Source organism: Oncorhynchus nerka, linkage group LG11, assembly GCF_034236695.1.
Source record: "Oncorhynchus nerka isolate Pitt River linkage group LG11, Oner_Uvic_2.0, whole genome shotgun sequence".
In the NCBI taxonomy this organism is placed as follows: Eukaryota; Metazoa; Chordata; class Actinopteri; order Salmoniformes; family Salmonidae; genus Oncorhynchus; species Oncorhynchus nerka.
The window spans coordinates 4,563,580-4,707,758 of NC_088406.1; the positions used below are offsets into that span (position 1 = coordinate 4,563,580).

The 144,179-nt window shown below is 43.9% G+C and overlaps 4 protein-coding genes across 9 annotated transcripts; 1 reads left to right on the top strand and 3 right to left on the bottom strand.

The window, feature by feature from the left end:
• Positions 1-5,096: 5,096 nt before the first annotated feature.
• Positions 5,097-79,128, bottom strand: prcp (prolylcarboxypeptidase (angiotensinase C)). 6 transcript variants are annotated; one of them, XM_065024159.1, is made up of 9 exons: positions 78,811-79,116; positions 47,605-47,745; positions 47,231-47,332; positions 46,844-47,025; positions 45,151-45,308; positions 43,573-43,742; positions 34,744-34,914; positions 23,620-23,807; positions 5,097-8,398 (listed from the first exon to the last, which is right to left on the bottom strand). In XM_065024159.1, the coding sequence occupies exons 1-9, from the start codon at positions 78,994-78,996 to the stop codon at positions 8,185-8,187; spliced, it is 1,512 nt and encodes a 503-aa protein (XP_064880231.1). In that variant the 5' UTR covers positions 78,997-79,116; the 3' UTR covers positions 5,097-8,184. The 6 variants fall into 6 exon arrangements, with proteins under 6 accessions (XP_064880231.1, XP_064880229.1, XP_064880230.1 ...); XM_065024157.1 differs by lacking the exon at positions 78,811-79,116 and adding an exon at positions 71,449-71,822 and having other exon boundaries at positions 46,844-47,028; XM_065024158.1 differs by lacking the exon at positions 78,811-79,116 and adding an exon at positions 71,449-71,812.
• A 9,362-nt stretch (positions 79,129-88,490) lies between these two features.
• Positions 88,491-99,586, bottom strand: rab30 (RAB30, member RAS oncogene family). The gene is made up of 5 exons (XM_029654663.2): positions 99,451-99,586; positions 96,926-97,024; positions 95,939-96,022; positions 92,801-92,984; positions 88,491-89,964 (listed from the first exon to the last, which is right to left on the bottom strand). The coding sequence occupies exons 2-5, from the start codon at positions 97,016-97,018 to the stop codon at positions 89,711-89,713; spliced, it is 615 nt and encodes a 204-aa protein (XP_029510523.1). The 5' UTR covers positions 97,019-97,024; positions 99,451-99,586; the 3' UTR covers positions 88,491-89,710.
• Positions 99,587-102,159: 2,573 nt separating this feature from the next.
• Positions 102,160-105,073, top strand: ndufc2 (NADH:ubiquinone oxidoreductase subunit C2). The gene is made up of 3 exons (XM_029654661.2): positions 102,160-102,404; positions 104,321-104,464; positions 104,874-105,073. The coding sequence occupies exons 1-3, from the start codon at positions 102,269-102,271 to the stop codon at positions 104,921-104,923; spliced, it is 330 nt and encodes a 109-aa protein (XP_029510521.1). The 5' UTR covers positions 102,160-102,268; the 3' UTR covers positions 104,924-105,073.
• Positions 105,074-105,588: 515 nt separating this feature from the next.
• Positions 105,589-106,303, bottom strand: thrsp (thyroid hormone responsive). The gene has a single exon (XM_029654664.2). It carries the CDS (start codon positions 106,192-106,194, stop codon positions 105,742-105,744), a length of 453 nt encoding a protein of 150 aa, XP_029510524.1. The 5' UTR covers positions 106,195-106,303; the 3' UTR covers positions 105,589-105,741.
• Positions 106,304-144,179: the final 37,876 nt, after the last annotated feature.

The window sequence follows — 144,179 nt, forward strand, 5'->3', positions numbered from 1 at the left end:
CCTCCCTCCTTCCTTCCCTCCCTCTGTACCCCCTGCCTCTCTCTAACCTTCCCTCCCTCTGTACCCCCTGCCTCTCTCCTAACCTTCCCTCCCTCTGTACCCCTGCCTCTCTCCTAACCTTCCTTCCCTCTGTACCCCTGCCTCTCTCCTAACCTTCCTTCCCTCTGTACCCCCTGCCTCTCTCCTAACCTTCCTTCCCCTCCATCCCTCCCTCCTTCCCTCCCTCTGTACCCCCTGCCTCTCTCCTGACCTTCCTTCCCCTCCATCCCTCCCTCCTTTCATCCCTCTGTACCCCTGCCTCTCTCCTAACCTTCCCTCCCTCTGTACCCCCTGCCTCTCTCCTAACCTTCCCTCCCTCTGTACCCCCTGCCTCTCTTCTAACCTTCCCTCCCTCTGTACCCCTGCCTCTCTCCTAACATTCCCTCCCTCTGTACCCCCTGCCTCTCTCCTAACCTTCCTTCCCCTCCCTCCCTCCCTCTGTACCCCTGCCTCTCTCCTAACCTTCCCTCCCTCTGTATCCCCTGCCTCTCTCCTAACCTTCCTTCCCCTCCCTCCCTCTCCTTCCCTCCCTCTGTACCCCCTGCTTCTCTCCCTAACCATCCCTCCCTCCTTCCCACCTTGGCCCTCCCTCCCTCCTTCCCACCATGGCCCTCCCTCCCTCCTTCCCCCATGGCCCTCTCTCCCTCCTTCCCACCCTGGCCCTCCCTCCTTCCCACCCTGGCCCTCCCTCCTTCCCACCTTGGCCCTCCCTCCTTCCCACCCCTGGCCCTCCCTCCTTCCCACCCTGGCCCTCCCTCCCTCCTTCCCACCCTGGCCCTCCCTCCCTCCTTCCCACCATGGCCCTCCCTCCCTCCTTCCCACCATGGCCCTCCCTCCTTCCCACCCTAGCCCTCCCTCCATCCTTCCCAGCCTGGCCCTCCCTCCTTCCCACCCTAGCCCTCCCTCCCTCCTTCCCACCCTGGCCCTCCCTCCTTCCCACCCTGGCCCTCTCTCCTTCCCACCCTAGCCCTCCCTCCCTCCTTCTCACCCTAGCCCTCCCTCCCTCCTTCTCACCCTAGCCCTCCCTCCTTCCCACCCAGTCCTCCGTCCTTTCCACCCTAGCCCTCCCTGCTTCTAGCCCTCGTTCCTCCTTCCCACCCTGGCCCTCCCTCCTTCCCTCTCTCCCTCCTTCTGACCATGGCCTTCCCTCCCTCCCTCATTCCCACCCTAGCCCTCCCTCCCTCGTTCCCACCCTAGCCCTCCCTCCCTCATTCCCTCGTTCCCACCCTAGCCCTCCCTCCCTCGTTCCCACCCTAGCCCTCCCTCCCTCCTGCAAACCAAGGCCCTCCCTCCATCCCACCCTCTCTGGCCCCGAATGTGCAGTAGTAATAATATTGCTAGCAGGGGTTAACTGACGGGGGACCATGGCCCGTCTAGGTACAGCAATTTAAAAAGCTTTGAGGTTCCCAGCTGTATGAATCTGCTCCAGGGGGAATCCCGCATGGGGTTAGGGTCAACATTTCACACCCACCAATCTCTGCATCCCAAATGGTACCCTATTGCCTATATATAGTGTACAACTTGAGTCCTGGTCTAAAAGTCGTGCACTATATAGGCAATAGGGTACCAATTGGGACGCAAGCCTGTGACTTTACCCCACCAACCTCGATCACCTCCCACCAGCACCGTTATTGGTCTCCTCCGATTTGGCTTTCTATGCGTTATTATTAAATCACAACCACATGCTACTGCTGTGATTGGCAACAGAATGAATATATACACTGAGTGAACAAAACATTAGGAACACTTTCCTAATATTGAGTTGCACCCCCCCTTGCCCTCACAGAACAGCCTCGATTCGTCGGGGCATGGACTCTACAAGGTGTCGAAAGCAGTTCCACAGTGATTCTGGACCATGTTGACTCCAATGTTTCCCACAGTTGTGTCAAGTTGGCTGGATGTCCTTTGGGTGGTGGACCATTCTTGATACACACAGGAAACTGTTGAGTGTGAAACACTCAGCAGCGTTGCAGTTCTTGACACAAACCGGTGCGCCTGCCTGGCACCTACTAACATAGATTTAAGTGCCTTTAAACAGGGTATGTTGTCTTGCCCGTTCATCCTCTGAACGACACACATACACAATCCATGTCTCTATTGTCTCAAGGCTTAAAAATCCTTCTTTAACCTGCCTCCTCCTCTTCATCTACACTGATTGAAGTGACATCAATAAGGGATCATAACTTTTACCTGGATACACCTGGTCAGTGAGACGGGGAACGCTCAGTGTTAAATGGAACGCTCAGTGTTAAAGGGAACGCTCAGTGTTAAAGGGAACGCTCAGTGTTAAGGGGAACGCTCAGTGTTAAGGGGAACGCTCAGTGTTAAAGGGAACGCTCAGTGTTAAAGGGAACGCTCAGTGTGACGGGGAACGCTCAGTGTTAAAGTGAACGCTCAGCGTTAAAGGGAACGCTCAGCGTTAAAAGGGAACGCTCAGCGTTAAAAGGGAACGCTCAGCGTTAAAAGGGAACGCTCAGCGTTAAAAGGGAACGCTCAGCGTTAAAGGGAACGCTCAGCGTTAAAGGGAACGCTCAGCGTTAAAGGGAACGCTCAGCGTTAAAGGGAACGCTCAGCGTTAAAGGGAACGCTCAGTGTTAAAGGGAACGCTCAGTGTTAAAGGGAACGCTCAGTGTGACGGGGAACGCTCAGTGTGACGGGGAACGCTCAGTGTGACGGGGAACGCTCAGTGTTAAAGGGAACGCTCAGTGTTAAAGGGAACGCTCAGTGTTAAAGGGAACGCTCAGAGTTAAAGGGAACGCTCAGCGTTAAAGGGAACGCTCAGCGTTAAAGGGAACGCTCAGTGTGACGGGGAACGCTCAGTGTGACGGGGAACGCTCAGTGTTAAAGGGAACGCTCAGTGTTAAAGGGAACGCTCAGTGTTAAAGGGAACGCTCAGAGTTAAAGGGAACGCTCAGCGTTAAAGGGAACGCTCAGCGTTAAAGGGAACGCTCAGCGTTAAAGGGAACGCTCAGCGTTAAAAGGGAACGCTCAGCGTTAAAAGGGAACGCTCAGCGTTAAAGGGAACGCTCAGTGTGACGGGGAACGCTCAGTGTGACGGGGAACGCTCAGTGTGACGGGGAACGCTCAGTGTGACGGGGAACGCTCAGTGTTAAAGGGAACGCTCAGTGTTAAAGGGAACGCTCAGTGTTAAAGGGAACGCTCAGTGTTAAAGGGAACGCTCAGTGTTAAAGGGAATGCTCAGTGTGACGGGGAACGCTCAGTGTTAAAGGGAATGCTCAGCGTTAAAAGGGAACGCTCAGTGTTAAAGGGAACGCTCAGTGTTAAAGGGAACGCTCAGTGTTAAAGGGAACGCTCAGTGTTAAAGGGAACGCTCAGTGTTAAAGGGAACGCTCAGTGTGACGGGGAACGCTCAGTGTGACGGGGAACGCTCAGTGTGACGGGGAACGCTCAGTGTGACGGGGAACGCTCAGTGTGACGGGGAACGCTTAGTGTTAAAGGGAACGCTCAGTGATAAAGGTAACGCTCAGTGTGACGGGGAACGCTCAGTGTGACGGGGAACGCTCAGTGTGACGGGGAACGCTCAGTGTGACGGGGAACGCTCAGTGTTAAAGGGAACGCTCAGTGTTAAAGGGAACGCTCAGTGTTAAGGGGAACGCTCAGTGTTAAGGGGAACGCTCAGTGTTAAGGGGAACGCTCAGTGTGACGGGGAACGCTCAGTGTTAAAGGGAACGCTCAGTGTTAAAGGGAACGCTCAGTGTTAATGGGAACGCTCCGTGTTAAAGGGAACGCTCAGTGTTAAAGGCAACGCTCAGTGTGACGGGGAACGCTCAGTGTGACGGGGAACGCTCAGTGTGACGGGGAACGCTCAGTGTTAAAGGGAACGCTCAGTGTTAAAGGGAACGCTCAGTGTTAAAGGGAACGCTCAGTGTTAAAGGGAACGCTCAGAGTTAAAGGGAACGCTCAGCGTTAAAGGGAACGCTCAGCGTTAAAGGGAACGCTCAGCGTTAAAAGGGAACGCTCAGCGTTAAAGGGAACGCTCAGCGTTAAAGGGAACGCTCAGTGTTAAAGGGAACGCTCAGTGTGACGGGGAACGCTCAGTGTGACGGGGAACGCTCAGTGTGACGGGGAACGCTCAGTGTGACGGGGAACGTTCAGTGTTAAAGGGAACGCTCAGTGTTAAAGGGAACGCTCAGTGTTAAAGGGAACGCTCAGTGTTAAAGGGAACGCTCAGTGTTAAAGGGAACGCTCAGTGTTAAAGGGAATGCTCAGTGTGACGGGGAACGCTCAGTGTTAAAGGGAATGCTCAGCGTTAAAAGGGAACGCTCAGTGTTAAAGGGAACGCTCAGTGTTAAAGGGAACGCTCAGTGTTAAAGGGAACGCTCAGTGTTAAAGGGAACGCTCAGTGTTAAAGGGAACGCTCAGTGTTAAAGGGAACGCTCAGTGTGACGGGGAACGCTCAGTGTGACGGGGAACGCTCAGTGTGACGGGGAACGCTCAGTGTGACGGGGAACGCTCAGTGTGACGGGGAACGCTTAGTGTTAAAGGGAACGCTCAGTGATAAAGGTAACGCTCAGTGTGACGGGGAACGCTCAGTGTGACGGGGAACGCTCAGTGTGACGGGGAACGCTCAGTGTGACGGGGAACGCTCAGTGTTAAAGGGAACGCTCAGTGTTAAAGGGAACGCTCAGTGTTAAGGGGAACGCTCAGTGTTAAGGGGAACGCTCAGTGTGACGGGGAACGCTCAGTGTGACGGGGAACGCTCAGTGTTAAAGGGAACGCTCAGTGTTAAAGGGAACGCTCAGTGTTAATGGGAACGCTCCGTGTTAAAGGGAACGCTCAGTGTTAAAGGCAACGCTCAGTGTGACGGGGAACGCTCAGTGTGACGGGGAACGCTCAGCGTGACGGGGAACGCTCAGCGTGACAGGGAACGCTCAGTGTGACGGGGAACGCTCAGCGTGACGGGGAACGCTCAGTGTTAAAGGGAACGCTCAGTGTGACAGGATGAATATATAGATTATAGAAGCAGCCCTTTGATGTTCAGCATGTTTACATATGAATAATTGTCACGCCAATGACTCGTCCATCAAATGTCAATATCTTTTGAATGTTCAGTGTAGAATACACATTATTTATTTAGCAAGTATTCCGTTTGTGAGTTTAGAGTTGACAAGATAGACAAACACAGCATCAAAATAACATTGCTTTTAATCTGGGAACAACACATAGCAGTAAGACATTAAAGGGATATTACTTAATAACAGCCACAGCTATTAAAGGGATATTACTGGACAGCCACAGCCATTAAAGGGATATTACTGAACAGCCACAGCTATTAAAGGGATATTATTGGACAGCCACAGCTATTAAAGGGATATTACTTAACAGCCACAGCCATTAAAGGGATATTACTGAACAGCCACAGCTATTAAAGGGATATTACTTAACAGCCACAGCCATTAAAGGGATATTACTGAACAGCCACAGCCATTAAAGGGATATTACTGGACAGCCACAGCTATTAAAGGGATATTACTGAACAGCCACAGCCATTAAAGGGATATTACTTAATAACAGCCACAGCCATTAAAGGGATATTACTGAACAGCCACAGCTATTAAAGGGATATTACTGAACAGCCACAGCTATTAAAGGGATATTACTTAATAACAGCCACAGCCATTAAAGGGATATTACTTAATAACAGCCACAGCTATTAAAGGGATATTACTGGACAGCCACAGCCATTAAAGGGATATTACTTAATAACAGCCACAGCCATTAAAGGGATATTACTTAATAACAGCCACAGCCATTAAAGGGATATTACTTAATAACAGCCACAGCTATTAAAGGGATATTACTTAATAACAGCCACAGCCATTAAAGGGATATTACTTAATAACAGCCACTAAAGGGATATTACTTAATAACAGCCACAGCTATTAAAGGGATATTACTGGACAGCCACAGCCATTAAAGGGATATTTACTGAACAGCCACAGCTATTAAAGGGATATTACTGAACAGCCACAGCTATTAAAGGGATATTACTGAACAGCCACAGCTATTAAAGGGATATTACTGGACAGCCACAGCCATTAAAGGGATATTACTTAATAACAGCCACAGCCATTAAAGGGATATTACTTAATAACAGCCACAGCCATTAAAGGGATATTACTTAATAACAGCCACAGCTATTAAAGGGATATTACTTAATAACAGCCACAGCCATTAAAGGGATATTACTTAATAACAGCCACAGCCATTAAAGGGATATTACTTAATAACAGCCACAGCTATTAAAGGGATATTACTGGACAGCCACAGCCATTAAAGGGATATTACTGAACAGCCACAGCTATTAAAGGGATATTACTGAACAGCCACAGCTATTAAAGGGATATTACTGGACAGCCACAGCCATTAAAGGGATATTACTGGACAGCCACAGCCATTAAAGGGATATTACTGGACAGCCACAGCTATTAAAGGGATATTACTGGACAGCCACAGCTATTAAAGGGATATTACTGAACAGCCACAGCTATTAAAGGGATATTACTGAACAGCCACAGCTATTAAAGGGATATTACTGGACAGCCACAGCCATTAAAGGGATATTACTGGACAGCCACAGCCATTAAAGGGATATTACTGGACAGCCACAGCCATTAAAGTCAATGAAACATGTTAACACGACATTGAGAGACACTGCTGGGTCCAGCCCTTCTGCTGCCGTGGTTAAATATGGGTCAATTTCTGGACCAAATACAACTCAGGCCGTAGTATAAAAACTGTAAACTACAAGTGAATGTTATCATGAAGTGAATGTTGTTTTGGAAAAACCTTTAGAATCCCTGACTAATGCTAATTCTAGTTTAACAGAAATGGTCAATTACAACGAATTGTAAACACTAACAAAAAAAAAAAAACATACGTTTTTCCTGAGAGTTGTTAAATAAATATTAGTTTTTGTACTTAATTATCCAATAAACACAATTGTTGTTCTGATATACAGTATGTATGTGTACGCTATCAAACTTCAATTAAACACAATTCATAAATACTGTAACTGAATGATCTAATCTGGTGTTATGTGAAAATGTCTCATTTTTTTCAAATTAAGAAAATATTTATTTCCGTTTTTAACATTTGATATTCTAGTCCTTTTCTGACACTCTTGTTAAAGAGAGACTTTGGCACGAAACAGAGAACATTGTAAACAATCATTGAAATCAACAAATCAACATTGAAATAGTCACTTAACTAAACCTGATTATCGGTGTAAGCAGATCTTCCTTAACCTCAACACATCTGAAAAAACAGTATTCCCCTGAAAATACATCAGCACATTCTGGTGGTAGAGAACGTTGGTATTATATGGCATAGTGCACTCCTTTTTAAACAGGGTCCATATGGGCTCTGGTCAAAAGTAGTGCACTATATAGGGAATAGGGTCACTTTTGGGATGCAAACAAAGGCTTAGTTTCAATGTCCACACTAGCATATCACTTAGAATACACATTCAATACATTGCTCCCTTCTTAGTAGTATGCTAGAGAGGGCATTGCAACAAAGCCACATGTTATATGCTATGGTCTTTCAGCTTCAGGTAGTCTGAGAGGCTGGGGCTGCATCTAGTGCCCTACTTCTGACCAGAGTCCTAGGGGGTCCTGGATAAAAGTAGTGCACTATATAGGGAATAGGGTGACATTTCAGGCCAACCTTAGGTGTTTAAGTTCAGAGTGATTTAGTCTGGCAGTTTTAGTTCTGCTTGATTTAGTAATTGTAGTAACAGAGTGCTTTAACCTGGGAGTTGTAGTTCAGAGTGACTTAGCATGGGAGTTGTAGTTCAGAGTGATTTAACCTAGTAGTTGTAGTTCAGAGTGATTTAGCCTTGCAGTTGTTGTTCAGAGTGCTTTAACCTGGGAGTTGTAGTTCAGAGTGACTTAGCATGGGAGTTGTAGTTCAGAGTGATTTAACCTAGTAGTTGTAGTTCAGAGTGACTTAGCATGGGAGTTGTAGTTCAGAGTGATTTAACCTAGTAGTTGTAGTTCAGAGTGATTTAGCCTTGCAGTTGTTGTTCAGAGTGATTTAACCTGGCAGTTGTTGTTCAGAGTGATTTCACCCGGTAGTTGTAGTTCAGAGTGATTTAGCCTGGCAGTTGTAGTTCAGACTGATTTAACCTGGTATTTGTAGTTTCCTGGCATGTGTGATCCACAGTTTGAAGTATTCCACCTCCTGGATGCGGGCTGAGAGGACGGTGTGAGGGTCATACTCGTTGTTGTAGCGTAGGTCCAGGTGGTGAGCTCCGTCAGGTATCACTATGGCAACCACCGAGTCCGAGATGTTTCGGGTCACCCCACCACTTGACCACGGGTCCAGTCCTCCGTTACTGTAAGAGTTTAGAGGAGAGGGATCAACCAATCGCATAAGGAAGGAGGATCAAACAGTGAAGCAGAGTTAACATGGAATAACATCAGGCTTAACCTCCATGGAATAACATCAGGCTTAACCTCCATGGAATAACATCAGGCTTAACCTCATGGAATAACATCAGGCTTAACCTCCATGGAATAACATCAGGCTTAACCTCCACGGAATAACATCAGGCTTAACCTACATGGAATAACATCAGGCTTAACCTACATGGAATAACATCAGGCTTAACCTATATGGAATAACATCAGGCTTAACCTACATGGAATAACATCAGGCTTAACCTCCACGGAATAACATCAGGCTTAACCTACATGGAATAACATCAGGCTTAACCTACATGGAATAACATCAGGCTTAACCTACATGGAATAACATCAGGCTTAACCTCCATGGAATAACATCAGGCTTAACCTCCACGGAATAACATCAGGCTTAACCTACATGGAATAACATCAGGCTTAACCTACATGGAATAACATCAGGCTTAACCTACATGGAATAACATCAGGCTTAACCTACATGGAATAACATCAGGCTTAACCTACATGGAATAACATCAGGCTTAACCTACAATACTATAATACAGGTAAGAGGCAGTGCTGTATCATGAATACAGGTAAGAGGCAGTGCTGCATCATGAATACAGTCACAGGTAAGAGGCAGTGCTGTATCATGAATACAGGTAAGAGGCAGTGCTGTATCATGAATACAGTCACAGGTAAGAGGCAGTGCTGTATCATGAATACAGGTAAGAGGCAGAGCTGTATCATGAATACAGGTAAGAGGCAGTGCTGTATCATGAATACAGTCACAGGTAAGAGGCAGTGCTGTATCATGAATACAGGTAAGAGGCAGAGCTGTATCATGAATACAGTTAAGAGGAATAACAGTGCTGTATCATGAATAGAGTCACAGGTAAGAGGCAGTGCTGTATCATGAATACAGGTAAGAGGCAGAGCTGTATCATGAATACAGGTAAAACATCAGTGCTGTATCATGAATAGAGTCACAGGTAAGAGGCAGTGCTGTATCATGAATACAGGTAAGAGGCAGTGCTGTATCATGAATACAGGTAACCTCCAGTGCTGTATCATGAATACAGGTAAGAGGCAGTGCTGTATCATGAATACAGGTAAGAGGCAGTGCTGTATCATGAATACAGGTAACCTCCAGTGCTGTATCATGAATACAGGTAAGAGGCAGTGCTGTATCATGAATACAGTCACAGGTAAGAGGCAGTGCTGTATCATGAATACAGGTAAGAGGCAGAGCTGTATCATGAATACAGGTAAGAGGCAGTGCTGTATCATGAATAGAGTCACAGGTAAGAGGCAGTGCTGTATCATGAATACAGGTAACCTCCAGGCAGAGCTGTATCATGAATACAGGTAAGAGGCAGTGCTGTATCATGAATAGAGTCACAGGTAAGAGGCAGTGCTGTATCATGAATACAGGTAACAGGCAGTGCTGTATCATGAATAGAGTCACAGGTAAGAGGCAGTGCTGTATCATGAATACAGGAATAACAGGCAGTGCTGTATCATGAATACAGGTAAGAGGCAGTGCTGTATCATGAATACAGGTAACAGGCAGTGCTGTATCATGAATACAGGTAAGAGGCAGTGCTGTATCATGAATACAGGTAAGAGGCAGTGCTGCATCATGAATACAGTCACAGGTAAGAGGCAGTGCTGTATCATGAATACAGGTAAGAGGCAGAGCTGTATCATGAATACAGGTAAGAGGCAGTGCTGTATCATGAATAGAGTCACAGGTAAGAGGCAGTGATGTATCATGAATACAGGTAAGAAGCAGTGCTGTATCATGAATACAGATAAGAGGCAGTGCTGTATCATGAATACAGGTAAGAGGCAGTGCTGTATCATGAATACAGGTAAGAGGCAGTGCTGTATCATGAATACAGTCACAGGTAAGAGGCAGTGCTCTATCATGAATACAGGTAAGAGGCAGTGCTGTATCATGAATACAGGTAAGAGGCAGTGCTGTATCATGAATACAGGTAAGAGGCAGTGCTGCATCATGAATACAGGTAAGAGGAGGTGCTGTATCATGAATACAGATAAGAGGAGGTGCTGTATCATGAATACAGGTAAGAGGCAGTGCTGTATCATGAATACAGTCACAGATAAGAGGCGGTGCTGTATCATGAATACAGTCACAGGTAAGAGGCAGTGCTGTATCATGAATAGAGTCACAGGTAAGAGGCAGTGCTGTATCATGAATACAGTCACAGGTAAGAGGCAGTGCTGTATCATGAATACAGGTAAGAGGCAGTGCTGTATCATGAATACAGGTAAGAGGCAGTGCTGTATCATGAATAGAGTCACAGGTAAGAGGCAGTGCTGTATCATGAATACAGGTAAGAGGCAGTGCTGTATCATGAATACAGGTAAGAGGCAGTGCTGTATCATGAATACAGGTAAGAGGCAGTGCTGTATCATGAATACAGGTAAGAGGCAGTGCTGTATCATGAATACAGGTAAGAGGCAGTGCTGTATCATGAATACAGGTAAGAGGCAGTGCTGTATCATGAATACAGTCACAGGTAAGAGGCAGTGCTGTATCATGAATACAGGTAAGAGGCAGAGCTGTATCATGAATACAGGTAAGAGGCAGTGCTGTATCATGAATAGAGTCACAGGTAAGAGGCAGTGCTGTATCATGAATACAGGTAAGAGGCAGTGCTGTATCATGAATACAGGTAAGAGGCAGTGCTGTATCATGAATACAGGTAAGAGGCAGTGCTGTATCATGAATACAGGTAAGAGGCAGTGCTGTATCATGAATACAGGTAAGAGGCAGTGCTGCATCATGAATACAGTCACAGGTAAGAGGCAGTGCTGTATCATGAATACAGTCACAGGTAAGAGGCAGTGCTGTATCATGAATACAGGTAAGAGGCAGAGCTGTATCATGAATACAGGTAAGAGGCAGTGCTGTATCATGAATAGAGTCACAGGTAAGAGGCAGTGATGTATCATGAATACAGTCACAGGTAAGAGGCAGTGCTCTATCATGAATACAGGTAAGAGGCAGTGCTGTATCATGAATACAGGTAAGAGGCAGTGCTGTATCATGAATACAGGTAAGAGGCAGTGCTGTATCATGAATACAGATAAGAGGAGGTGCTGTATCATGAATACAGGTAAGAGGCAGTGCTGTATCATGAATACAGTCACAGATAAGAGGCAGTGCTGTATCATGAATACAGTCACAGGTAAGAGGCAGTGCTGTATCATGAATAGAGTCACAGGTAAGAGGCAGTGCTGTATCATGAATACAGTCACAGGTAAGAGGCAGTGCTGTATCATGAATACAGTCACAGGTAAGAGGCAGTGCTGTATCATGAATAGAGTCACAGGTAAGAGGCAGTGCTGTATCATGAATACAGTCACAGGTAAGAGGCAGTGCTGTATCATGAATACAGGTAAGAGGCAGTGCTGTATCATGAATACAGGTAAGAGGCAGTGCTGTATCATGAATAGAGTCACAGGTAAGAGGCAGTGCTGTATCATGAATACAGGTAAGAGGCAGTGCTGTATCATGAATACAGGTAAGAGGCAGTGCTGTATCATGAATACAGGTAAGAGGCAGTGCTGTATCATGAATACAGGTAAGAGGCAGTGCTGTATCATGAATACAGGTAAGAGGCAGTGCTGTATCATGAATACAGGTAAGAGGCAGTGCTGTATCATGAATACAGTCACAGGTAAGAGGCAGTGCTGTATCATGAATACAGGTAAGAGGCAGAGCTGTATCATGAATACAGGTAAGAGGCAGTGCTGTATCATGAATAGAGTCACAGGTAAGAGGCAGTGCTGTATCATGAATACAGGTAAGAGGCAGAGCTGTATCATGAATACAGGTAAGAGGCAGTGCTGTATCATGAATAGAGTCACAGGTAAGAGGCAGTGCTGTATCATGAATACAGGTAAGAGGCAGTGCTGTATCATGAATAGAGTCACAGGTAAGAGGCAGTGCTGTATCATGAATACAGGTAAGAGGCAGTGCTGTATCATGAATACAGGTAAGAGGCAGTGCTGTATCATGAATACAGGTAAGAGGCAGTGCTGTATCATGAATACAGGTAAGAGGCAGTGCTGTATCATGAATACAGGTAAGAGGCAGTGCTGCATCATGAATACAGTCACAGGTAAGAGGCAGTGCTGTATCATGAATACAGTCACAGGTAAGAGGCAGTGCTGTATCATGAATACAGGTAAGAGGCAGAGCTGTATCATGAATACAGGTAAGAGGCAGTGCTGTATCATGAATAGAGTCACAGGTAAGAGGCAGTGATGTATCATGAATACAGGTAAGAAGCAGTGCTGTATCATGAATACAGATAAGAGGCAGTGCTGTATCATGAATACAGGTAAGAGGCAGTGCTGTATCATGAATACAGGTAAGAGGCAGTGCTGTATCATGAATACAGGTAAGAGGAGGTGCTGTATCATGAATACAGTCACAGATAAGAGGCAGTGCTGTATCATGAATACAGGTAAGAGGCAGTGCTGTATCATGAATACAGGTAAGAGGCAGTGCTGTATCATGAATACAGGTAAGAGGAGGTGCTGTATCATGAATACAGGTAAGAGGCAGTGCTGTATCATGAATACAGTCACAGATAAGAGGCAGTGCTGTATCATGAATACAGTCACAGGTAAGAGGCAGTGCTGTATCATGAATAGAGTCACAGGTAAGAGGCAGTGCTGTATCATGAATACAGTCACAGGTAAGAGGCAGTGCTGTATCATGAATACAGTCACAGGTAAGAGGCAGTGCTGTATCATGAATAGAGTGAATAAATGAATAAATGTTATTTTGATAAGTAAATTCATACCCAATGTCATTCTTCCACCAGAAGACATAGTCTAGACAAACCTCTGGATGTTAGTTATTTTGGTCATGTTGATACAGGCGTTCATTATTTCTGCGTAGTTGCTATGCAAAAGGCCTGGTCGTCGGTTCTAAACAAAATGGTCGCTATTCAGGCTGCATAACGTTCTTGTCAACTGCTAGCTAGCTCAGCTAACTCAGCTAACTCAGCTAGCTCAGCTAGCTCAGCTAACTCAGCTAACTCAGCTAACTCAGCTAACTCAGTAACGTCAAACATTGAACCTGGAATGACAGGACACTAGCTGCATTTTCCTTTCTTTGAGCCTTTTTTTCTATTGGCATTTACTTGGATATGTCCATGATGATGACGATGATGTGTGATTTCGCTTGGCTCGGGAGAAAGTTGTCGTGTCTGGGAACCATTCATTCATTCTATGTATGGTACAGATATCGAAATTAAAAAGTTAAACATTGTTTCCGAGGTCAGACAGCGAGGCTTATTTTAACCCCCGCTGTACTAAACCAAATGCTTATATTAACCCCCGCTGTACCAAACTAAATGCTAGGTTTATATTAACCCCCGCTGTACCAAACTAAATGCTTATATTAACCCCCGCTGTACTAAACCAAATGCTTATATTAACCCCCGCTGTACCAAACTAAATGCTAGGTTTATATTAACCCCCGCTGTACCAAACTAAATGCTTATATTAACCCCCGCTGTACCAAACTAAATGCTAGGTTTATTTTAACCCCCGCTGTACCAAACTAAATGCTTATATTAACCCCCGCTGTACCAAACTAAATGCTAGGTTTATATTAACCCCCGCTGTACCAAACTAAATGCTAGGTTTATATTAACCCCCGCTGTACCAAACTAAATGCTAGGTTGATATTAACCCCCGCTGTACCAAACTAGATGCTAGGTTTATATTAACCCCCGCTGTACCAAACTAAATGCTAGGTTTATATTAACCCCCACTGTACCAAACTAAATGCTAGGTTTATATTAACCCCCACTGTACCAAACTAAATGCTAGGTTTATATTAACCCCCGCTGTACCAAACTAGATGCTAGGTTTATATTAACCCCCGCTGTACCAAACTAAATGCTAGGTTTATATTAACCCCCGCTGTACCAAACTAAATGCTTATATTAACCCCCGCTGTACCAAACTAGATGCTAGGTTTATATTAACCCCCGCTGTACCAAACTAAATGCTGGGTTTATATTAACCCCCGCTGTACCAAACTAAATGCTAGGTTTATATTAACCCCCGATGTACCAAACTAAATGCTGGGTTTATATTATCCCCCGCTGTACCAAACTAAATGCTTATATTAACCCCCGCTGTACCAAACTAAATGCTGATATTAACCCCCGCTGTACCAAACTAAATGCTAGGTTTATATTAACCCCCGCTGTACCAAACTAAATGCTAGGTTTATATTAACCCCCACTGTACCAAACTAAATGCTAGGTTTATATTAACCCCCACTGTACCAAACTAAATGCTAGGTTTATATTAACCCCCGCTGTACCAAACTAGATGCTAGATTTATATTAACCCCCGCTGTACCAAACTAAATGCTAGGTTTATATTAACCCCCGCTGTACCAAACTAAATGCTAGGTTTATATTAACCCCCGCTGTACCAAACTAGATGCTACGTTTATATTAACCCCCACTGTACCAAACTAAATGCTGGGTTTATATTAACCCCCACTGTACCAAACTAAATGCTAGGTTTATATTAGCCCCCGCTGTACCAAACTAAATGCTGATATTAACCCCCGCTGTACCAAACTAAATGCTTATATTAACCCCCGCTGTACCAAACTAAATGCTTATATTAACCCCCACTGTACCAAACTAAATGCTTATATTAACCCCCACTGTACCAAACTAAATGCTGGGTTTATATTAACCCCCGCTGTACCAAACTAAATGCTGGGTTTATATTAACCCCCGCTGTACCAAACTAAATGCTTATATTAACCCCCGCTGTACCAAACTAAATGCTAGGTTTATATTAACCCCCGCTGTACCAAACTAAATGCTAGGTTTATATTAACCCCCGCTGTACCAAACTAAATGCTTATATTAACCCCCGCTGTACCAAACTAAATGCTAGGTTTATATTAACCCCCGCTGTACCAAACTAAATGCTTATATTAACCCCCGCTGTACCAAACTAAATGCTAGGTTTATATTAACCCCCGCTGTACCAAACTAAATGCTAGGTTTATATTAACCCCCGCTGTACCAAACTAGATGCTAGGTTTATATTAACCCCCACTGTACCAAACTAAATGCTGATATTAACCCCCGCTGTACCAAACTAAATGCTGATATTAACCCCCACTGTACCAAACTAAATGCTGGGTTTATATTAACCCCCACTGTACCAAACTAAATGCTGGGTTTATATTAACCCCACTGTACCAAACTAAATGCTAGGTTTATATTAACCCCCGCTGTACCAAACTAAATGCTAGGTTTATATTAACCCCCACTGTACCAAACTAAATGCTGGGTTTATATTAACCCCACTCTACCAAACTAAATGCTAGGTTTATATTAACCCCCGCTGTACCAAACTAGATGCTAAGTTTATATTAACCCCCACTGTACCAAACTAAATGCTAGGTTTATACTAACCCCCGCTGTACCAAACTAAATGCTAGGTTTATATTAACCCCCGCTGTCCCAAACTAGATGCTTATATTAACCCCCGCTGTACCAAACTAAATGCTAGGTTTATATTAACCCCCGCTGTACCAAACTAAATGCTTGACTGGAAGCCAGGGGCAATAATGTGTGAGTTGAGATAAACACCTGAGAGGATTCAGACAGCAACATACTGTAGATGTGGTAAAACAAACTCAACCAAAACAATGGAATTGCCATGGAAACGCATGGCGGGGGAAAGATACTGTGGGGGAATGACACCGAATCTCCTTATTTCCCCACCCGACCCAAATTAGCCTACATTTAGAATATTGTGTATATGTGTATTTCACATTATTTTGAGGTAAAAATCAGAGTATAATGCTTGTATGGATGTCAACCCAAACACATGTATGTTATCGTCACCAATCAAAGGCATTACAGTTAAAAAACGACTGACTACCACCACTGATTTCTGTATGCTAGCTATGCTAACCAGCTTACACGAATGGGAGTTAGCGTTTAGCAGTTCCTTCCTCTGTATATAGTGTCGCTATTGTTATTTTGCTGCTGCTCTTTAATTACTTGTTACTTTTATGTCTTATTCTTATCCATATTTTTTTTTAAACTGCTTCGTTGGTTAGAGGCTTGTAAGTAAGCATTTCACTGTAAGGTCTACTACACCTGTTGTATTCAGCATTTCACTGTAAGGTCTACTACACCTGTTGTATTCAGCATTTCACTGTAAGGTCTACTACACCTGTTGTATTCAGCATTTCACTGTAAGGTCTACTACACCTGTTGTATTCAGCATTTCACTGTAAGGTCTACTACACCTGTTGTATTCAGCATTTCACTGTAAGGTCTACTACACCTGTTGTATTCAGCATTTCACTGTAAGGTCTACTACACCTGTTGTATTCAGCATTTCACTGTAAGGTCTACTACACCTGTTGTATTCAGCATTTCACTGTAAGGTCTACTACACCTGTTGTATTCAGCATTTCACTGTAAGGTCTACTACACCTGTTGTATTCAGCATTTCACTGTAAGGTCTACTACACCTGTTGTATTCAGCATTTCACTGTAAGGTCTACTACACCTGTTGTATTCAGCATTTCACTGTAAGGTCTACTACACCTGTTGTATTCAGCATTTCACTGTAAGGTCTACTACACCTGTTGTATTCAGCATTTCACTGTAAGGTCTACTACACCTGTTGTATTCAGCATTTCACTGTAAGGTCTACTACACCTGTTGTATTCAGCATTTCACTGTAAGGTCTACTACACCTGTTGTATTCAGCATTTCACTGTGAGGTCTACTACACCTGTTGTATTCAGCATTTCACTGTGAGGTCTACTACACCTGTTGTATTCAGCATTTCACTGTGAGGTCTACTACACCTGTTGTATTCAGCATTTCACTGTAAGGTCTACTACACCTGTTGTATTCAGCATTTCACTGTAAGGTCTACTACACCTGTTGTATTCAGCATTTCACTGTAAGGTCTACTACACCTGTTGTATTCAGCATTTCACTGTAAGGTCTACTACACCTGTTGTATTCAGCATTGCACTGTAAGGTCTACTACACCTGTTGTATTCAGCATTTCACTGTAAGGTCTACTACACCTGTTGTATTCAGCATTTCACTGTAAGGTCTACTACACCTGTTGTATTCAGCATTTCACTGTAAGGTCTACTACACCTGTTGTATTCAGCATTTCACTGTAAGGTCTACTACACCTGTTGTATTCAGCATTTCACTGTAAGGTCTACTACACCTGTTGTATTCAGCATTTCACTGTAAGGTCTACTACACCTGTTGTATTCAGCATTTCACTGTAAGGTCTACTACACCTGTTGTATTCAGCATTTCACTGTAAGGTCTAACTACACCTGTTGTATTCAGCATTTCACTGTAAGGTCTACTACACCTGTTGTATTCAGCATTTCACTGTAAGGTCTACTACACCTGTTGTATTCAGCATTTCACTGTAAGGTCTACTACACCTGTTGTATTCAGCATTTCACTGTAAGGTCTACTACACCTGTTGTATTCAGCATTTCACTGTAAGGTCTACTACACCTGTTGTATTCAGCATTTCACTGTAAGGTCTACTACACCTGTTGTATTCAGCATTTCACTGTAAGGTCTACTACACCTGTTGTATTCAGCATTTCACTGTAAGGTCTACTACACCTGTTGTATTCAGCATTTCACTGTAAGGTCTACTACACCTGTTGTATTCAGCATTTCACTGTAAGGTCTACTACACCTGTTGTATTCAGCATTTCACTGTAAGGTCTACTACACCTGTTGTATTCAGCATTTCACTGTAAGGTCTACTACACCTGTTGTATTCAGCATTTCACTGTAAGGTCTACTACACCTGTTGTATTCAGCATTTCACTGTAAGGTCTACTACACCTGTTGTATTCAGCATTGCACTGTAAGGTCTACTACACCTGTTGTATTCAGCATTTCACTGTAAGGTCTACTACACCTGTTGTATTCAGCATTTCACTGTTAGGTCTACTACACCTGTTGTATTCAGCATTTCACTGTGAGGTCTACTACACCTGTTGTATTCAGCATTTCACTGTAAAGTCTACTACACCTGTTGTATTCAGCATTTCACTGTAAGGTCTACTACACCTGTTGTATTCAGCATTTCACTGTAAGGTCTACTACACCTGTTGTATTCAGCATTTCACTGTAAGGTCTACTACACCTGTTGTATTCAGCATTTCACTGTAAGGTCTACTACACCTGTTGTATTCAGCATTTCACTGTAAGGTCTACTACACCTGTTGTATTCAGCATTTCACTGTAAGGTCTACTACACCTGTTGTATTCAGCATTTCACTGTAAGGTCTACTACACCTGTTGTATTCAGCATTTCACTGTAAGGTCTACTACACCTGTTGTATTCAGCATTGCACTGTAAGGTCTACTACACCTGTTGTATTCAGCATTTCACTGTAAGGTCTACTACACCTGTTGTATTCAGCATTTCACTGTTAGGTCTACTACACCTGTTGTATTCAGCATTTCACTGTGAGGTCTACTACACCTGTTGTATTCAGCATTTCACTGTAAAGTCTACTACACCTGTTGTATTCAGCATTTCACTGTGAGGTCTACTACACCTGTTGTATTCAGCATTTCACTGTAAGGTCTACTACACCTGTTGTATTCAGCATTTCACTGTAAGGTCTACTACACCTGTTGTATTCAGCATTTCACTGTAAGGTCTACTACACCTGTTGTATTCAGCATTTCACTGTAAGGTCTACTACACCTGTTGTATTCAGCATTTCACTGTAAGGTCTACTACACCTGCTGTATTCAGCATTTCCCTGTGAGGTCTACTACACCTGTTGTATTCAGCATTTCACTGTAAGGTCTACTACACCTGTTGTATTCAGCATTTCACTGTAAGGTCTACTACACCTGTTGTATTCAGCATTTCACTGTAAGGTCTACTATACCCGTTGTATTCGGTGCATGTGACTAATAAAATTTGATTTGATTTGGAGCTGTTATGCAGCAAAAAACGGTTGAAGTCAGAAGTTTACATACAACTCGGCCAAATACATTTCAGTTATTCACAATTCCTGACATTTAATCCTAGTCCAAATTCCCTGTCTTAGGTCAGTTAGGTTCACCACTTTATTTTAAGAATGTGAAAACGTCTTACATTTACATTTAAGTCATTTAGCAGACGCTCTTATCCAGAGCGACTTACAAATTGGTGCTTTCACCTTATGACATCCAGTGGAACAGCCACTTTACAATAGTGCATCTAGGTCTTTTAAGGGGGGGGGTGAGAGGGATTACTTTATCCTATCCTAGGTATTCCTTAAAGAGGTGGCGTTTCAGGTGTCTCCGGAAGGTGGTGATTGACTCCGCTGTCCTGGCGTCGTGAGGGTGTTTGTTCCACCATTGGGGGGCCAGAGCAGCGAACAGTTTTGACTGGGCTGAGCGGGAACTGTACTTCCTCAGTGGTAGGGAGGCGAGCAGGCCAGAGGTGGATGAACGCAGTGCCCTTGTTTTGGTGTAGGGCCTGATCAGAGCCTGGAGGTGTCTTCGTTCCACTGACTCCTTTACCACATCTATGACCGTGATATTCTTATGGATTTCAGATGGAAACTGTTTATAGGCATAGTGTGCCTGTAACGGCCAGAACAGCACGGCTTGGAACGCTGCTTGTCCAATCGGCATCCTGGATCCAGAGAACAGCAGGGTATTATTTAAGATGACTGAACCTCTGGCTAGCAGTGTATTATTTAAGATGACTAAACCTATATTGGGTAACAGTGTATTAATTAAGATGGCTGAACCTCTATTGGGTAACAGTGTATTAAATAAGATGACTAAACCTATATTGGGTAACAGTGTATTAAATAAGATGACTAAACCTATATTGGGTAACAGTGTATTAATTAAGATGACTAAACCTATATTGGGTAACAGTGTATTAATTAAGATGGCTAAACCTGAAACAGTCTATTGATGGCTGAAACAGTGTATTATTTAAGATGGCTGAACCTCTATTGGGTAACAGTGTATTAATTAAGATACCTGCACCTCTGGGTAACAGTGTATTAATTAAGATGGCTGAACCTCTATTGGATAACAGTGTATTATTTAAGATGGCTGAACCTCTATTGGGTAACAGTGTATTAATTAAGATGGCTGAACCTCTATTGGGTAACAGTGTATTAATTAAGATGGCTGAACCTCTATTGGGTAACAGTGTATTATTTAAGATGGCTGAACCTCTATTGGGTAACAGTGTATTAATTAAGATGGCTGAACCTCTATTGGGTAACAGTGTATTAATTAAGATGGCTGAACCTCTGCGTAACAGTGTATTAATTAAGATGGCTGAACATATATTGGGTAACGGTGTATTAATTAAGATGGCTGAACATCTATTGGGTAACAGTGTATTATTTAAGATGGCTGAACATCTATTGGGTAACAGTGTATTAAATAAGATGACTAAACCTATATTGGGTAACAGTGTATTAAATAAGATGACTAAACCTATATTGGGTAACAGTGTATTAATTAAGATGGCTGAACCTCTATTGGGTAACAGTGTATTATTTAAGATGGCTGAACCTCTATTGGGTAACAGTGTATTAATTAAGATACCTGCACCTCTGGGTAACAGTGTATTAATTAAGATGGCTAACAGTGTATTAATTAAGATGGCTGAACCTCTGCGTAACAGTGTATTAATTAAGATGTGAACAGTGTATCTATTGGGTATTATTTAAGGTGGCTGAACATCTATTGGGTAACAGTGTATTATTTAAGATGGCTGAACCTCTATTGGGTAACAGTGTATTAATTAAGATGGCTGAACATATATTGGCTAACGGTGTATTAATTAAGATGGCTGAACATCTATTGGGTAACAGTATATTAATTAAGATGGCTGAACATCTATTGGGTAACAGTGTATTATTTAAGATGGCTGAACCTCTATTGGGTAACAGTATATTAATTAAGATGGCTGAACATATATATTGGGTAACGGTGTATTATTTAAGATGGCTGAACATCTATTGGGTAACAGTGTATTATTTAAGATGGCTGATTATCTATTGGGTAACAGTATATTATTTAAGATGGCTGAACATATATTGGGTAACGGTGTATTAATTAAGATGGCTGAACATCTATTGGGTAACAGTATATTATTTAAGATGGCTGAACATATATTGGGTAACGGTGTATTAATTAAGATGGCTGAACATCTATTGGGTAACAGTATATTATTTAAGATGGCTGAACCTCTGGGTAACAGTGTATTAATTAAGATGGCTGAACCTCTATTGGGTAACAGTGTATTAATTAAGATGGCTGAACCTCTATTGGGTAACAGTGTATTAATTAAGATGGCTGAACATCTATTGGGTAACAGTATATTATTTAAGATGGCTGAACAGTCTATTAATTAAGATACCTGCACCTCTGGGTAGCAGTGTATTATTTAAGGTCTATTGGGTAACAGTGTATTATTTAAGATGGCTGAACCTCTATTGGGTAACAGTGTATTAATTAAGATGGCTGAACCTCTGCGTAACAGTGTATTAATTAAGATGGCTGAACATATATTGGGTAACGGTGTATTAATTAAGATGGCTGAACATCTATTGGGTAACAGTGTATTAATTAAGATGGCTGAACATATATTGGGTAACGGTGTATTAATTAAGATGGCTGAACATCTATTGGGTAACAGTATATTAATTAAGATGGCTGAACATATATTGGGTAACGGTGTATTAATTAAGATGGCTGAATATCTATTGGGTAACGGTGTATTATTTAAGATGGCTGAACATCTATTGGGTAACAGTGTATTATTTAAGATGGCTGATTATCTATTGGGTAACAGTATATTATTTAAGATGGCTGAACATATTAATTAAGATAACATCTATTGGGTGTATTAATTAAGATGGCTTAACATCTATTGGGTAACAGTATATTATTTAAGATGGCTGAACCTCTATTGGGTAACAGTGTATTAATTAAGATGGCTGAACATATATTGGGTAACTCTGAATATCTATTGGGTAACAGTGTATTATTTAAGATGGCTGAACATCTATTGGGTAACAGTATATTATTTAAGATGGCTGAACCTCTATATTATTTAAGGGTAACATATGGTATGTATTATTAAGATGGCTGAACATCTATTGGGTAACAGTATATTATTTAAGATGGCTGAACCTCTGGGTAACAGTGTATTAATTAAGATGGCTGAACCTCTATTGGGTAACAGTGTATTAATTAAGATGGCTGAACCTCTATTGGGTAACAGTGTATTAATTAAGATGGCTGAACATCTATTGGGTAACAGTATATTATTTAAGATGGCTGAACATCTATTGGGTAACAGTATATTATTTAAGATGGCTGAACCTCTGGGTAACAGTGTATTAATTAAGATGGCTGAACCTCTATTGGGTAACAGTGTATTAATTAAGATGGCTGAACCTCTATTGGGTAACAGTGTATTAATTAAGATGGCTGAACATCTATTGGGTAACAGTATATTATTTAAGATGGCTGAACCTCTGGGTAACAGTGTATTAATTAAGATACCTGCACCTCTGGGTAGCAGTGTATTAATTAAGATGGCTGAACATCTATTGGGTAACAGTGTATTATTTAAGATGGCTGAACCTCTATTGGGTAACAGTGTATTAATTAAGATGGCTGAACCTCTGGGTAACAGTGTATTAATTAAGATGGCTGAACCTCTGGGTAACAGTGTATTAATTAAGATGGCTGAACCTCTGGGTAACAGTGTATTAATTAAGATGGCTGAACCTCTATTGGGTAACAGTGTATTAATTAAGATGGCTGAACCTCTGGGTAACAGTGATTTAATTAAGATGGCTGAACCTCTGGGTAACAGTGTATTAATTAAGCATTAAGACATGAGAACCTGTTGATTACCGTGAATAACACATGGCGAGGGCCGTACTAAGGCATGGTCCAAGTTAGATTGACGTGTCCGGGAACCATTTCAGTCGCAATCTCCAGTTACATAGTCACAGGTAAATCTTCTGTCCCTCGCTCAGTAAAATCAGCAGGTGTTAGTTTACCTGAAGATGATGTTGCTGTGAGACCCGATGTCCAGTCCTCCGTAGACGGTCGCTGCCCAGTCAGCCCGAGGACGCACCCCGAACAGGGAGTTACACTCATCTGAGAAGGCCTGGAAGTTCCAGTCCTGGCGCTCAAACATGTCCTGCACCCCATCAGTGCAGAGTGGCATCACCATCTCTGTACACGCCTGGGGGAGGAAGAGGGGGAGGAAGAGGGGGAGGAAGAGGAGGAAAGGAGCTGTTAAGGACAGAAACCAAGGTGATCTACGGCTCTTCAGAAATCTAAACATTTACTGCATAGGCTAACAGGGTCCATCTAGAGGACCAGGCTAACAGGGTCCAGACTAGAGGACCAGGCTAACAGGGTCCATATAGAGGACCAGGCTAACAGGGTCCATCTAGAGGACCGGGCTAACAGGGTCCATCTAGAGGACCAGGCTAACAGGGTTCATCTAGAGGACCAGGCTAACAGGGTCCATCTAGAGGACCAGGCTAACAGGGTCCATCTAGAGGACCAGGCTAACGGGGTCCATATAGAGGACCAGGCTAACAGGGTCCATATGGAGGACCAGGCTAACAGGGTCCATCTAGAGGACCAGGCTAACAGGGTTCATCTAGAGGACCAGGCTAACAGGGTCCATCTAGAGGACCAGGCTGTTTCACTTCCGGCGCCGACAGAGATGGCCGCCTCGCTTCGCGTTCCTAGGAAACTATGCAGTTTTTGTTTTTTTACGTGTTATTTCTTACATTAGTACCCCAGGTCATCTTAGGTTTCATTACATACAGTCGAGAAGAACTACTGAATATAAGATCAGCGTCAACTCACCATCAGTACGACCAAGAATATGTTTTCCGCGACGCGGATCCTGTGTTCTGCCTTACAAACAGGACAACGGAATGGATCGCATGCAGCGACCCAAGAAAACGACTCCGAAAAAGAGGGAAACGTAGCGGTCTTCTGGTCAGACTCCGGACAAGGGCACATCGCGCACCACTCCCCAGCATTCTTCTTGCCAATGTCCAGTCTCTTGACAACAAGGTTGATGAAATCCGAGCAAGGGTAGCATTCCAGAGGGACATCAGAGACTGCAATGTTCTCTGCTTCACGGAAACATGGCTTACTGGGAAGACGCTATCCGATGCGGTGCAGCCAACGGGTTTCTCCACGCATCGCGCCGACAGAAACAAACATCTTTCTGGTAAGAAGAGCGGCGGGGCGTATGCCTCATGACTAACGAGACATGGTGTGATGAAGGAAACATACAGGAACTCAAATCCTTCTGTTCACCTGATTTAGAATTCCTCACAATCAAATGTAGACCGCATTATCTTCCAAGAGAATTCTCTTCGATTATAATCACAGCCGTATATATCCCCCAAGCAGACACATCGATGGCTCTGAACGAACTTTATTTAACTCTTTGCAAACTGGAAACCATTTATCCGGAGGCTGCATTCATTGTAGCTGGGGATTTTAACAAAGCTAATCTGAAAACAAGACTCCCTAAATTTTATCAGCATATCGATTGCGCAACCAGGGGTGGTAAAACCTTGGATCATTGTTACTCTAACTTCCGCGACGCATATAAGGCCCTGCCCCGCCCCCCTTTCGGAAAAGCTGACCACGACTCCATTTTGTTGATCCCTGGCTACAGGCAGAAACTTAAACAAGAGGCTCCCACGCTGAGGTCTGTCCAACGCTGGTCAGACCAAGCTGACTCCACACTCCAAGACTGCTTCCATCACGTGGACTGGGACATGTTTCGTATTGCGTCAGATGAAAATATTGACGAATACGCTGATTCGGTGTGCGAGTTCATTAGAACGTGCGTCGAAGATGTCGTTCCCATAGCAACGATAAAAACATTCCCAAACCAGAAACCGTGGATTGATGGCAGCATTCGTGTGAAACTGAAAGCGCGAACCACTGGTAACAGGTGTCTGGTAACATGTCCGAATATAAACAATGCAGCTATTCCCTCCGCAAGGCTATTAAACAAGCTAAGCGTCAGTACAGAGACAAAGTGGAATCTCAATTCAATGGCTCAGACACAAGAGGCATGTGGCAGGGTCTACAGTCAATCACGGACTACAAGAAGAAACCCAGCCCAGTCACGGACCAGGATGTCTTGCTCCCAGGCAGACTAAATAACTTTTTTGCCCGCTTTGAGGACAATACAGTGCCACTGACACGGCCTGCAACGAAAACATGCGGTCTCTCCTTCACTGCAGCCGAGGTGAGTAAGACATTTAAACGTGTTAACCCTCGCAAGGCTGCAGGCCCAGACGGCATCCCCAGCCGCGCCCTCAGAGCATGCGCAGACCAGCTGGCCGGTGTGTTTACGGACATATTCAATCAATCCCTATACCAGTCTGCTGTTCCCTCATGCTTCAAGAGGGCCACCATTGTTCCTGTTCCCAAGAAAGCTAAGGTAACTGAGCTAAACGACTACCGCCCCGTAGCACTCACTTCCGTCATCATGAAGTGCTTTGAGAGACTAGTCAAGGGTCATATCACCTCCACCCTACCTGACACCCTAGACCCACTCCAATTTGCTTACCGCCCAAATAGGTCCACAGACGATGCAATCTCAACCACACTGCACACTGCCCTAACCCACCTGGACAAGAGGAATACCTATGTGAGAATGCTGTTCATCGACTACAGCTCGGCATTCAACACCATAGTACCCTCCAAGCTCGTCATCAAGCTCGAGACCCTGGGTCTCGACCCCGCCCTGTGCAACTGGGTACTGCACTTCCTGACGGGCCACCCCAGGTGGTGAGGGTAGGCAACAACATCTCCTCCCCGCTGATCCTCAACACGGGGCCCCACAAGGGTGCGTTCTGAGCCCTCTCCTGTACTCCCTGTTCACCCACGACTGCGTGGCCACGCACGCCTCAACTCAATCATCAAGTTTGCGGACGACACAACAGTGGTAGGCTTGATTACCAACAACGACGAGACGGCCTACAGGGAGGAGGTGAGGGCCCTCGGAGTGTGGTGTCAGGAAAATAACCTCACACTCAACGTCAACAAAACTAAGGAGATGATTGTGGACTTCAGGAAACAGCAGAGGGAACACCCCCTATCCACATCGATGGAACAGTAGTGGAGAGGGTAGCAAGTTTTAAGTTCCTCGGCATACACATCACAGACAAACTGAATTGGTCCACTCACACTGACAGCGTCGTGAAGAAGGCGCAGCAGCGCCTCTTCAACCTCAGGAGGCTGAAGAAATTCGGCTTGTCACCAAAAGCACTCACAAACTTCTACAGATGCACAATCGAGAGCATCCTGGCGGGCTGTATCACCGCCTGGTACGGCAACTGCTCCGCCTCAACCGTAAGGCTCTCCAGAGGGTAGTGAGGTCTGCACAACGCATCACCGGGGGCAAACTACCTGCCCTCCAGGACACCTACACCACCCGATGTTACAGGAAGGCCATAAAGATCATCAAGGACATCAACCACCCGAACCACTGCCTGTTCACCCCGCTATCATCCAGAAGGCGAGGTCAGTACAGGTGCATCAAAGCTGGGACTGAGAGACTGAAAAACAGCTTCTATCTCAAGGCTATCAGACTGTTAAACAGGCACCATTGAGTGGCTGCTGCCAACACACTGTCATTGACACTGACCCAACTCCAGCCACTTTAATAATGGGAATTGATGGGAAATGATGTAAATATATCACTAGCCACTTTAAACAATGCTACCTTATATAATGTTACTTACCCTACATTATTCATCTCATATGCATACGTATATACTGTACTCTACATCATCGACTGCATCCTTATGTAATACATGTATCACTAGCCACTTTAACTATGCCACTTTGTTTACTTTGTCTACATACTCATCTCATATGTATATACTGTACTCGATACCATCTACTGTATGCTGCTCTGTACCATCACTCACTCATATATCCTTATGTACATATTCTTTATCCCCTTACACTGTGTATAAGACAGTAGTTTTAGAATTGTTAGTTAGATTACTTGTTGGTTATCACTGCATTGTCGGAACTAGAAGCACAAGCATTTCGCTACACTCGCATTAACATCTGCTAACCATGTGTATGTGACAAATAAAATTTGATTTGATTTGATTTGATTTAACAGGGTCCAGACTAGAGGACCAGGCTAACAGGGTCCAGACTAGAGGACCAGGCTAACAGGGTCCATCTAGAGGACCAGGCTAACAGGGTCCAGACTAGAGGACCAGGCTAACAGGGTCCATCTAGAGGACCAGGCTAACAGGGTCCAGACTAGAGGACCAGGCTAACAGGGTCCATCTAGAGGACCAGGCTAACAGGGTCCATCTAGAGGACCAGGCTAACAGGGTCCATCTAGAGGACCAGGCTAACAGGGTCCATCTAGAGGACCAGGCTAACAGGGTCCATCTAGAGGACCAGGCTAACAGGGTCCATCTAGAGGACCAGGCTAACAGGGTCCATCTAGAGGACCAAGCTAACAGGGTCCAGACTAGAGGACCAGACTAACAGGGTCCATCTAGAGGACCAGGCTAACAGGGTCCAGACTAGAGGAACAGACTAGAGGGTCCATATAGAAGACCAGACTAGAGGACCAGACTAGAGGGTCCATATAGAGGACCAGACTAGAGGACCAGACTAGAGGGTCCATATAGAGGACCAGACTAGAGGACCAGACTAGAGGGACCAGACTAGAGGGACCAGACTAGAGGGACCAGACTAGAGGACCAGACTAACATTCTCCATATAGAGGCCTAGATTACAGGGTCCATATAGAGGACCAGACTAACAGGATCCATATAGAGGACCAGACTAGAGGACCAGACTAACAGGGTCCATATAGAGGACCAGACTAGAGGACCAGACTAGAGGGACCATATAGAGGACCAGACTAGAGGACCAGACTAGAGGGACCATACTAGAGGACCAGACTAGAGGGACCAGACTAGAGGGACCAGACTAGAGGGTCCATATAGAGGACCAGACTAGAGGACCAGACTAGAGGGACCATATAGAGGACCAGACTAGAGGACCAGACTAGAGGGACCATATAGAGGGCCAGACTAGAGGACCAGACTAGAGGACCAGACTAGAGGGACCAGACTAGAGGACCAGACTAGAGGACCAGACTAGAGGACCAGACTAGAGGACCAGACTACAGGGTCCATATATAGGACCAGAGTAGAGGACCAGACTAGAGGACCAGACTAGAGGACCAGACTAGAGGGACCAGATAGAGGACCAGACTAGAGGACCAGACTAGAGGGACCAGACTAGAGGACCAGACTAGAGGACCAGACTAGAGGACCAGACTAGAGGACCAGACTAGAGGGACCATATAGAGGACCAGACTAGAGGGACCAGACTAGAGGGACCAGACTAGAGGACCAGACTAGAGGGACCAGACTAGAGAACCAGACTAGAGAACCAGACTAACATTCTCCATATAGAGGACCAGATTACAGGGTCCATATAGAGGACCAGACTAGGGGACCAGACTAGAGGACCAGACTAGAGAAGACTAGAGGACAGACTACAGGGTCCATATATAGGACCAGACTAGAGGGACCAGACTAGAGGACCAGACTAGAGGACCAGACTAGAGGACCAGACTACAGGGTCCATATATAGGACCAGAGTAGAGGACCAGACTAGAGGACCAGACTAGAGGGACCAGACTAGAGGACCAGACTAGAGGACCAGACTAGAGGGTCCATATAGAGGACCAGACTAGAGGACCAGACTAGAGGGACCATATAGAGGACCAGACTAGAGGGACCAGACTAGAGGACCAGACTAGAGGACCAGACTAGAGGGTCCATATAGAGGACCAGACTAGAGGACCAGACTAGAAGACCAGACTACAGGGTCCATATATAGGACCAGAGTAGAGGACCAGACTAGAGGACCAGACTAGAGGGACCATATAGAGGACCAGACTAGAGGACCAGACTAGAGGACCATACTAGAGGACCAGACTAGAGGGACCAGACTAGAGGACCAGACTAGAGGACCAGACTAGAGGACCAGACTAGAGGACCAGACTAGAGGGTCCATATAGAGGACCAGACTAGAGGACCAGACTAGGAGGGACCAGATAGAGGACCAGACTAGAGGACCAGACTAGAGACTAGACCAGACTAGAGGACCAGACTAGAGGACCAGACTAGAGGGTCCAGACTAGAGGACCAGACTAGAGGACCAGACTAGAGGACCAGACTAGAAGACCAGACTACAGGGTCCATATATAGGACCAGAGTAGAGGACCAGACTAGAGGACCAGACTAGAGGGACCATATAGAGGACCAGACTAGAGGACCAGACTAGAGGGACCATACTAGAGGACCAGACTAGAGGGACCAGACTAGAGGACCAGACTAGAGGACCAGACTAGAGGACCAGACTAGAGGAACCAGACTAGAGGGACCAGACTAGAGGGACCAGACTAGAGGGACCAGACTAGAGGACCAGACTAGAGGACCAGACTAGAGGGACCAGACTAGAGAACCAGACTAACATTCTCCAGACTAGGGGACCAGACTAACAGGGTCCATATAGAAGACCAGACTACAGGGTCCATATATAGGACCAGACTAGAGGGACCAGACTAGAGGACCAGACTAGAGGACCAGACTAGAGGACCAGACTACAGGGTCCATATATAGGACCAGAGTAGAGGACCAGACTAGAGGACCAGACTAGAGGGACCAGACTAGAGGACCAGACTAGAGGACCAGACTAGAGGACCAGACTAGAGGACCAGACTAGAGGACCAGACTAGAGGGACCAGACTAGAGGGAGCAGACTAGAGGACCAGACTAGAGGGACCAGACTAGAGGACCAGACTAGAGGGACCAGACTAGAGGGACCAGACTAGAGGGACCAGACTAGAGAACCAGACTAACATTCTCCATATAGAGGACCAGATTACAGGGTCCATATAGAGGACCAGACTAGGAGACCAGACTAACAGGGTCCATATAGAAGACCAGACTACAGGGTCCATATATAGGACCAGACTAGAGGGACCAGACTAGAGGACCAGACTAGAGGACCAGACTAGAGGACCAGACTACAGGGTCCATAGGACCAGACTAGACCAGAGAGAGGACCAGACTAGAGGACCAGACTAGAGGGACCAGACTAGAGGACCAGACTAGAGGACCAGACTAGAGGGTGCAGACTAGAGGACCAGACTAGAGGGACCAGACTAGAGGGAGCAGACTAGAGGACCAGACTAGAGGGACCAGACTAGAGGACCAGACTAGAGGACCAGACTAGAGGGTCCATATAGAGGACCAGACTAGAGGACCAGACTAGAAGACCAGACTACAGGGTCCATATAGAGGACCAGACTAGAGGGTCCAGAGGGACCAGACTAGAGGACCAGACTAGAGGGACCATATAGAGGACCAGACTAGAGGACCAGACTAGAGGACCAGACTAGAGGACCAGACTAGAGGACCAGACTAGAGGACCAGACTAGAGGACCAGACTAGAGGACCAGACTAGAGGGTCCATATAGAGGACCAGACTAGAGGACCAGACTAGGGGGACCATATAGAGGACCAGACTAGGGGACCAGACTAGAGGGACCAGACTAGAGGACCAGACTAGAGGACCAGACTAGAGGGTCCATATAGAGGACCAGACTAGAGGACCAGACTAGAAGACCAGACTACAGGGTCCATATATAGGACCAGAGTAGAGGACCAGACTAGAGGACCAGACTAGAGGGACCATATAGAGGACCAGACTAGAGGACCAGACTAGAGGGACCATACTAGAGGACCAGACTAGAGGGACCAGACTAGAGGACCAGACTAGAGGACCAGACTAGAGGACCAGACTAGAGGGTCCATATAGAGGACCAGACTAGAGGACCAGACTAGAAGACCAGACTACAGGGTCCATATATAGGACCAGAGTAGAGGACCAGACTAGAGGACCAGACTAGAGGGACCATATAGAGGACCAGACTAGAGGACCAGACTAGAGGGACCAGACTAGAGGGACCAGACTAGAGGACCAGACTAGAGGACCAGACTAGAGGACCAGACTAGAGGACCAGACTAGAGGGTCCATATAGAGGAACCAGACTAGAGGGACCAGACTAGAGGGAGCAGACTAGAGGACCAGACTAGAGGGACCAGACTAGAGGACCAGACTAGAGAACCAGACTAACATTCTCCATATAGAGGACCAGATTACAGGGTCCATATAGAGGACCAGACTAGGGGACCAGACTAACAGGGTCCATATAGAGGACCAGACTACAGGGTCCATATATAGGACCAGACTAGAGGACCAGACTAGAGGACCAGACTAGAGGGTCCATATAGAGGACCAGACTGGAGGACCAGACTAGAGGGACCATATAGAGGACCAGACTAGAGGGACCAGACTAGAAGGAGCAGACTAGAGGACCAGACTAGAGGACCAGACTAGAGGGACCAGACTAGAGGACCAGACTAGAGGGACCAGACTAGAGGGACCAGACTAGAGGGACCAGACTAGAGGACCAGACTAGAGGACCAGACATTGCTTGATCTGGAAGAGAAATATGCATCTGAAATGGAACCCTATTCTCTATCCCAGGGGTAGGGAACTACTATTCTCTATTCCAGGGGTAGGGAACTACTATTCTCTATCCCAGGGGTAGGGAACTACTATTCTCTATTCCAGGGGTAGGGAACTACTATTCTCTATTCCAGGGGTAGGGAACTACTATTCTCTATTCCAGGGGTAGGGAACTACTATTCTCTATCCCAGGGGTAGGGAACTACTATTCTCTATCCCAGGGGTAGGGAACTACTATTCTCTATTCCAGGGGTAGGGAACTACTATTCTCTATTCCAGGGGTAGGGAACTACTATTCTCTATCCCAGGGGTAGGGAACTACTATTCTCTATCCCAGGGGTAGGGAACTACTATTCTCTATCCCAGGGGTAGGGAACTACTATTCTCTATTCCAGGGGTAGGGAACTACTATTCTCTATTCCAGGGGTAGGGAACTACTATTCTCTATCCCAGGGGTTGGGAACTACTATTCTCTATTCCAGGGGTAGGGAACTACTATTCTCTATCCCAGGGGTTGGGAACTACTATTCTCTATTCCAGGGGTAGGGAACTACTATTCTCTATCCCAGGGGTAGGGAACTACTATTCTCTATTCCAGGGGTAGGGAACTACTATTCTCTAACCCAGGGGTAGGGAACTACTACTCTCTATTCCAGGGGTAGGGAACTACTATTCTCTATTCCAGGGGTAGGGAACTACTACTCTCTATTCCAGGGGTAGGGAACTACTATTCTCTAACCCAGGGGTAGGGAACTACTATTCTCTATTCCAGGGGTAGGGAACTACTACTCTCTATTCCAGGGGTAGGGAACTACTATTCTCTAACCCAGGGGTAGGGAACTACTATTCTCTATTCCAGGGGTAGGGAACTACTATTCTCTATTCCAGGGGTAGGGAACTACTATTCTCTATTCCAGGGGTAGGGAACTACTACTATAGATTAAGATGAGCAGAGGATGGTGTCTACATGACTAATGCCATAACTACTATACTATACTATACTACATAAATACTCAAGCCTTCTGCCATAACCGGTTTCATATCCAAGTACTACTGTGCATGTAAACGTACTCATTGAAACATGATCACATCTCTTTTTTTATCCGTGGGAATATTTGGGAGCAGATTTCCTAAATTAAAAACATTTTTAGCTAAATTCCTGGTGAATTTACACCTCTCCCCCCACCTGTTGCTGAGTCTAGCTCTTTACAGAACTACCCTATTCCTATTCCCTAATTAGAGTACCTTTGACCAGGCCCTATTCCCTAATTACTATTTGACCAGAGCCCTATTCCCTAATTAGGCACTACCTGGAGCCCTATTCCCTAATTCCAGGGGTAGCACTACTTAACCAGAGCCCTCTTCCCTAAGATGAGCCCTCTTCCCTAATTAGAGCACTACCTGACCAGAGCCCTATTCCCTAATTAGACACTACCTGACCAAACCCTATTCCCTAATTACTATACTATTTGACCAAAGCCCTATTCCCTAATTAAACTACTCTTTGACAAGAGCCTATTCTGCCACTACCTGACGGCCCTATTCCCTAATTATACCTTTGACCAGAGCCCTATTCCCTAATTAGAGCACTACTAAACCAGAGCCCTATTCCCTAATTGAAACTACCTTTGACCAGACCCTATTCCTTTTTACTACCTGACCAGAATATTCCTAATTAGGCACTACCTGACAGAGTCCTCTTCCCTAAATTAAAAGAGCCCTATTCCCTAATTAGCACTACCTTTGACCAGAGCCCTATTCCCTAATTAGAGCACTACTTAACCAGAGCCCTCTTCCCCACTACCTGTTGCTGAGTCTAGAGCTCTTTACAGAGCACTATTCCCTAATTACACTACTTAAACCAGAGCCCTATTCCCTAATTAGAGCACTACCTTTGACCAGAGCCCTATTCCCTAATTAGAGCACTACCTTTGACCAGAGCCCTATTCCCTAATTAGAGCACTACCTTTGACCAGAGCCCTATTCCCTAATTAGAGCACTACCTTTGACCAGAGCCCTATTCCCCAATTAGAGCACTACCTTTGACCAGAGCCCTATTCCCTAATTAGAGCACTACCTTTGACCAGAGCCCTATTCCCTAATTAGAGCACTACCTGACCAGAGCCCTATTCCCTAATTAGAGCACTACTTAACCAGAGCCCTATTCCCTAATTAGAGCACTACCTAACCAGAGCCCTATTCCCTAATTAGAGCACTACCTGACTAGAGCCCTATTCCCTAATTAGAGCACTACTTAACCAGAGCCCTATTCCCCAATTAGAGCACTACTTAACCAGAGCCCTATTCCCTAATTAGAGCACTACTTAACCAGAGCCCTATTCCCCAATTAGAGCACTACTTAACCAGAGCCCTATTCCCTAATTAGAGCACTACCTTTGACCAGAGCCCTATTCCCTAATTAGAGCACTACCTGACCAGAGCCCTATTCCCTAATTAGAGCACTACTTAACTTAGCTCTTTGACAAGAGCTCTATATAGGGAATAGGGTGCCATCTCAGAAACAACCTGTGAGTTTGTGTTACCTGGTAGTACCAGCCGATGGAGCCCAGGTTCCCTGTAGCCGTAGAGGAAGTGTTGAGACAAGGACAGTTTCCTGTGTAGTTGTAGTAGACTCTAGCAGCTTCAGAGATGCCCCCTAACAGCTGGTAGTCTGACACACTGCTGGGGTCAAAGCTAAGGTGTTTGCACACCACCTGGGAACAAAACAACAAAAGATATCACGGTTGGCAGATAGTTTGGGCTTAGAAATGACAATTATTGTCTCAGTATAGCAAATACATGATTTTTTGGGTCCGTGTTCGTCACACGAGGCACAAACATGGAACAATTACTAATGAATTAATACCTCAGACAACGGCAGAGTGAAAATACTTCTCCCGCTAATTAAATAGTAATACTAGGTAATAAGTAAGAGTTTTTTTTCATAGGTAACCTTTTAAAGCACTTTGTTTACAAAACAAACACCTCAGTTCCATTTCAGTCCAAATCCACGGCTCAATCAACGTTAGAAAGTCTCTCTCTCTCTCTCTCTCTCTCTCTCAAAACATTTCACTTAAAAAAATAGTAGTGTCTAATTTACATATGAAATTAAGTGGAATAAAACTAAAGGCTTCATTTAAATGTATAGCTCTGCGCTTAGCATAGCGACCAGACATATTTAGTTGTTAAAAGATTTAACGACCTGGTTTCCCCCCTCCGCCTCATTCTCACCCTACCAGGACAACTTCTCAACTTTACAAAAGTGACTGTTTCATCTATAGTGACAATTACTGCAGTTGAGATACATTTAAAATGGGATTTTTTTTTTTTTTTTCATCGTTCGTGGTTTGCTTTCAGACATAGTTACTGTATTGGTAGTTGTCATGGTAGCAGCAGAGTTTGCTGCCTGTCCTGTTCTGTCTGTCTTTGTAAAGGCTGCTGGAGAGACTGTGGCTGCTTGTTAGGACGTTGGACTGGAGTTCTGGCAGAATGGAGGCTGTTACTGAGGCTTTTGTCTACAGGCGGGCTAGGGAGGGGAGGGGGGGGTTGAAGGGGGAGGGGGAGGAGGCGGAGGGGGGTTGAGGAGGAAGGGGGAGGAGGAGGAGGGGAGGAGGTTGAGGAGGAGGAGGAGGAGGGGGAGGAGGAGGGGGAGGAGGTGGAGGAGGAAGGGGGGGAGGAGGGGGGGGAGGTAGAGGGGGGGGGAGGAGGAGGAGGAGGAGGAGGAGGAGGAGGAAGGGGGAGGATGTCGATGGATATATGAGAAGGAGGGGTAGAGCAACAGGCATGTCTGAACCGCAGATTTATACCATGAAAAAATAAAAAACGTCCAGCAATTGCTCTGAAGCATCTCCTCTCTACTTTTCAGATAGGATTAGTCTCCTACATTCATCTTTGCCAAAAGATTTCCCCCCTTTAAACCCTCAATACTCCCTTCCCACAGTCACTCACATAATCACATTAGCTTTGTCATTAAAAAAGCTCACTGGCTAAACCGCTTAAACCACCCATAGGGCAGGCATACATTACAGGCACTGAACCACAACGGCTCCAAATGTCCATTTAACTTCTCCATGTCTGTTAACCTGCTGCACCACTAGGGGATTTAGGATTTAGATATATATATCAATGAGTACCACAATTTATTTTTATTTTTTAAAGTTGATATATTTCTACTAATGAAAAAGTAACAGAACAGTGGACATCTCATATAACTCACAGGATGGTTGGAGCACCCCAGGAGGGTGAGCAAGCACTAGCAGGGTTTAGGGTTCAGGGTTTAGGGTCAATGGTGCTGCCTTGGTTGGGGACGTGACGTGTCAGAGGAGCTGGTACAAAGAATGATGGGTCAGAATCCTTCAGTCTTCCATAACAGCCTCTACAGTCCAGGGATCACTGAGTCCTTCAGCCTTCTATAACAGCCAGGGATCACTGAGTCCTTCAGCCTTCTATAACAGCCAGGGATCACTGAGTCCTTCAGCCTTCTATAACAGCCAGGGATCACTGAGTCCTTCAGCCTTCTATAACAGCCAGGGATCACTGAGTCCTTCAGCCTTCTATAACAGTCTCTACAGTCCATTTATCACTGAGTCCTTCAGCCTTCTATAACAGCCTCTACAGTCCATGTATCACTGAGTCCTTCAGCCTTCTATAACAGCCTCTACAGTCCAGGGATCACTGAGTCCTTCAGTCTTCTATAACAGCCAGGGATCACTGAGTCCTTCAGCCTTCTATAACAGCCAGGGATCACTGAGTCCTTCAGCCTTCTATAACAGCCTCTACAGTCCAGGGATCACTGAGTCCTTCAGCCTTCTATAACAGCCTCTACAGTCCAGGGATCACTGAGTCCTTCAGCCTTCTATAACAGCCTCTACAGTCCAGGGATCACTGAGTCCTTCAGCCTTCTATAACAGCCAGGGATCACTGAGTCCTTCAGCCTTCTATAACAGCCAGGGATCACTGACTATAACAGCCAGGGATCACTGAGTCCTTCAGCCTTCTATAACAGCCTCAACAGCCAGGCCTCTACAGTCCATGTATCACTGAGTCCTTCAGCCTTCTATAACAGCCTCTACAGTCCAGGGATCACTGAGTCCTTCAGCCTTCTATAACAGCCTCTACAGTCCAGGGATCACTGAGTCCTTCAGCCTTCTATAACAGCCTCTAAAGTCCAAGGGATCACTGAGTCCTTCAGCCTTCTATAACAGCCTCTACAGGATCTGAGTCAAGGATCACACTGAGTCCTTCAGCCTTCTATAACAGCCTCTACAGTCCAAGGATCACTGAGTCCTTCAGCCTTCTATAACAGCCTCTACAGTCCAAGGATCACTGAGTCCTTCAGCCTTCTATAACAGCCTCTACAGTCCAGGGATCACTGAGTCCTTCAGCCTTCTATAACAGCCTCTACAGTCCAAGGATCACTGAGTCCTTCAGCCTTCTATAACAGCCTCTACAGTCCAAGGATCACTGAGTCCTTCAGCCTTCTATAACAGCCTCTACAGTCCAAGGATCACTGAGTCCTTCAGCCTTCTATAACAGCCTCTACAGTCCAAGGATCACTGAGTCCTTCAGCCTTCTATAACAGCCTCTACAGTCCAAGGATCACTGAGTCCTTCAGCCTTCTATAACAGCCTCTACAGTCCAAGGATCACTGAGTCCTTCAGCCTTCTATAACAGCCTCTACAGTCCAAGGATCACTGAGTCCTTCAGCCTTCTATAACAGCCTCTACAGTCCAAGGATCACTGAGTCCTTCAGCCTTCTATAACAGCCTCTACAGTCCAGGATCACTGAGTCCTTCAGCCTTCTATAACACCCTACATTTTTTCTTGAGTGGATGGTCAGGGGGCCGGAACATATGGTCAAATAATTTATATATTTTCCATAATCAAAAATATGATATATCCAGCTGTTTGTAGAAAAGAGGCAAAAAAACAACATTTAAAAACAGGAACCATAGAAACAGATCTACTGCTTCTTAGACTGGCTTTCAATGAGAATGACAGATCTATAACACATAGAACAGATCTACAGCTTCTTAGACTGGCTTTCAATGAGAATGACAGATCTATAACACATAGAACAGATCTACAGCTTCTTAGACTGGCTTTCAATGAGAATGACAGATCTATAACACATAGAACAGATCTACAGCTTCTTAGACTGGCTTTCAATGAGAATGACAGATCTATAACTCACATTTCTATGTGAATTTGGACGTGTCGCCCAAAAAAGTGCCATATTGCAGCTTTAACAATTAAAAAGTATACAGCTGATATCATCAAATTACAGAGTACTGTTACATAGTACTGCTACAGAGTACTGCTACATAGTACTGCTACAGAGTACTGTTACAGAGTACTGCTACAGAGTACTGTTACAGAATACTGGAACATAGTACTGGAACATGGTACTGTTACATAGTACTGTTACATAGTACTGCTACAGAGTACTGCTACATAGTACTGTTACAGAGTACTGTTACAGAATACTGGAACATAGTACTGTTACATAGTACTGTTACATAGTACTGCTACAGAGTACTGTTACAGAATACTGGAACATAGTACTGGAACATAGTACTGGAACATAGTACTGGAACATAGTACTGGAACATAGTACTGTTACATAGTACTGTTACATAGTACTGTTACATAGTACTGTTACATGGTACTGGAACATGGTACTGTTACATAGTACTGTTACATAGTACTGTTACATAGTACTGGTACATGGTACTGGAACATAGTACTGTTACATAGTACTGGTACATGGTACTGTTACAGAGTACTGGTACATGGTACTGTTACATAGTACTGTTACATAGTACTGTTACATAGTACTGGTACATGGTACTGGAACATGGTACTGTTACATAGTACTGTTACATAGTACTGTTACATAGTACTGGTACATGGTACTGTTACATAGTACTGTTACATAGTACTGGTACATGGTACTGTTACATAGTACTGGTACATGGTACTGGAACATGGTACTGTTACATAGTACTGTTACATAGTACTGTTACATAGTACTGGTACATGGTACTGGAACATAGTACTGTTACATAGTACTGGTACATGGTACTGTTACAGAGTACTGGTACATGGTACTGTTACAGAGTACTGTTACATAGTACTGTTACATAGTACTGTTACATAGTACTGGAATAGTGTACTGTTACATAGTACTGGTACATGGTACTGTTACATAGTACTGGTACATGGTACTGGAACATAGTACTGTTACATAGTACTGGTACATGGTACTGTTACAGAGTACTGGTACATGGTACTGTTACAGAGTACTGGTACATAGTACTGGAACATAGTACTGGTACATAGTACTGGAACATAGTACTGGTACATAGTACTGGAACATAGTACTGTTACATAGTACTGTTACATAGTACTGGAACATAGTACTGTTACATAGTACTGGTACATAGTACTGGTACATAGTACTGTTACATAGTACTGTTACATGGTACTGTTACATGGTACTGTTACAGAGTACTGGTACATGGTACTGTTACAGAGTACTGGTACATGGTACTGTTACAGAGTACTGGTACATGGTACTGGAACATAGTACTGTTACATAGTACTGGTACATGGTACTGGTACATGGTACTGTTACAGAGTACTGGTACATGGTACTGTTACATGGTACTGTTACAGAGTACTGGTACATGGTACTGTTGCCATGTCAGACAAACAGGGTTTAGTGGAGAAGAAAACGCCACAGATGTACCTCCCTCTCTCCCTCCCTCTCTCCCTCCCTCTCTCTCTCCCTCTCTCTCTCCCTCTCTCTCTCTCTCCCTCCCTCTCTCCCTCCCTACCAGGGGCTTTATTGGCATGGGAAACATATGTTAATGTTGTCAAAGCAAGTGAAGTAGATAATATACAAAGGTGAAGAGACACCGCACAATCCGTACAACCACACAAGAAACGAACAAGTCCGAAATGGCACAATGATCCTTAAGTAGTGCACTACTGTCAAACCCGGTCTGGTCAAAAGTAGTGCACTACATAGGAAACGGGGTAACATTTGGGTCTTAACCATTATGAAATGTAAATTTACTATGAATATTAATGCAGTTAATTGACAGTTGCAATAAACAAAATAATAAGAAAAGGACCCCTACTTTTAACACAACAAGACTGATTGACACAACCATTTGAATCAGAGACAGAGAGGATGTGGCAGAGCAGATAAAGGAAGTAGAGACAGAGAGGATGTGGCAGAGCAGATAAAGGAAGTAGAGACAGAGAGGATGTGGCAGAGCAGATAAAGGAAGTAGAGACAGAGAGGATGTGGCAGAGCAGATAAAGGAAGTAGAGACAGAGAGGATGTGGCAGAGCAGATAAAGGAAGTAGAGACAGAGAGGATGTGGCAGAGCAGATAAAGGAAGTAGAGACAGAGAGGATGTGGCAGAGCAGATAAAGGAGGAAGTAGAGACAGAGAGGATGTGGCAGAGCAGATAAAGGAAGTAGAGACAGAGAGGATGTGGCAGAGCAGATAAAGGAGGAAGTAGAGACAGAGAGGATGTGGCAGAGCAGATAAAGGAAGTAGAGACAGAGAGGATGTGGCAGAGCAGATAAAGGAAGTAGAGACAGAGAGGATGTGGCAGAGCAGATAAAGGAAGTAGAGACAGAGAGGATGTGGCAGAGCAGATAAAGGAAGTAGAGACAGAGAGGATGTGGCAGAGCAGATAAAGGAGGAAGTAGAGACAGAGAAGATGTGGCAGAGCAGATAAAGGAAGTAGAGACAGAGAGGATGTGGCAGAGCAGATAAAGGAGGAAGTAGAGACAGAGAGGATGTGGCAGAGCAGATAAAGGAGGAAGTAGAGACAGAGAGGATGTGGCAGAGCAGATAAAGGAGGAAGTAGAGACAGAGAGGATGTGGCAGAGCAGATAAAGGAGGAAGTAGAGACAGAGAGGATGTGGCAGAGCAGATAAAGGAAGTAGAGACAGAGAGGATGTGGCAGAGCAGATAAAGGAGGAAGTAGAGACAGAGAGGATGTGGCAGAGCAGATAAAGGAAGTAGAGACAGAGAGGATGTGGCAGAGCAGATAAAGGAAGTAGAGACAGAGAGGATGTGGCAGAGCAGATAAAGGAGGAAGTAGAGACAGAGAGGATGTGGCAGAGCAGATAAAGGAAGTAGAGACAGAGAGGATGTGGCAGAGCAGATAAAGGAAGTAGAGACAGAGAGGATGTGGCAGAGCAGATAAAGGAGGAAGTAGAGACAGAGAAGATGTGGCAGAGCAGATAAAGGAAGTAGAGACAGAGAGGATGTGGCAGAGCAGATAAAGGAGGAAGTAGAGACAGAGAAGATGTGGCAGAGCAGATAAAGGAAGTAGAGACAGAGAGGATGTGGCAGAGCAGATAAAGGAGGAAGTAGAGACAGAGAGGATGTGGCAGAGCAGATAAAGGAAGTAGAGACAGAGAGGATGTGGCAGAGCAGATAAAGGAGGAAGTAGAGACAGAGAGGATGTGGCAGAGCAGATAAAGGAAGTAGAGACAGAGAAGATGTGGCAGAGCAGATAAAGGAGGAAGTAGAGACAGAGAGGATGTGGCAGAGCAGATAAAGGAAGTAGAGACAGAGAGGATGTGGCAGAGCAGATAAAGGAAGTAGAGACAGAGAGGATGTGGCAGAGCAGATAAAGGAGGAAGTAGAGACAGAGAGGATGTGGCAGAGCAGATAAAGGAGGAAGTAGAGACAGAGAGGATGTGGCAGAGCAGATAAAGGAGGAAGTAGAGACAGAGAGGATGTGGCAGAGCAGATAAAGGAAGTAGAGACAGAGAAGATGTGGCAGAGCAGATAAAGGAGGAAGTAGAGACAGAGAGGATGTGGCAGAGCAGATAAAGGAAGTAGAGACAGAGAGGATGTGGCAGAGCAGATAAAGGAAGTAGAGACAGAGAGGATGTGGCAGAGCAGATAAAGGAGGAAGTAGAGACAGAGAAGATGTGGCAGAGCAGATAAAGGAGGAAGTAGAGACAGAGAGGATGTGGCAGAGCAGACAAAGGAGGAAGTAGAGAGAGAGGATGTGGCAGAGCAGCTAAAGGAAGTAGAGAGAGGGGATGTGGCAGCTAAAGGAAGTAGAGACAGAGAGGATGTGGCAGAGCAGCTAAAGGAAGTAGAGACAGAGAGGATGTGGCAGCTAAAGGAAGTAGAGACAGAGAGGATGTGGCAGATAAAGGAAGTAGAGACAGAGAGGATGTGACAGATAAAGGAAGTAGAGACAGAGAGGATGTGGCAGAGCAGATAAAGGAAGTAGAGACAGAGAGGGTGTGGCAGAGCAGCTAAAGGAAGTAGAGACAGAGAGGATGTGGCAGAGCAGCTAAAGGAAGTAGAGACAGAGAGGATGTGGCAGCTAAATGAAGTAGAGACAGAGAGGATGTGGCAGAGCAGCTAAAGGAAGTAGAGACAGAGAGGATGTGGCAGAGCAGCTAAAGGAAGTAGAGACAGAGAGGATGTGGCAGAGCAGCTAAAGGAAGTAGAGACAGAGAGGATGTGGCAGCTAAAGGAAGTAGAGACAGAGAGGATGTGGCAGCTAAAGGAAGTAGAGACAGAGAGGATGTGGCAGCTAAAGGAAGTAGAGACAGAGAGGATGTGGCAGCTAAAGGAAGTAGAGACAGAGAGGATGTGGCAGCTAAAGGAAGTAGAGACAGAGAGGATGTGGCAGCTAAAGGAAGTAGAGACAGAGAGGATGTGGCAGCTAAAGGAAGTAGAGACAGAGAGGATGTGGCAGCTAAAGGAAGTAGAGACAGAGAGGATGTGGCAGAGCAGATAAAGGAAGTAGAGACAGAGAGGATGTGGCAGAGCAGCTAAAGGAAGTAGAGACAGAGAGGATGTGGCAGAGCAGCTAAAGGAAGTAGAGACAGAGAGGATGTGGCAGAGCAGCTAAAGGAAGTAGAGACAGAGAGGATGTGGCAGAGCAGCTAAAGGAAGTAGAGACAGAGAGGATGTGGCAGAGCAGCTAAAGGAAGTAGAGACAGAGAGGATGTGGCAGCTAAAGGAAGTAGAGACAGAGAGGATGTGGCAGAGCAGCTAAAGGAAGTAGAGACAGAGAGGATGTGGCAGAGCAGCTAAAGGAAGTAGAGACAGCTAATTGGAAACAGTACATTCACTGGGTAGTACAGGTTGAAAGGATTCAGTGAGGTAGAAAGACAATAATTGTTGCTAATGTGATTTTTCACTTCCCTTGTTTTAACCTTTTCTGTAAGTAAAACAAAATATGAACTATTAAATTATTAACAATTGGGCTACTATGTAAAAATACTAGGAGATTTCTTATTCTACTTTGTGTAACACAATTTAATACATTATTATGAAAGATATAGATATTTGATATAGATATATATGTGTGTACCTTTATTGGCCAGCGTGGGAGCGGTTGGAGGAAGTTCGCTTCGTAAGGATAGTCAACCATGGCCAGATTCACCCAGGTCTCTTGGAGCCAGGCCTTAAAACCATCCAAGTCCGTCTTCTTGAGTGGGGAACATAAGCTAAACTCTCCGGACAGCCACTGGAGGCCGTCATCTGCACAGAGATGAGGAAAATAGTCCTCGTGAGTTAACTAGGCTTTAAACTAGCTTTGAAAAAAGGCTAATTCATCCTACCAGTTGCTGTGATGTTGTCATTCAGACAGGCTAATTCATCCTACCACTTGCTGTGATGTTGTCATTCAGACAGGCTAATTCATCCTACCAGTTGCCGTGATGTTGTCATTCAGACAGGCTAATTCATCCTACCAGTTGCTGTGATGTTGTCATTCAGACAGGCTAATTCATCCTACCAGTTGCTGTGATGTTGCCATTCAGACAGACTAATTCATCCTACCAGTTGCTGTGATGTTGTCATTCAAAGACAGGCTAATTCATCCTACCAGTTGCTGTGATGTTGTCATTCAAAGACAGACTAATTCATCCTACCAGTTGCTGTGATGTTGTCATTCAGACAGGCTAATTCATCCTACCAGTTGCTGTGATGTTGTCATTCAAAGACAGACTAATTCATCCTACCAGTTGCTGTGATGTTGTCATTCAGACAGGCTAATTCATCCTACCAGTTGCTGTGATGTTGCCATTCAGACAGACTAATTCATCCTACCAGTTGCTGTGATGTTGTCATTCAAAGACAGGCTAATTCATCCTACCAGTTGCTGTGATGTTGTCATTCAGACAGGCTAATTCATCCTACCAGTTGCTGTGATGTTGTCATTCAAAGACAGGCTAATTCATCCTACCAGTTGCTGTGATGTTGCCATTCAGACAGACTAATTCATCCTACCAGTTGCTGTGATGTTGCCATTCAGACAGACTAATTCATCCTACCAGTTGCTGTGATGTTGTCATTCAGACAGGCTAATTCATCCTACCAGTTGCTGTGATGTTGTCATTCAAAGACAGGCTAATTCATCCTACCAGTTGCTGTGATGTTGTCATTCAAAGACAGACTAATTCACCCTACCAGTTGCTGTGATGTTGTCATTCAAAGACAGGCTAATTCATCCTACCAGTTGCTGTGATGTTGTCATTCAAAGACAGACTAATTCACCCTACCAGTTGCTGTGATGTTGTCATTCAAAGACAGACTAATTCATCCTACCAGTTGCTGTGATGTTGTCGATTGCCTTCCACGACCTCCGGATGTTGTCATTCAGAGACAGGCTAATTCATCCTACCAGTTGCTGTGATGTTGCCATTCAGACAGACTAATTCATCCTACCAGTTGCTGTGATGTTGTCATTCAGACAGGCTAATTCATCCTACCAGTTGCCGTGATGTTGTCATTCAGACAGGCTAATTCATCCTACCAGTTGCTGTGATGTTGTCATTCAGACAGGCTAATTCATCCTACCAGTTGCCGTGATGTTGTCATTCAGACAGGCTAATTCATCCTACCAGTTGCTGTGATGTTGCCATTCAGACAGGCTAATTCATCCTACCAGTTGCCGTGATGTTGTCGATGGCCTTCCAGGACCTCCGGATGTTCACGTCACAGTTCAGTCCACTCCTGGCAAAGTCCTGGGTGACGATCTTATAGAAATCTCCACATGGAACCATGTCAGGGAACTGCCATATGGGAGCAGAGGCAGCCAGGGCTCTGGAGTACACAGAGAGACAGATAGAACACAGTATTAACCACACAGAGAGACAGTTAGAACACAGTATTAACCACACAGAGAGACAGATAGAACGCAGTATTAACCACACAGAGAGACAGATAGAACACAGTATTAACCACACAGAGAGACAGTTAGAACACAGTATTAACCACACAGAGAGACAGTTAGAACACAGTATTAACCACACAGAGAGACAGATAGAACACAGTATTAACCACACAGAGAGACAGTTAGAACCCAGTATTAACCACACAGAGAGACAGATAGAACCTAGCATTAACCACACAGAGAGACAGAGAGAACACATTGTTAACCACACAGAGAGACAGTTAGAACACAGTATTAACCACACAGAGAGACAGTTAGAACCCAGTATTAACCACACAGAGAGACAGTTAGAACACAGTATTAACCACACAGAGAGACAGTTAGAACACAGTATTAACCACACAGAGAGACAGAGAGAACACATTGTTAACCACACAGAGAGACAGTTAGAACCTAGCATTAACCACACAGAGAGACAGAGAGAACACATTGTTAACCACACAGAGAGACAGTTAGAACACATTAACCACACAGAGAGACAGTTAGAACACAGTATTAACCACACAGAGAGACAGATAGAACCTAGCATTAACCACACAGAGAGACAGAGAGAACACATTGTTAACCACACAGAGAGACAGTTAGAACACATTAACCACACAGAGAGACAGATAGAACACATTAAGAACACATTAACCACACAGAGAGACAGATAGAACACATTAACCACACAGAGAGACAGATAGAACACATTAACCACACAGAGAGACAGATAGAACCCAGTATTAACCACACAGAGACAGATAGAACCCAGTATTAACCACACAGAGACAGATAGAACCCAGTATTAACCACACAGAGACAGATAGAACCCAGCATTAACCACACAGAGAGACAGATAGAACACATTAACCACACAGAGAGACAGATAGAACCCAGTATTAACCACACAGAGAGACAGATAGAACACATTAACCACACAGAGAGACAGATAGAACCCAGTATTAACCACACAGAGACAGATAGAACCCAGTATTAACCACACAGAGACAGATAGAACACATTAACCACACAGAGAGACAGATAGAACCCAGTATTAACCACACAGAGACAGATAGAACCCAGTATTAACCACACAGAGAGACAGATTGAACCCAGTATTAACCACACAGAGAGACAGATAGAACCCAGTATTAACCACACAGAGAGACAGATTGAACCCAGTATTAACCACACAGAGAGAACACATTAACCACACAGAGAGACAGATAGAACACAGTGTTAACCACACAGAGAGACAGATAGAACGCAGTCTGAGATTTTCCTTAGGTCAAATAGCACCCTATTCCCTATAAAGCACACTACTTTTGACCACAGCCCTATGAGCCCTGGTCAAAAGTAGTTCACTATGTAAAAAAAATATTAAAATAGGGCCCCATGAAGACCTGTACACAGTATCTCTTACCCAACAACAACATTGGGGTATTTCATTCTCAACCAGGCAGAGAGCATTCCTCCGTAGGACCCTCCGATGGCGATCACAGGACTTTCCTGAGCTCCAAGCACCTTCCTCTTCAGTTCTCTGATCAGCACAGAGAAGTCAGCTAGCGCCTGCTCTGACGTCAGGTAATTCAGGTGCTTGGTGTCCTGCTTGTGAAGACAAAAGCATGTTTAAAGAACGTTGTTTCTAAACGTGTAGTGAACCAACACGTCATATTTCAAATGTTATATACCGTGTGTGTGTGTGAGTGAGTGTGTGAGTGAGTGAGTGAGTGAGTGAGTGAGTGAGTGAGTGAGTGAGTGAGTGAGTGAGTGTGTGTGTGTGTGTGTAAAAGCATAACGGTTCATTTACACTGTAAGAGTCTTGTCCAAACGGCAGGGATTCTCCGTAGTAACGGTGCTCTGCAAAAACCAACATGGCTCCCAGATCCTCTGCAACGTCCCACATGAAACCCTACAGACAAAAAGTACAGGGAAAGATATTCTAACAAATGACGCAAGGCATGCTGGGTAGATGAATACATTACAGAACAGAGAAGATTAATACAGAACAGAGAAGATGAATACAGAACAGAAAATATGAATACAGAACAGAACAGAGAAGATGAATACAGAACAGAGAAGATGAATACAGAACAGAGAAGATGAATACAGAACAGAACAGAGAAGATGAATACAGAACAGAGAAGATGAATACAGAACAGAACAGAGAAGGGTAATTATTACAGTGTTATTGCAGAACCAGGTAATGTCTCCTTCATTGCCGGTGTAGAACAAGATAGGCCCTCCCTTCTGATCCCAGTGTTCATTATTAACCAGGTATCTCTGCTTAAAGGTGCCATCCTCCAGGAAACCAAAGTGATCGATCTGTAAGGACAGAGACATACATCAGAAAAACATGAAGAAATCAAGAGGATGGCTAAAATATGACCAGCTGCTACTTTAAACCCAACCTAGTGTCACGGATCCCTCCGGAACGTTAATCACGCACACCAGGCACCTATTGCGCAGATGATTAGGGGTCTCGTCCCGTGTGTTACTCATTGTGTGCTTGTGTTTATTCGAGGTACTCCTCACTCTTACGTTTGGGTTTCTACCCTGTGTTTTGTTATGCATTTGTTGGGTCTTCGTCCCCGTGCCTTTTTTTTGGGGCGCAATAAAAAAAAATACTATTACGCATTCCTGCGCCTGTCTCCCGAATAATTTATACCGACGTGACAGAATAATCGACCATTGAGGGAGACAGCGGGAATGGCCCGTCTCGACGACGCAACTTCGGCAGCTGCGTTCCTGTGATCCTGGGGGGTACTGTCACGGATCCTTCCGGGAACTTTCATTACACACACCTGTCTCCTATTCCCACGGATTAGTACTTGTATAAGTGGTTCCCTGTGGTTTCCATTGGACTGTCCATTATTGTTACTATGTCCGTTGGTGCATGCGAGTACCTGTGCTGTGTGTTTTGGGCTTTCGTGCCACTGTGGATTGCGCAGATGATTACGGGTCTCGACCCGTGCGATAATAGTTGTGCGCGTGTGTTATTTATTCGAGGTACTCTTTTGTTTTGGGTTTCAACCCTGTGGTTTTGTTACATGTTTGTCTGGTCTTCGTCCCCGTGTCTTCACACGACACGCCGTACTTTGGGTAAAATAAAGATCCCTATTACGCATTCCTGCGCCTGTCTCCCGAATAAAATATACCAGCATGACACCTAGTCTCTAAGACATTCACATTTAGCTTGAGATGAGATGAAGGCTCAAGAGAATAAATTGAATCAATGTATTACGAATCCATTTCAAGGTCTCTGAAATGAACTCTAAATGGAGCCAGTTAAAATGTGGCCCTGACGTCCGGAGGAATGGAACTGGGATTCAACAGTCTGTCAATCCTCTCTGACCAGTGGTTCCATTTCCTCTCTGACCAGTGGTTCCATGTCCTCTCTGACCAACTGTTCCATTTCCTCTCTGACCAACGGTCATCCTCTCTGACCAACGGTTCCATGTCCTCTCTGACCAACAGTTCCATTTCCTCTCTGACCAACGGTTCCATGTCCTCACTGACCAACGGTTCCATGTCCTCTCTGACCAACGGTTCCATTTCCTCTCTGACCAGTGGTTCCATTTCCTCTCTGACCAACGGTTCCATTTCCTCTCTGACCAACGGTCATCCTCTCTGACCAACGGTTCCATTTCCTCTCTGACCAACGGTTCCATTTCCTCTCTGACCAACGGTTCCATTTCCTCTCTGACCAACGGTTCCATTTCCTCTCTGACCAACGGTTCCATTTCCTCTCTGACCCTCTCTGACCAACGGTTCCATTTCCTCTCTGACCAACGGTCATCCTCTCTGACCAACGGTTCTTGTTCCCCTCAGACAGACACCCTGTAAAGGTTCTTGTTCCCCTCTGACAGGCACCCTGTAAAGGTTCTTGTTCCCCTCTGACAGACACCCTGTAAAGGTTCTGTAAAGGTTCTTGTTCCCCTCTGACAGACACCCTGTAAAGGTTCTTGTTCCCCTCTGACAGACACCCTGTAAAGGTTCTTGTTCCCCTCTGACAGACCCCTTGTAAAGGTTCTTGTTCCCCTCTGACAGACACCCTGTAAAGGTTCTGTAAAGGTTCTTGTTCCCCTCTGACAGACACCCTGTAAAGGTTCTTGTTCCCCTCAGACAGACACCCTGTAAAGGTTCTGTAAAGGTTCTTGTTCCCCTCAGACAGACACCCTGTAAAGGTTCTTGTTCCCCTCTGACAGACACCCTGTAAAGGTTCTTGTTCCCCTCTGACAGACACCCTGTAAAGGTTTTGTAAAGGTTCTTGTTCCCCTCTGACAGACACCCTGTAAAGGTTCTTGTTCCCTTCTGACAGACACCCTGTAAAGGTTCTTGTTCCCCTCTGACAGACACCCTGTAAAGGTTCTTGTTCCCCTCAGACAGACACCCTGTAAAGGTTCTGTAAAGGTTCTTGTTCCCCTCTGACAGACACCCTGTAAAGGTTCTGTAAAGGTTCTTGTTCCCCTCTGACAGACACCCTGTAAAGGTTCTTGTTCCCCTCTGACAGACACCCTGTAAAGGTTCTTGTTCCCCTCTGACAGACACCCTGTAAAGGTTCTTGTTCCCCTCTGACAGACACCCTGTAAAGGTTCTTGTTCCCCTCTGACAGACACCCTGTAAAGGTTCTGTAAAGGTTATTGTTCCCCTCTGACAGACACCCTGTAAAGGTTCTTGTTCCCCTCTGACAGACACCCTGTAAAGGTTTTGTAAAGGTTCTTGTTCCCCTCTGACAGACACCCTGTAAAGGTTCTTGTTCCCTTCTGACAGACACCCTGTAAAGGTTCTTGTTCCCCTCTGACAGACACCCTGTAAAGGTTCTTGTTCCCCTCAGACAGACACCCTGTAAAGGTTCTGTAAAGGTTCTTGTTCCCCTCAGACAGACACCCTGTAAAGGTTATTGTTCCCCTCAGACAGACACCTTGTAAAGGTTCTTGTTCCCCTCTGACAGACACCCTGTAAAGGTTCTGTAAAGGTTCTTGTTCCCCTCTGACAGACACCCTGTAAAGGTTCTTGTTCCCCTCTGACAGACACCCTGTAAAGGTTCTTGTTCCCCTCTGACAGACACCCTGTAAAGGTTCTTGTTCCCCTCTGACAGACACCCTGTAAAGGTTCTTGTTCCCCTCTGACAGACACCCTGTAAAGGTTCTGTAAAGGTTATTGTTCCCCTCTGACAGACACCCTGTAAAGGTTCTTGTTCCCCTCTGACAGACACCCTGTAAAGGTTCTTGTTCCCCTCTGACAGACACCCTGTAAAGGTTCTTGTTCCCCTCTGACAGACACCCTGTAAAGGTTCTTGTTCCCCTCTGACAGACACCCTGTAAAGGTTCTGTAAAGGTTATTGTTCCCCTCTGACAGACACCCTGTAAAGGTTCTTGTTCCCCTCTGACAGACACCCTGTAAAGGTTCTTGTTCCCCTCTGACAGACACCCTGTAAAGGTTCTGTAAAGGTTCTTGTTCCCCTCTGACAGACACCCTGTAAAGGTTCTTGTTCCCCTCTGACAGACACCCTGTAAAGGTTCTTGTTCCCCTCTGACAGACACCCTGTAAAGGTTCTTGTTCCCCTCTGACAGACACCCTGTAAAGGTTCTGTAAAGGTTCTTGTTCCCCTCTGACAGACACCCTGTAAAGGTTCTTGTTCCCCTCTGACAGACACCCTGTAAAGGTTCTTGTTCCCCTCTGACAGACACTTTGTAAAGGTTCCAGTGTGAGAGAAGGTACAGTAGCACCTTCTCCAGAGGGTGGCCTCTCTGTCCCTCCAACCTGTCCCTGCGCTAGGGTGTGATCATTGTGGCCCTGGCCTTCTGCCATACACTACTTTGTACTGTGCAGTGAGTCGGTGACAACCCCAATGCAGGACGCTAGGATAATTAGCCTCAATTTGTATTAAAACCCAGAGAGAGACAGTTCCAGGGATGCCACATTAGTTCCACTAGCACATCTGCCTCCCAAATCGAACCCTATACAGTCCACTACGCTATTTGGGACTCATCCTTCTCTCCAGCCTAATGCCACCGCTGTGTGGCCACAGACGAGTTGTCCCCTACTTGAAACCCACCCAACACTTGATAAAGAATGTTTTTGTTGTGTTTGCACCCTCTCTCTCTCTCTCTCTCTTTCTCCCTTCCCAGTGCCTACAAAAGGATTCACCAATTTTATGAGCCAATGACAGGGAAAAGATTTCAGGCCTGAATGTGTTCATTCATCCACTCCTGGAGCCTCTCCACTGCTTGGCTAGTGTGTCAGGAAAGCCACATTACAATCCAGACTCAAAATGATTTGTCAATTTCATATGTAAATAGTATCTTCTCTGTAATAAGTCAATTACATATTAATTCCCCTTCTGTTAGATGATCCAAAAATATGTTTTACGTCACTCAAGAAGGTACTCAAGAAGGTACTCTAGAAGGTACTCAAGAAGGTACTCTAGAAGGTACTCTAGAAGGTACTCTAGAAGGTACTCTAGAAGGTACTCTAGAAGGTACTCAAGAAGGTACTCTAGAAGGTGCTCAAGAAGGTACTCAAGAAGGTACTCTAGAAGGTACTCTAGAAGGTACTCAAGAAGGTACTCAAGAAGGTACTCTAGAAGGTACTCAAGAAGGTAGAAGGTACTCTAGAAGGTACTCTAGAAGGTACTCAAGAAGGTACTCAAGAAGGTACTCTAGAAGGTACTCAAGAAGGTAGAAGGTACTCTAGAAGGTACTCTAGAAAGTACTCAAGAAGGTACTCTAGAAGGTACTCAAGAAGGTAGAAGGTACTCTAGAAGGTACTCAAGAAGGTACTCAAGAAGGTACTCTAGAAGGTACTCTAGAAGGTACTCAAGAAGGTACTCAAGAAGGTACTCTAGAAGGTACTCAAGAAGGTACTCTAGAAGGTACTCAAGAAGGTACTCAAGAAGGTACTCAAGAAGGTACTCAAGAAGGTAGAAGGTACTCAAGAAGGTACTCAAGAAGGTACTCAAGAAGGTACTCTAGAAGGTACTCAAGAAGGTACTCTAGAAGGTACTCTAGAAGGTACTCAGAAGGTACTCAAGAAGGTACTCAAGAAGGTACTCTAGAAGGTACTCTAGAAGGTACTCTAGAAGGTACTCTAGGAAATAGATTGAAAATCTATAACCTGATCTTCTGGCCGAGTGGTTCTAACTCAGTGTTAAGCCAATCTGGGCTGGAGGCTTTCCCTGTGTTTGTGCTTATGGTTTCATAATATGGTTTCATAATATGGCTATGGTTTTATAATATGGTTATGGTTTCATAATATGGTTATGGTTTCATAGTATGGTTTCATAGTATGGTTTCATAGTATGGTTTCATAGTATGGTTTCATAGTATGGTTTCATAATATGGTTTCATAGGGGAACTGAAACCTTCATAGCTTCGATGTCCATGTCTTCCTACCAAACCTAATACTGCCACCTTGTGGTTGATGCTGGTAGCATTTAGTTACAGGAAACTCATTAGGTGCCATCTGCTGAAACATTCAATGTCAAGTCAAATGCTGAAAAAATCTGTAGCTTCTGAAAAGCAGTGAGGTAAACATTACTTACAACTAAATGTTATAGTATGAAAAAAATGACTAAATAAATAAATGACTCAAAGCCAATGTAGGAAACAACTGATGAACATACACAATCTAGTCTACAGGAGGTCGGTGGCACCTTAACTGGGCTGGGCTCGTGGTAATGGCTGGAGAGGAAAAGATGGAATGGATTCAAATACATTAAACACAGGGTTTCTGAATCCATTCCATTCGCTCCGTTCCAGCCGTTATCGTGAGCCGTCACTCCCCTGAGCAGCCTCTACTGCTGTACTCGTGGTGAAGGACAGCCTCTACTGCTGTACTCATGGTAAAGGACAGTAGTTATCGTGAGCCATCACTCCCCTGATCAGCCTCTACTGCTGTACTCATGGTAAAGGACAGCCTCTACTGCTGTACTCATGGTAAAGGACAGCCTCTACTGCTGTACTCATGGTAAAGGACAGCCTCTACTGCTGTACTCATGGTAAAGGACAGCCTCTACTGCTGTACTCATGGTAAAGGACAGCCTCTACTGCTGTACTCATGGTGAAGGACAGCCTCTACTGCTGTACTCATGGTAAAGGACAGCCTCTACTGCTGTACTCATGGTAAAGGACAGCCTCTACTGCTGTACTCATGGTAAAGGACAGCCTCTACTGCTGTACTCATGGTAAAGGACAGCCTCTACTGCTGTACTCATGGTAAAGGACAGTAGTTATCGTGAGCCATCACTCCCCTGAGCAGCCTCTACTGCTGTACTCGTGGTGAAGGACAGCCTCTACTGCTGTACTCATGGTAAAGGACAGCCTCTACTGCTGTACTCATGTTAAAGGACAGCCTCTACTGCTGTACTCATGGTAAAGGACAGCCTCTACTGCTGTACTCATGGTAAAGGACAGCCTCTACTGCTGTACTCATGGTGAAGGACAGCCTCTACTGCTGTACTCATGGTAAAGGACAGCCTCTACTGCTGTACTCATGGTAAAGGACAGCCTCTACTGCTGTACTCATGGTAAAGGACAGCCTCTACTGCTGTACTCATGGTAAAGGACAGCCTCTCTGCTGTACTCATGGTAAAGGACAGCCTCTACTGCTGTACTCATGGTAAAGGACAGCCTCTACTGCTGTACTCATGGTAAAGGACAGCCTCTACTGCTGTACTCATGGTAAAGGACAGCCTCTACTGCTGTACTCATGGTAAAGGACAGCCTCTACTGCTGTACTCATGGTAAAGGACAGCCTCTACTGCTGTACTCATGGTAAAGGACAGTAGTTATCGTGAGCCGTCACTCCCCTGAGCAGCCTCTACTGCTGTACTCATGGTAAAGGACAGCCTCTACTGCTGTACTCATGGTAAAGGACAGCCTCTACTGCTGTACTCATGGTAAAGGACAGCCTCTACTGCTGTACTCATGGTAAAGGACAGCCTCTACTGCTGTACTCATGGTAAAGGACAGCCTCTACTGCTGTACTCATGGTAAATGACAGCCTCTACTGCTGTACTCATGGTAAAGGACAGCCTCTACTGCTGTACTCATGGTAAAGGACAGCCTCTACTGCTGTACTCGTGGTGAAGGACAGCCTCTACTGCTGTACTCGTGGTAAAGGACAGCCTCTACTGCTGTACTCATGGTAAAGGACAGTAGTTATCGTGAGCCATCACTCCCCTGAGCAGCCTCTACTGCTGTACTCGTGGTGAAGGACAGCCTCTACTGCTGTACTCATGTTAAAGGACAGCCTCTACTGCTGTACTCATGTTAAAGGACAGCCTCTACTGCTGTACTCATGGTAAAGGACAGCCTCTACTGCTGTACTCATGGTAAAGGACAGCCTCTACTGCTGTACTCATGGTGAAGGACAGCCTCTACTGCTGTACTCATGGTAAAGGACAGCCTCTACTGCTGTACTCATGGTAAAGGACAGTAGTTATCGTGAGCCATCACTCCCCTGAGCAGCCTCTACTGCTGTACTCGTGGTGAAGGACAGCCTCTACTGCTGTACTCATGGTAAAGGACAGCCTCTACTGCTGTACTCATGTTAAAGGACAGCCTCTACTGCTGTACTCATGGTAAAGGACAGCCTCTACTGGACAGCCTCTACTGCTGTACTCATGGTAAAGGACAGCCTCTACTGCTGTACTCATGGTGAAGGACAGCCTCTACTGCTGTACTCATGGTACTCATGGTAAAGGACAGCCTCTACTGCTGTACTCATGGTAAAGGACAGCCTCTACTGCTGTACTCATGGTAAAGGACAGCCTCTACTGCTGTACTCATGGTAAAGGACAGCCTCTACTGCTGTACTCATGGTAAAGGACAGCCTCTACTGCTGTACTCATGGTAAAGGACAGCCTCTACTGCTGTACTCATGGTAAAGGACAGCCTCTACTGCTGTACTCATGGTAAAGGACAGCCTCTACTGCTGTACTCATGGTAAAGGACAGCCTCTACTGCTGTACTCATGGTAAAGGACAGCCTCTACTGTTACTCATGGTAAAGGACAGCCTAGCTTATCGTGAGCAAATCACTCCCCCTGAGCAGCCTCTACTGCTGTACTCATGGTAAAGGACAGCCTCTACTGCTGTACTCATGGTAAAGGACAGCCTCTACTGCTGTAAAATGGACAGCCCCTCATGGTAAAGGACAGCCTCTACTGCTGTACTCATGGTAAAGGACAGCCTCTACTGCTGTACTCATGGTAAAGGACAGCCTCTACTGCTGTACTCATGGTAAATGACAGCCTCTACTGCTGTACTCATGGTAAAGGACAGCCTCTACTGCTGTACTCATGGTGAAGGACAGCCTCTACTGCTGTACTCGTGGTGAAGGACAGCCTCTACTGCTGTACTCAGTAGTAAAGGACAGCCTCTACTGCTGTACTCATGGTAAAGGACAGTAGTTATCGTAAAGAGCCATCACTCCCCTGAGCAGCCTCTACTGCTGTACTCATGTAAGGACAGCCTCTACTGCTGTACTCATGGTGTTAAAGGACAGCCTCTACTGCTGTACTCATGTTAAAGGACAGCCTCTACTGCTGTACTCATGGTAAAGGACAGCCTCTACTGCTGTACTCATGGTAAAGGACAGCCTCTACTGCTGTACTCATGGTAAAGGACAGCCTCTACTGCTGTACTCATGGTAAAGGACAGCCTCTACTGCTGTACTCATGGTAAAGGACAGCCTCTACTGCTGTACTCATGGTAAAGGACAGCCTCTACTGCTGTACTCATGGTAAAGGACAGCCTCTACTGCTGTACTCATGGTAAAGGACAGCCTCTACTGCTGTACTCATGGTAAAGGACAGCCTCTACTGCTGTACTCATGGTAAAGGACAGCCTCTACTGCTGTACTCATGGTAAAGGACAGCCTCTACTGCTGTACTCATGGTAAGGACAGCCTCTACTGCTGTACTCATGGTAAAGGACAGCCTCTACTGCTGTACTCATGGTAAAGGACAGCCTCTACTGCTGTACTCATGGTAAAGGACAGCCTCTACTGCTGTACTCATGGTAAAGGACAGCCTCTACTGCTGTACTCGTGGTAAAACCGTCCTCCCCTGACAGCCTCTACTGCTAAAGGACAGCCTACTGCATGGTAAAGGACAGCCTCTACTGCTGTACTCATGGTAAAGGACAGCCTCTGCTGTACTCATGGTAAATGGACAGCCTCTACTGCTGTACTCATGGTAAAGGACAGCCTCTACTGCTGTACTCATGGTAAAGGACAGCCTCTACTGCTGTACTCATGGTAAAGGACAGCCTCTACTGCTGTACTCATGGTAAAGGACAGCCTCTACTGCTGTACTCATGGTAAAGGACAGCCTCTACTGCTGTACTCATGGTAAAGGACAGCCTCTACTGCTGTACTCATGGTAAAGGACAGCCTCTACTGCTGTACTCATGGTAAAGGACAGCCTCTACTGCTGTACTCATGGTAAAGGACAGCCTCTACTGGTAAAAGGACAGCCTCTACTGCTGTATCTCATGGTAAAGGACAGTAGCCATCTGTACTCATGGTGAGGACAGCCTCTACTGCTGTACTCATGGTGAAAGGACAGCCTCTACTGCTGTACTCATGGTAAAGGACAGCCTCTACTGCTGTACTCATGGTAAAGGACAGCCTCTACTGCTGTACTCATGGTAAAGCTGACTCATGGTGAGACAGCCTCTACTGCTGTACTCATGGTGAAGGACAGCCTCTACTGCTGTACTCATGGTGAAGGACAGCCTCTACTGCTGTACTCATGGTAAAGGACAGCCTCTACTGCTGTACTCATGGTAAAGGACAGCCTCTACTGCTGTACTCATGGTAAAGGACAGCCTCTACTGCTGTACTCATGGTAAAGGACAGCCTCTACTGCTGTACTCATGGTAAAGGACAGCCTCTACTGCTGTACTCATGGTAAAGCCTCTACTGCTGTACTCATGGTAAATGGTACAGCCTCTACTGCTGTACTCATGGTAAAGGACAGCCTCTACTGTGTACTCATGGTAAAGGACAGTCTTATCTGCTACTCATCACTCCCCTGAGCAGCCTCTACAGCTGTACTCATGGTGAAGGACAGCCTCTCTACTGCTGTACAGCCTCTATGCTGTAAAGAACAGCCTCTACTGCTGTACTCGTGGTAAAGGACAGCCTCTACTGCTGTACTCATGGTAAAGGACAGCCTCTACTGCTGTACTCATGGTAAAGGACAGCCTCTACTGCTGTACTCATGGTAAAGGACAGCCTCTACTGCTGTACTCATGGTCTACTGCTGTACTCATGGTACAGCCTCTACTGCTGTACTCATGGTAAAGGACAGCCTCTACTGCTGTACTCATGGTAAAGGACAGCCTCTACTGCTGTACTCATGGTAAAGGACAGCCTCTACTGCTGTACTCATGGTAAGGACAGCCTCTACTGCTGTACTCATGGTAAAGGACAGCCTCTACTGCTGTACTCATGGTAAAGGACAGCCTCTACTGCTGTACTCATGGTAAAGGACAGCCTCTACTGCTGTACTCATGGTAAAGGACAGTCTCTACTGCTGTACTCATGGTAAAGGACAGCCTCTACTGCTGTACTCATGGTAAAGGACAGCCTCTACTGCTGTACTCATGGTAAAGGACAGCCTCTACTGCTGTACTCGTGGTAAAGGACAGCCTCTACTGCTGTACTCGTGGTAAAGAACAGCCTCTACTGCTGTACTCATGGTAAAGGACAGCCTCTACTGCTGTACTCATGGTAAAGGACAGTAGTTATCGTGAGCCGTCACTCCCCTGAGCAGCCTCTACTGCTGTACTCATGGTGAAGGACAGCCTCTACTGCTGTACTCATGGTAAAGGACAGCCTCTACTGCTGTACTCATGGTAAAGGACAGCCTCTACTGCTGTACTCATGGTAAAGGACAGCCTCTACTGCTGTACTCATGGTGAAGGACAGCCTCTACTGCTGTACTCATGGTGAAGGACAGCCTCTACTGCTGTACTCATGGTAAAGGACAGCCTCTACTGCTGTACTCATGGTAAAGGACAGCCTCTACTGCTGTACTCATGGTAAAGGACAGCCTCTACTGCTGTACTCATGGTAAAGGACAGCCTCTACTGCTGTACTCATGGTAAAGGACAGCCTCTACTGCTGTACTCATGGTAAAGAACAGCCTCTACTGCTGTACTCATGGTAAAGGACAGCCTCTACTGCTGTACTCATGGTAAAGGACAGCCTCTACTGCTGTACTCATGGTAAAGGACAGCCTCTACTGCTGTACTCATGGTAAAGGACAGTAGTTATGAGCCATCACTCCCTGGTAAAGGACAGCCTCTACTGCTGCTCATGGTAAAGGACAGCCTCTACTGCTGTACTCATGGTAAAGGACAGCCTCTACTGCTGTACTCATGGTAAAGGACAGCCTCTACTGCTGTACTCATGGTAAAGGACAGCCTCTACTGCTGTACTCATGGTAAAGGACAGCCTCTACTGCTGTACTCATGGTAAAAGGACAGCCTCTACTGCTGTAGGTAAAGGACAGCTCTCTACTGCTGTACTCATGGTAAAGGACAGCCTCTACTGCTGTACTCATGGTAAAGGACAGCCTCACTCCCTGAGCAGCCTGCTGTACTCATGGTAAAGGACAGCCTCTACTGCTGTACTCTATGGTAAAGGACAGCCTCTACTGCTGTACTCGTGGTAAAGGACAGCCTCTACTGCTGTACTGCAGCCTCTACTGCTGTACTCATGGTAAAGGACAGCCTCTACTGCTGTACTCATGGTAAAGGACAGCCTCTACTGCTGTACTCATGGTAAAGGACAGCCTCTACTGCTGTACTCATGGTAAAGGACAGCCTCTACTGCTGTACTCATGGTAAAGGACAGCCTCTACTGCTGTACTCATGGTAAAGGACAGCCTCTACTGCTGTACTCATGGTAAAGGACAGCCTCTACTGCTGTACTCATGGTAAAGGACAGCCTCTACTGCTGTACTCATGGTGAAGCCTCTACTGCTGTACTCATGGTAAAGGACAGCCTCTACTGCTGTACTCATGGTAAAGGACAGCCTCTACTGCTGTACTCATGGTAAAGGACAGCCTCTACTGCTGTACTCATGGTAAAGGACAGCCTCTACTGCTGTTAAAGGACTCATGGTGAAGGACAGCCTCTACTGCTGTACTCATGGTAAAGGACAGCCTCTACTGCTGTACTCATGGTGAAGGACAGCCTCTACTGCTGTACTCATGGTAAATGACAGCCTCTACTGCTGTACTCATGGTAAAGGACAGCCTCTACTGCTGGTAAAGGACAGCATGCTGTAAAGGACAGCCTCTACTGCTGTACTCATGGTAAAGGACAGCCTCTACTGCTGTACTCATGGTAAAGGACAGTAGTTATCGTGAGCCATCACTCCCCTGCAGCCTCTACTGCTGTACTCGTGGTGAAGGACAGCCTCTACTGCTGTACTCATGTTAAAGGACAGCCTCTACTGCTGTACTCATGGTAAAGGACAGCCTCTACTGCTGTACTCATGGTAAAGGACAGCCTCTACTGCTGTACTCATGGTAAAGGACAGCCTCTACTGCTGTACTCATGGTGAAGGACAGCCTCTACTGCTGTACTCAAAAGGACAGCCTCTACTGCTGTACTCATGCTGTAAAAAGGACAGCCTCTACTGCTGTACTCATGGTAAAGGACAGCCTCTACTGCTGTACTCATGGTAAAGGACAGCCTCTACTGCTGTACTCATGGTAAAGGACAGCCTCTACTGCTGTACTCATGGTAAAGGACAGCCTCTACTGCTGTACTCATGGTAAAGGACAGCCTCTACTGCTGTACTCATGGTAAAGGACAGTCTCTACTGCTGCTCATGGTAAAGGACAGCCTCTACTGCTGTACTCATGGTAAAGGACAGCCTCTACTGCTGTACTCATGGTAAAGGACAGCCTCTACTGCTGTACTCGTGGTAAAGGACAGCCTCTACTGCTGTACTCGTGGTAAAGAACAGCCTCTACTGCTGTACTCATGGTAAAGGACAGCCTCTACTGCTGTACTCATGGTAAAGGACAGCCTCTACTGCTGTACTCATGGTAAAGGACAGCCTTATCGTGAGCCGTCACTCCCCTTGAAAGGACAGCCTCTACTGCTGTACTCATGGTAAAGGACAGCCTCTACTGCTGTACTCATGGTAAAGGACAGCCTCTACTGCTGTACTCATGGTAAAGGACAGCCTCTACTGCTGTACTCATGGTAAAGGACAGCCTCTACTGCTGTACTCATGGTAAAGGACAGCCTCTACTGCTGTACTCATGGTAAAGGACAGCCTCTACTGCTGTACTCATGGTAAAGGACAGCCTCTACTGCTGTACTCATGGTAAAGGACAGCCTCTACTGCTGTACTCATGGTAAAGGACAGCCTCTACTGCTGTACTCATGGTAAAGGACAGCCTCTACTGCTGTACTCATGGTAAAGGACATCCTCTACTGCTGTACTCATGGTAAAGGACAGCCTCTACTGCTGCTGTACTCATGGTAAAGGACAGCCTCTACTGCTGTACTCATGGTAAAGGACAGTAGTTATCTGAGCCATCACTCCCCTGAGCAGCCTCTACTGCTGTACTGCAGAAGGACAGCCTCTACTGCTGTACTCATGGTAAAGGACAGCCTCTACTGCTGTACTCATGGTAAAGGACAGCCTCTACTGCTGTACTCATGGTAAAGGACAGCCTCTACTGCTGTACTCATGGTGAAGGACAGCCTCTACTGCTGCTCATGGTAAAGGACAGCCTCTACTGCTGTACTCATGGTAAAGGACAGCCTCTACAGCCATGGTAAAGGACAGCCTCTACTGCTGTACTCATGGTAAAGGACAGCCTCTACTGCTGTACTCATGGTAAAGGACAGCCTCTACTGCTGTACTCATGGTAAAGGACAGCCTCTACTGCTGTACTCATGGTAAAGAACAGTCTCTACTGCTGTACTCATGGTAAAGAACAGCCTCTACTGCTGTACTCATGGTAAAGGACAGCCTCTACTGCTGTACTCATGGTAAAGGACAGCCTAGTGTACTCATGGTAAAGGACAGTAGTTATCGTCCCCTGAGCAGCCTCTACAGCTGTACTCATGGTGAAGGACAGCCTCTACTGCTGTACTCGTGGTAAAGGACAGCCTCTACTGCTGTACTCGTGGTAAAGGACAGCCTCTACTGCTGTACTCGTGGTAAAGGACAGCCTCTACTGCTGTACTCATGGTAAAGGACAGCCTCTACTGCTGTACTCATGGTAAAGGACAGCCTCTACTGCTGTACTCATGGTAAAGGACAGCCTCTACTGCTGTACTCATGGTAAAGGACAGCCTCTACTGCTGTACTCATGGTAAAGGACAGCCTCTACTGCTGTACTCATGGTAAAGGACAGCCTCTACTGCTGTACTCATGGTAAAGGACAGTATCGTTATCTCCCCTGAGCAGCCTCTACTGCTGTACTCATGGTAAAGGACAGCCTCTACTGCTGTACTCATGGTAAAGGACAGCCTCTACTGCTGTACTCATGGTAAAGGACAGCCTCTACTGCTGTACTCATGGTAAAGGACAGCCTCTACTGCTGGACTCATGGTAAAGGACAGCCTTTACTGCTGTACTCATGGTAAAGGACAGTAGTTATCGTGAGCCATCACTCCCCTGAGCAGCCTCTACTGCTGTACTCGTGGTGAAGGACAGCCTCTACTGCTGTACTCATGTTAAAGGACAGCCTCTACTGCTGTACTCATGTTAAAGGACAGCCTCTACTGCTGTACTCATGGTAAAGGACAGCCTCTACTGCTGTACTCATGGTAAAGGACAGCCTCTACTGCTGTACTCATGGTGAAGGACAGCCTCTACTGCTGTACTCATGGTAAAGGACAGCCTCTACTGCTGTACTCATGGTAAAGGACAGCCTCTACTGCTGTACTCATGGTAAAGGACAGCCTCTACTGCTGTACTCATGGTAAAGGACAGCCTCTACTGCTGTACTCATGGTAAAGGACAGCCTCTACTGCTGTACTCATGGTAAAGGACAGCCTCTACTGCTGTACTCATGGTAAAGGACAGCCTCTACTGCTGTACTCATGGTAAAGGACAGCCTCTACTGCTGTCATGGTAAAGGACAGTGCTGTACTCATGGTAAAGGACAGCCTCTACTGCTGTACTCATGGTAAAGGACAGCCTCTACTGCTGTACTCATGGTAAAGGACAGCCTCTACTGCTGTACTCGTGGTAAAGGACAGCCTCTACTGCTGTACTCATGGTAAAGAACAGCCTCTACTGCTGTACTCATGGTAAAGGACAGCCTCTACTGCTGTACTCATGGTAAAGGACAGCCTCTACTGCTGTACTCATGGTAAAGGACAGTAGTTATCGTGAGCCGTCACTCCCCTGAGCAGCCTCTACCTGTACTGGTAGGACAGCCTCTACTGCTGTACTCATGGTAAAGGACAGCCTCTACTGCTGTACTCATGGTAAAGGACAGCCTCTACTGCTGTACTCATGGTAAAGGACAGCCTCTACTGCTGTACTCATGGTGAAGGACAGCCTCTACTGCTGTACTCATGGTGAAGGACAGCCTCTACTGCTGTACTCATGGTAAAGGACAGCCTCTACTGCTGTACTCATGGTAAAGGACAGCCTCTACTGCTGTACTCATGGTAAAGGACAGCCTCTACTGCTGTACTCATGGTAAAGGACAGCCTCTACTGCTGTACTCATGGTAAAGAACAGTCTCTACTGCTGTACTCATGGTAAAGAACAGCCTCTACTGCTGTACTCATGGTAAAGGACAGCCTCTACTGCTGGACTCATGGTAAAGGACAGCCTCTACTGCTGTACTCATGGTAAAGGACAGTAGTTATCGTGAGCCATCACTCCCCTGAGCAGCCTCTACAGCTGTACTCATGGTGAAGGACAGCCTCTACTGCTGTACTCGTGGTAAAGGACAGCCTCTACTGCTGTACTCGTGGTAAAGGACAGCCTCTACTGCTGTACTCATGGTAAAGGACAGCCTCTACTGCTGTACTCATGGTAAAGGACAGCCTCTACTGCTGTACTCATGGTAAAGGACAGCCTCTACTGCTGTACTCTGGTGGACAGCCTCTACTGCTGTACTCGTGGTGAAGGACAGCCTCTACTGCTGTACTCATGGTAAAGGACAGCCTCTACTGCTGTACCTACTCATGGTAAAGGACAGCCTCTACTGCTGTACTCATGGTAAAGGACAGCCTCTACTGCTGTACTCATGGTAAAGGACAGTAGTTATCGTGAGCCATCACTCCCCTGAGCAGCCTCTACTGCTGTACTCGTGGTGAAGGACAGCCTCTACTGCTGTACTCATGTTAAAGGACAGCCTCTACTGCTGTACTCATGTTAAAGGACAGCCTCTACTGCTGTACTCATGGTAAAGGACAGCCTCTACTGCTGTACTCATGGTAAAGGACAGCCTCTACTGCTGTACTCATGGTGAAGGACAGCCTCTACTGCTGTACTCATGGTAAAGGACAGCCTCTACTGCTGTACTCATGGTAAAGGACAGCCTCTACTGCTGTACTCATGGTAAAGGACAGCCTCTACTGCTGTACTCATGGTAAAGGACAGCCTCTACTGCTGTACTCATGGTAAAGGACAGCCTCTACTGCTGTACTCATGGTAAAGGACAGCCTCTACTGCTGTACTCATGGTAAAGGACAGCCTCTACTGCTGTACTCATGGTAAAGGACAGCCTCTACTGCTGTACTCATGGTAAGGACAGCCTCTACTGCTGTACTCATGGTAAAGGACAGCCTCTACTGCTGTACAGCCTCGTGGTACTCGTGGTAAAGGACAGCCTCTACTGCTGTACTCATGGTAAAGAACAGCCTCTACTGCTGTACTCATGGTAAAGGACAGCCTCTACTGCTGTACTCATGGTAAAGGACAGCCTCTACTGCTGTACTCATGGTAAAGGACAGTAGTTATCGTGAGCCGTCACTCCCCTGAGCAGCCTCTACTGCTGTACTCATGGTAAAGGACAGCCTCTACTGCTGTACTCATGGTAAAGGACAGCCTCTACTGCTGTACTCATGGTAATGGACAGCCTCTACTGCTGTACTCATGGTAAAGGACAGCCTCTACTGCTGTACTCATGGTAAAGGACAGCCTCTACTGCTGTACTCATGGTAAAGGACAGCCTCTACTGCTGTACTCATGGTAAAGGACAGCCTCTACTGCTGTACTCATGGTAAAGGACAGCCTCTACTGCTGTACTCATGGTAAAGGACATCCTCTACTGCTGTACTCATGGTAAAGGACAGCCTCTACTGCTGTACTCATGGTAAAGGACAGCCTCTACTGCTGTACTCATGGTAAAGGACAGTAGTTATCGTGAGCCATCACTCCCCTGAGCAGCCTCTACTGCTGTACTCGTGGTGAAGGACAGCCTCTACTGCTGTACTCATGGTAAAGGACAGCCTCTACTGCTGTACTCATGGTAAAGGACAGCCTCTACTGCTGTACTCATGGTAAAGGACAGCCTCTACTGCTGTACTCATGGTGAAGGACAGCCTCTACTGCTGTACTCATGGTGAAGGACAGCCTCTACTGCTGTACTCATGGTAAAGGACAGCCTCTACTGCTGTACTCATGGTAAAGGACAGCCTCTACTGCTGTACTCATGGTAAAGGACAGCCTCTACTGCTGTACTCATGGTAAAGGACAGCCTCTACTGCTGTACTCATGGTAAAGAACAGTCTCTACTGCTGTACTCATGGTAAAAAACAGCCTCTACTGCTGTACTCATGGTAAAGGACAGCCTCTACTGCTGTACTCATGGTAAAGGACAGCCTCTACTGCTGTACTCATGGTAAAGGACAGTAGTTATCGTGAGCCATCACTCCCCTGAGCAGCCTCTACAGCTGTACTCATGGTGAAGGACAGCCTCTACTGCTGTACTCGTGGTAAAGGACAGCCTCTACTGCTGTACTCGTGGTAAAGGACAGCCTCTACTGCTGTACTCGTGGTAAAGGACAGCCTCTACTGCTGTACTCATGGTAAAGGACAGCCTCTACTGCTGTACTCATGGTAAAGGACAGCCTCTACTGCTGTACTCATGGTAAAGGACAGCCTCTACTGCTGTACTCATGGTAAAGGACAGCCTCTACTGCTGTACTCATGGTAAAGGACAGCCTCTACTGCTGTACTCATGGTAAAGGACAGCCTCTACTGCTGTACTCATGGTAAAGGACAGCCTCTACTGCTGTACTCATGGTAAAGGACAGCCTCTACTGCTGTACTCATGGTAAAGGACAGCCTCTACTGCTGTACTCATGGTAAAGGACAGCCTCTACTGCTGTACTCATGGTAAAGGACAGCCTCTACTGCTGTACTCGTGGTAAAGGACAGCCTCTACTGCTGTACTCATGGTAAAGGACAGCCTCTACTGCTGTACTCATGGTAAAGGACAGCCTCTACTGCTGTACTCATGGTAAAGGACAGCCTCTACTGCTGTACTCATGGTAAAGGACAGCCTCTACTGCTGTACTCATGGTAAAGGACAGCCTCTACTGCTGTACTCATGGTAAAGGACAGTAGTTATCGTGAGACGTCACTCCCCTGAGCAGCCTCTACTGCTGTACTCATGGTAAAGGACAGCCTCTACTGCTGTACTCATGGTAAAGGACAGCCTCTACTGCTGTACTCATGGTAAAGGACAGCCTCTACTGCTGTACTCCTGGTAAAGGACAGTAGTTATCGTGAGCCGTCACTCCCCTGAGCAGCCTCTACTGCTGTACTCATGGTAAAGGACAGCCTCTACTGCTGTACTCATGGTAAAGGACAGCCTCTACTGCTGTACTCATGGTAAAGGACAGCCTCTACTGCTGTACTCATGGTAAAGGACAGCCTCTACTGCTGTACTCATGGTAAAGGACAGCCTCTACTGCTGTACTCATGGTAAAGGACAGCCTCTACTGCTGTACTCATGGTAAAGGACAGTAGTTATCGTGAGACGTCACTCCCCTGAGCAGCCTCTACTGCTGTACTCATGGTAAAGGACAGCCTCTACTGCTGTACTCATGGTAAAGGACAGCCTCTACTGCTGTACTCATGGTAAAGGACAGCCTCTACTGCTGTAGTCATGGTAAAGGACAGCCTCTACTGCTGTACTCATGGTAAAGGACAGCCTCTACTGCTGTACTCGTGGTGAAGGACAGCCTCTACTGCTGTACTCATGGTAAAGGACAGCCTCTACAGCTGTACTCATGGTAAAGGACAGCCTCTACTGCTGTACTCATGGTAAAGGACAGCCTCTACTGCTGTACTCATGGTGAAGGACAGCCTCTACTGCTGTACTCATGGTGAAGGACAGCCTCTACTGCTGTACTCATGGTAAAGGACAGTAGTTATCGTGAGCCATCACTCCCCTGAGCAGGCTCTACAGCTGTACTCATGGTAAAGGACAGCCTCTACTGATGTACTCATGGTAAAGGACAGCCTCTACTGCTGTACTCATGGTAAAGGACAGTAGTTATCGTGAGCCGTCACTCCCCTGAGCAGCCTCTACAGCTGTACTCATGGTAAAGGACAGCCTCTACTGCTGTACTCATGGTAAAGGACAGTAGTTATCGTGAGCCGTCACTCCCCTGAGCAGCCTCTACTGCTGTACTCATGGTAAAGGACAGCCTCTACTGCTGTACTCATGGTAAAGGACAGCCTCTACTGCTGTACTCATGGTAAAGGACAGCCTCTACTGCTGTACTCATGGTGAAGGACAGCCTCTACTGCTGTACTCATGGTGAAGGACAGACTCTACTGCTGTACTCATGGTGAAGGACAGCCTCTACTGCTGTACTCATGGTAAAGGACAGTAGTTATCGTGAGCCGTCACTCCCCTGAGCAGCCTCTACAGCTGTACTCATGGTAAAGGACAGCCTCTACTGCTGTACTCATGGTAAAGGACAGTAGTTATCGTGAGCCGTCACTCCCCTGAGCAGCCTCTACTGCTGTACTCATGGTAAAGGACAGCCTCTACTGCTGTACTCATGGTAAAGGACAGCCTCTACTGCTGTACTCATGGTAAAGGACAGCCTCTACTGCTGTACTCATGGTAAAGGACAGTAGTTATCGTGAGCCGTCACTCCCCTGAGCAGCCTCTACAGCTGTACTCATGGTAAAGGACAGCCTCTACTGCTGTACTCATGGTAAAGGACAGTAGTTATCCTCCCCTGAGCAGCCTCTACTGCTGTACTCATGGTAAAGGACAGCCTCTACTGCTGTACTCATGGTAAAGGACAGCCTCTACTGCTGTACTCATGGTAAAGGACAGCCTCTACTGCTGTACTCATGGTAAAGGACAGCCTCTACTGCTGTACTCATGGTGAAGGACAGCCTCTACTGCTGTACTCGTGGTGAAGGACAGACTCTACTGCTGTACTCATGGTGAAGGACAGCCTCTACTGCTGTAGTCATGGTAAAGGACAGTAGTTATCGTGAACTCCCTGAGCAGCCTCTACAGCTGTACTCATGGTAAAGGACAGCCTCTACTGCTGTACTCATGGTAAAGGACAGCCTGAGCTGTACTCCCCTAAAGGACAGCCTCTACTGCTGTACTCATGGTAAAGGACAGCCTCTACTGCTGTACTCATGGTAAAGGACAGCCTCTACTGCTGTACTCATGGTAAAGGACAGCCTCTACTGCTGTACTCATGGTAAAGGACAGCCTCTACTGCTGTACTCATGGTGAAGGACAGCCTCTACTGCTGTACTCATGGTAAAGGACAGCCTCTACTGCTGTACTCATGGTGAAGGACAGCCTCTACTGCTGTACTCATGGTAAAGGACAGCCTCTACTGCTGTACTCATGGTAAAGGACAGCCTCTACTGCTGTACTCATGGTAAAGGACAGCCTCTACTGCTGTACTCATGGTAAAGGACAGCCTCTACTGCTGTACTCATGGTAAAGGACAGCCTCTACTGCTGTACTCATGGTAAAGGACAGCCTCTACTGCTGTACTCATGGTAAAGGACAGCCTCTACTGCTGTACTCATGGTAAAGGACAGCCTCTACTGCTGTACTCATGGTAAAGGACAGCCTCTACTGCTGTACTCATGGTAAAGGACAGCCTCTACTGCTGTACTCATGGTAAAGGACAGCCTCTACTGCTGTACTCATGGTAAAGGACAGCCTCTACTGCTGTACTCATGGTAAAGGACAGCCTCTACTGCTGTACTCATGGTAAAGGACAGCCTCTACTGCTGTACTCATGGTAAAGGACAGCCTCTACTGCTGTACTCATGGTAAAGGACAGCCTCTACTGCTGTACTCATGGTAAAGGACAGCCTCTACTGCTGTACTCATGGTAAAGGACAGCCTCTACTGCTGTACTCATGGTAAAGGACAGCCTCTACTGCTGTACTCATGGTAAAGGACAGTAGTTAACGTAGACTCCATTCTTTGTCCCAGGAGAAGAGAGAAGCCAAAGTGATTTCCTGGATAACTGCTAGATCACTTGATTCCCTTCAGACCAGCCAGCCATCCCATCCTCCTTTTGTATAAATGTTTTGTCATTGTTCCTAAAGCACTGCCTGTAAGTCGTTGTGATATTGTCAAGTTTGCATCCCCAGCCTTTAGTTACTATTACCCCAGCCTCTAGTCACTATTACCCCAGCCTCTAGTTACTATTACCCCAGCCTCTAGTCACTATTACCCCAGCCTCTAGTCACTATTACCCCAGCCTCTAGTCACTATTACCCCGGCCTCTAGTCACTATTACCCCCGGCCTCTAGTCACTATTACCCCCGGCCTCTAGTTACCATGGCCCCGGCCTCTAGTTACCATGGCCCCGGCCTCTAGTTACCATGGCCCCGGCCTCTAGTTACCATGGCTCCGGCCTCTAGTTACCATGGCTCCGGCCTCTAGTTACTATGGCCCCGGCCCCTAGTTACTATGGCCCCGGCCTCTAGTTACTATGCCCCCAGCCTCTAGTTACCATGCCCCCAGCCTCTAGTTACCATGCCCCCAGCCTCTAGTTACTATGCCCCCAGCCTCTAGTTACTATGCCCCCAGCCTCTAGTTACTATGCCCCCAGCCTCTAGTTACTATGCCCCCAGCCTCTAGTTACTATGCCCCCAGTCTCTGGAACAGCCTGCCAGAGAACCTGGGGGGGGCGCAGGAACTGTGGACATATTTAAAACACACATTTTTAACTTTGCTTTTCCTTGGGGATCTTTTTAGTTTTTCAGATTTTATTGTTATTGTTTTTTATCTTATGTTTGTTGTGTAGTAAATATTTCCGTTTTTATTTTAATTGTTTTTTTATTCATGTTTTCCTGTGAAGCACATTCCGTTTCATTCCGTGTCTGAAATGTGCTGTATAAATAAAGCTTGATTTGATTCCATGTCTGAAATGTGCTGTATAAATAAAGTTTGATTTGAATCCATGTCTGAAATGTGCTGTATAAATAAAGCTTGATTTGATTCCATGTCTGAAATGTGCTGTATAAATAAAGTTTGATTTGAATCCATGTCTGAAATGTGCTGTATAAATAAAGCTTGATTTGATTCCATGTCTGAAATGTGCTGTATAAATAAAGCTTGATTTGATTCCATGTCTGAAATGTGCTGTATAAATAAAGCTTGATTTGAATGTATAAATAAAATAAAGTTTGATTTGATTCCGTGTCTGAAATGTGCTGTATAAATAAAGTTTGATTTGATTCCGTGTCTGAAATGTGCTGTATAAATAAAGCTTGATTTGAATCCGTGTCTGAAATGTGCTGTATAAATAAAGTTTGATTTGATTCCGTGTCTGAAATGTGCTGTATAAATAAAGCTCGATTTGATTCCGTGTCTGAAATGTGCTGTATAAATAAAGCTTGATTTGATTTGTAATGCATCATGACATGTTTGTTGCAATTCTGAGATCACGAGTTACAAGAAAGCATTTCAACTCGCATGAAATCACAACGATCAACAAAACAGTTGAAAATGCTATCTAGCCACAGCTATAATGGACAACCTAACAACGTGGATATGTAGAGTTCAAATCATTTTTATATCTTTATTTAACTAGGCAAGTCAGTTAAGAACAAATTATTATTTACAATGACGGCCTAGGAACAGTGGGTTAACTGCCTTGTTCAGGGGCAGAATGACAGATTTGTACCTTGTCAGCTATAGGGATTCGACCTCGCAACCTTCCGGTCACTAGTCCAACGCTCTATCTAACCACTAGCTAGGCTACCTATACCTTTAGCACATGCAATTTTTGGGGAAAGCTGTAACCTCCAGGATCTTTGATGTTCTTTAGTCTATAGTAGTCTACTTTAAATTCACTTTTATGGCAGTACACTGCAGTTCCTCTGGGCAGGTTGCCAGCAGGGTTTGAGTTGTGTTGGCAGGAAAACAGCCCAGTGTATTGATGGCTTTCCCGTCCTACCAGGAAGCAGAGCGGATACGCTGATTGTCTGCAGACACAATACCCAAACAGTTTAGAAGTGATTTAAAGTACACAGAGAATTAAGGAAATCCTCACAAGAAAGCCAGCGAAGCAGTTTTCAGTTCACCACAAACAAATAAAATCTACGGTCAATAGTAAATTAGGCAACAAGCATCAATATAAACAATGCTATTTAAATTTAAATGTCTTGGTGGACAAAGGCCATAGTGGAATGAGATAATATATTCTCTAAAAATAACTATAAAATCTAGACATTTTAAATTGGGCTAAATAATCATTACAAAAAACATAGCTACATAACTGAACAAATTGTTGCACAGGTAAATAAATGCATCAACTCAACCGTTATAACATTACTATTGCAACATTAGCACAAACTTGTTAAAAGTTTTAAAGCTCTTAACATATCTGTCAGATAAACTAAACATGCAGTGTGTGTTTGTTTAGACTATAGCTTGAATGTCTTGATAATCTACAAAGCTGATTAGTCTCGTTCCTTGTCTAGACAGTGATTGTTGACAGACATCATGACAGCCGTCAATAACTTTATGATATTATATTATAGCGAAAAGAAACGTACCTTCTGGTCAAAATAGTATGTTTCATAGTTGATGACGGTGTCCTGAGCATTGAGATCTGTAACCCCGCCATGCCTCGTCAAAAGTTGCGACTTGAGCGCAAACACATGAAAACAATAGAGCGATAAGATGAGAACGATGAACGTTATGACCGGTCTGGATACCGAAACGAATCCTCCAGACCTCATATCTACAGTGGCCAGGACGATTCTACAGAAAAACCTGTCTGAATAGTCTATATAAAGTGATCTGTGTGGGCTGCAGTCGCATGATGCAGCTGTGAGTAGGAAGGAGGAACCTAGTTAACATTTGTTGATGTTTCACTAAGAGGAAGTCAAGTTGCCAGTCAGCAAATCAAAAGTGCAAAGACAGTACAGTATGAAGAGAGGCTAAAACGGTTTCTCCAATAGAAATCCCTTATAAGGCTTTTAGGCGACGCTCATGTGTAAAAGGACGTCATCGCGTCTGACGTTCGTATCCCGATGAACTGCGCATGTGCGAGCCGTCAAAAATCAAAGGCACTCCTTCGATATAAATTTGTTTTTTTAACGAAAATGAAAACGTGTCAGTGTATCACTTTCACAAGGTTGGAGTAATAACATGTTCAACGATTTAAGAAATTGTCTCGAATGTAAATAGTTAATTTTCTCCTAATCTAAAGGCACAACTAAGGACGAATTGTTTCACTTCTCTCATTGACTTCTCAAACCCCAAACACCAGCAGGTTTCACAAGCGTTCTCATAAATCTCGCGATGTTACGCTTCTGGGTTTAGAAACTCTGTGATGTCGTGCATGTCGCAAATTGATGAACAATGAAGCTATCATGTAACATTGATAAGATTCCTGCAAAATGATCTGCTTTTCATAGGCAAGTAATTCATAGCGTGGTCGTTGTTATATAAACATGTTTTTTCCCCACTTTAATTTTTACGAACTGGTTCAATAATCATATCCTGCTGGTGAGTCAACTGTTTAATGTAGAAGGATTGTTACTCAATAATGAGGAATTTTTAACTTGTTACAATATCCCTGTAACACCTAGAGAGTTGGCCATAGTTTTTGATGCTAATCCATCTGGAACTCTCATGTTATTTAGAGGTGTAACCAGATCTCACCTTGTTGACCTACTCTCCTAGAGAGTTCTCCATAGTTTTTGATGCTGTTCCATCTGGAAGTCATGTTATTTAGAGGTGTAGCCAGACCTCACCTTGTTGACCTGCCCTCCTAGAGAGTTCTCCATAGTCTCTGATGCTGTTCCATCTGGAACTCTCATGTTATTTAGAGGTGTAACCAGACCTCACCTTGTTGACCTACCCTCCTAGAGAGTTCTCCATAGTCTCTGATGCTATTCCATCTGGAACTCCTGTTATTTAGAGGTGACCTAGCCCAGACCCATCTGGAACTCATGTTATTTAGAGGTGTGACCTTGTTGACCCTCCTAGAGAGTTCTCCATAGTCTCTGATGCTATTCCATCTGAACTCATGTTATTTAGAGAGTTCTCCATAGTAACCAGACCTCACCTTGTTGACCTACCCTCCTCCTAGAGCTGTTCCATCTGGAACTCTCATGTTATTTAGAGGTGTAACCAGACCTCTCTCTGAGTTGGCACCTCCTAGAGAGTTCTCCATAGTCTCTGATGCTGTTCCATCTGGAACTCATGTTATTTAGAGGTGTAACCAGACCTCACCTTGTTGACCTACCCTCCTAGAGAGTTCTCCATAGTCTCTGATGCTGTTCCATCTGGAACTCTCATGTTATTTAGAGGTGTAACCAGACCTCACCTTGTTGACCTACCCTCCTAGAGAGTTCTCCATAGTCTCTGATGCTGTTCCATCTGGAACTCTCATGTTATTTAGAGGTGTAACCAGACCTCACCTTGTTGACCTACCCTCCTAGAGAGTTCTCCATAGTCTCTGATGCTGTTCCATCTGGAACTCTCATGTTATTTTTGAGGTGTAACCAGACCTCACCTTACCCTCCTTAATCCAGTTAACTCTCCAATAGGGAAACTGTTTCTCTCCTTGCTCCCTCAGAACAGCAGATCTATACCTGCTTTATTTCAAAGGGAGATTGTATCCATTCCTTATGTCACAACTTACTGGAATACATTGGTCACTAATATCTGTTGGAAAAAAGTCTGATTATTACCACATAAATATTTGCTTGTTAACAAGGTCAAAGAGGTCTCTTTCAGAATGATCCATGTGTATGACCCTGTCGAATCATTACCTGAAGTAACTCAAAAAAGACATTAACATTGATTGTACTTTTTGTGTTGAGCAGCCAGAAACAGTTTATTTATTTTGGCATTGTCTACATTGTCTCTATGTAAAACAATTATGGAAAGATATTCACAGTTTTATAATTGTTAATATTCTTGATGACTTTAGTTTTTTATGGGAGAATATGTTGCTCGGTTTCCTTAACCATAATAAAGATAAAGAAAAACTATTTTAGCTCATAAATCTAATTGTGCTAATGGAACAATAAATGTAAATTCACGAATTAAAAAAAAACACTCTTCCGTCTTTTCTACAAGGACTTGGAGCAGGACATTAAAGACCTTAAGACTATTCTACATTCTTCTAATCACAAAGCTGTGAAAAAAAATCAATATGTGTGTTCCTTTTAAGGTCTTTCTATAGTCTGTCATTTGTTCTACCCCGTAGCAGATGTTATCAGTGTCTATTTATGTATACAGACTTTTCTACATTGGTAATAAACATAACAACTTTTTTATATATATATATATATATATATATATAAAATATTTTTTTTAAATTAAATAAAATGAAGCTATCATGTGAGAAGACTTCGTGCCATGATGCTAGTTAATCTATGGACAGACTGGGCAAAGATTACAAAGTAACAGTTGGTATATGTTGGAAAGGTTCTCATCTCAGCCTCCAGTATTTATGCTGCAGTAGTTTATGTGTCGGGGGGCTAGGGTCAGTTTGTTATATCTGGAGTACTTCTCCTGTCCTATTCGGTGTCCTGTGTGACTCTAAGTGTGCGTTCTCTAATTCTCTCCTTCTCTCTTTCTTTCTCTCTCTCGGAGGACCTGAGCCCTAGGACCATGCCCCAGGACTACCTGACATGATGACTCCTTGCTGTCCCCAGTCCACCTGGCCATGCTGCTGCTCCAGTTTCAACTGACCTGAGCCCTAGGACCATGCCCCAGGACTACCTGACATGATGACTCCTTGCTGTCCCCAGTCCATCTGACCGTGCTGCTGCTCCAGTTTCAACTGTTCTGCCTTATTATTATTCGACCATGCTGGTCATTTATGAACATTTGAACATTTTGGCCATGTTCTGTTATAATCGCCACCCGGCACAGCCAGAAGAGGACTGGCCACCCCACATAGCCTGGTTCCTCTCTAGGTTTCTTCCTAGGTTTTGGCCTTTCTAGGGAGTTTTTCCTAGCCACCGTGCTTCTACACCTGCATTGCTTGCTGTTTGGGGTTTTAGGCTGGGTTTCTGTACAGCACTTTGAGATATCAGCTGATGTACGAAGGGCTATATAAATACATTTGATTTGATTTGATTTAGCGTCATACCCAAGAAGACTTGAGGCTGTAATCGCTGCCAAAGGTGCTTCAACAAAGTACTGAGTAAAGGGTCTGAATACTTGTGATATTTCAGTTTTAAAGGTTTTATAAATTTGCTAAAATTTCTAAAAACCTGTTTTTGCTTCGTCATTATGGGGTATTGTGTGTAGATTGATGAGTAAAAACAACAAATTAATCCTATTTAGAATAAGGCTGTAACGTAACAAAATGTATGAACATATCCATCTACCTCAATTACCTCGTACCTCTGCACATCGACTCAGTACTGGTACCCCATGTATATAGCCAAGTTATTACCTCGTACCCCTGCACATCGACTCAGTACTGGTACCCCATGTATATAGCCAAGTTATTACCTCGTACCCCTGCACATCGACTCAGTACTGGTACCCCATGTATATAGCCAAGTTATTACCTCGTACCCCTGCACATCGACACATCGACTCAGTACTGGTACCCCATGTATATAGCCAAGTTATTACCTCGTACCCCTGCACATCTACTTAGTACTGGTACCCCATGTATATAGCCAAGTTATTACCTCGTACCCCTGCACATCTACTTAGTACTGGTACCCCATGTATATAGCCAAGTTATTACCTCGTACCCCTGCACATCGACTCAGTACTGGTACCCCATGTATATAGCCCCTGCACATCTTATTACCTGTATATAGCCAAGTTATTACCTCGTACCCCTGCACATCGACTCAGTACTGGTACCCCATGTATATAGCCAAGTTATTACCTCGTACCCCTGCACATCTACTTAGTACTGGTACCCCATGTATATAGCCAAGTTATCGGTACTCATTGTGATTTTTATTTTACATTTTAGTCAGCAGATGCTCTCTTATCCAGAACGACTTAGAGGATTTAAGTGCCTTGCTCAAGGGCACAACTACACATTTTTCACCTAGTCAGCTCTGGGATTCGAACCAGTGACCTTTCGGTTACCAGTCAAATTCTCGTAACCGCTACCTGCTCCTCGTGTTATTATTTTTTATTATTTCTCTTTATTTTCTCTCTACATTGAAGGACCCATAAGTAAGTCTAACCCACATTTGCTTCGCTTTTCAAAAGATAGCTCGTTGGACTGTGTGTTTGTGTGTGTGTGTGTGTGTGTGTGTGTGTGTGTAGGATAGGACACCTACACCACCCGATGTCACAGGAAGGCCAAAAAGATCATCAAGGACATCAACCACCCGAGCCACTGCCTGTTCACCCCCGCTATCATCCAGAAGGCGAGGTCAGTACAGGTGCATCAAAGCTAGTCAGTCACTGTCACACAGTGGCGGTTCTAGCTTGTATGGCTCCTCCCCCTTTAAAACATAAATACAACTAAATTGCATAAATCCTATATCACACAAATAGAATAACACACTTATACAGAAGAGAGCCTGATTATTACACTGTTGCACTTCAAAAGAAGAAACACACAAACTAAATTGCACAACTTCCATCTGAACCCTGACCTGTCCTTGATGCAAAGTCATCAATTACATCGTCACAAGAAATCTGCCCAGCAGTTACATGGTTAATACTGATGACAGCAAGGCCACTAAGGCGTTCCTGTGACACAGTGGAGCTCAGGTAGGATTTGATGAGCTTCAGCTTTTGAAAAGCTTCTCTCTGCTTCAGCTACGGTCACTGGAAGAGTTATTCTGAGAGGAAATTCTGAGAGCAATCCACAAAATGTGGATACATTTCTGAGATCTCTCTTTCATGTATAAATATCAGCAGCTCAAGCAGGGTCATGGTCTTCCGGTGTTCTTCCGGCAAGTTCTTCAGTTCCTGTGCCAGCTCTCTGCCATCCAAGTCTGAGTGTTCTTTATAGTGCAGTATCATACTAAGGGCCTCACATTGCTCCTCGTTTGAGAGACTTTGGAAGGTTGACAGCACTCCAAACTTCTCTCCCACAGTTTCCAATATGGAAAATCTTTCCTGAAGGGCTGAGGTTGCAGCATCAACAACGACATTGACACATTTCCACCTCCAGCTTCTTCAGGGCATCACTCAAAGGCTCATCAAATGATTCATATGAAAAGTGTTCGCTTTGTGGACCTCAAGCCTTTTTTGTTGTGGAACGAGCCTCGACATTCAAACCCTCGCAAATATCCTTGGCTGACGTTTGAACAGTCATAAAGCCCGTTGCCCTGTAGAGACCTCTCTCTTGTCTTTCTGAGAAGACTGACTGCAACATCCACTTAACATCCTGGGAGACGGCATCAGCTTGCTCACATGTTGGATCTGGCTCAAGATGTCACGTGACGCGCAAATGAGCGATAGAAAACCGATTGCGCAAATGTCACCATTCCCCCCCCCCCCCCCGTGCCGCCCCCGACAAGATGCCCATGTCACCTATGCCTAAATCCACCACTGCAGTGTTACTAGATGGCTACCACCCTGTTACTCAACCCTGCACCTTAGAGGCTGCTGCCCTATATACATAGACATGGAATCACTGGTTACTCAACCCTGCACCTTAGAGGCTGCTGCCCTATATACATAGACATGGAATCACTGGTTACTCAACCCTGCACCTTAGAGGCTGCTGCCCTATATACATAGACATGGAATCACTGGTCACTTTAATCACGTTTACATATTGCTTAACTCATTTCATATGTATGTACTGTATTCTATTCTACTGTATTTTAGTCAATGTCACTCCGACATTGCTGCTCCTAATATATATGTATATTTCTTAACTCCATTATTTTACTTTAGATTTGTGTGTATTGTTGTGAATTGTTAAGATATTAATGCACCGTTGGACCTAGGAACACAAGCATTTCGCTTGACCCGCAATAACATCTGCTAAATATGTGTATGTGACCAATAACATCTGTTAAATATGTGTATGGACCAATCACATCTGTTAAATATGTGTATGGACCAATCACATCTGTTAAATATGTGTATGGACCAATCACATCTGTTAAATATGTGTATGTGACCAATAACATCTGATAAATATGTGACCAATAACATCTGCTAAATATGTGTATGTGACCAATAACATTTGATTTGATTTGTTGTTCCCGTTTGTACCACCGTAAAGCAACGTGTTGAAAATATCGAACGCATGAGGAGGTACACAGAACGCACCGCCAACGTAGAGTGTTACTACCGCCGGAACGCAGTTTGATACATTTGGTGGACATGGGGCGTTAGTCTATACCTGTTGTTTCCGAAGCATGTGACAAGTGATTTGATTTCAAGTGATTTAGGTATTATCTTTTTTAATATTGTCAAAATCATGTTTGTCATGAAATTTGATTATATTTCATGCTGAAATTTCCCCCATCACTTCCATAGATTTGAAGTTAGTGGTGGCAAAAGTTAGCTGAAGTTTGTCATGGCTGTTTGAAAAAAACGGAACCATGCACTACAGTTTCTCCTGGCACCATAGACTGTTTTCAGGGTGAGACGCCATCTAACATTAAGTTGTAAAATAATGAACGACAGTTTAAATTGGAATAATCATTGCAAAAAAACATACATAACTGTGAACAAATTGTTGCACAGGTAAATAAATGCATCAACTCAACCGTTATAACATTACTATTGCAACATTAGCACAAACTTGTTAAAAGTTTTAAAGCTCTTAACATATCTGTCAGATAAACTAAACATGCAGTGTGTGTTTGTTTAGACTATAGCTTGAATGTCTTGATAATCTACAAAGCTGATTAGTCTCGTTCCTTGTATAGACAGTGATTGTTGACAGACATCATGACAGCCGTCAATAACTTTATGATATTATATTATAGCGAAAAGAAACGTACCTTCTGGTCAAAATAGCATGTTTCATAGTTGATGACGGTGTCCTGAGCATTGAGATCTGTAACCCCGCCATGCCTCGTCAAAAGTTGCGACTTGAGCGCAAACACATGAAAACAATAGAGCGATAAGATGAGAACGATGAACGTTATGACCGGTCTGGATACCGAAACGAATCCTCCAGACCTCATATCTGCAGTGGCCAGGACGATTCTACAGAAAAACCTGTCTGAATAGTCTATATAAAGTGATCTGTGTGGGCTGCAGTCGCATGATGCAGCTGTGAGTAGGAAGGAGGAACCTAGTTAACATTTGTTGATGTTTCACTAAGAGGAAGTCAAGTTGCCAGTCAGCAAATCAGAGTGCATGCAAGTCACACGTTGATGAACAATTAAGCTATCACGTGAGAAGACTTCGTGCCATGATACAAGTTCATTTATGGACAGACTGGGCAAAGATTACAAAGTAACAGTTGGTATATATTTTGGAAAGGTTTTCAGTTACAATTTAGCCATTGATCACGAGTTGCGAAAATATAGATGCAAATGGAGCTGCTGCGTTTACGCCTGGGGCATATTCATTACGCAGATTCCGTTGTAAAACGTTTCTTAAACGGAAAGAAACGGGGAGAGACCTACCTGAATGTTTCCAATAGAAACTCTCGGTTTAGTTGCAAGTGCAACTATCTGTACTAATGATTAAACCCCAGGTTGACACTTCACTTTATTATTGTCTTAAATGATAAAAAATATTCAGTTTACCTCAGTGCATTCGGTAGGCATGACGTTCTCAAATGCTCCAGTGCATTCGGAGAGTAGTCAGACCCCTTCCCTTTTTCCACATTGTGTTAAATATTTTTTCCCTTCATCTACACACAATAACACATAATGACAAAGCGAAAACAGGTTTTTTGATTTTTTTTTCTTGAAATGTAATTTATTTTATTTTATAGAAATGCCTTATTTACATAAGTATTCAGACCCTTTGCTATGAGACTCGAAATTGAGTTCAGGTGCATCCTGTTTCCATTGATCATCAAATCAAATTTTATTAGTCACATGCGCCGAATACAACAGGTGTAGGTAGACCTTACAGTGAAATGCTGAATACAACAGGTAGACCTTACAGTGAAATGCTGAATACAACAGGTGTAGTAGACCTTACAGTGAAATGCTGAATACAACAGGTGTAGTAGACCTTACAGTGAAATGCTGAATACAACAGGTGTAGTAGAACTTACAGTGAAATGCTGTATACAACAGGTGTAGTAGACCTCACAGTGAAATGCTGAATACAACAGGTGTAGTAGACCTTACAGTGAAATGCTTACTTACGACCCCTAACCGACAATGCAGTTTAAAAGATACAGATAAGAATAATAGAGCGTGATCACACAGTCTTCCGGAACTGCTGGTGCTCTCATGCATGTTTCAGTGTTATTTGCCTCAAAGCGAGCAAAGACCTAATTTAGCTCGTCTGGTAGGCTCGTGTCCCTGAGCAGCTCTCGGCTGTGCTTCCCTTTGTAGTCTATAATGGTTTGCAAGCCCTGCCACATCCGACGAGCGTCAGAGCCAGTGTAATACCATTCGGTCTTAGTCCTGTATCGACACTTTGCCTGTTTGATGGTTCGTCGGAGGGCATAGCTGGATCTTATACGTTTCCCGCTCCTTGAAAGCGGCAGCTCTGAGCCTTTAGCTCAGTGTGGATGTTCCCTGTAATCCATGGCTTCTGGTTGGGGTATGTACGTACGGTCACTGTGGTGGGGACGTCATCGATGCACTTATTGATGAAGCCAATGACTGAGCTGGCCGTCCGGCCAAACTGAGCAATCAGGGCAGAAGGGCCTTGGTTAGGGAGGTGACCAAGAACCTGATGGTCACTCTGACAAATCTCCAGAGTTCCTTTGTGGAGATGGGAGAACCTTCTAGAAGGACGACCATCTCTGCAGCACTCCACCAATCGGGCATTTATGGTAAAGTGATGGAAGCCACTCCTCAGTAACGGGCACATGACAGCCTACTTGGAGTTTCCCAAAAGGCCCCTAAAGAACTCTCAGACCATAAGAAACAAGATTCTCTGGTCTGATGAAACCAAGATTGAACTCTTTGGCCTGAATGCCAAGCATCACGTCTGGAGGAAACCTGGCAACATCCCTACGGTGAAGCATGGTGGTGGCAGCATCATGCTGTGGGGATGTTTTTCAGCGACAGAGACTGGGAAAGTAGTCAGAATCGAGGGAAAGATGAACGGAAGCAAAGTACAGAGAGATCCTTAATGTAAACCTGCTCCAGAACGCTCAGGACCTCAGGCTGGGGCGAAGGTTCACCTTCCAACAGGACTATGACCTGAAGCACACAGCCAACAACGCAGGAGTGGCTTCGGGACAAGTCTCTGAATGTCCTTGAATGGCCCAGCCAGAGCCCGGACTTGAACCCAATCCAACTTTCTGAATGCACTGTATACAAGGAAAGGGGGATAACTAGTCAGTTGCACAACTGAATGCATTCAACCGAAATGTGTCTTTCGCATTTAACCCAACCAGACTGAATCAGAGAGGTGCAGTGGGCTGCCTTAATTGATGTCCATGTCGTCGGCGCCGGGGAGAAGGTGTTGTTAGGGAGAAACTGTCATCTCTGTTGTTAGAGAGAAACTGTCATCTCTGTTGTTAGGGAGAAACTGTCATCTCTGGTTTAGTTTTCTTCAAACAGCCATTACTGTCACACCTACTCCCCTTCCCTGGCGCTCGAGGGCGCCAGCCATTACTGTCACGCCCGCTCCCCTTCCCTGGCTCTCGAGGGCGCCAGCCATTACTGTCACGTCTGCTCCCCTTCCCTGGCTCTCGAGGGCGCCAGCCATTACTGTCACCCCCGCTCCCCTTCCCTGGCACTCGAGGGCGCCAGCCATTACTGTCACGCCCGCTCCCCTTCCCTGGCGCTCGAGGGCGCCAGCCATTACTGTTACGCCCGCTCCCCTTCCCTGGCGCTCGAGGGCGCCAGCCATTACTGTCACGCCCGCTCCCCTTCCCTGGCGCTCGAGGGCGCCAGCCATTACTGTCACCCCTGCTCCCCTTCCCTGGCTCTCGAGGGCGCCAGCCATTACTGTTACGCCCGCTCCCCTTCCCTGGCGCTCGAGGGCGCCAGCTATTACTGTCACCCCCGCTCCCCTTCCCTGGCGCTCGAGGGCGCCAGCTATTACTGTCACCCCCGCTCCCCTTCCCTGGCGCTCGAGGGCGCCAGCCATTACTGTCACGCCTGCTCCCCTTCCCTGGCTCTCGAGGGCGCCAGGCTACCCATTATACGCAGATGTTACTTTCATTACGCGCAGCTGCGCTGTGACGCTCGTCGTTGGAATGAGGTGAGGACCAAAGCGCAGCGTGGTGAGTGTTCATCATTATATTTATTAAACCGAGAACACTAAACAAAATAACAAAGGAGAATGAAACGAAACAGTTCTGAAAGGTGACAGACACACAACAGAAAATAATCACACACAACTCAAAGGTGAAACCAGGATACCTAAGTATGGTTCTCAATCAGGGACAACGATTGACAGCTGCCTCTGATTGAGAACCACACCAGGCCAAACACAGAAATCCCTAATTATAGAAAAAAGAACATAGACTGCCCACCCCAACTCACGTCCTGACCATACTAAAACAAAGACAAAACAAAGGAACTAAGGTCAGAACGTGACATGTGCTCATTGGACTCACTAGGACTCCCTCACTGTTGATTGATATATCTATATATCTGCTCCTCTGTGTTGTTCCCTGTATGTCTGTGTTGTTCCCAGTATGTCTGTGTTGTTCCCAGTATGTCTGTGTTGTTCCCTGTATGTCTGTGTTGTTCCCAGTATGTCTGTGTTGTTCCCTGTATGTCTGTGTTGTTCCCAGTATGTCTGTGTTGTTCCCTGTATGTCTGTGTTGTTCCCAGTATGTCTGTGTTGTTCCCAGTATGTCTGCTCCTCTGTGTTGTTCCCAGTATGTCTGCTCCTCTGTGTTGTTCCCAGTATGTCTACTCCTCTGTATTGTTCTCTGTATATCTGTGTTGTTCCCAGTATGTCTGTGTTGTTCCCAGTATGTCTGCTCCTCTGTGTTGTTCCCTGTATGTCTACTCCTCTGTATTGTTCTCTGTATATCTGTGTTGTTCCCAGTATGTCTGTGTTGTTCCCAGTATGTCTGCTCCTCTGTGTTGTTCCCAGTATGTCTGTGTTGTTCCCAGTATGTCTGCTCCTCTGTTGTTCCCTGTATGTCTACTCCTCTGTGTTGTTCCCTGTATATCTGTGTTGTTCCCAGTATGTCTGTGTTGTTCCCAGTATGTCTGCTCCTCTGTGTTGTTCCCAGTATGTCTGTGTTGTTCCCAGTATGTCTGCTCCTCTGTGTTGTTCCCTGTATGTCTACTCCTCTGTGTTGTTCCCTGTATATCTGTGTTGTTCCCAGTATGTCTGTGTTGTTCCCAGTATGTCTGCTCCTCTGTGTTGTTCCCAGTATGTCTGTGTTGTTCCCAGTATGTCTGCTCCTCTGTGTTGTTCCCAGTATGTCTGTGTTGTTCCCAGTATGTCTGTGTTGTTCCCAGTATGTCTGTGTTCCCAGTATGTCTGTGTTGTTCCCTGTATGTCTACTCCTCTGTGTTGTTCCCAGTATGTCTGTGTTGTTCCCAGTATGTCTGTGTTGTTCCCTGTATGTCTACTCCTCTGTGTTGTTCCCAGTATGTCTGTGTTGTTCCCAGTATGTCTACTCCTCTGTGTTGTTCCCTGTATGTCTGTGTTGTTCCCAGTATGTCTGTGTTGTTCCCTGTATGTCTGTGTTGTTCCCAGTATATCTGTGTTGTTCCCAGTATGTCTGCTCCTCTGTGTTGTTCCCTGTTCCTCTGTGTTGTTCCCTGTATATCTGTGTTGTTCCCTGTATGTCTGCTCCTCTGTGTTGTTCCCTGTATGTCTGCTCCTCTGTGTTGTTCCCAGTATGTCTGTGTTGTTCCCAGTATATCTGTGTTGTTCCCAGTATGTCTGCTCCTCTGTGTTGTTCCCTGTATGTCTGTGTTGTTCCCAGTATGTCTGTGTTGTTCCCAGTATGTCTGCTCCTCTGTGTTGTTCCCTGTATGTCTGTGTTGTTCCCAGTATGTCTGTGTTGTTCCCAGTATGTCTGTGTTGTTCCCAGTATGTCTGCTCCTCTGTGTTGTTCCCAGTATGTCTGCTCCTCTGTGTTGTTCCCTGTATATCTGTGTTGTTCCCAGTATGTCTGTGTTGTTCCCAGTATGTCTGCTCCTCTGTGTTGTTCCCTGTATGTCTGTGTTGTTCCCAGTATGTCTGTGTTGTTCCCTGTATGTCTGCTCCTCTGTGTTGTTCCCAGTATGTCTGCTCCTCTGTGTTGTTCCCAATATGTCTGCTCCTCTGTGTTGTTCCCAGTATGTCTGTGTTGTTCCCTGTATGTCTGTGTTGTTCCCAGTATGTCTGCTCCTCTGTGTTGTTCCCTGTATGTCTGTGTTGTTCCCAGTATGTCTGTGTTGTTCCCAGTATGTCTGTGTTGTTCCCAGTATGTCTGTGTTGTTCCCAGTATGTCTGCTCCTCTGTGTTGTTCCCAGTATGTCTGTGTTGTTCCCAGTATGTCTGTGTTGTTCCCTGTATGTCTGTGTTGTTCCCTGTATGTTTGTGTTGTTCCCAGTATGTCTGTGTTGTTCCCTGTATGTCTGTGTTGTTCCCAGTATGTCTGTGTTGTTCCCAGTATGTCTGTGTTGTTCCCTGTATGTCTGTGTTGTTCCCAGTATATCTGTGTTGTTCCCTGTATGTCTGCTCCTCTGTGTTGTTCCCAGTATGTCTGTGTTGTTCCCAGTATGTCTGTGTTGTTCCCTGTATATCTGTGTTGTTCCCAGTATGTCTGTGTTGTTCCCTGTATTGTTTGTCGTGTTTATGTCCAGACGCTGTTCCTGTTCCATGTCCGTCTGTATTGTTTGTCGTGTTTATGTCCAGACGCTGTTCCTGTTCCATGTCCGTCTGTATTAAATGGTTGATTCCTTGTACCTGCGTTGGGCCGCAGAATTACAAACTTCAGCTAACTTTAGCAACGCTAGCTACAAATCTATGTCAGTGATGGGGGAGGCATGTGATCACGTTTTTTTGTAAAGGCCAAATCACCTTTAAGTATAATCAAACCAAATATGAGTTGATTTCAGGTGATTTGGACAGTATTTTTTTTAGTGGTCATGAACTGTCAAAATTGTATATTTCGTGCTCACATGCACCCATCACTTCCATAGATGTTTAGTTGTAAAATAGTGAACGACTTCCTTTAAATTATCATTAAAATGACCATTTGCAATAATGGAGGAGTCAGAAACACGAGTCATGTTTAGTGTGATTATTTAATGTAATACAGGATAGCCTTAGGTATTATTTTCTACACATAAAAGAAAAAAAATAGTCATATCCAAATTAAATGGAACATCCTGATCCTTCTCTTTTTCTCAACTGTATTCTATTGAAGGTTTTTACTGTATTCTATTGAAGGTTGTTACTGTATTCTATTGAAGGTTGTTACTGTATTCTATTGAAGGTTTTACTGTATTCTATTGAAGGTTTACTGTATTCTATTGAAGGGTTTTCACTGTATTCTATTGAAGGTTGTTACTGTATTCTATTGAAGGTTTTTTACTGTATTCTATTGAAGGTTTTTGACTGTATTCTATTGAAGGTTGTTACTGTATTCTATTGAAGGTTTTTGACTGTATTCTATTGAAGGTTTTTGACTGTATTCTATTGAAGGTTTTTGACTGTATTCTATTGAAGGTTGTTACTGTATTGTAGTATTGTAATACTGTATTGAAGTCAAGTATTCTATTGAAGTATTTGACTGTGTATTTCTCCCTCTCGAGTCTCTAGACCATAGAAGAAGAAAAAGGTACGAGACAGGAGGACAAAGTATATATATATATATATATATATATATAGCCAGTAATATAAAAGCAAAGTGCTAAGTTAAAATACAGGCGTTACTACAAACAAGAAATTGAAATATTAAAGCTACACTATAAATATACAGCAGATTATGATGCTGTGTAACCATGGCAATCAGGTCTATAAAATAAAGCTAGAAGACACTCAAATATATGGCAGGAGCTGTAAGATAAAAACACCAAAAGTATAAGAATATGGAATTACAGCACAAATTATCCTGAAATCCAGGCCTGTTTTATGCCAACATTACAACATTCCACAAGGAGTACGAGGAGTGGAATGTTAGTACAAACAGACTGGTACCCAGGCTACAAATAATTCTGTGTACAGAACTAAAAATCGAAAATGTTTTGCTTTCAAAGAAAAATGTGGTAATATAGAATGCATGACACTTTCAAATCACGGCAAACATTGGGCGATCAACTACAGATGTAGTCTCTTAATTTGATCACTCTTTTGTTGCTGAGAATTTTCCTGCAAATTGCAAACGTTTTAAAAATGCTTCTAAAGTTTGTCATTTCCACTTTGAAATTTCAGACTCAAGTTGCCCTAACGAAAAATATATCAACCCCCCCCCCCCCAACGAAAAATATATCAACCCCCCACCCCCAACGAAAATATATCAACCCCCCAACGAAAAATATCAACCCCCAACGAAAAATATATCAACCCCCTAACGAAAAAAAAAAAAGTTCATTAATTAAATCCACATTTCCTGTGATTGGTCTAAAAATCACAATAGATCACATGACATGTCATGGACTCATCTTAATATTAGATTCATTTTGATGTCTGGAAACAGCTGACACTCATTTAAATCTAACAATGTATTTAGAAACAGCAGAATGCCCCTTTTAAAAAAAAAAATCAACCGCAAAGAAAAAACAAATACATTTTTGAACTTAATGTTTAACTAGTGTTTTAACACTTGAAAAAGTTTAAATATATTTTCCGTGCAGCTAACTAGAGGCTATGGGTTAACTGAATAGTTAATGTAGTGCATTATTAAATGCACTATCATCAAGTAACAATGCATTATCATCAAATAAAATACAATTGGCGATACAGAATTCTGTTTAACTGAAGAATAAATATAATCTATTCTTGAGTACGAGTTTGATTTTCATATTAGACAACATGAAAATGTGAAAACAAAGTAGCAGCAGGTAAAATGTTGAGAATCTATTTTAAACTAAAAATATAGATTCACAGTTCCATTGTAATAACATGTGTAAACAATCAGACAAATACATTAAGGGAATTGTTACGTTTAGTCATGAACACTGGTACATTATCTGAAATGAACACCCATCATTCATGAACACTGGTACATTATCTGAAATGAACATCATTCATGAACACTGGTACATTATCTGAAATGAACATCATTCATGAACACGGGTCCATTATCTGAAATGAACATCATTCATGAACACGGGTCCATTATCTGAAATGAACAGCCATCATTCATGAACACTGGTACATTATCTGAAATGAACATCATTCATGAACATTGCTACATTATCTGAAATGAACATCATTCATGAACATTGCTACATTATCTGAAATGAACATCATTCATGAACACTGGTACATTATCTGAAATGATCATTCATGAACATTGCTACATTATCTGAAATGAACATCATTCATGAACATTGCTACATTATCTGAAATGAACATCATTCATGAACATTGCTACATTATCTGAAATGAACATCATTCATGAACACTGGTACATTATCTGAAATGAACATCATTCATGAACATTGCTACATTATCTGAAATGAACATCCATCATTCATGAACATTGCTACATTATCTGAAATGAACATCCATCATTCATGAACACTGGTCCATTATCTGAAATGAACATCCATCATTCATGAACACTGGTCCATTATCTAAAATGAACAGCCATCATTCATGAACACTGGTACATTATCTGAAATGAACATCATTCATGAACATTGCTACATTATCTGAAATGAACATCATTCATGAACACTGGTACATTATCTGAAATGAACACCCATCATTCATGAACACTGGTACATTATCTGAAATGAACATCATTCATGAACATTGGTACATTATCTGAAATGAACATCATTCATGAACATTGCTACATTATCTGAAATGAACATCATTCATGAACACTGGTCCATTATCTGAAATGAACACCCATCATTCATAAACACTGGTCCATTATCTGAAATGAACACCCATCATTCATGAACACTGGTCCATTATCTGAAATGAACACCCATCATTCATGAACACTGGTCCATTATCTGAAATGAACATCATTCATGAACACTGGTCCATTATCTGAAATGAACATCATTCATGAACACTGGTCCATTATCTGAAATGAACATCATTCATGAACACTGGTCCATTATCTGAAATGAACATCATTCATGAACACTGGTTCATTTCAGATAATGGACATCATTCATAAGACAAAAGCAGACAAAAACAATACTTCAGCATCGTCCCTATTGTCTATAATAGCGCACTACCTTTTGACCAGAGCCCATAGGGGCTCATAGGGCTGTGGTCAAAAGTAGAGAGCACAGACTACATGGAAGATAGCGTGGGATACACACACACACACACACACACACACACACACGACTGCTTTCTTTATCATGCAGCTCTGCATTGTATTCAGGCGTGTCAAACTACTACATACACCGTTTGACACTTGAGTAAATTGAGCCGAGAGACAAAATGACTTGTGCAATCAATTTTATAATAATGATAAGGTTTGAAATTAGTTAAACCCACACTGGGTGTTTGCTACTTGAAGGAATTTTAACTTTTACTATGAGCTCTCGGACATATAGTGTACTGATGAGGAATATACACAAAACCCTTATTGATCACTTCTGGTAAATTGGGTCTTTTCATTTCTTCCAATACTGTAAAAAAAAAAAATAAAACCAATCAATTACTCAATAACCAATAGGTCAACTGAGGAAGCCTAAATCGAAAAGGTATAGAAATTCTATATATCAATGTTGTGCATTGTATAGGTAGGCTACAATAAGCTAACTAACAAACAATTTAATGTAGCATGCGTCAATATTTTAAATGCATAAGTGTTTGAATTGTATTTTTTATATATATATATATATAAGTGGTTGGGTGGATTCCCATTCACACACATTTATCTATTCACTCTTATTCAGATCATTTGTAGTTGACAAATTAAAGAACTTGTATTGGGCTGTACATGTCCTGTTTGTGAGGAAATAATTGTGGTTCTTTTGAAAATCAGGTGCTGGTGGTAGCTCCTCCTGGATTTTTGTGTTTTTAATCTACCCACCAACTCACAGGACAGGAGGCACAACCCTTCCCCCCGTTGAATGAATGGTGTATGAATACATTTAACCTTCCACAGATTACTCTTTGGGGGGAAAAACAAAACGTAAAAAATCCCAATATATTACATCAGCTTGCAACAAGACCTATAGTGCAGTCTGTTCAATCCCGTTGCACCAGGGATATAAGGTTATGTACTGCCATCTAGTGGCAGCAACTTGTATCGCATCCTCTCAACATTTCTATTCCCACAGAGGGATAAAACAACAAGGTGATTGGACAGATCATACTGTTGAAGGTAACAATTTTTTTTTAAAAGGCCATGGGAGGGACTCTCAAAAGAGTGACTGACAAGTCTGGGACAAAACAGACCGAGGCATCCGGTCATCTCCATTCCACTGCGTTAGGTCTACGTCGTAGTGCACACAGCACAGCTACATGGCCAGAGTACAGTTCAGGGTGGTGTTCAATTGGCCTTCAACTTGGGAAGGAAAACGTCCCGAAAAACAGAGGGTAGGCGGAAGGTACTGAGCTAAATCTGTCCGATAAGAACCCCCCCCCCCCCCCTCGTTGGTGTTGTGCCCTTATGAACAGGAATGAACACGACCCAGCACTCTAGAATCGGACCTAGTTAGTGCTGCAGCAACCCAGGTAGCTGATGGTTTTCCCCTCTCCTGGCATAGCGTTGGCCGTGTCATTGTTGTCCAGCGTGTTCTGTTTGGCGTCGCGGATCAGCTCACAGGCCAGATCCAGAAAGAGCTTCTCCACGTTATCAGACTCCTTCGCGGAGGTCTCCAGATAAAGCATGCTCTGGGAGTTCGCAAACTCTTCAGCTCTCTGCCTCAAGACTTCCCTCTTCTCCGCTAGGTCGATCTTATTGCCTGGGGGGGAGGGGTGAAAGGAAAAAGAGAAGGTCGATCTTATTGCCTGGGAGGGGGTGAAAGGAAAAGAGAAGGTCGATCTTATTGCCTGGGGGAGGGGTGAAAGGAAAAAGAGAAGGTCGATCTTATTGCCTGGGAGGGGGGGGTGAAAGGAAAAAGAGAAGGTCGATCTTATTGCCTGGGGGGGTGAAAGGAAAAGAGAAGGTCGATGTTATTGCCTGGGGGAGGGGTGAAAGGAAGAAGAGAAGGTCGATCTTATTGCCTGGGAGGGGAGGGGGTGAAAGGAAAAAGAGAAAGTCGATCTTATTGCCTGGGAGGGAGGGGGTGAAAGGGAAAAGAGAAAGTCGATCTTATTGCCTGGGAGGGAGGGGGGTGAAAGGGAAAAGAGAAGGTCGATCTTATTGCCTGGGGGGGTGAAAAGGAAAAAGAGAAGGTCGATCTTATTGCCTGGGGGTGAAAGGAAAAAGAGAAGGTCGATGTTATTGCCTGGGAGGGGGAGGGGGTGAAAGGAAAAAGAGAAAGTCGATGTTATTGCCTGGGAGGGGGGGGGTGAAAGGAAAAAGAGAAGGTCGATCTTATTGCCTGGGAGGGAGGGGGGTGAAATGAAAAGGAGAAGGTCGAAATCATTGCCTGGGAGGGGGGGTGACTGTAAAAAGAATGACATTGCCTGGGATGAAAGGAAAGAATGGACATGTTCCCCTTATTGCCTGGGAGGGGTGAAAGGAAAAAGATTCTTAAGGTGTGATCTCTCATCCATGACCTGGGAGCATCAAGGAAAAAGAGAAACTTTAACCTTCATCCATGACCTGGGAGGGATCAACGGGGGACGTTAACCTCTCATCCATGACCTGAAATCAGAGAAGGTGACTTTAACCTCTCATCCGTGACCTGAAAATCAAAAGAGAAGGTCGACTTTAACCTGGGATCCGTGACCTGAAGCAAACGACACTGGTCGATCTTAACCTGGGGACCTGAAATCAAAAAGACACTGTGTTGATCTTCATCCATGCCTGGGAGGGGGACGTTAACCTCTCATCCATGACCTGAAGGAAAAAGAGAACTGTTGGATCTTGTTCACAAGTTCTTTCTTTGCAAAAATATTTTTAAAAAACAACGCCTGGGAGGGAGGGGAAAGCGTGAAATATTTAACCTTTAAAATTTAACTAGAGAAGAACAAATGTTTTATTTTACAATGTTAAACCCGGACGCCTGGGGGTGAAAGGGAAAAGAGAGGTCTATCTTATTGCCTGGGAGGGGGTGTGAAAGGAAAAAGAGATCACAGGTCGATCTCATTGCCTGGGGCCCTATGGGACTCCTGATCACAGCCGGTTAGAACAGCCTGGGGCCCTAAGGGACTCGATCTTAGCCTGGGAGGGGGGGGTGAAAGGAAAAAGAGAAGGTCTGATCTTGTCTCCTGATTGCCTGGGGCCCTATGGGACTCCTGAAAACAGAGAAGGTCGATCTTAGCCTGGGGGCCCTATGGGACTGAAATGAAAACAGAAGGGAAATATGGCCTGGGACTGTAAACTTCAATGACATTGAATGAAATACACTGGAAGAGAATGGACATGTTCCCCTTATTGAGCCTGGGGCCCTAGTGTCTACTGCTGATCACAGCGGTTGTGATACAACCTGGGGCCATGACCTGATCACAGCAAGATACAGCCTGGGGCCCTATAACTCTGATCCATGACCTGAAGCATCAACGACACTGTGTGTGACTTTAACCTCTCATCCATGACCTGAAGCATCAACGACACTGGGGCCCTCCATGACCTGGACTGTGTGATCACGTTAACCTCTGGGGCATCCATGACTCTGAAGCATCATACAGCCTGGGGCCCTATGGGACTCCTGACCACGGCCGGTTGGGATACAGCCTGGGGCCCTATGGGACTCCTGACCACGGCCGGTTGGGTACAGCCTGGGGGCCCTATGGGACTCCTGACCACGGCCGGTTGGCTACAGCCTGGGGGCCCTATGGGACTCCTGACCACGGCCGGTTGTGATACAGCCTGGGGGCCCTATGGGACTCCTGACCACGGCCGGTTGGCTACAGCCTGGGGCCCTATGGGACTCCTGACCACGGCCGGTTGTGATACAGCCTGGGGCCCTATGGGACTCCTGACCACGGCCGGTTGGCTACAGCCTGGGGGCCCTATGGGACTCCTGACCACGGCCGGTTGTGATAGAGCCTGGGGGCCCTATGGGACTCCTGATCACGGCCGGTTGTGATAGAGCCTGGGGGCCCTATGGGACTCCTGATCACGGCCGGTTGTGATAGAGCCTGGGGGCCCTATGGGACTCCTGATCACGGCCGGTTGTGATAGAGCCTGGGGGCCCTATAACAACATACATTTTTATAAATTTTCTATGAAGCTTTTCACTCTGATAAAATCCCTTCCCGAATTCTAAAGTGGAGGCATGGTAACCTAACCCTGTGGAACAATTGCATCTAATATTAGCTTCTTATCCATCGTCTGATAAAACTACAGAAATGAGTTACCGGTAAGTACGTCTTTAGGACATCTGACCCTACCCTGATATGGGCTTGACCTTTAAAGAAGCTTTTGTATGGGCTTGACCATTTAAAGATGCCATCTACTTTTAATACCAAATAACTTTTTGATTTCCTACGTTGAGCTAGTCCTTGGACTGATGACCATAGCTTTTGTGTGGGCTTGACCTTTAACCAGAGGGACATGGACATCAATGTGATGTAATGCAACGCACTGCTTTTGGTCCACAATGAGCTCTGGTCAAACACAGTGCACTTTCTAAGCAATAGGATGTCATTTACTACACACTTCACTACAGTATGTGAATGCTATCTCACCGACTAAAATAGTGACCACGGTGGTGTTGGCATACTGCTCAATCTCCCTCAGCCATTCTGGAAGGCACCGGAAGGAGTCCTCACACGTGATGTCATAGGTGAGGATGAGTGCGTTGGCACTCCGGTAGTAACTCTGGGTGATGGAACGGAAACGCTCCTGGCCTGCTGTGTCCCAGATCTGCAGCTGGATGAAAATATAAACAAAAAAAGTGTTCAAATCACATTATCACAGCTCTTTATCCAGAGCTCCTTAGTCCGGACAACCACATTATCACAGCTCTTTATCCAGAGCTCCTTAGTCCGGACAACCACATTATCACAGCTCTTTATCCAGAGCTCCTTAGTCCGGACAACCACATTATCACAGCTCTTTATCCAGAGCTCCTTAGTCCGGACAACCACATTATCACAGCTCTTTATCCAGAGCTCCTTAGTCCGGGCATTCATTCGTCTACCGTTAGATTCGGACAACCACATTATCACAGCTCTTTATCCAGAGCTCCTTAGTCCGGGCATTCATTCGTCTACCGTTAGATTCGGACAACCACATTATCACAGGCAACGCTGAGCTAAGGTTTGTTCTTTGATTCTCATGATGCGAGCCAAAATCTGGCGTTGAAAAGAATAATACGGTCGCACATTAAAACTAATGATAAAGCAGTTACAACGGATTTATAGAGCATTTATTAAGCCTTTATAGACACTACATAGATGCTTGATGCTTGAACCTTTTAGAGCAGGGATCGTCAACTAGATTCCTTTTAGAGCAGGGATCGTCAACTAGATTCCTTTTAGAGCAGGGATCGTCAACTAGATTCCTTTTAGAGCAGGGATCGTCAACTAGACTCCTTTTAGAGCAGGGATCGTCAACTAGATTCCTTTTAGAGCAGGGATCGTCAACTAGATTCCTTTTAGAGCAGGGATCGTCAACTAGATTCCTTTTAGAGCAGGGATCGTCAACTAGATTCCTTTTAGAGCAGGGATCGTCAACTAGAATCCTTTTAGAGCAGGGATCGTCAACTAGAATCCTTTTAGAGCAGGGATCGTCAACTAGATTCCTTTTAGAGCAGGGATCGTCAACTAGAATCCTTTTAGAGCAGGGATCGTCAACTAGAATCCTTTTAGAGCAGGGATCGTCAACTAGATTCCTTTTAGAGCAGGGATCGTCAACTAGATTCCTTTTAGAGCAGGGATCGTCAACTAGATTCCTTTACAGCAGGGATCGTCAACTAGATTCAGCCGCAGGCCGATTTCTTCTTGAGTGGATGGTCAGGGGGTCGTAACATAATTACAAATAATGTGTAGACTGCAAATTGACTGCAAGAAGCCCGAAACATATATAATATTTGACTAAAACATGATAATACATTTATATACCATCACACATACAGTGGGGCAAAAAAGTATTTAGCCAGCCACCAATTGTGCAAGTTCTCCCACTTAAAAAGATGAGAGGCCTGTAATTTTCATCATAGGTACACTTCAACTATGACAGACAAAATGAGGGGGAAAAAAATCCAGAAAATCACATTGTAGGATTTATAATGAATTTATTTGCAAATTATGGTGGAAAATAAGTATTTTGTCAATAACAAAAGTTTATCTCAATACTTTGTTATATACCCTTTGTTGGCAATGACAGAGGTCAAACGTTTTCTGTAAGTCTTCACAAGGTTTTCACACACGGTTGCTGGTATTTTGGCCCATTCCTCCATGCAGATCTCCTCTAGAGCAGTGATGTTTTGGGGCTGTTGCTGGGCAACACAGGCTTTCAACTCCCTCCAAAGATTTTCTATGGGGTTGAGATCTGGAGACTGGCTAGGCCACTCCAGGATCTTGAAATGCTGAAAGACACAGCCACGTTTCATCTTCAATGCTTTGCTGATGGAAGGAGGTTTTCACTCAAAATCTCATGATACATGGCCACATTCATTCTTTCCTTTACACGGATCAGTCGTCCTGGTCCCGTTGCAGAAAAACAGCCCCAATGCATGATGTTTCCACCCCCATGCTTCACAGTAGGTATGGTGTTCTTTGGATGCAACTCAGCATTCTTTGTCCTCCAAACACGACGAGTTGAGTTTTTACCAAAAAGTTATATTTTGGTTTCATCTGACCATATGACATTCTCCCAATCTTCTTCTGGATCATCCAAATGCTCTCTAGCAAACTTCAGACGGGCCTGGACATGTACTGACTTAAGCAGGGGGACACGTCTGGCACTGCAGGATTTGAGTCCCTGGCGGCGTAGTGTGTTACTGATGGTAGGCTTTGTTACTTTGGTCCCAACTCTCTGCAGGTCATTCACTAGGTTCCCACGTGTGGTTCTGGGATTTTCGTTCTTGTGATCATTTTGACCCCACGGGGTGAAGCCCCAGATCGAGGGAGATTATCAGTGGTCTTGTATGTCTTCCATTTCCTAATAATTGCTTCCACAGTTGATTTCTTCAAACCAAGCTGCTTACTTATTGCAGAATCAGTCTTCCCAGCCTGGTGCAGGTCTACAATTTTGTTTCTGGTGTCCGCTCTTTGGTCTTGGCCATAGTGGAGTTTGGAGTGTGACTGTTTGAGGTTGTGGACAGGTGTCTTTTGTACTGATAACAAGTTCAAACAGGTGCCATTGATACAGGTAACGAATGGAGGACAGAGGAGCCTCTTAAAGAAGAAGTTACAGGTCTGTGAGAGCCAGAAATCTTGCTTGTTTGTAGGTGACCAAATACTTATTTTCCACCATATAATTTGCAAATAAATTCATTAAAAATCCTACAATATGATTTTCTGGAGAAAAGAAAATCTAATTTTGTCTGTCATAGTTTAAGTGTACCTATGATGAAAATTACAGGCCTCTCATCTTTTTAAGTGGGAGAACTTGCACACTTGGTGGCTGACTAAATACTTTTTTGCCCCACTGTATCTCTCTATTCTGCATGAGTATACTTTGAAACAGTTTTCCAAAATGAAAATCACTTGGGAGCTGAGTTGCTGTTTTTTTGTTTGTGTTTTTTTTTTGTCTCAGACAACTTTGGGGAGGCCAAATAAAATCCCCCGCTTATCAAATTCGGCCCATGGGACGCCAGTTGGCCAACCCTGCTTTATAGAACTCTAAAGTAATTGTACATGAAGTGTGATTTGACAGACCTTTACTTTTTCCCCTTTGATCTCCACAGTCTTGATCATGAAGTCAACTCCTATGGTAGCCCCTTGTCCAGGGGGGAAAAGGCCCTGGGAAACGGACCGAAAAATTACAGAATTTAAAATAATATATTTTCGCAACTCACTGATGAGACTGATGTATGATTACGATACTAACCTGAGTGAAGTGTCGGACCAGGCAGGTTTGGTGTTTGATTACGATACTAACCTGAGTGAAGCGTCTGACCAGGCAGGGTTGGTGTATGATTACGATACTAACCTGAGTGAAGTGTCGGACCAGGCAGGTTTGGTGTTTGATTACGATACTAACGATACTAACCTGAGTGAAGCGTCTCACCAGGCAGGTTTGGTGTATGATTACGATACTAACCTGAGTGAACCATCTGACCAGGCAGGTTTGATGTATGATTACGATACTAACCTGAGTGAACCATCTGACCAGGCAGGTTTGATGTATGATTACAATACTAACCTGAGTGAACCATCTGACCAGGCAGGTTTGATGTATGATTACGATACTAACCTGAGTGAACCATCTGGCAGGTTTGATGTATGATTACGATACTAACCTGAGTGAACCGTCTGACCAGGCAGGTTTGGTGTATGATTACGATACTAACCTGAGTGAACCATCTGACCAGGCAGGTTTGATGTATGATTACGATACTAACCTGAGTGAACCGTCTGACCAGGCAGGTTTGATGTATGATTACGATACTAACCTGAGTGAAGTGTCGGACCAGGCAGGTTTGATGTATGATTACGATACTAACCTGAGTGAACCATCTGGCAGGTTTGATGTATGATTACGATACTAACCTGAGTGAACCGTCTGACCAGGCAGGTTTGGTGTATGATTACGATACTAACCTGAGTGAACCATCTGACCAGGCAGGTTTGATGTATGATTACGATACTAACCTGAGTGAACCGTCTGACCAGGCAGGTTTGATGTATGATTACGATACTAACCTGAGTGAAGCGTCTGACTAGGCAGGTTTTCCCAACACCAGCATTTCCTATTAGTACAATTTTGAACAGGTAGTCATAATCTTCCATGCTCATCCTAAACTGTTGATGAAAAGAGAGAAGGAAAGGGTGGGGGGAGAGAGAGAAAGAGAGAGAGAGGGTGGGGGAGAGAGAAAGGGTGGGGGGAGAGAGTGAGAAAGAGAGAGAAAGGGTGGGGTGAGAGAGTGAGAAAGAGAGAGAGAGAGTGAGAAAGAGAGAGAGAGGGTGGGGGAGAGAGTGAGAAAGAGAGAGAGAGAGAGTGAGAAAGAGAGAGAGAGAGTGAGAAAGAGAGAGAGAGGGTGGGGGGAGAGAGTGAGAAAGAGAGAGAGAGAGTGAGAAAGAGAGGGAGAGAGTGAGAAAGAGAGAGAGTGGGGGGAGAGAGTGAGAAAGAGAGAGAGATAAAGGGTGGGGGAGAGAGTGAGAGAAAGGGTGGGGGAGAGAGAAAGAGAGTGAGAAAGAGAGAGAGAGAGAGTGAGAAAGAGAGAGAGAGATAAAGGGTGGGGGAGAGAGAGAGAGAGAGATAAAGGGTGGGGGGAGAGAGAGAGAGAGAAAGGGTGGGGGAGAGAGTGAGAAAGAGAGAGAGAAAGGGTGGGGGGAGAGAGTGAGAAAGGGAGAAAGAGAAAGGGTGGGGGGAGAGAGTGAGAGAGAGAGCGAGAGAAAGAGAAATCAATGGATTGAATAACAGAATATTCTAGGTCATTCTGCAGAGGTAAACAACAACGTGCCCTAATACAAATACTGACCTTGCATAAAAATTATTCTTTATAAACCTCCTGTTTGGCTACACTGCGTCTTCCTACCGTTTCCTTGAGCATAGTTTAGATAACGGCACCGATATTTTGCATAGCATAAGTGCACAATACAGAATTTAAGTAAAAGGTCTATTCCCAAAAGGAGGTGTTGAGCAGTTCTGCATTTCATCAACAGCGGCAATCGCTGCTCTTGAAGCTTTTGAGGTTCTACAAGTGAAAGAAAACAACTGTTGACATTTAACCAGCATCTGACAGTAAGTGTTTAGTTCTAAATGCTGCCTTTTATGCATCACATCAAAAGAGCCATTGTGTTTCCCTGAAGCACATTCAGTGTTTTTCCTCTTGAAGGATCCAAGATGTTGCTATGGCAGGGCCTAGTGTGCATGTGTCTTTATGGACTGGTTGCCAGGGGCTAATGGTGTGATGTTGGGAAGACTGCAAGGAGAAGTCCACACACAGAGAGCGAGGGAGGGAGAGAGAGAGAGAGAGAGAGAGGGAGGGAGGGAAAGAGAGAGAGAGAGGGAGGGAAAGAGAGAGAGAGAGGGAGGGAAAGAGAGAGAGAGAGGGAGGGAAAGAGAGAGAGAGAGAGAGGGAAAGAGAGAGAGAGAGAGAGGGAGGGAAAGAGTGAGAGAGGGAGGGAAAGAGAGAGAGAGGGAGGGAAAGAGAGAGAGAGGGAGGGAAAGAGAGAGAGGGAGGGAAAGAGAGAGAGGGAGGGAAAGAGAGAGAGGGAGGGAAAGAGAGAGAGGGAGGGAAAGAGAGAGAGGGAGGGAAAGAGAGAGAGGGAGGGAAAGAGAGAGAGAGGGAGAACGAGAGAGAGAGAGAACAATCCAAGCCAACAACCCCTTTAGCTAGCCACTAGTTACTATCAAATTACAGCCTCGTAACATATGCATTGGAAATAGTACGCTATATTTGATCCTAATACTGTAATAGCTAGCTATGTTTTAAATATCATACAGTGGTTTCTGCTTTGAAGTAGGCCTATCATGTGTCAAACCTGGAAAGGAAAAGAGAAATGACATGATGCAGCTAGATTTAAGTGATGGCCTAGTTACTTTCACGGGTTTCAAATGCAATCTCTCGCTAACGTTATTAGCAAGTTACTGATACCAAACAAAATGTATTGACCGTCCATAACCGAAAGAGCCCTGGCTAAGGCCCCCCCATTCACAATTACATGAACAAAACATGTCCTATTACCATTGTTCTAGTCTACCTGTCTATAACATTTATATATTATTAACATTTGATTACAACAACACAAAATAACAATTCAATCCGTATCCGGGGGAAAAAACAAAGGCTAACGGCTTATTATTTCTCTCAGAATAACAAGACTATAATATTTTTCCAGGGAGGGTATGCATCCGTGGCTAAAGCTGCAGCATATGTTAACTGGCTGGGTGCATTGATTTAGCTACCTAGCTAGCTGGTCAGCAACCTCTCTTGTTAATAACTTATTAACATATCGCTCACCTAAACTGGGGGGGGTGCATCTTTTGTAGTTGTTATCTAGTAGCTACAAACTAAGATCTGATCTATATAAAAATAATTTAAAAAAGCAAACAAGCTAATTACATAGCATGCGATGGTTTCCCCTCCCAGAAAACAGCTAACGTACGTCAGCTAGCCTTTTAGCTAGGTACCTATAGCTAGTTCAGTCGCTAGCAAAGATGCTTAATATGCCAATTGGTTAGCTAAATAATCGTGACATTTTAAAATACTAACTACACTTACCACAAACGTGGGGATATTCCCCCGCCTTTCAAAGTATTTCGATATGCATTCAGTCTGCTTAGCAAAATCTGCAACAGGGCTTTTTCACCAACAGTGTTTGTTCCCTCAGCCTCAGCAACAGCAGTGGGGTTTTCAGTAGTTACCACAGCCACAAATTCAAAATGGGTAATTATCCTAAAACATGTGCTTCATTTAAGGTTAGGGTTAAGCATAAGGTTATCATGGTGGTTAAGGTTAGATTTAAAAATCACCATTTAGGAAGACATTTTTTTAATTATTTTTTTATATTGCATGAACTGTAGTCTCTCTTGGCTACTATGGTATGGTATGCACTGTTTATTGCCTATATGTTTCCTGACCAGCCATTGAATTAATACACAAAGTACAGGAGGGATATGATGATGATGATGTAGTAGGGAGTCATCAACCAGGGTAACTACATTATTACAGAATGACCACTGCTGTTCATTGATTATTTATTGTCATTCGTATCTATCGATTTATCCTGCTACTGGTCACTATTACTCCCCCACACTCACCACACATACCCTCCTACTGTTTATTATCTATCCTGTTGCCTAGTGAATTTACCCCTACCTCTATGTACATATCTACTTCAATGACATTTACATTTTTAGTCATTTAGAAAACACTGTTATCCAGAGCGACTTACAGTTGGTGCATTCATCTTAAGATAGCTACAGTAGGTGAGACAACCACATATCACAGGCAAAGTAATTACATTTTTACTTAATAAAGTAGCTATCAGCAAGGTCTGAGCTATTAAAGTCAAGTGTAAATGTTAGTTCACGAGGTGGGGGGGGTGGGGGTGGGGGGGGGTACTGTGGGATTATTTAAGATACTCCTTGAAGAGGTAGGGGTTTCAGATGTTTTCGAAAGATGGGCTAGGACTCTGCCGTCCTAGCTTCAGGGGGAGGCTGGTTCCACCATGGAGGTACCAGGACAGAGAAGAGCTTGGACTGGGCTGAGCGAGAGCAGATGACAAGCGCCACTTCCTGTATGAGGAAGGGTCGTACTCTACAGATGGTGTAGAGCATGAACCTGACAAGCGCCACTTCCTGTATGAGGAAGGTTCGTACTCTACAGATGTTGTAGAGCATGAACCTTCAGGAGCGAGTCACTGCTTTGATGTTTATAGAGGACAACAGGGTGTTGACCGGGGTCACGTCAAGGTTCTTTGCACAACCGGGATGGATATGTCTTGGAGCGGCGCAGGCCTTCCCTGGGAGGAAGAGCAGCTCTGCCTTGTCGAGGTTGATCTTGAGGTGGTGGGCCGACATCCCATCAGAGATATCTGCCAGGCATGCAGAGACGTGTGTCGCCACCTAGGTGTCAGAAGGGGGAAGGAGAAAAGTACAGTGCATTCAGAAATTATTCAGACCACTTCACTTTTCCCACATTTTTTACTTGACAGCCTCCTCGTCTGCCACCTCCATGCTTCACCGTAGGGATGTTGCCACCACCATGCTTCACTGTAGGGATGCTGCCACCTCCATGCTTCACTGTAGGGATGATGCCAGGTTTCCTCAAGACGTGACGCTTGGCATTCAGGCCAAAGAGTTCAATCTTGGTTTCATCGGACCAGGGAATCTTGTTTCTCATGGTCTGAGAGTCCTTTAGGTGCCTTTTGGAAAACTCCAAGCGGGCTGTCAGGTGCCTTTTACTTAGGAGTGGCTTCCGTCTGGCCACTCTACCTTGAAGGCCTGATTGGTGGAGTACTGCAGAGATGGTTGTCCTTCTGGAAGGTTTTCCCATCTCCACAGAGGAACTCTGGAGCTCTGTCAGAGTGACTACTGGGTTTTTGGTAACCTCCCTGACCAAGGCCCTTCACCCCAGATTGCTCAGTTTGGCCGGGCGGCCAGCTCTAGGAAGAGTTTTGGTGGTGCCAAACTTCTTCCATTTAAGAATGAGTCCACTGTGCATTTGGGGACCTTCAATGCTGCAGACATTTTTGGTACCCTTCCCCAGATCTGTGCCTTGACACAATCCTGTCTCCCCACTCTACAAACAATTTCTTCGACCTTGTGGCTTGGTTTTTGCTCTGACGTACACTGTCAACTGTGGGACCTTATATAGACAGGTGACAGCCTTTCCAAATCATGTCCAATCAATTGAATTTACCACAAGTGGACTCCAATCAAGTTGTAGAAACATCTCAAGGATGATCAATGGGAATAGGATGCACCACTTTCGAGTCTCATAGCAAAGGGTCTGAATACTTATGTAAATAAGGTAATTCAGTTTTTTATTGAATCAATTATAGAATACGGCAGTAACGTAACAAAATGTGAAAATAGGGAAGGGGTCTGAATTACTTTCTGGATGCACTGTATCTACCTCAGTGCTCCAAAAACATGCTTTTTATTGCGAAATATTCCCAACCATCAACTAGATCAAGTTTTATTTGTCACATGCACAAGTACAAATGTTTAACTTGCAAGAGCTACCCAACAGTGCAGTCCTATAAGAAATAGGACAGGAAGCTATATACAGTGTCAGGGCCAATGTAGTCAACTTTAGAGATTTGGGGCAACATTATTGAATTAATAAAAAGTGTTTTTATTTGATGAAAATAAACCATGCAAATATGGTTGACTATAATACAAGGAATATTGTGAACTGAAAAAGAGAAGAATCAGATTTTTGGGGCGGAACCAGCTATTTTGGTTCCTTGACGGAGTGGTTTCACGGTTACACTGAACGGCTAAATAATATGCCCTTGGTTTCCTCTGTGAGGTGAAGCGCCAGCAGGCTAGTCAATTTATAATAATTGTTTGAATCAGTGTATTTTCCCGACATGGGGCTCCCAGATGAGGCGAAGGCCCTTCCACCTCCAGGAATAATCAACCGAAACTCGGTCTGGCTCGGTGTTATCGGCTGGTGCTCTGCGATGCTGCAGAATGCCCTCAACCGCAGGCCGCCCATGAAATCAGGTAGAGTCGGCTAGCACACTTTAGCATGAGTCGGCTAGCACACTTTAAGCACTAGCCGCTCAACAAGATCACCGTAACTAGCTGTTAGCTAGCTAATTGGATCTCAACCCAGAGCCAAGTCAAAACATTTTAATGTCATAGGCTATATAATAGCTAGTTGTTTTAATTATCAAACAAATGTAACGATTTAACGTTAAGTTAGTTAGCTGGCTACAAACACCATACTGTAACTGGTAGTTAGCTTGACAGCTGGCTACAAACACCAGAACACTGCTTGCCAACTTCTATTCTTAACAACAAAAAAATCACTGTCTTCTGTAAATTAATGTTCAAGAAGGTAACGTTACATTATAATACACTGCAGTATGGAACATATATTTTCTAGTCTGCAATAATAACTGGGATCGATTGCTCTATGAAATGTGTCCATTTTCAGTTGACTGACAGCATATCAGTCATGTGGTTTGGTATAATTTGTTGAAGGTTCCAACATGAATCTGTTTTTCAAAACCTTCACGTAAATAAGAAGGTTACCAACAAACAACACATAAAAAGTTGTATAGTGGCAGAATAAGATACCGGGTAGGGAGTGGTCTATTTTTACAAATGTTTCACTCCCCGTGTTTATCCCTGAAAAATGTCCTCATTCTGGTAGCCTATCGACAAAAACATTTAAGGAAAAGTTACATGGTGAGTTGCTACACTGTTCTGCAGCTAGTTAGCTTGGCGAATTGATCATGTTATTTTGTATGTGTTGTTTCTTGACAACCGTTACCAAGTTTTTGGAACAGATTCCTGTTGGAACGTTCCACAAATTATACCCACCCTCAGTCATGTCAGGATGTCTCATAGCGTCGATGCAACCATCTACACACATTTAAAATAGATTTTAAATAGAACATTACAAATTAAAAATAGGCTTTATAGGTATTTTAATAATATAGAAATGACACTTTACCAGGCTGAACAAGGCTAACACTAGCTACAGATTGTAACACCAGAATGGGATTTAACCCCCCCAAATTGATATCTATTATATTGGAAGTTACAGGTCTGCCAAATAAAAATTAAAAAACATCAGGGATTTTTTTTTTTTCAACCATCCAGGTGTTGGCAATACCATCTACGTTCTCAATTTGTGGGAACTGCAGTCTCATAAAATGACTGTGTACAGTTGCAGGAGGTCCAGTTTGAATTTAGAACAATCTCTGTTATTAAAATGTTTTTTTTTTGCTCCGTGAATTAATCCAACAATGTGTACGCTGCCTTCTTGTCTATTTAAAATACCTTCCCAAGTTCTCTCACGTCACCCCGCTCCTCCGCTCTCTCCACTGGCTTCCAGTTGAAGCTCGCATCCGCTACAAGACCATGGTGCTTGCCTACGGAGCTGTGAGGGGAACGGCACCTCAGTACCTCCAGGCTCTGATCAGGCCCTACACCCAAACAAGGGCACTGCGTTCATCCACCTCTGGCCTGCTCGCCTCCCTACCACTGAGGAAGTACAGTTCCCGCTCAGCCCAGTCAAAACTGTTCGATGCTCTGGCCCCCCAATGGTGGAACAAACTCCCTCACGACGCCAGGACAGCGGAGTCAATCTCCACCTTCCGGAGACACCTGAAACCCCACCTCTTTAAGGAATACCTAGGATAGGATAAAGTAATCCTTCTCCCCTCCCCCCCCTTAAAAGACCTAGATGCACTATTGTAAAGTGGCTGTTCCACTGGATGTCATAAGGTGAAAGCACCAATTTGTAAGTCGCTCTGGATAAGAGCGTCTGCTAAATGACTTAAATGTAAATGTTCTTGTCTATTTAAAATATTCTCTCATTGATCGAGACCGGTGAGTGTCATCATGATATGCGACAGGTGGACCCACCTGTATCGATCAACCCACCTGTATTTCTCATTGTCTTTCAGGTGTTCACCGGCAAGCCTTGCTGGCATCCATTGGTTGGTTCATTGGTTACCATGTCACCAAACACGAGAACTACACATACGCTAGATTGGACCGAGACATGAACGAATACGTACGACTCCACCCAGAGAACTTTTCAGACAAAGGTAAATGGATTGGACTGATGTCCACATAGAAAGACACGAATGCCTCTGTGTTCAAGACAAGTCAATCACGAGGCTAGATTCTAGCAACAACACCCTCATAGCTTCATAATGTTCTCATGGACCATCAGAACAATGACACAGGCCTGTTTCTTCTAGTCACCAACCAGGCTCTAGCTCTGGCTGTGACCCCAAAGAAATACCATCCTGCACCAAATGTTACGTCATTGGCACATTTTGGATGTTATTGATTTCTTACATTTTCTATGGCATTGACATACACAGAGCAATCAACCCAGCTTGTTTCACAAAACTCTGGCAACTAACTGATATGTACATATGTCAGTCATTTTTATTCAATATTTAATCAAGTGTTTGTTTTTTTGTGGTGTGTGTGTGTTAATCTCCACAGAGAAGAAGACATTTGCTGAGATTGTGGAGCCTTTTCACCCAATTCGCTGAGTGTAGGAGGCTGGCTGAAGGAGAAGAGAGAACACTTTACCATCTGTCTCTGTAGTCCCTGGTTGGTGTTATTGCAATCACCCATTTATATTATGTAAAACCCTAAAGAGTCTTGTATATAATAAAACAAAATCCTACTCAAATAATGTATTCTTGTTTACACAGAATATCATTCCTCTCCAATAAAGTGTTGTCATTATGTTTTAGATAATAGGTCGTATGATCGCCTGCTGTTCATGGATAGAGAATAGCATTATGTACTTATTCAATGTGACAGTTACCTTGGACGCCCAGGCTTTGATCACCAAGTCGAGCTGAAAGCTTGTGACAGGTTGCAGGCCTGGGCAATTCCAGTCCTCTGGGGAGGGGAGGGGGGGGGGGGGGTCTGATTGGTATGTCACTCCCCATCCCCAGTAAACACGTACCTGATTTAAACTAATTGCATCTTTAACTGAAGATCATGAGGACACAATTCTGAGCTGTTTACAATTCACACATAATTAAATGTCAGAATCATTATCTGCTATGTTAGTCTTGATGAATGTATAATGGGGAAGTACATCAGCTAACAAACATATCCTGTAGCTGCTCTATGTTATTTTATTTTACTCCAATCACTAAAGTGTCTTGGACATTTAAAAACAAAAACAACAGACATGCAGAAGTCAGTTTCGACAAAAGCACCTTTTATTCAATTTTACACACGACTCGGTGTTATTGACAGTATATGTAAACAGCTTGACAGTTGTAAATCTTGTGTTCAAGCCCCAAAATGTATTGCTTGTTTTGTCGATGGGGTTAACCTGAGTCTTCTTATTCTAATTCATTATTCTGATCATGTCCATGTACTTGGTTGTGACGCCTTGGGACTTCTTGGTGAGGTTTCCCATGACAGAGAAAAGCCCCCTGAGGTGGAAGTGGAACACAGCCTCTGGGTCAGCCTCCAGCGTGGGTTCCAGGGTCTTATTCTGGGCCAGGTAGGTCTGGTTCTTGGCCTTGCGGTCGTCCAGCGTGACCAGACCACTCTCCACTGTGTTCCTGACAGCCTTCAGCATCAGGTAGTGGTCATACAGGTCTTTACGGGAGCTTCCGGCTGCAGAGTGACAGTCCTGGAAACAGTCGTCGTCAGTGTCGGAGTCTGACTCCACATCTCGGAGGAGGCTGGGGAGGAGGACCGTCTGTTCCATGTTGTGAACTGCAGCGCTGTAGCGCCTCAGAGCCAGGAGCAGGCAACCCCGGTTCAGCTTGGTGTTGGTCTCGGCAGACTGCATGGCAGAGGTTCCAGGTGGATGGATGGTCCTGGTAAAGATGGCTTTTTCCTGGGCTGTTGGTGATAAGGTGGTGGGGATGGGGCTGGAAGCCTGAATGCAGTGCAAGGAGCTGAGGGGGAGTATTGGGGCTTTATAGGCTACGATAAGCCTACCTGAGGTGAGGTGGGCCGGGCTGGTCGACTGTAGTTATGCAATAGGATGGGGTGATCCTTTGAGGGACATTGTGGCTGTAATGTTGAACTGAGGACAATAGGTCAACTGTAGTTATGCAATAGGATGGGTTAATCCTTTGAGGGACATTGTGACTGTAATGTTGAACCATGGCCAATAAGTCATTGTTTACTTTTCACAAGCTTTATTTTAGGGCTGACCCCATTTAGTTGTCTGGTCGATGGGCTGTTAGTCGACAGACCTTTTAATTGAGCATTGGTAAAAATATATTTTTAAATGTTATGGTACACAAGACACCTGTCTGAGTGGACTAATCCATTGTAGAGTTCTGTCAGAGTGGACTAATCCATTGTAGAGTTCTGTCTCCGTGGACTAATCCATTGTAGAGGCCTGTGTGAGTGGACTTATCCATTGTAGAGTTCTGTCAGAGTGGACTAATCCATTGTAGAGTTCTGTCTCCGTGGACTAATCCATTGTAGAGGCCTGTGTGAGTGGACTAATCCATTGTAGAGGCCTGTCTCAGTGGACTAATCCATTGTAGAGGCCTGTCTCCGTGGACTAATCCATTGTAGAGGCCTGTCTCCGTGGACTAATCCATTGTAGAGGCCTGTCAGAATGGGCTAATCCATTATAGAGGCCTGTCAGAGTGGACTAATCCATAGGCGACATAATATCAGAATCTGAAGTCAGCAGCAGGGTGAGATGGCTGGCTCAGAACAGGTTTTTGTTTCTTCTTCTGGTTAGGCTATATTGATCTCTGGCCCCTTCTTTAGTAATTTGTGAGCCTTAATTTTTAATGGCAGTGCTTAAAGCATCAGACAAGCTCAGTAGCCTACTTGTAGTTGATTTTATTCAAACATAGTGTGTCTATATATGGAAAAGTATACGTTTTAAAAAATGTAGACCAATTTTGGCCAGGAAAAGATGACTCTTGGTCGACCAATATATCATTTATTTTTTGGTCGGGGACAGCCCTACTTTCTTTTCCTTGGCAGTGGTCCATGGACGGTGCAACACGTTGACCGCGTGTGATGAAGAAATCTTTTTGCCCATTGCGGCATCGGTTATCTCAAGTGCGGTCATGTGTGCATAACATCACCTTTGTATTCCTTCGTTGAGGCTGTGGTTAAAACCATGTGATGTCTCAAATCGGCTCATATGCTCTGGTCGTTATTTTGACTTTTAATTTGTCATCCAACAGATATAGATTACTTTCTTTTTTGTTTACATAGTTTATGAAAAAAATATTTAAAGGATTTAAGTGGTGAAAATGTTTCCTGTAAACATATAGTCAAGTGTATCGTACGACCTCCAAAAATTACAGTTTGATAAGAATGTGATATCAGTATTGCTTTATTCAACACATTTCATACCGAGACCACCTTTTGTTTGGATGGTCAGGGTGCTACCATACAGATGTACTCAGTCCTTATCAGGTTAGCTGTCTCAGCACAAAATCCTAAAATTAGAAAAGTGATAGAGTAGTACACTACATGACCAAGGAACAGGAAGTACACGACATGGTGCCTAGTCACCATACCTCTATACTTACACTACAAAAGTATGTGGACACCTGCTTGTACAACATCTCATTCCAAAATCATGGGCATTAATATGGAGTTGGTCCCCCCCTTTGCTGCTATAACAGCCTCCACTCTTCTGGGAAGGCTTTCCACTAGATGTTGGAACATTGCTGCTATAACAGCCTCCTCTCTTCTGGGAAGGCTTTCCACTAGATGTTGGAACATTGCTGCTATAACAGCCTCCACTCTTCTGGGAAGGCTTCCCACTAGAGGAGGACTAGAGAGAGCTGTGGTGACTGAACATTCCTGCAGGGACTTGCTTCCATTCGCTGCAAGAGCCTTAGTGAGGTCAGACACTGATGTTTGGTCGATTAGGCCTGGCTCGCAGTCAGCATTCCAATTCAATCCAAAGGTATTCATGCTGAAACATGCTGAAACTGGAAAGGGCCTGCCCCAAATGGTTTCTACACAATAGGAAGCACAGAATTGTCTAGAATGTATGCTGTAGCATTAAGATTTCCCTTCACTGGAACTGAGGCCTAGCGCGAACCAATGAAAAACAGCTCCAGACCATTATTCCTCCTCCACCAAACTTTACAGTTGGCACTAGGTAGCGTTCTCCTGGCATCCGCCAAACCATATTCGTCCATCAGACTGCCAATGACGGCAAGCTTTACACCAATCCAGCCGACATTTAGCATTTAGCAGATCTTAGGCTTGTGTGCGTCTGTTCGGCCAAGGAAACCTATTTCATGAAGCTCCCGACGAACAGTTATTGTGCTGACGTTGCTTCCAGAGGCAGTTTGGAACTCGGCAGTGCTGCAATCGAGGACTGAGGATTTTTACACTCTACGCGCTTCATCATTCGGCGGTCCCGTTCTGTGAGCTTGTGTGGCCTACCACTTCGTGGCTGAGCCGTTGTTGCTCCTAGATATTTCACACTTCACAATAACAGCACTTACAGTTGACCCGGGGCAGCTCTAGCAGGGCAGAAATTTGACAAACTGACTTGTTGGAAAGGTGGCATCCTATGACGGTGCCACGTTAAAAGTCACTGAGCTCTACAGTACGGGGCCATTCTACTGCCAGTGTTTGTCTATGGAGATTGCATGACTGTGTGTTCAATCTTATACACCTGTCAGCAACGGGTGTGACTGAAATAGCAGAATCGACTAATGTGAAGGGGAATCCACGAACACTTTTGGCCACGTAGTTTATGTATTCTAATATAAATATGTGCTTTAGGAGGAAAACGTCCATCATACGTTGAGCAAGGAAGTTAACCAACAACAACTGCTCCCAGACACCGATGACGTGGATGTCCATTAAGGCAGCACCCCGCACCTCTCTGATTCAGAAGGGTTGGGTTAAATACGGAAGACACATTTCAGTTGAATGCATTCAGTTGTACTAGGGAACCCCCTTCCTAGGGCTGTTGCTGTGACCATATTACCGCCACACCGGCAGTCACAATTCATGGTCAAATTCCACTTTACCGTTTAGTCACCATAATTAGACATCTCCAAGCTCTGATGCTGCTGATGGTCGATTCGTAGCTTAGCAAACTTGCTAACTGCCTGCTACTCAGCACTCTATTGTCCCTCTAATCACTCTGACATCAATGCAAATGTTATCGATAATCCAATCAAACACTTCATGAGAGCCCATGTTGTTTGTGTTTTGTTGTGCAACATTTCTATAGGCTATGCAATTGCGTGAGAAAACAGAGTGATGGCCTCTAATAAAAAGAGGAGAATCCCATCCGCTTTCTATAGGCTAGGCCTACTATATATATTTCTCAACTTTCCTAATATTAAGCACATTTCTTATCTTTACAACAGGAGTATAGCCTACCTGGCCTACATGAAAATGAACCATGGGAAAGCGTCATCCATTTGGGGCGGCAGGTAGCCTAATGGTTAGAGTGTAGAGGTGGCAGGTAGCCTAGTGGTTAGAGTGTAGAGGCGGCAGGGTAGCCTAGTGGTTAGAGTGTAGAGGTGGCAGGGTAGCCTAGTGGTTAGAGTGTAGAGGTGGCAGGGTAGCCTAGTGGTTAGAGCTTTGGACTAGTTGCAAGTTCAAATCCCCAAGCTGACAAGGTAAAAAAGCTGTCGTTCTGCCCCTGAACAAGGCAGCTTTGAGTAAAGCCAGAGTGTCTATGTATGCGGATGACTCAACACTATACATGTCAGCTACTACAGTGACTGAAATGACTGCAACACTCAACAAAGAGCTTTAGTTAGTTTCATAATGGGTGGCAAGGAATAAGTTAGCCCTAAATATGTCCAAAACTGAAAGCATTGTATTTGGGACAAAACATTCACCCTAAACCTCAACTAAATCTTGCAATGAATAATGTGGAAATTGAGGTGACTAAACTGATTGTAAACTGTCATATTGATACAGCAGTAGCTAAGATGGGGAGAAGTCTGTCCATAATAAAGCGATGCTCTGCCTTCTTAACAGCACTATCAACAAGGCAGGTCCTACAGGCCCTAGTTTCTACCTTCTTAACAGCACTATCAACAAGGCAGGTCCTACAGGCCCTAGTTTCTACCTTCTTAACAACAATATCAACAAGGCAGGTCCTACAGGCCCTAGTTTCTACCTTCTTAACAGAACTATAAACAAGGCAGGTCCTACAGGCCCAAGTTTCTACCTTCTTAACAACACTATCAACAAGGCAGGCCCTAGTTTCTACCTTATTAACAGAACTATAAACAAGGCAGGTCCTACAGGCCCAAGTTTCTACCTTCTTAACAACACTATCAACAAGGCAGGTCCTACAGGCCCTAGTTTCTACCTTCTTAACAACACTATCAACAAGGCAGGTCCTACAGGCCCTAGTTTCTACCTTCTTAACAGCACTATCAACAAGGCAGGTCCTACAGGCCCTAGTTTCTACCTTCTTAACAACAATATCAACAAGGCAGGTCCTACAGGCCCTAGTTTCTACCTTCTTAACAGCACTATCAACAAGGCAGGTCCTACAGGCCCTAGTTCCTACCTTCTTAACAACACTATCAACAAGGCAGGTCCTACAGGCCCTAGTTTCTACCTTCTTAACAACACTATCAACAAGGCAGGTCCTACAGGCCCTAGTTTCTACCTTCTTAACAACACTATCAACAAGGCAGGTCCTACAGGCCCTAGTTTCTACCTTCTTAACAGAACTATCAACAAGGCAGGTCCTACAGGCCCTAGTTTCTACCTTCTCAACAACACTATCAACAAGGCAGGTCCTACAGGCCCTAGTTTCTACCTTCTTAACAACACTATCAACAAGGCAGGTCCTACAGGCCTAGTTTCTACCTTCTTAACAACACTATCAACAAGGCAGGTCCTACAGGCCCTAGTTTCTACCTTCTTAACAACACTATCAACAAGGCAGGTCCTACAGGCCCTAGTTTCTACCTTCTTAACAGAACTATCAACAAGGCAGGTCCTACAGGCCCTAGTTTCTACCTTCTTAACAACACTATCAACAAGGCAGGTCCTACAGGCCTAGTTTTGTCACACCTTGACTACTGTTCAGTCCTGTGGTCAGGTGCCACAAAAAGGGACTCGGGAAAATTGCAATTTGCTCAGAACAGGGCAGCACGGCCGGCCCTTGGATGAACACAGAGAGCTAACATTAATAATATGCATGTCAATCTCTCCTGGTTCAAAGTGGAGGAGAGATTGACTTCATCACTACTTTAAAAAAATATATATATATATATATATTTATATTTCTTTATTGAATATTTGAAACATACTATATACTTGCAGTGAAGCCATTCAATAACTACATCAGACCAGTCATCCAACAACTACATCAGACCAGTCATCCAACAACTACATCAGACCAGTCATCCAACAACTACATCAGACCAGTCATCCAACAACTACATCAGACCAGTCATCCAACAACTACATCACACCAGTCATCCAACAACTACACCATACCAGTCATCCAATAACTACACCATACCAGTCATCCAACAACTACATCAGACCAGTCATCTAACAACTACATCAGACCAGTCATCCAATAACTACATCAGACCAGTCATCTAACAACTACATCAGACCAGTCATCCAACAACTACATCACACCAGTCATCCAACAACTACATCACACCAGTCATCCAACAACTACACCATACCAGTCATCCAATAACTACACCATACCAGTCATCCAACAACTACATCAGACCAGTCATCTAACAACTACATCAGACCAGTCATCCAATAACTACATCAGACCAGTCATCCAACAACTACATCAGACCAGTCATCCAATAACTACATCAGACCAGTCATCCAATAACTACATCAGACCAGTCATCCAACAACTACATCAGACCAGTCATCTAACAACTACATCAGACCAGTCATCCAATAACTACATCAGACCAGTCATCTAACAACTACATCAGACCAGTCATCCAACAACTACATCAGACCAGTCATCTAACAACTACATCAGACCAGTCATCCAATAACTACATCAGACCAGTCATCCAACAACTACATCAGACCAGTCACCCAATAACTACATCAGACCAGTCATCTAACAACTACATCAGACCAGTCATCCAACAACTACATCAGACCAGTCATCTAACAACTACATCAGACCAGTCATCCAATAACTACATCAGACCAGTCATCCAACAACTACATTAGACCAGTCATCCAATAACTACATCAGACCAGTCATCTAACAACTACATCATACCAGTCATCTAACAACTACATCAGACCAGTCATCTAACAACTACATCATACCAGTCATCTAACAACTACATCAGACCAGTCATCTAACAACTACATCATACCAGTCATCTAACAACTACATCAGACCAGTCATCTAACAACTACATCATACCAGTCATCCAATAACTACATCAGACCAGTCATCTAACAACTACATCAGACCAGTCATCTAACAACTACATCAGACCAGTCATCTAACAACTACATCAGACCAGTCATCCAATAACTACATCAGACCAGTCATCTAACAACTACATCAGACCAGTCATCCAATAACTACATCAGACCAGTCATCTAACAACTACATCAGACCAGTCATCTAACAACTACATCAGACCAGTCATCTAACAACTACATCAGACCAGTCATCTAACAACTACATCAGACCAGTCATCTAACAACTACATCAGACCAGTCATTCAATAACTACATCAGACCAGTCATCTAACAACTACATCAGACCAGTCATCTAACAACTACATCAGACCAGTCATTCAATAACTACATCAGACCAGTCATTCAATAACTACATCAGACCAGTCATCTAACAACTACATCAGACCAGTCATCTAACAACTACATCAGACCAGTCATTCAATAACTACATCAGACCAGTCATTCAATAACTACATCAGACCAGTCATCTAACAACTACATCAGACCAGTCATATAACAACTACATCAGACCAGTCATTCAATAACTACATCAGACCAGTCATCTAACAACTACATCAGACCAGTCATCCAATAACTACATCAGACCAGTCATCCAACAACTACATGACACCAGTCATCTAACAACTACATCATACCAGTCATCCAATAACTACATCAGACCAGTCATCCAACAACTACATGACACCAGTCATCTAACAACTACATCATACCAGTCATCCAACAGACTCCCATTCAATAACTACATCAGACCAGTCATCTAACAACTACATCAGACCAGTCATCCAACAGACTCCCATTCAATAACTACATCAGACTAGTCATCTAACAACTACATCAGACCAGTCATCTAACAACTACATCAGACCAGTCATCCAACAGACTCCCATTCAATAACTACATCAGACTAGTCATCTAACAACTACATCAGACCAGTCATCTAACAACTACATCAGACCAGTCATCCAATAACTACATCAGACCAGTCATCCAACAGACTCCCATTCAACAACTACATCAGACCAGTCATCATCCAACAGACTCCCATTCAATAACTACATCAGACCAGTCATCCAACAGACTCCCATTCAATAACTACATCAGACCAGTCATCCAACAGACTCCCATTCAATAACTACATCAGACCAGTCATCCAACAGACTCCCATTCAACAACTACATCAGACCAGTCATCCAACAGACTCCCATTCAACAACTACATCATACCAGTCATCCAACAACTACATCATACCAGTCATCCAACAACTACATCATACCAGTCATCCAACAACTACATTAGACCAGTCATCCAACAGACTCCCATTCAATAACTACATCAGACCAGTCATCCAACAGACTCCCATTCAATAACTACATCAGACCAGTCATCCAACAGACTCCCATTCAATAACTACATTAGACCAGTCATCCAACAGACTCCCATTCAATAACTACATCAGACCAGTCATCCAACAGACTCCTGTTCAATAACTACATCAGACCAGTCATCCAACAGACTCCCATTCAATAACTACATCAGACCAGTCATCCAACAACTACATCAGACCAGTCATCTAACAACTACATCAGACCAGTCATCCAATAACTACATCAGACCAGTCATCCAACAACTACATCAGACCAGTCACCCAATAACTACATCAGACCAGTCATCTAACAACTACATCAGACCAGTCATCCAACAACTACATCAGACCAGTCATCTAACAACTACATCAGACCAGTCATCCAATAACTACATCAGACCAGTCATCCAACAACTACATCAGACCAGTCATCCAATAACTACATCAGACCAGTCATCTAACAACTACATCATACCAGTCATCTAACAACTACATCAGACCAGTCATCTAACAACTACATCAGACCAGTCATCTAACAACTACATCAGACCAGTCATCTAACAACTACATCATACCAGTCATCTAACAACTACATCAGACCAGTCATCTAACAACTACATCATACCAGTCATCCAATAACTACATCAGACCAGTCATCTAACAACTACATCAGACCAGTCATCTAACAACTATATCAGACCAGTCATCTAACAACTACATCAGACCAGTCATCTAACAACTACATCAGACCAGTCATCCAACAGACTCCCATTCAATAACTACATCAGACCAGTCATCCAACAGACTCCCATTCAATAACTACATCAGACCAGTCATCCAACAGACTCCCATTCAACAACTACATCAGACCAGTCATCCAACAGACTCCCATTCAACAACTACATCATACCAGTCATCCAACAACTACATCATACCAGTCATCCAACAACTACATCATACCAGTCATCCAACAACTACATTAGACCAGTCATCCAACAGACTCCCATTCAATAACTACATCAGACCAGTCATCCAACAGACTCCCATTCAATAACTACATCAGACCAGTCATCCAACAGACTCCCATTCAATAACTACATTAGACCAGTCATCCAACAGACTCCCATTCAATAACTACATTAGACCAGTCATCCAACAGACTCCTGTTCAATAACTACATCAGACCAGTCATCCAACAGACTCCCATTCAATAACTACATCAGACCAGTCATCCAACAACTACATCAGACCAGTCATCTAACAACTACATCAGACCAGTCATCCAATAACTACATCAGACCAGTCATCCAACAACTACATCAGACCAGTCACCCAATAACTACATCAGACCAGTCATCTAACAACTACATCAGACCAGTCATCCAACACCTACATCAGACCAGTCATCTAACAACTACATCAGACCAGTCATCCAATAACTACATCAGACCAGTCATCCAACAACTACATCAGACCAGTCATCCAATAACTACATCAGACCAGTCATCTAACAACTACATCATACCAGTCATCTAACAACTACATCAGACCAGTCATCTAACAACTACATCAGACCAGTCATCTAACAACTACATCAGACCAGTCATCTAACAACTACATCATACCAGTCATCTAACAACTACATCAGACCAGTCATCTAACAACTACATCATACCAGTCATCCAATAACTACATCAGACCAGTCATCTAACAACTACATCAGACCAGTCATCTAACAACTATATCAGACCAGTCATCTAACAACTACATCAGACCAGTCATCTAACAACTACATCAGACCAGTCATCCAATAACTACATCAGACCAGTCATCTAACAACTACATCAGACCAGTCATCCAATAACTACATCAGACCAGTCATCTAACAACTACATCAGACCAGTCATCTAACAACTACATCAGACCAGTCATCTAACAACTACATCAGACCAGTCATCTAACAACTACATCAGACCAGTCATTCAATAACTACATCAGACCAGTCATCTAACAACTACATCAGACCAGTCATCTAACAACTACATCAGACCAGTCATTCAATAACTACATCAGACCAGTCATCTAACAACTACATCAGACCAGTCATCTAACAACTACATCAGACCAGTCATTCAATAACTACATCAGACCAGTCATTCAATAACTACATCAGACCAGTCATCTAACAACTACATCAGACCAGTCATCTAACAACTACATCAGACCAGTCATTCAATAACTACATCAGACCAGTCATCTAACAACTACATCAGACCAGTCATCCAATAACTACATCAGACCAGTCATCCAACAACTACATGACACCAGTCATCTAACAACTACATCATACCAGTCATCCAATAACTACATCAGACCAGTCATCCAACAACTGCATGACACCAGTCATCTAACAACTACATCATACCAGTCATCCAACAGACTCCCATTCAATAACTACATCAGACCAGTCATCCAACAGACTCCCATTCAATAACTACATCAGACCAGTCATCCAACAGACTCCCATTCAATAACTACATTAGACCAGTCATCTAACAACTACATCAGACCAGTCATCCAACAGACTCCCATTCAATAACTACATCAGACCAGTCATCTAACAACTACATCAGACCAGTCATCTAACAACTACATCAGACCAGTCATCCAATAACTACATCAGACCAGTCATCCAACAGACTCCCATTCAACAACTACATCAGACCAGTCATCATCCAACAGACTCCCATTCAATAACTACATCAGACCAGTCATCCAACAGACTCCCATTCAATAACTACATCAGACCAGTCATCCAACAGACTCCCATTCAACAACTACATCAGACCAGTCATCCAACAGACTCCCATTCAACAACTACATCATACCAGTCATCCAACAACTACATCATACCAGTCATCCAACAACTACATCATACCAGTCATCCAACAACTACATTAGACCAGTCATCCAACAGACTCCCATTCAATAACTACATCAGACCAGTCATCCAACAGACTCCCATTCAATAACTACATCAGACCAGTCATCCAACAGACTCCCATTCAATAACTACATTAGACCAGTCATCCAACAGACTCCCATTCAATAACTACATCAGACCAGTCATCCAACAGACTCCTGTTCAATAACTACATCAGACCAGTCATCCAACAGACTCCCATTCAATAACTACATTAGACCAGTCATCCAATAACTACATCAGACCAGTCATCCAATAACTACATCAGACCAGTCATCTAACAACTACATCAGACCAGTCATCCAATAACTACATCAGACCAGTCATCTAACAACTACATCAGACCAGTCATCTAACAACTACATCAGACCAGTCATCTAACAACTACATCAGACCAGTCATCTAACAACTACATCAGACCAGTCATTCAATAACTACATCAGACCAGTCATCTAACAACTACATCAGACCAGTCATCTAACAACTACATCAGACCAGTCATTCAATAACTACATCAGACCAGTCATCTAACAACTACATCAGACCAGTCATCTAACAACTACATCAGACCAGTCATTCAATAACTACATCAGACCAGTCATCTAACAACTACATCAGACCAGTCATCTAACAACTACATCAGACCAGTCATCCAATAACTACATCAGACCAGTCATCTAACAACTACATCAGACCAGTCATCCAATAACTACATCAGACCAGTCATCTAACAACTACATCAGACCAGTCATCTAACAACTACATCAGACCAGTCATCTAACAACTACATCAGACCAGTCATCCAACAACTACATGACACCAGTCATCTAACAACTACATCATACCAGTCATCCAATAACTACATCAGACCAGTCATCCAACAACTGCATGACACCAGTCATCTAACAACTACATCATACCAGTCATCCAACAGACTCCCATTCAATAACTACATCAGACCAGTCATCCAACAGACTCCCATTCAATAACTACATCAGACCAGTCATCTAACAACTACATCAGACCAGTCATCCAACAGACTCCCATTCAATAACTACATCAGACTAGTCATCTAACAACTACATCAGACCAGTCATCTAACAACTACATCAGACCAGTCATCCAATAACTACATCAGACCAGTCATCCAACAGACTCCCATTCAACAACTACATCAGACCAGTCATCATCCAACAGACTCCCATTCAATAACTACATCAGACCAGTCATCCAACAGACTCCCATTCAATAACTACATCAGACCAGTCATCCAACAGACTCCCATTCAATAACTACATCAGACCAGTCATCCAACAGACTCCCATTCAACAACTACATCAGACCAGTCATCCAACAGACTCCCATTCAACAACTACATCATACCAGTCATCCAACAACTACATCATACCAGTCATCCAACAACTACATCATACCAGTCATCCAACAACTACATTAGACCAGTCATCCAACAGACTCCCATTCAATAACTACATCAGACCAGTCATCCAACAGACTCCCATTCAATAACTACATCAGACCAGTCATCCAACAGACTCCCATTCAATAACTACATTAGACCAGTCATCCAACAGACTCCCATTCAATAACTACATTAGACCAGTCATCAACAGACTCCTGTTCAATAACTACAACAGTCATCCAACAGACTTTCAATAACTACATCAGACCAGTCATCCAACAACTACATCAGACCAGTCATCAACAACTACATCAGACCAGTCATCCAACAACTACATCAGACCAGTCATCTAACAACTACATCAGACCAGTCATCCAATAACTACATCAGACCAGTCATCCAACAACTACATCAGACCAGTCATCCAACAACTACATCAGACCAGTCATCTAACAACTACATCAGACCAGTCATCCAACAACTACATCAGACCAGTCATCCAACAACTACATCAGACCAGTCATCCAATAACTACATCAGACCAGTCATCCAACAACTACATCAGACCAGTCATCTAACAACTACATCAGACCAGTCATCTAACAACTACATCAGACCAGTCATCTAACAACTACATCAGACCAGTCATCTAACAACTACATCAGACCAGTCATCTAACAACTACATCAGACCAGTCATCCAACAACTACATCATACCAGTCATCTAACAACTACATCAGACCAGTCATCTAACAACTACATCAGACCAGTCATCTAACAACTACATCAGACCAGTCATCTAACAACTACATCAGACCAGTCATCTAACAACTACATCAGACCAGTCATCTAACAACTACATCAGACCAGTCATCTAACAACTACATCAGACCAGTCATCTAACAACTACATCAGACCAGTCATCTAACAACTACATCAGACCAGTCATCTAACAACTACATCAGACCAGTCATCTAACAACTACATCAGACCAGTCATCTAACAACTACATCAGACCAGTCATCTAACAATAACACATCAGACCAGTCATCTAATAACTACATCAGACCAGTCATCTAACAACTACATCAGACCAGTCATCTAACAACTACATCAGACCAGTCATTCAATAACTACATCAGACCAGTCATCTAACAACAGACCAGTCATCTAACAACTACATCAGACCAGTCATCTAACAACTACATCAGACCAGTCATTCAATAACTACATCAGACCAGTCATCTAACAACTACATCAGACCAGTCATCCAATAACTACATCAGACCAGTCATCCAACAACTACATGACACCAGTCATCTAACAACTACATCATACCAGTCATCCAATAACTACATCAGACCAGTCATCCAACAACTGCATGACACCAGTCATCTAACAACTACATCATACCAGTCATCCAACAGACTCCCATTCAATAACTACATCAGACCAGTCATCCAACAGACTCCCATTCAATAACTACATCAGACCAGTAATCCAACAGACTCCCATTCAATAACTACATTAGACCAGTCATCTAACAACTACATCAGACCAGTCATCCAACAGACTCCCATTCAATAACTACATCAGACCAGTCATCTAACAACTACATCAGACCAGTCATCTAACAACTACATCAGACCAGTCATCCAATAACTACATCAGACCAGTCATCCAACAGACTCCCATTCAACAACTACATCAGACCAGTCATCATCCAACAGACTCCCATTCAATAACTACATCAGACCAGTCATCCAACAGACTCCCATTCAATAACTACATCAGACCAGTCATCCAACAGACTCCCATTCAACAACTACATCAGACCAGTCATCCAACAGACTCCCATTCAACAACTACATCATACCAGTCATCCAACAACTACATCATACCAGTCATCCAACAACTACATCATACCAGTCATCCAACAACTACATTAGACCAGTCATCCAACAGACTCCCATTCAATAACTACATCAGACCAGTCATCCAACAGACTCCCATTCAATAACTACATCAGACCAGTCATCCAACAGACTCCCATTCAATAACTACATTAGACCAGTCATCCAACAGACTCCCATTCAATAACTACATTAGACCAGTCATCCAACAGACTCCTGTTCAATAACTACATCAGACCAGTCATCCAACAGACTCCATTCAATAACTACATTAGACCAGTCATCCAATAACTACATCAGACCAGTCATCCAATAACTACATCAGACCAGTCATCTAACAACTACATCAGACCAGTCATCCAATAACTACATCAGACCAGTAATCTAACAACTACATCAGACCAGTCATCTAACAACTACATCAGACCAGTCATCTAACAACTACATCAGACCAGTCATCTAACAACTACATCAGACCAGTCATCTAACAACTACATCAGACCAGTCATTCAATAACTACATCAGACCAGTCATCTAACAACTACATCAGACCAGTCATCTAACAACTACATCAGACCAGTCATTCAATAACTACATCAGACCAGTCATCTAACAACTACATCAGACCAGTCATCTAACAACTACATCAGACCAGTCATTCAATAACTACATCAGACCAGTCATCTAACAACTACATCAGACCAGTCATCTAACAACTACATCAGACCAGTCATCCAATAACTACATCAGACCAGTCATCTAACAACTACATCAGACCAGTCATCCAATAACTACATCAGACCAGTCATCTAACAACTACATCAGACCAGTCATCTAACAACTACATCAGACCAGTCATCTAACAACTACATCAGACCAGTCATCCAATAACTACATCAGACCAGTCATCCAACAACTACATGACACCAGTCATCTAACAACTACATCATACCAGTCATCCAATAACTACATCAGACCAGTCATCCAACAACTGCATGACACCAGTCATCTAACAACTACATCATACCAGTCATCCAACAGACTCCCATTCAATAACTACATCAGACCAGTCATCCAACAGACTCCCATTCAATAACTACATCAGACCAGTCATCTAACAACTACATCAGACCAGTCATCCAACAGACTCCCATTCAATAACTACATCAGACTAGTCATCTAACAACTACATCAGACCAGTCATCTAACAACTGCATGACACCAGTCATCTAACAACTACATCAGACCAGTCATCCAACAGACTCCCATTCAACAACTACATCAGACCAGTCATCATCCAACAGACTCCCATTCAATAACTACATCAGACCAGTCATCCAACAGACTCCCATTCAATAACTACATTAGACCAGTCATCCAACAGACTCCCATTCAATAACTACATTAGACCAGTCATCCAACAGACTCCTGTTCAATAACTACATCAGACCAGTCATCCAACAGACTCCCATTCAATAACTACATTAGACCAGTCATCCAATAACTACATCAGACCAGTCATCCAATAACTACATCAGACCAGTCATCTAACAACTACATCAGACCAGTCATCCAATAACTACATCAGACCAGTCATCTAACAACTACATCAGACCAGTCATCTAACAACTACATCAGACCAGTCATCTAACAACTACATCAGACCAGTCATCTAACAACTACATCAGACCAGTCATCTAACAACTACATCAGACCAGTCATTCAATAACTACATCAGACCAGTCATCTAACAACTACATCAACCAGTCATCTAACAACTACATCAGACCAGTCATTCAATAACTACATCAGACCAGTCATCTAACAACTACATCAGACCAGTCATCTAACAACTACATCAGACCAGTCATTCAATAACTACATCAGACCAGTCATCTAACAACTACATCAGACCAGTCATCTAACAACTACATCAGACCAGTCATCCAATAACTACATCAGACCAGTCATCTAACAACTACATCAGACCAGTCATCCAATAACTACATCAGACCAGTCATCTAACAACTACATCAGACCAGTCATCTAACAACTACATCAGACCAGTCATCTAACAACTACATCAGACCAGTCATCCAATAACTACATCAGACCAGTCATCCAACAACTACATGACACCAGTCATCTAACAACTACATCATACCAGTCATCCAATAACTACATCAGACCAGTCATCCAACAACTGCATGACACCAGTCATCTAACAACTACATCATACCAGTCATCCAACAGACTCCCATTCAATAACTACATCAGACCAGTCATCCAACAGACTCCCATTCAATAACTACATCAGACCAGTCATCTAACAACTACATCAGACCAGTCATCCAACAGACTCCCATTCAATAACTACATCAGACTAGTCATCTAACAACTACATCAGACCAGTCATCTAACAACTGCATGACACCAGTCATCTAACAACTACATCAGACCAGTCATCCAACAGACTCCCATTCAACAACTACATCAGACCAGTCATCATCCAACAGACTCCCATTCAATAACTACATCAGACCAGTCATCCAACAGACTCCCATTCAATAACTACATCAGACCAGTCATCCAACAGACTCCCATTCAATAACTACATCAGACCAGTCATCCAACAGACTCCCATTCAACAACTACATCAGACCAGTCATCCAACAGACTCCCATTCAACAACTACATCATACCAGTCATCCAACAACTACATCATACCAGTCATCCAACAACTACATCATACCAGTCATCCAACAACTACATTAGACCAGTCATCCAACAGACTCCCATTCAATAACTACATCAGACCAGTCATCCAACAGACTCCCATTCAATAACTACATCAGACCAGTCATCCAACAGACTCCCATTCAATAACTACATTAGACCAGTCATCCAACAGACTCCCATTCAATAACTACATTAGACCAGTCATCCAACAGACTCCTGTTCAATAACTACATCAGACCAGTCATCCAACAGACTCCCATTCAATAACTACATCAGACCAGTCATCCAACAACTACATCAGACCAGTCATCTAACAACTACATCAGACCAGTCATCCAATAACTACATCAGACCAGTCATCCAACAACTACATCAGACCAGTCACCCAATAACTACATCAGACCAGTCATCTAACAACTACATCAGACCAGTCATCCAACAACTACATCAGACCAGTCATCTAACAACTACATCAGACCAGTCATCCAATAACTACATCAGACCAGTCATCCAACAACTACATCAGACCAGTCATCCAATAACTACATCAGACCAGTCATCTAACAACTACATCATACCAGTCATCTAACAACTACATCAGACCAGTCATCTAACAACTACATCAGACCAGTCATCTAACAACTACATCAGACCAGTCATCTAACAACTACATCATACCAGTCATCTAACAACTACATCAGACCAGTCATCTAACAACTACATCATACCAGTCATCCAATAACTACATCAGACCAGTCATCTAACAACTACATCAGACCAGTCATCTAACAACTATATCAGACCAGTCATCTAACAACTACATCAGACCAGTCATCTAACAACTACATCAGACCAGTCATCCAATAACTACATCAGACCAGTCATCTAACAACTACATCAGACCAGTCATCTAACAACTACATCAGACCAGTCATCTAACAACTACATCAGACCAGTCATCTAACAACTACATCAGACCAGTCATTCAATAACTACATCAGACCAGTCATCTAACAACTACATCAGACCAGTCATCTAACAACTACATCAGACCAGTCATTCAATAACTACATCAGACCAGTCATCTAACAACTACATCAGACCAGTCATCTAACAACTACATCAGACCAGTCATTCAATAACTACATCAGACCAGTCATTCAATAACTACATCAGACCAGTCATCTAACAACTACATCAGACCAGTCATCTAACAACTACATCAGACCAGTCATTCAATAACTACATCAGACCAGTCATCTAACAACTACATCAGACCAGTCATCCAATAACTACATCAGACCAGTCATCCAACAACTACATGACACCAGTCATCTAACAACTACATCATACCAGTCATCCAATAACTACATCAGACCAGTCATCCAACAACTGCATGACACCAGTCATCTAACAACTACATCATACCAGTCATCCAACAGACTCCCATTCAATAACTACATCAGACCAGTCATCCAACAGACTCCCATTCAATAACTACATCAGACCAGTAATCCAACAGACTCCCATTCAATAACTACATTAGACCAGTCATCTAACAACTACATCAGACCAGTCATCCAACAGACTCCCATTCAATAACTACATCAGACCAGTCATCTAACAACTACATCAGACCAGTCATCTAACAACTACATCAGACCAGTCATCCAATAACTACATCAGACCAGTCATCCAACAGACTCCCATTCAACAACTACATCAGACCAGTCATCATCCAACAGACTCCCATTCAATAACTACATCAGACCAGTCATCCAACAGACTCCCATTCAATAACTACATCAGACCAGTCATCCAACAGACTCCCATTCAACAACTACATCAGACCAGTCATCCAACAGACTCCCATTCAACAACTACATCATACCAGTCATCCAACAACTACATCATACCAGTCATCCAACAACTACATCATACCAGTCATCCAACAACTACATTAGACCAGTCATCCAACAGACTCCCATTCAATAACTACATCAGACCAGTCATCCAACAGACTCCCATTCAATAACTACATCAGACCAGTCATCCAACAGACTCCCATTCAATAACTACATTAGACCAGTCATCCAACAGACTCCCATTCAATAACTACATTAGACCAGTCATCCAACAGACTCCTGTTCAATAACTACATCAGACCAGTCATCCAACAGACTCCCATTCAATAACTACATTAGACCAGTCATCCAATAACTACATCAGACCAGTCATCCAATAACTACATCAGACCAGTCATCTAACAACTACATCAGACCAGTCATCCAATAACTACATCAGACCAGTCATCTAACAACTACATCAGACCAGTCATCTAACAACTACATCAGACCAGTCATCTAACAACTACATCAGACCAGTCATCTAACAACTACATCAGACCAGTCATCTAACAACTACATCAGACCAGTCATTCAATAACTACATCAGACCAGTCATCTAACAACTACATCAGACCAGTCATCTAACAACTACATCAGACCAGTCATTCAATAACTACATCAGACCAGTCATCTAACAACTACATCAGACCAGTCATCTAACAACTACATCAGACCAGTCATTCAATAACTACATCAGACCAGTCATCTAACAACTACATCAGACCAGTCATCTAACAACTACATCAGACCAGTCATCCAATAACTACATCAGACCAGTCATCTAACAACTACATCAGACCAGTCATCCAATAACTACATCAGACCAGTCATCTAACAACTACATCAGACCAGTCATCTAACAACTACATCAGACCAGTCATCTAACAACTACATCAGACCAGTCATCCAATAACTACATCAGACCAGTCATCCAACAACTACATGACACCAGTCATCTAACAACTACATCATACCAGTCATCCAATAACTACATCAGACCAGTCATCCAACAACTGCATGACACCAGTCATCTAACAACTACATCATACCAGTCATCCAACAGACTCCCATTCAATAACTACATCAGACCAGTCATCCAACAGACTCCCATTCAATAACTACATCAGACCAGTCATCTAACAACTACATCAGACCAGTCATCCAACAGACTCCCATTCAATAACTACATCAGACTAGTCATCTAACAACTACATCAGACCAGTCATCTAACAACTACATCAGACCAGTCATCCAATAACTACATCAGACCAGTCATCCAACAGACTCCCATTCAACAACTACATCAGACCAGTCATCATCCAACAGACTCCCATTCAATAACTACATCAGACCAGTCATCCAACAGACTCCCATTCAATAACTACATCAGACCAGTCATCCAACAGACTCCCATTCAATAACTACATCAGACCAGTCATCCAACAGACTCCCATTCAACAACTACATCAGACCAGTCATCCAACAGACTCCCATTCAACAACTACATCATACCAGTCATCCAACAACTACATCATACCAGTCATCCAACAACTACATCATACCAGTCATCCAACAACTACATTAGACCAGTCATCCAACAGACTCCCATTCAATAACTACATCAGACCAGTCATCCAACAGACTCCCATTCAATAACTACATCAGACCAGTCATCCAACAGACTCCCATTCAATAACTACATTAGACCAGTCATCCAACAGACTCCCATTCAATAACTACATTAGACCAGTCATCCAACAGACTCCTGTTCAATAACTACATCAGACCAGTCATCCAACAGACTCCCATTCAATAACTACATCAGACCAGTCATCCAACAACTACATCAGACCAGTCATCTAACAACTACATCAGACCAGTCATTCAATAACTACATCAGACCAGTCATCTAACAACTACATCAGACCAGTCATCCAATAACTACATCAGACCAGTCATCCAACAACTACATGACACCAGTCATCTAACAACTACATCATACCAGTCATCCAATAACTACATCAGACCAGTCATCCAACAACTGCATGACACCAGTCATCTAACAACTACATCATACCAGTCATCCAACAGACTCCCATTCAATAACTACATCAGACCAGTCATCCAACAGACTCCCATTCAATAACTACATCAGACCAGTAATCCAACAGACTCCCATTCAATAACTACATTAGACCAGTCATCTAACAACTACATCAGACCAGTCATCCAACAGACTCCCATTCAATAACTACATCAGACCAGTCATCTAACAACTACATCAGACCAGTCATCTAACAACTACATCAGACCAGTCATCCAATAACTACATCAGACCAGTCATCCAACAGACTCCCATTCAACAACTACATCAGACCAGTCATCATCCAACAGACTCCCATTCAATAACTACATCAGACCAGTCATCCAACAGACTCCCATTCAATAACTACATCAGACCAGTCATCCAACAGACTCCCATTCAACAACTACATCAGACCAGTCATCCAACAGACTCCCATTCAACAACTACATCATACCAGTCATCCAACAACTACATCATACCAGTCATCCAACAACTACATCATACCAGTCATCCAACAACTACATTAGACCAGTCATCCAACAGACTCCCATTCAATAACTACATCAGACCAGTCATCCAACAGACTCCCATTCAATAACTACATCAGACCAGTCATCCAACAGACTCCCATTCAATAACTACATTAGACCAGTCATCCAACAGACTCCCATTCAATAACTACATTAGACCAGTCATCCAACAGACTCCTGTTCAATAACTACATCAGACCAGTCATCCAACAGACTCCTGTTCAATAACTACATTAGACCAGTCATCCAACAGACTCCCATTCAATAACTACATCAGACCAGTCATCCAACAACTACATCAGACCAGTCATCCAATAACTACATCAGACCAGTCATCTAACAACTACATCAGACCAGTCATCCAATAACTACATCAGACCAGTCATCTAACAACTACATCAGACCAGTCATCTAACAACTACATCAGACCAGTCATCTAACAACTACATCAGACCAGTCATCTAACAACTACATCAGACCAGTCATCTAACAACTACATCAGACCAGTCATTCAATAACTACATCAGACCAGTCATCTAACAACTACATCAGACCAGTCATCTACATTTACATTTACATTTAAGTCATTTAGCAGACGCTCTTATCCAGAGCGACTTACAAATTGGTGCATTCACCTTATGACCTCCAGTGGAACAGTAGTGCATCTAAATCTTTTCAGGGGAGGGGGTGAGAGGGATTACTTTATCCTATCCTAGGTATTCCTTAAAGAGGTGGGGTTTCAGGTGTCTCCGGAAGGTGGTGATTGACTCCGCTGTCCTGGCGTCGTGAGGGAGTTTGTTCCACCATTGGGGGGCCAGAGCAGCGAACAGTTTTGACTGGGCTGAGCGGGAACTGTACTTCCTCAGTGGTAGGGAGGAAGATCAGTCATCCAACAACTGCATGACACCAGTCATCTAACAACTACATCATACCAGTCATCCAACAGACTCCCATTCAATAACTACATCAGACCAGTCATCCAACAGACTCCCATTCAATAACTACATCAGACCAGTCATCTAACAACTACATCAGACCAGTCATCCAACAGACTCCCATTCAATAACTACATCAGACTAGTCATCTAACAACTACATCAGACCAGTCATCTAACAACTACATCAGACCAGTCATCCAATAACTACATCAGACCAGTCATCCAACAGACTCCCATTCAACAACTACATCAGACCAGTCATCATCCAACAGACTCCCATTCAATAACTACATCAGACCAGTCATCCAACAGACTCCCATTCAATAACTACATCAGACCAGTCATCCAACAGACTCCCATTCAATAACTACATCAGACCAGTCATCCAACAGACTCCCATTCAACAACTACATCAGACCAGTCATCCAACAGACTCCCATTCAACAACTACATCATACCAGTCATCCAACAACTACATCATACCAGTCATCCAACAACTACATCATACCAGTCATCCAACAACTACATTAGACCAGTCATCCAACAGACTCCCATTCAATAACTACATCAGACCAGTCATCCAACAGACTCCCATTCAATAACTACATCAGACCAGTCATCCAACAGACTCCCATTCAATAACTACATTAGACCAGTCATCCAACAGACTCCCATTCAATAACTACATCAGACCAGTCATCCAACAGACTCCCATTCAATAACTACATCAGACCAGTCATCCAACAGACTCCCATTCAATAACTACATCAGACCAGTCATCCAACAGACTCCCATTCAATAACTACATTAGACCAGTCATCCAACAGACTCCCATTCAATAACTACATTAGACCAGTCATCCAACAGACTCCTGTTCAATAACTACATCAGACCAGTCATCCAACAGACTCCTGTTCAATAACTACATTAGACCAGTCATCCAACAGACTCCCATTCAATAACTACATCAGACCAGTCATCCAACAACTACATCAGACCAGTCATCTAACAACTACATCAGACCAGTCATCCAATAACTACATCAGACCAGTCATCCAACAACTACATCAGACCAGTCACCCAATAACTACATCAGACCAGTCATCTAACAACTACATCAGACCAGTCATCCAACAACTACATCAGACCAGTCATCTAACAACTACATCAGACCAGTCATCCAATAACTACATCAGACCAGTCATCCAACAACTACATCAGACCAGTCATCCAATAACTACATCAGACCAGTCATCTAACAACTACATCATACCAGTCATCTAACAACTACATCAGACCAGTCATCTAACAACTACATCAGACCAGTCATCTAACAACTACATCAGACCAGTCATCTAACAACTACATCATACCAGTCATCTAACAACTACATCAGACCAGTCATCTAACAACTACATCATACCAGTCATCCAATAACTACATCAGACCAGTCATCTAACAACTACATCAGACCAGTCATCTAACAACTATATCAGACCAGTCATCTAACAACTACATCAGACCAGTCATCTAACAACTACATCAGACCAGTCATCCAATAACTACATCAGACCAGTCATCTAACAACTACATCAGACCAGTCATCTAACAACTACATCAGACCAGTCATCTAACAACTACATCAGACCAGTCATCTAACAACTACATCAGACCAGTCATCTAACAACTACATCAGACCAGTCATCTAACAACTACATCAGACCAGTCATCTAACAACTACATCAGACCAGTCATTCAATAACTACATCAGACCAGTCATCTAACAACTACATCAGACCAGTCATCTAACAACTACATCAGACCAGTCATTCAATAACTACATCAGACCAGTCATCTAACAACTACATCAGACCAGTCATCTAACAACTACATCAGACCAGTCATTCAATAACTACATCAGACCAGTCATTCAATAACTACATCAGACCAGTCATCTAACAACTACATCAGACCAGTCATCTAACAACTACATCAGACCAGTCATTCAATAACTACATCAGACCAGTCATCTAACAACTACATCAGACCAGTCATCCAATAACTACATCAGACCAGTCATCCAACAACTACATGACACCAGTCATCTAACAACTACATCATACCAGTCATCCAATAACTACATCAGACCAGTCATCCAACAACTGCATGACACCAGTCATCTAACAACTACATCATACCAGTCATCCAACAGACTCCCATTCAATAACTACATCAGACCAGTCATCCAACAGACTCCCATTCAATAACTACATCAGACCAGTCATCCAACAGACTCCCATTCAATAACTACATTAGACCAGTCATCTAACAACTACATCAGACCAGTCATCCAACAGACTCCCATTCAATAACTACATCAGACCAGTCATCTAACAACTACACCAGACCAGTCATCTAACAACTACATCAGACCAGTCATCCAATAACTACATCAGACCAGTCATCCAACAGACTCCCATTCAACAACTACATCAGACCAGTCATCATCCAACAGACTCCCATTCAATAACTACATCAGACCAGTCATCCAACAGACTCCCATTCAATAACTACATCAGACCAGTCATCCAACAGACTCCCATTCAACAACTACATCAGACCAGTCATCCAACAGACTCCCATTCAACAACTACATCATACCAGTCATCCAACAACTACATCATACCAGTCATCCAACAACTACATCATACCAGTCATCCAACAACTACATTAGACCAGTCATCCAACAGACTCCCATTCAATAACTACATCAGACCAGTCATCCAACAGACTCCCATTCAATAACTACATCAGACCAGTCATCCAACAGACTCCCATTCAATAACTACATTAGACCAGTCATCCAACAGACTCCCATTCAATAACTACATTAGACCAGTCATCCAATAACTACATCAGACCAGTCATCCAATAACTACATCAGACCAGTCATCCAACAACTACATCAGACCAGTCATCCAACAACTACATCAGACCAGTCATCCAACAGACTCCCATTCAATAACTACATCAGACCAGTCATCCAACAGACTCCCATTCAATAACTACATCAGACCAGTCATCCAACAGACTCCCATTCAATAACTACATTAGACCAGTCATCCAACAGACTCCCATTCAATAACTACATTAGACCAGTCATCCAACAGACTCCCATTCAATAACTACATCAGACCAGTCATCCAACAGACTCCCATTCAATAACTACATTAGACCAGTCATCCAACAGACTCCCATTCAGGGAGACACACAGAAGCATCCAGGGTCATTGCCCTGCTCAAGGACATGTTGACAGATCTACCACCAGGCCAAAAAACGTGAACCCGAACCATCCAAGATCTCCCCACAGTTCCCCAAGAGCTGTCCCTCAACCATTCAAGAACCTCCCCCATTCCCCTCCCCCATTCCCCTCCCACCAACAACCAAGAGAATGAACTAAAGAGAAAAAAAGGAAAAGACAGAAGAAAACAGCAAAAAAATGAAAAATAAAACAAAACAACAACATTTAAAACAAAGGACATCAAGGCCAACTGTATATGTTTGTGTGCATGTCTGGCACTATTACATGTATGTGTGTGTGTGTGTTCTTGTATGTGTTTATTTGAATGAGAGTGTGTGTATATGCATGTGTACTAACACCTGCACGGCATCATCCTCAGGCAAACCGGCATTAGTTGTAAAAACACTGCCACTTAGTGTCATTCAAATGTACTTTTTATTATGTTTTTTTATTTTTATACTTTCATATTTGACCATCTATCTATCTCTCACACATCAACTCTCCTCCCACTTGTCTCCAATTCCACATACCTTCCCTCAGCCCATCCCATCTATCTATCTCTCACACAGCAACTCTCCTCCCACTTGTCTCCAATTCCTCATACCAACCCTCAGCTTCCCTCAGCCCATCCCATCTATCTATCTCTCACACAGCAACTCTCCTCCCACTTGTCTCCAATTCCACATACCAACCCTCAGCTTCCCTCAGCCCATCCCATCTATCTATCTCTCACACAGCAACTCTCCTCCCACTTGTCTCCAATTCCACATACCAACCCTCAGCTTCCCTCAGCCCATCCCATCTATCTATCTCTCACACAGCAACTCTCCTCCCACTTGTCTCCAATTCCACATACCAGCCCTCAGCTTCCCTCAGCCCATCCCATCTATCTATCTCTCACACAGCAACTCTCCTCCCACTTGTCTCCAATTCCACATACCAACCCTCAGCTTCCCTCAGCCCATCCCATCTATCTATCTCTCACACAGCAACTCTCCTCCCACTTGTCTCCAATTCCACATACCAGCCCTCAGCTTCCCTCAGCCCATCCCATCTATCTATCCCCCACACAGCAACTCCACTCCCACTTGTCTCCAATTCCACATACCAACCCTCAGCTTCCCTCAGCCCATCCCATCTATCTATCTCTCACACAGCAACTCTCCTCCCACTTGTCTCCAATTCCACATACCAACCCTCAGCTTCCCTCAGCCCATCCCATCTATCTATCTCTCACACAGCAACTCTCCTCCCACTTGTCTCCAATTCCTCATACCAACCCTCAGCTTCCCTCAGCCCATCCCATCTATCTATCTCTCACACAGCAACTCTCCTCCCACTTGTCTCCAATTCCACATACCAACCCTCAGCTTCCCTCAGCCCATCCCATCTATCTATCTCTCACACAGCAACTCTCCTCCCACTTGTCTCCAATTCCACATACCAACCCTCAGCTTCCCTCAGCCCATCCCATCTATCTATCTCTCACACAGCAACTCTCCTCCCACTTGTCTCCAATTCCACATACCAGCCCTCAGCTTCCCTCAGCCCATCCCATCTATCTATCTCTCACACAGCAACTCTCCTCCCACTTGTCTCCAATTCCACATACCAACCCTCAGCTTCCCTCAGCCCATCCCATCTATCTATCTCTCACACAGCAACTCTCCTCCCACTTGTCTCCAATTCCACATACCAGCCCTCAGCTTCCCTCAGCCCATCCCATCTATCTATCTCTCACACAGCAACTCTCCTCCCACTTGTCTCCAATTCCACATACCAGCCCTCAGCTTCCCTCAGCCCATCCCATCTATCTATCTCTCACACAGCAACTCTCCTCCCACTTGTCTCCAATTCCACATACCAGCCCTCAGCTTCCCTCAGCCCATCCCATCTATCTATCTCTCACACAGCAACTCTCCTCCCACTTGTCTCCAATTCCACATACCAAACCTCAGCTTCCCTCAGCCCATCCCATCTATCTATCTCTCACACAGCAACTCTCCTCCCACTTGTCTCCAATTCCACATACCAACCCTCAGCTTCCCTCAGCCCATCCCATCTATCTATCCCCCACACAGCAACTCCACTCCCACATGTCTCCAATTCCACATACCAACCCTCAGCTTCCCTCAGCCCATCCCATCTATCTATCTCTCACACAGCAACTCTCCTCCCACTTGTCTCCAATTCCACATACCAACCCTCAGCTTCCCTCAGCCCATCCCATCTATCTATCTCTCACACAGCAACTCTCCTCCCACTTGTCTCCAATTCCACATACCAACCCTCAGCTTCCCTCAGCCCATCCCATCTATCTATCTCTCACACAGCAACTCTCCTCCCACTTGTCTCCAATTCCACATACCAACCCTCAGCTTCCCTCAGCCCATCCCATCTATCTATCTCTCACACAGCAACTCTCCTCCCACTTGTCTCCAATTCCACATACCAACCCTCAGCTTCCCTCAGCCCATCCCATCTATCTATCTCTCACACAGCAACTCTCCTCCCACTTGTCTCCAATTCCACATACCAGCCCTCAGCTTCCCTCAGCCCATCCCATCTATCTATCTCTCACACAGCAACTCTCCTCCCACTTGTCTCCAATTCCACATACCAACCCTCAGCTTCCCTCAGCCCATCCCATCTATCTATCTCTCACACAGCAACTCTCCTCCCACTTGTCTCCAATTCCACATACCAGCCCTCAGCTTCCCTCAGCCCATCCCATCTATCTATCTCTCACACAGCAACTCTCTCTCCCACTTGTCTCCAATTCCACATACCAGCCCTCAGCTTCCCTCAGCCCATCCCATCTATCTATCTCTCACACAGCAACTCTCCTCCCACTTGTCTCCAATTCCACATACCAGCCCTCAGCTTCCCTCAGCCCATCCCATCTATCTATCTCTCACACAGCAACTCTCCTCCCACTTGTCTCCAATTCCACATACCAACCCTCAGCTTCCCTCAGCCCATCCCATCTATCTATCTCTCACACAGCAACTCTCCTCCCACTTGTCTCCAATTCCACATACCAAACCTCAGCTTCTCTCAGCCCATCCCATCTATCTCTGCTGGCCAACCTCTTCGTGTTTCTACGCAACACATATCTTTCAACTATGCTGTGATGTTTAATGTACAATTTCAATCTATCTAATCGAATAGAATCCACAGATTTCGTGTTGAAGATAAATACTTTTACTAAGAGTATTAGTAATGGACTGACCCGGTCTCTCCAGATCTCCTAACAGTATTATTTCTAGGGTCAAATTTAGATCAATGCTCTGCATTTACAGCCATTCCTGAACCTGAGACCAGAAACAGGCTACCTGAGGGCAATACCAAAATAAATGGTCTATTGATTTTTTTATTTATTTCACCTTTATTTAACCAGGTAGGCTAGTTGAGAACAAGTTCTCATTTACAATTGCGACCTGGCCAAGATAAAGCAAAGCAGTTCGACAGATACAACGACACAGAGTTACACATGGAGTAAAACAAACATACAGTCAATAATACAGTAGAAAAATAAGTCTATATACAATGTGAGCAAATGAGGTGAGATAAGGGAGGTAAAGGCAAAAAAGGCCATGGTGGCGAAGTAAATACAATATAGCAAGTAAAACACTGGAATGGTAGTTTTGCAATGGAAGAATGTGCAAAGTAGAAATAAAAATAATGGGGTGCAAAGGAGCAAAATAAATACAGTAGGGAAAGAGGTAGTTGTTTGGGCTAAATTATAGGTGGGCTATGTACAGGTGCAGTGATCTGTGAGCTGCTCTGGCAGTTGGTGCTTAAAGCTAGTGAGGGAGATAAGTGTTTCCAGTTTCAGAGATTTTTGCAGTTCGGTCCAGTCATTGGCAGCAGAGAACTGGAAGGAGAGGCGGCCAAAGGAAGAATTGCTTTTGGGGGTGACTAGAGAGATATACCTGCTGGAGCGCGTGCTACAGGTGGGTGATGCTAGATTTTTAATATGAGTCTGGAAGGAGAGTTTACAGTCTAACCAGACACCTAGGTATTTGTAGTTGTCCACATATTCTAGGTCAGAACTGTCCAGGGTGGTGATGCTAGTCGGGCGGGCGGGTGCGGGCAGCGAACGGTTGAAGAGCATTTGGTTTTACTAGCGTTTAAGCAGTTCAGGAAGGAGGAAGGAGTTCAGCCTTAATATTTGTTATATCTTTCCAGGGGGATGAAATTGAAATTACAGCCAGCTCTGCAATGCTTGTTTGAAGAAGACAGATACTTTGAGAAAAAAGTATTATTTTCAGTTAATTGAAAATGAGACGTGACAATCTGCACAAAGGCAAAAAGGCCATGTTTAAACAATGGATGAGCTTTTCTTATTAATCTACTTTGGGGTTCAAATAAAACTTTTGAATGAGTGAAGCTTTTAGAGAGAAGTTTAGTGTTTTTATATTGATTCATCTTAACCCACCCAATTCACATTCATTATATAGACAGGCACGTTTTATTTTGTCTGGTTTAGCGTCCCAGATAAAGCACAGTATTTTGTCTGGTTTAGCGTCCCAGGTAAAGCACAGTATTTTGTCTGGTTTAGCGTCCCAGATAAAGCACAGTATTTTGTCTGGTTTAGCGTCCCAGATAAAGCACAGTATTTTGTCTGGTTTAGCGTCCCAGATAAAGCACAGTATTTTGTCTGGTTTAGCGTCCCAGATAAAGCACAGTATTTTGTCTGGTTTAGCGTCCCAGATAAAGCACAGTATTTTGTCTGGTTTAGCGTCCCAGATAAAGCACAGTATTTTGTCTGGTTTAGCGTCCCAGGTAAAGCACAGTATTTTGTCTGGTTTAGCGTCCCAGATAAAGCACAGTATTTTGTCTGGTTTAGCGTCCCAGATAAAGCACAGTATTTTGTCTGGTTTAGCGTCCCAGATAAAGCACAGTATTTTGTCTGGTTTAGCGTCCCAGATAAAGCACAGTATTTTGTCTGGTTTAGCGTCCCAGGTAAAGCACAGTATTTTGTCTGGTTTAGCGTCCCAGATAAAGCACAGTATTTTGTCTGGTTTAGCGTCCCAGATAAAGCACAGTATTTTGTCTGGTTTAGCGTCCCAGATAAAGCACAGTATTTTGTCTGGTTTAGCGTCCCAGATAAAGCACAGTATTTTGTCTGGTTTTAGCGTCCCAGATAAAGCACAGTATTTTGTCTGGTTTAGCGTCCCAGATAAAGCACAGTATTTTGTCTGGTTTAGCGTCCCAGATAAAGCACAGTATTTTGTCTGGTTTAGCGTCCCAGATAAAGCACAGTATTTTGTCTGGTTTAGCGTCCCAGGTAAAGCACAGTATTTTGTCTGGTTTAGCGTCCCAGATAAAGCACAGTATTTTGTCTGGTTTTAGCGTCCCAGATAAAGCACAGTATTTTGTCTGGTTTAGCGTCCCAGATAAAGCACAGTATTTTGTCTGGTTTAGCGTCCCAGATAAAGCACAGTATTTTGTCTGGTTTAGCGTCCCAGATAAAGCACAGTATTTTGTCTGGTTTAGCGTCCCAGATAAAGCACAGTATTTTGTCTGGTTTAGCGTCCCAGATAAAGCACAGTATTTTGTCTGGTTTAGCGTCCCAGATAAAGCACAGTATTTTGTCTGGTTTAGCGTCCCAGATAAAGCACAGTATTTTGTCTGGTTTAGCGTCCCAGATAAAGCACAGTATTTTTTCCCTCATATGATCTGACAAAACGAATCACCAGGAGTCGGCAGCGCTATCCATTTCACTAGTATTTTTGCATCACAACATTGAAGTGTAAGGGGCCTCCATTTTGTTTTTTTTTAGATAGACAGGGTTTTTATATTCGCCATCTGGGTCTTGTTTTAATAATAGAGAAATCAGACCTTCCCGCTGAGTACCTGACAGACTACCATTTCTATAGGAGTAGTTAAAACAAGCTAACAATGGAGCTTTAAGTGTATGAAAAAAATACTTGATATACCTCTACCGGTATCCCAGCAAGCCCTGGGGTTTCTCCAGACTGAAAGGATTTAATAGGGTTGATATACCTCTACCGGTATCCCAGCAAGCCCTGGGGTTTCTCCAGACTGAAAGGATTTAATAGGGTTGATATACCTCTACCGGTATCCCAGCAAGCCCTGGGGTTTCTCCGACTGAAAGGATTTAATAGCCTCAAAAAGTTATTCCTCTGTAATTTGGCACTGATCTCACTGATCTTTCTGTACATTTTTGTTAATTTTCCATGTTTTATATTATTTGTAAAGAATTCCTTACCGTGATCTTCATTCAGGGGGAAAGGATGAGACGGAAAAGAGAACATCTGCCTAAAAGAATTAGCTTCCTCTTTTAAAATATAATTCGGAGAATCATAAATGACTCAGTAAGGAGTTTCTGCAAATTATTTTTGTTAGTGTTCCTGTATCGAAGATTGTGCATTTTTCTCCATATTCCATCCAGTTGGCTTTATTATTATTTTATTTATAATAGATTACATTAGATCGTTCTTGAATAAGTTCCTCAAGTTCTTTTTTGTTTTTCTTCTAACTTATCTTGTATCTCTGTAGTATCGTTTTTATTGCTGTCTACCTATTAGTGATATTGTTTTTATTAGTCTCTACCTATTAGTGGTATTGTTTTTATTGCTGTCTACCTATTAGTGATATTGTTTTTATTAGTCTCTACCTATTAGTGGTATTGTTTTTATTGCTCTCTACCTATTAGTGGTATTGTTTTATTGCTCTCTACCTATTAGTGGTATTGTTTTATTGCTCTCTACCTATTAGTGGTATTGTTTTATTGCTCTCTACCTATTAGTGGTATTGTTTTATTGCTCTCTACCTATTAGTGGTATTGTTTTTATTGCTGTCTACCTATTAGTGGTATTGTTTTTATTGCTCTCTACCTATTAGTGGTATTGTTTGTATTGCTGTCTACCTATTAGTGATATTGTTTTTATTGCTCTCTACCTATTAGTGGTATTGTTTGTATTGCTGTCTACCTATTAGTGGTATTGTTTGTATTGCTCTCTACCTGTACTATTAGTTCATGTATTTCCCTTGTCAGTCTTGTCTCCAGAAACTACTTTTTTATTATTGATGATTATTGAATTGAATGACCCCTGAAGGTACATTTTAAAGGTCTCCCAAACAATAAGGGGATTTGCTGATCCTATATTATACTGGAAAAATTCAGTTATAATTTATTTTGTTTTAGTTAAAAATGAGTTGTCCTCCAGTAAACTGTGATTTAAATGTCCATTATCCCCGTCACACATGGAAACTATATGAGTTATGTGAATGTCAATTAGATGAGGATCCGAACGCATTCTGTCTCCTATTAAAACTTGTTTGACAAGAAAGTAGTCGAGACGACTGGCTTGATTAAATCTCCAAGTATTTCTCACTAGGTCGGGGTTTTTTAGTCTCCAAATATCCACTATTTCCAATGTGTCCATAATATTTGAGATTTCCTTAAGGGCACGGTGATGGTAGTTTGTAGAGTGATTACCTTATGGACACAGTGATGATAGTTTGTGGAGTGATTACCTTATGGACACAGCGATGATAGTTTGTAGAGTGATTACCTTATGGACACAGTGATGGTAGTTTGTAGAGTGATTACCTTATGGACACAGTGATGGTAGTTTGTAGAGTGATTACCTTATGGACACAGTGATGATAGTTTGTAGAGTGATTACCTTATGGACACAGTGATGATAGTTTGTGGAGTGATTACCTTATGGACACAGTGATGATAGTTTGTGGAGTGATTACCTTATGGACACAGTGATGGTAGTTTGTAGAGTGATTACCTTATGGACACAGTGATGGTAGTTTGTAGAATGATTACCTTATGGACACAGTGATGATAGTTTGTGGAGTGATTACCTTATGGACACAGTGATGATAGTTTGTGGAGTGATTACCTTATGGACACAGTGATGGTAGTTTGTAGAGTGATTACCTTATGGACACAGTGATGGTAGTTTGTAGAGTGATTACCTTATGGACACAGTGATGATAGTTTGTAGAGTGATTACCTTATGGACACAGTGATGGTAGTTTGTAGAGTGATTACCTTATGGACACAGTGATGGTAGTTTGTAGAGTGATTACCTTATGGACACAGTGATGATAGTTTGTAGAGTGATTACCTTATGGACACAGTGATGGTAGTTTGTAGAGTGATTACCTTATGGACACAGTGATGATAGTTTGTAGAGTGATTACCTTATGGACACGGTGATGATAGTTTGTGGAGTGATTACCTTATGGACACAGTGATGGTAGTTTGTAGAGTGATTACCTTAAGGGTGATGGTAGTTTGTAGAGTGATTACCTTATGGACACAGTGATGATAGTTTGTGGAGTGATTACCTTATGGACACAGTGATGATAGTTTGTAGAGTGATTACCTTATGGACACAGTGATGGTAGTTTGTAGAGTGATTACCTTATGGACACAGTGATGGTAGTTTGTAGAGTGATTACCTTATGGACACAGTGATGATAGTTTGTGGAGTGATTACCTTATGGACACAGTGATGATAGTTTGTGGAGTGATTACCTTATGGACACAGTGATGGTAGTTTGTAGAGTGATTACCTTATGGACACAGTGATGATAGTTTGTGGAGTGATTACCTTATGGACACAGTGATGATAGTTTGTAGAGTGATTACCTTATGGACACAGTGATGATAGTTTGTAGAGTGATTACCTTATGGACACGGTGATGATAGTTTGTGGAGTGATTACCTTATGGACACAGTGATGGTAGTTTGTAGAGTGATTACCTTAAGGGTGATGGTAGTTTGTAGACTGATTACCTTATGGACACAGTGATGGTAGTTTGTGGAGTGATTACCTTATGGACACAGTGATGGTAGTTTGTAGAGTGATTACCTTATGGACACAGTGATGGTAGTTTGTAGAGTGATTACCTTATGGACACAGTGATGATAGTTTGTAGAGTGATTACCTTATGGACACAGTGATGGTAGTTTGTAGAGTGATTACCTTATGGACACAGTGATGGTAGTTTGTAGAGTGATTACCTTATGGACACAGTGATGATAGTTTGTAGAGTGATTACCTTATGGACACAGTGATGGTAGTTTGTAGAGTGATTACCTTATGGACACAGTGATGATAGTTTGTAGAGTGATTACCTTATGGACACAGTGATGATAGTTTGTGGAGTGATTACCTTATGGACACAGTGATGGTAGTTTGTAGAGTGATTACCTTATGGACACAGTGATGGTAGTTTGTAGAGTGATTACCTTATGGACACAGTGATGATAGTTTGTGGAGTGATTACCTTATGGACACAGTGATGATAGTTTGTGGAGTGATTACCTTATGGACACAGTGATGGTAGTTTGTAGAGTGATTACCTTATGGACACAGTGATGGTAGTTTGTAGAGTGATTACCTTATGGACACAGTGATGATAGTTTGTAGAGTGATTACCTTATGGACACAGTGATGGTAGTTTGTAGAGTGATTACCTTATGGACACAGTGATGATAGTTTGTAGAGTGATTACCTTATGGACACGGTGATGATAGTTTGTGGAGTGATTACCTTATGGACACAGTGATGGTAGTTTGTAGAGTGATTACCTTAAGGGTGATGGTAGTTTGTAGAGTGATTACCTTATGGACACAGTGATGATAGTTTGTGGAGTGATTACCTTATGGACACAGTGATGGTAGTTTGTAGAGTGATTACCTTATGGACACAGTGATGGTAGTTTGTAGAGTGATTACCTTATGGACACAGTGATGATAGTTTGTGGAGTGATTACCTTATGGACACAGTGATGATAGTTTGTGGAGTGATTACCTTATGGACACAGTGATGGTAGTTTGTAGAGTGATTACCTTATGGACACAGTGATGATAGTTTGTGGAGTGATTACCTTATGGACACAGTGATGATAGTTTGTAGAGTGATTACCTTATGGACACAGTGATGGTAGTTTGTAGAGTGATTACCTTAAGGGTGATGGTAGTTTGTAGAGTGATTACCTTATGGACACAGTGATGATAGTTTGTGGAGTGATTACCTTATGGACACAGTGATGGTAGTTTGTAGAGTGATTACCTTATGGACACAGTGATGATAGTTTGTAGAGTGATTACCTTATGGACACAGTGATGGTAGTTTGTAGAGTGATTACCTTATGGACACAGTGATGGTAGTTTGTAGAGTGATTACCTTATGGACACAGTGATGATAGTTTGTAGAGTGATTACCTTATGGACACAGTGATGATAGTTTGTGGAGTGATTACCTTATGGACACAGTGATGATAGTTTGTAGAGTGATTACCTTATGGACACAGTGATGATAGTTTGTAGAGTGATTACCTTATGGACACGGTGATGATAGTTTGTGGAGTGATTACCTTATGGACACAGTGATGGTAGTTTGTAGAGTGATTACCTTATGGACACGGTGATGAAATTTTGTAGAGTGATTACCTTATGGACACAGTGATGGTAGTTTGTAGAGTGATTACCTTATGGACACGGTGATGAAATTTTGTAGAGTGATTACCTTATGGACACAGTGATGGTAGTTTGTAGAGTGATTACCTTATGGACACAGTGATGGTAGTTTGTAGAGTGATTACCTTATGGACACAGTGATGATAGTTTGTGGAGTGATTACCTTATGGACACAGTGATGATAGTTTGTGGAGTGATTACCTTATGGACACAGTGATGATAGTTTGTAGAGTGATTAGCTTATGGACACAGTGATGGTAGTTTGTAGAGTGATTACCTTATGGACACAGTGATGATAGTTTGTAGAGTGATTACCTTATGGACACAGTGATGGTAGTTTGTGGAGTGATTACCTTATGGACACAGTGATGATAGTTTGTAGAGTGATTACCTTATGGACACAGTGATGGTAGTTTGTAGAGTGATTACCTTATGGACACAGTGATGGTAGTTTGTAGAATGATTACCTTATGGACACAGTGATGATAGTTTGTGGAGTGATTACCTTATGGACACAGTGATGATAGTTTGTGGAGTGATTACCTTATGGACACAGTGATGATAGTTTGTAGAGTGATTACCTTATGGACACAGTGATGGTAGTTTGTAGAGTGATTACCTTATGGACACAGTGATGATAGTTTGTAGAGTGATTACCTTATGGACACAGTGATGGTAGTTTGTAGAGTGATTACCTTATGGACACAGTGATGGTAGTTTGTAGAGTGATTACCTTATGGACACAGTGATGATAGTTTGTAGAGTGATTACCTTATGGACACAGTGATGGTAGTTTGTAGAGTGATTACCTTATGGACACAGTGATGATAGTTTGTAGAGTGATTACCTTATGGACACGGTGATGATAGTTTGTGGAGTGATTACCTTATGGACACAGTGATGGTAGTTTGTAGAGTGATTACCTTAAGGGTGATGGTAGTTTGTAGAGTGATTACCTTATGGACACAGTGATGATAGTTTGTGGAGTGATTACCTTATGGACACAGTGATGATAGTTTGTAGAGTGATTACCTTATGGACACAGTGATGGTAGTTTGTAGAGTGATTACCTTATGGACACAGTGATGGTAGTTTGTAGAGTGATTACCTTATGGACACAGTGATGATAGTTTGTGGAGTGATTACCTTATGGACACAGTGATGATAGTTTGTGGAGTGATTACCTTATGGACACAGTGATGGTAGTTTGTAGAGTGATTACCTTATGGACACAGTGATGATAGTTTGTGGAGTGATTACCTTATGGACACAGTGATGATAGTTTGTAGAGTGATTACCTTATGGACACAGTGATGATAGTTTGTAGAGTGATTACCTTATGGACACAGTGATGATAGTTTGTGGAGTGATTACCTTATGGACACAGTGATGGTAGTTTGTAGAGTGATTACCTTAAGGGTGATGGTAGTTTGTAGACTGATTACCTTATGGACACAGTGATGGTAGTTTGTGGAGTGATTACCTTATGGACACAGTGATGGTAGTTTGTAGAGTGATTACCTTATGGACACAGTGATGGTAGTTTGTAGAGTGATTACCTTATGGACACAGTGATGATAGTTTGTAGAGTGATTACCTTATGGACACAGTGATGGTAGTTTGTAGAGTGATTACCTTATGGACACAGTGATGGTAGTTTGTAGAGTGATTACCTTATGGACACAGTGATGATAGTT

Bases quoted from the DNA above. Each gene is read 5' to 3' on its own strand.
- rab30 (XM_029654663.2), bottom strand. From the start codon at position 97,018: ATGAGCATGGAAGATTATGACTACCTGTTCAAAATTGTACTAATAGGA. The intron at 96,023-96,925 runs GTTAGTATCGTA...TCCGTTTCCCAG, and splicing joins TAGTCAGACGCTTCACTCAG to GGCCTTTTCCCCCCTGGACA. The intron at 89,965-92,800 runs GTGAGATAGCAT...CCTCCCCCCCAG, and splicing joins CGTGGTCACTATTTTAGTCG to GCAATAAGATCGACCTAGCG.
- thrsp (XM_029654664.2), bottom strand. From the start codon at position 106,194: ATGCAGTCTGCCGAGACCAACACCAAGCTGAACCGGGGTTGCCTGCTC.
- prcp (XM_065024155.1), bottom strand. From the start codon at position 78,996: ATGAGGTCTGGAGGATTCGTTTCGGTATCCAGACCGGTCATAACGTTC. The intron at 47,746-78,810 runs GTACGTTTCTTT...CTGTCCTTACAG, and splicing joins CATGCTATTTTGACCAGAAG to ATCGATCACTTTGGTTTCCT. The intron at 47,029-47,230 runs GTAAATGAACCG...TGTCTTCACAAG, and splicing joins TTGGACAAGACTCTTACAGT to CAGGACACCAAGCACCTGAA.
- ndufc2 (XM_029654661.2), top strand. From the start codon at position 102,269: ATGGGGCTCCCAGATGAGGCGAAGGCCCTTCCACCTCCAGGAATAATC. The intron at 102,405-104,320 runs GTAGAGTCGGCT...ATTGTCTTTCAG, and splicing joins CAGGCCGCCCATGAAATCAG to GTGTTCACCGGCAAGCCTTG. The intron at 104,465-104,873 runs GTAAATGGATTG...TAATCTCCACAG, and splicing joins AGAGAACTTTTCAGACAAAG to AGAAGAAGACATTTGCTGAG.